The sequence below is a fragment of the Micromys minutus genome (genome assembly GCF_963924665.1).
Source record: "Micromys minutus genome assembly, chromosome: 11".
Lineage (NCBI taxonomy): Eukaryota > Metazoa > Chordata > Mammalia > Rodentia > Muridae > Micromys > Micromys minutus.
In genome coordinates, this window is record NC_137980.1 from 30302359 (window position 1) to 30446537 (window position 144179).

A 144179-nucleotide genomic window follows, 5' to 3' on the forward strand; every position below is an offset into this window, starting at 1 on the left:
GCAAACGCGTCCACCTTGGCTTAGGAAGGAGGCGATTGGACCGCCCGCCCGCAGCCGCAGCCCCGGGTGACTGAGGGACCTGGGGACGGGGAGGGGGCGGGTGACGGGGGAGGAACAAGCCGGGACCTCGGGGCTCCTCCATCTATCCGAGGCTCTGCCACGGGGACCCCGGAGTAAGTCGGGGATGGGCCGCGCTGCGGCGGGAGGGGGGGGGCGGGCAGATCCCACCCCTTCCTGAAGGAAGCGCCCTCCCCACGGCGACTGCCACCGCCGCCGCCGCCGCCGCCGCTGCAGGTCACGGCCCGCGAGCCGCCGCCACCGCCGCCCGGAGCAGGTAGGCGCGGCGCCCTCCTCCGCCCCTGGCCCCTGATGCCAGGCTCGCCCGGCTCCGGACTCCGCGGGGACCCCACTCGGGCGGCGGCTGTGCCTCCCCAGCCCCGGGCGCGTGCTCCGGAGCCCGAGGCGGGCGGTGCGGCTCCGCAGCGCTCCGGTCCTGCTCCCCGTCGCCGCAGTGTCGCCTGCGGCCCTCGCCCCGCCCGGTGACAGGTGTCCGGCCGCCGCGGGTGGGGTCCGGGGAGGAGCGGCGAAGCCGAGTCCGCCGGCCCGGGGCGCTAACTTGCGGCGCCCTGCGCGCAGCCCCGTGCCCGCCCTGCTGGGCGCGCGTTTCTGGGAAGAATCCAGAATTTCTGGCTGATCTGGGCGTACTGGGGGTATGGGGGGTGGTAAGGGTCGTGGTGCACGAGGCGCTCTGGTCATCCACGGTCGTAATAATTTCCAAAATTCGACATCCTTGGGTTATGGAGAGAGCCTTCGCTGGGTGGTTTTTCTCCTTCTTAAATGAATCACAAAGGGGGAATAAGGTGTTTCCCAGTTGAAATTCCTATCTCCCCTCCCCTGCCCCATCTCTCTCGGTCCACCCCTAACCCCCACATCACTTTACTATACCCTAAGCACTTTGCTGGTCATGGCTTTCCTGACCACGTCTTTCGGGGTTGAGCCAGGGTGGTGATTGCCAGAGTGAGAACAGAGCCCAGGTGAATGGAAGCCAGCCAACCCCCCTGGGCGATCCCAGGCTGACCTCCTACACACAAGGTCCTGTTAGGGAACCGAAATGCACTGCTGTATTGAAAAGCCGGACAGAATAAAGCACTTCTGAGATCTATTACAGCAACACAGCCGAAAGGGCAATATTAGTTTCTGCTTCTTCAATTCTCTTCTTGAATCGAAGACAGATTTTAATAATGCACGACTGTAACTCCATTCTGAGCTGCAGTTAATAAAAAGCGGAGGCGAATGTGAATGGATGAAGTTCATGGTAGCAGTTAGCAAGTTGACCCACGTAAAATTTCCCATGTGGAGGGTAAACCGTTGGGCGCATGCTTATAATAGATGAAAGTGAATAATTTTACAATCTCAGCTTGTATCAGATGCCTAACTTTTTCTTATACGCAAACTTTTTCTCATCCCGTCCTGGAGAGAGCCCGGCTTCCAAAGTAACCACAGTTGTGCAGAGCTCTCCCGCCCCTTTGCCCCCTCCCTCCTCCTCCCTCTCCCTCCGCCTCCCTCTTCTCTCTGTCTCTCTCCCTCCCTCCTTACCAACCCACCCACCTGAGACAAGTTCTCCCTATCATGTAGCTCTTGCTGTCTTGGAACTTACTCTATAGACCAGGCTGACCTGGAATTCACAGAGATCCCCCTGCCTCTGCCTCTGAGTACTAGAATTAAAGGCTTGCACCACTAGGCCCAGCAACTGTCATCTCTTAATGAACTAGAAGTGTGGCTTTAATTTTCTTGGCATAAGCGTGGGAATTTTAATGGTTTGCCCTTGATGCATAAATGACTTACATGTTTTGCAAGCCTCCCGAGTTGGAAGCTCACAAACTGGATATAAATGTACATAGAGGGTAAGGAAGTTTTGCTATCATCAGTAATAATTGACAGATGGTATGACATTGGTCAAACATAAAGTGTTTGAAAAAAAAAAAAAACAAGTGCTTATTATGATCTGCAGGTTAGCTAAATAAAGTCTGTTTGATTTATCTAAATTTGCATTATAATATCTTCATATCGATTTCTTAATTTGTGTTTCTTGTGGAACACTTTGTGGGGGGGGGTAGATTGCTTTAGAGGGTCATTGGTTTTCATGAACACAGTAATGCTGTCTGTTGGTCTTTGTCACAGCCTGCTGTAACCTTGCTCACAGTCACCTTGCAGGAATTTTGTGTTCAGTTGCGCTGCTGCTTTTGACTGAGAACTTGGTTTCCCCATGGCCAGCACCTCTGTGCTCCAGGCAGTGTGGAGCCCTGAGAGAGGAAAGGGTAGCTGATCACTGTAATCTGGCCTTTTCGGACCTCTTCAGGGGCCAGTTAAGCCAAAGTGTACTGAGAAGATAATGTTTTATCTGCCAGTCTCTCTTCCTGAAGGAACCTGTAGTGTCAGACTCAGGGCTCAGCAGTAACCAGATTGGCCTTGCCAGGCCCAGGTGACTGCTGTTACTATGCCGTTGTATGTGTTGGGTGTGTATGAGTGTTGCCATGGTATGTGTTGGGTCTGAGTGTTATGTGCACATGTAAGTATGTATGTGTGGAGGCCTGAGGTCAGCACTGCACGTCTTTTCTTCACCTCTCCCCACCTTTATTTTTTGAGATATAGCCTCTCACCAAACTTGAAACTCCTTGATTCAGGCAAGCTGGCTGGCCCAATGACTCCCTGCCTCCCTTCCCTACCAAAGGCTGGGGTTCTAGACACCCGACATCATGCTCAACTTTAACATGGGTAACAAGGGGCTGAACTCAGGTCCTAACATTTACATGCCAACCACTTTGTACGCTGAGCCTCTCCCAGCCCCAGGTGGACATGCTTAACCAGGCGGGATTTCAGACAGGACAGAATGAATGATGGGAGATGAGAAGAAGTTTTGGTAGTCACTGACACACCCAGCCCCATGTTGTTCTGAGTCAAACCAACTGTAGTAGGTTAGGCAAAATAAAGTTTCCTTTCTAACACACACACACACACACACACACACACACACACACACGCTCTTGTAGCTCAGTACTACCAAGTATAACTTTCTACATTGACAGAAATAGTCTATAAATCTGCCTTATATGATAGCCGTAAACCTTAACATGAGGTTGTTGAAATGTGGCCAGTACAATTGTGGAACAGATTTTAAATTTTATTTAACTCTAATTCACTTAAATTGCCACGTAGAGATAGCGGCCACCACGTTAGGTACTGCGTCTCTGAGTCCGAAGCACTCATTTCTGACCAGGGATGCATCTGATGGCAATTATCTCTTAATTAGGAAGAAGCAGAGATTAGAGATTCGCATTCTCCTGCCAGGAATTAAGATTTAGCTCGGGAATCGGGTTTTAGAGAAAAGCACTTGCATTTACGCTAGAGTTCTTGTCTATTCTAACAACAGTTGTCTTTTTAACTCTGTCTCTGCCACTCACAAACATAGTCATCGGTCCCAGCCCTTGGGAACGGTGTTCGGGTGGGCGCTTACAATGGCGTGTCATCTGCTCTTCTGCCCACTGTAACTCATTGTGCCTTCTAAGTTGGCTTCTGTACTCGTAAGTTTTCAAGCTAAGGAGCAGACATTTGGAGAAAGGGAAGAAGGACCATGGCCTGCCTGTACCCTCCTCTCATTTGTCCCCTGAGACAAATGGCACATGAGTTGCTCACAGGACAGCTGAGGGCTGATGTCCTTGCTCTGTATCCGCTCAGCCCCCTCCATTGCTCCACACCACCTGTGGGTTTGCCAGATTCACTTAAAATACCGCCTACTATCCTTTCCAGTGAAGTAGGATTTGAGCAAGCTTCTACTGGATAGCGTCCATTTTTAAAGTAACTTGCTTTGGTTAAAACCGTTACTTTGAGGCTGGAGACAGCACATTTTTAATTAGATTTCACACGAGATTGCCTCTTATCTTTCATGAATGAGTGACTCCCACCCAGCCCGGAGACCTTAAAGTCCTCTCTTCAGGGGAGAACTGAAGGGCCTGGAGGTGCCCATTCTCTGGAAAGTCACTACCCTTCAGTCAGTTGTTTAGAAATAATTGAGTATGTTGAGACACATTGGGGTTGGGATAAAATAACGCTAAGGTATGTGTGTCTTGAGTATTAACAGTCTAGAAGGGCAGATTTCTCATGACTATCTCATAAGGTGATATGGATGCTTAAATAAATTTAATAAACGCTCCATAGAGTTCCAGTACCTTCTGAAATAAAGTAACATGTCTACTTAGCTTTGATTAAAATAAAACGTTGTTGGTGTTCTTAAGCATCATGGTGTTTTTCAATCTGCTTGTCTTGGGTCTTAATATCAAGTTACAAAAGAGGATCATCCTTTTCCCTCTGAAATGGAACCATAAAACTGTCTGTGAATCGTCCTCGATGAGAGTTTCTGTCTCCTCAATGTATAATAATGACCCGGCCACAGCGAGCAGGCAGGAGTGGTGTGAGTGCTGAAGAAACGGGACTCGGGGTTTAAATCTTTATTGTATAGCCCAGTTTATCTGTGCACCGCAGTGTACCTGTGTTTATTGCGTGTAGCCACTGTAGTGTATATGTGTGTCCTGGTTCAGACGCAAAGTTCTGTCAGTGAAAGGTCCCCTTGGGATCCCTCTGAGAAACACTGATGGGAGACGGATGAAGTCTCCAGCAGTAACTAGTGTTTTACGATTCTCCACACCAAGTGTCCCGTGTGAGTTGTCCCTGTTTTCCCTCGATGTGGGGAAGGCAATCAGTCTGGAGACACACCATATGTTCAATCACCCTGCGCCCCATATTCAATAGTCATGTACATGGATGGGCGTCTGCAGACGTGTGCCACTCGTAGACACGATGCACCAATGCACTTGTACAGATATAAGCCAACAGCGGTGATTTTTCTGCATGTGACAGAGCCTGGTGGTGAGAGGGAACCACCGCAGTTTTAGGCTGCAAAGCCCTTGCTGCTGCCAGTCAGTGCTCTCTGAGGGTAGTGCCCTTTGTGAGGCAGCCTGGTACCTAGAGAACCTGAGCATCCTGGAGGCCAACTGCAGACCACATCTCCAGAAGTGTTCCCCTTTCTGCCTACATGTCCTAACTTCTGCATTCTGGCTTGCAGCAAGTGAATGGGAAATACTCTAACATGTCCATCTCCAAGACCCAACCCCACGGCACACAACCACCTGCATTTTCTTTTCAAAACCACTTCTTACCTGTGAACGCCTCTTCACATGTCCCAACACAGCAAACGGAGGCTAGCCCCGTGGTAGAGGCAAACTTAAGTGTAGGAGAGGTCCTGCGTTTATCTCTCAGGACCATCGCTGAAAAAAAATGTTTAATAAATAAGGATGAGTGAAAGTCAGTGTCTTAGGAGGGCTCAGTGTTGAGACTGGAAAGCTTCCTACCCGCCCTGTAATCTAGAAGCAGATTCCAGTTTTCCTTCCAGATCAGGCTGCATACAAGTGATCACTTATCCAGAGACCTTGCCAGGCCGGAGAGGCCTAAGCGTGACATCATTGCTTAGGCTCCTTCTGTTAAAAGTCCAGAGGCTGCATGTAACATACTGACAAATCTGCAAAATACTCAGACTTCGCTCAAGGTTCCAGACTTGTCTGTCTCTGTGGGCAGTGGTAGGCTCTGCCTATGGAACATAAAGAGGCTTGAAGAAGTGTCTTTGGAAAAGCCCTGGAAGCCGTGAGGATGGTGCTTAAGGAGTACTCACTGCACCGTGGCAGTGGAAGAAAGGAGCCTGTTGCTGAAATGGCATCATCTCATGCCGGAGCATTCATAGTGGATGATCATACTGACGGCAGATGTAAAGGTCTCCAGAGCTTAGAAATAAGCCTTCTCATCAAACATGTGAGAGACTGAGCCGTCGCCACACCCCCTCATCAAATACTATTTTTTAAGAAGGCATTTTGTGTATTTCTCAAAAAGTCTCATGTAGCCCAGGATGGCTTTGAAATATATATGCATATATATGAGTATGTGTACATGTATGTGAATATGTGTATGTACATGTGTGTGGATATGTTTATGTACATGTGTGTGGATATGTGCATGTATGTGTGTGGATATGTGCATGTACATGTGTGTGGATATGTGCATGTACATGTGTGTAGATATGTTTATGTACATGTGTGTGGATATGTGCATGTACGTGTGTGGATATGTGCATGTACATGTGTGTGGATATGTGCATGTACATGTGTGTGGATATGTTTATGTACATGTGTGTGGATATGTGCATGTACATGTGTGTGGATATGTGTATGTACATGTGTGTGGGTATGTGCATGTACATGTGTGTGGGTATGTGTATGTACATGTGTGTGGGTATGTGTATGTACACATATATATGTATATATTATTCATCTCTCATACACTACATCCCGACTGCAGTTTCCCCTCCATCCACTCCTCCCGTTTCCCCAGATTCACTCCTCTTCTGTTTCCCTTGAGCCCTTTACATATCAATACAGGAGATAACCCAGAACTCCAGACCCTCTTTTTATACGCTAAAATTACAAGCACAAGACAAAAATTAAACATTTTAATTAGATTTGTTCTAATTTTTTAAAAAGATATTTGTGGTGAGTTAGCTGACAGAGAACTGTTTTTAGATGGCGTCACTTGGAAGCTCAAAACATGAGATAAAATTGGCCTCCTACGGCTGCCGTGGGCATCAGACTCTACAGAGCCTTGTCACTGAGACTCTTCAAATTGTCTTCCTTCTGCTGGTTCATAGGTGAGGAAAATAGCTAAGAAATGGTGATATTGGGGCTTGAGAAATGACTTCTTGTTTAGAGCACTTGTTCTTGCAGAGGACCAGGGTTCGCGTCCCAGTGCCCACATGGTGGCTCACAACCATCTGTAACTCCAATTTGGGTTCTGACACCCTCTTCTGACCTCTGGGAACAACAGGCACAAGCATGGGGCAGATGTGGACAAGACACACACGTGAAATAAAAAGTAAAATAGGGACATCATCGTAAAACAATGGAAGCAGAAGGGTTAGTTTTGTGTGAGTTTAGAAGTATTTGTCTATTAAAAGGTGACTCTGCAGCTCTCTCAGAGCTCCTAGCAGATGGAGGTGTATCTTAAAACGTCCGGGCCCAGTTTCCCTGGGTGATCTAGACAGAAGCACAAAGACTTTTATGGTTCCCAGGTGACCCCCATGTCAAAAATCTAACATTTTGCCATTCTTGTCGATGGCAGTACAGTGGCTGCAAAGATCGTATTCACATCCTTGTAGCTTTAGTGGCTAATGCAATTGGTCTTTTAAAAGGCGATTATCTTCCCTGTGACATTTTGATTGGTATTTCTCCATTTTAATTTCAGCTTATATGTAGCATAAAAATTGATTTACATGGAGAAGAGTGGGCTGCCGTTTCATACCATAATTTTGATTGTATATCTAGGCTTGTAGAACTAAAGAGAAAATTTCTCCATTAACTGAATTGCAGAGCAGACCCAGTTATGACCCAATAGAGGCAAGTTGTGATTTATTTATTTATTTTTTTTTGAAGATCAGACCATGTAAACTAAGCCACTGTCTTTGTGCAAAGCCATAAACAGAGTTCAGAAATGTGACTTGTTAGCTGTAGTGGCACTTGAAGTATGGCCCCTGGTTCTGAATAACTATTTGTGGGAGAATGTGGGTGTATGATTGTGTGTGCATGCAAGTGTGTGTGTACATGAAGCACGTGTGTGTGCATGTGTGTGCAACTATGCATGTGCAAGTGTATGCATGCAAGCATGTGTGTACATGCATGTGTTTGCAAACAAGCGTGAGTTTGCATGCAAGCGTGTGTGTGTGTGTGTGTGTGTGTGTGTGTGTGTGTGTGTGTACATGTGTGCAAGCATATACAGCCTGGAGGTCAATGTCAGATGACTTCTTGAATTGCTTTTCACTTTTGGATTTTGAGACAGGGTCACTCACCTAACCCAACACTCACCTTTAGATTAGTCCTGCTGGACAGCAGGCTGTAGGCACCCTGTCATCTTCCTCTTCAAGCCCTGAAGTTACAGATTTGCATGTCTGGCTTTCTTGTGGCCTCAGAGGGTCTGAACTCAAGTCCTCAGCCTGCGCGTCAAGCTGTTGCCCTGTTCCCTCTGGAGAATGCCTTCTCTCCATATTATTTTCTTCTTATTAATAACATGGATTTTAAATATTTTATTTTCACATGGAAAATTGAAGAGAATTGTTCTAGATGGTGAAGTTCTCCCAGCAGAGTGCCTAAAAGCTAGACAAAGCCTTTGGATGTCACATGCTTTGTTTCTTGGAGTACCGTCACCACAGAAGGAGGTGGCTTCTTTACACTTTCAGACCCTGGCTATTTTACACGAGTTCTTGACAGACTGCTGACCAGGCTGTCTTAGCACGACTCCCAGCCTAGACCTGAAGAGTCTCTTCAGCTTGTTTCCTCTTCATTCCAATGAAATCATTTTCTCTCTGGGTTTATTTTTGCATTGTGCAAGTTAGTTTTATCTCAGGGCATTTGACTATCTAATGGCAAAGGCCAGAAGTATATTATGAAGTCTTATTGGACATACCCACTCTTCTGTTCCTACATTGCCTGAACTGCTTATATGCCGTCACAGAGCTGCATAGCTGCCTTAGTGAGTACCCGGCTCCCCAGACTAAGGATATCTACTGCCAAACCTGTTGTGGGCTAGAGCTTTAATTTTGACTAATTTAAATTTTACCAGCGCTGTGTGGTACAGCATCCTTCGGTCCTATGGTTCCTAGAGACCCTAGCGCAGGCAGGAGGATGCTGATAAAGTTCTTAAGGAGTTGCTACCTTGGACAGCGCCACCCACATGAGGCTGGGCAGGCAACCCAAGGGGTTCCATCCTCTGAGGATGTTAACAACCATGTTGCACCCTCAGTTAAATTGGAATCGCCTGCGGTGGGGTTACAGACATCAAACTTCTTAAAAACTCTCATGTGATTCCATCGAGTTTGGCTGGTTAGGCGGCATCAGGTTAGCCAAGGAAGCCTGTGAGCCGTAGTGTTCCCTCAGGGTATCACAGAGTGTGCCTTGGGCCAATGGCCAAAAATGAACACAGGAAGGCCAATGGAGTCTTCTCTTATCTTAATCTGGAAGACTGACAAATCTATGGGGCTACATCTAGGCTATTTTCCTATCGGGTTGCCATAGCAACAAGGGCACACTCACCCAATAATGTCCAAGTACTAATTTGATTTACTCATGGGTGAGGCAAGGAGTTGGGGGTGGAGAATTGTGAGAGCTGAAGGTGTAGAGGACATCAGGAGAAGAAGCCCCACATAATCCACTAATCAGGGTTCATAGCAGCTCAAAGAAACTGAAGCGGCCATCTTGGAGCCTGCCTGGATCTGTACTGAGTCCTCCGCATATATGTTATAGTTGTCAGCTTGATGTTTTGCGGGACTCCACAGTGGAAATGGAAGTGTCTCTGCTTTGCCTGCTCTTGCCCCCCAACACATACACACACACACACACACACACACACACACACACACACACAGGTTGAGCTGCCCAGTCCTGATCGAAGGATTTGTACCTAGTTTTATTGCATCTTTTTAATGCTACATTTGGTTGATTTCCCTGGGAGGCCTGTTCTTTCTGAAGGAAAACAGAGGCGTGAATCTAAGGAAGAGGAGTGGTATAGGCAGGGGGAGGGGTGAGGGGAACCTTCGCTCAGGATGTATGAGAGAAAAATAAATGGAAAAACCTTGCTTCAACAATGAAAAGAAATACAGATTCATGTTTAAAGTTAAAAAAAAAATCAAGAGGGGAGAGGTGAGGAGAGGGGATAACATTTGAAATGTAAATACATAAAACACCCAATAAAAAATTAAAAATAAAACCAAGAGAGAAAGTTGGTCTAAACTAACACAGCTGGTTCCTTGTCAGCTTGACACAAGCTAGACTCTAGCTGCTAGAGTTATTTGGAAAGGGGGACTCTCAATTGAGAAATATCACTTCATAGGATTGGCCCATTGACAAGTCTGTAGGGTTTAATGTAGGTTAATGGTTGATGTGGGAGGGCCCAGTCCACTGTGGGCTGTGCCATCCCTGAGCAGGCGATTCTGAGCGAGCCATGAAGAGTAAGCCACTAGACAGCATCCACCACAGGTTCTGCTTCAGGTCCTGCCTCCACGGCCCTGTCTCGAGCTCGCGCCCTGATTCCCTCAGTGATGGGAGTGGCCCGAGAGAAATGAGAAGTAAACCCTTTCTTTCCCAATCAGCTTTGGTCATGGTTTTAACACAGAATAAAACTCTCTGACAACTTCCCCTCCAATCTACTCCAGAGCCTGAACCTCTTTGCTCCTGACATCCCAGTCTCTTGTGCTGCCTTGAACCTCCCTCTTTCTGATGAACACCTTTCCATCAGTCACACGTGTGTAGAGTTCATCCGTCCAAAGCTTTCTTTCCACTGTTAAATAAATCAGGTAGATCTCCACAATGGAATACTCTACTGTGGAAATACTGACAGTATACATACCTCACGTGAACATGGCATCACAAAAGAACTGAAAAAATCCAGTTCCTTTACTAGTTTTTGTTTATTTATTTATGCATCTTTACTAAATCTATTTATTTTGTGTTGGAGACCTGGGGGTACACACCACGGGACTTGTTTAGAAGTTAGACAACAACTTGAAGGGTCTCATCTTCCAGCTGTGGGTCCTGGGAATCAGACTTGGGTCATTAGCATGACATCAAACACCTAACCAGATGAGCCATCTCACCAGCACAGTTTACTTAATTTTTAATTGAGCATTAAAAAAAGAACACACACAATGCCTACCATCTTAATCATTTTAAAATCTATGACCCAGTTGTGTTAGGAATGTCCCCATTATTACACATCCTGTTTCCAGGACTCTTTGTTTCCCAAAGTTGAAACTCTACACTGATTGAACAACTTAATCTGCTTTTGTCGTTTTGTCATTTTGTCATTTTGTCTCTGTCTCTCTGTCTCTCTGTATCTGTGTCTCTGTCTCTCTGTCTCTGACACTCTCTGTCCTATCTCTGAATCTGTCTCTGTGTCTCTTTCTCTTTAAGTCTCTCTCTGTCTCTGTCTCTGTCTCTCTCTGTCTCTCTCTCATCTCTCGGTGCTTTCCGCTAGCACAACTCAGCAACCTTAGCCACTTCATACCAATGACCCATCCCTTTTATTGAAAGCCCCTTCTGGCTTGGAGCTCCAAGTTGTCCTGCCCCAGCCTCCCCAGCATTAAGATGGTAACGTGTGTACATCTCACTCCGCCTGTGTGTTCACAGATGGCGAGTTGTGTTTAGTGTGATTTCCTGAGGCTTACTTATTCCGCACCTGTGAGAGAGCCTCCACCTCTGTAACCACGAGGGATGCTGCAGTGTATTACTATATCACACTTTAAAGGAAATGATTTCAGCTTTGAAGAAAATGCTTGTTATTAATGTACGCAGGTATGCCACACACACACAGATTTTCACCCATCTAAGTGGGGTTTTAAATGGTAATGTAGAACAAAGGCTGCTTATGCTATTGTGATGAGAAACATGTCTAGAATCCGTACTATTAAATAATGAGACTTTGCCCAGTCAGTGTGTAGTTTCTTACTCTCAATCCATACCTGGACTACAAGATTAAGAGCCAGAGTTCTGAGTATTTCGTGGGAATTCAGTGACGGTAGACTGTGATTTGTAATTTATTGCAGGCTCTTTGCTGATTTAGTCTGATTTGTCCTGCCATTTCACTTTCCTGTGACAATTTAAGACATCTCTCAAATACTAAGATTTTATTAAATTTAAGACATAATGAAATATAATTCCACTACCAGATTACTGAGCATGTATCTTTCTCCCTCCTCCTCTGTTCTCCTATTCTCTCATAGCGGGGAACAAATCCGGGGTAGATTATCTTAGGAGCTAAGTAGACACATGGGAGAAGGAAATATGCCCTCCTCTAGAAAAGCACAGGGGCCACTGTGGGCTATGGTAATAGGAATTCACCCCAAATGAGGGTTAACTGCGCAGGCAAACTTTGTACAGAGAAATATCTAGAAGTTTACCATTCACGCTTACTAAGCTCTTCGTGTGTGCAGAGCACGGAGCTAGGTAAATTATGTGACTGCATATGCATGGAGATATTTGAGGTAGGTTCATTAATCTACTCACCAAAAGTAAATGAATTGGAATGTCCCATGATGATATAAATCACCTAAAGTCAGACTGCTAAAATTCAAGGCACCCCGTCTCCTGGAATTCTAGCTCAAGGTGTCAACAATATAATAGCTATTCGAAAATTGCTACAAGATGGCTTTTAAGTGTTCTCAGCAGAAACAGTAGTGTGTGAAGTGTTGTATATGTTCATTAGCCTCATTTAGCCTCTCCTTGGTGTATCCACATATTAAAACAGCAAGAAAAGGTAAGTATGTACAGTTTTTACTTGGCAGTTAAAGACAGCAGGTAACAAGAAAATAACCTATCTGTATGTCAACATAAAAATATGGTTTCGTGGGCTAGGAAAATGGCTCAGTGGCTAAAGGCCACCAAACCCAATGATCTGAGAGAAGCAACACACACGCACACACACACTGCATTAGATAAGCGGGTCTATAATGTGTGCAGTGCAATGTGTAAATCAGAAAGCTTTAGTGGCATTTCTTTTAAATGCACAGAGGTTCGCCTTTCCCTAGAGGAATGAGCTGAGCCGAGGAACCAATTCAGCAGTGGTAACAACTCTGCATGAACGGAGGCTTCCTCGATGCTGGTTAGAGGGTGGGCGGGTCCAGTGCAGGCTTAGCTGTGAGCCTCCTAATGGAACTGACTAGATTATCAGGTAGGTTAGAAAGATTTTTAACGTGGCTTAGTTGGAGATTTCCTGGGAAGGCTTGTCTTAAAACCAGTACGCCAGATGAATGTAGAGATAACATCAACTCCAAACTCATCTCCCCGAGGTCTTCTCTCTATTGGCTTTTCTGGGTCCCACCTTCTTCACATCCATTCTTACTTCAGGTAGACCCAGGTATTTTAGGGGACTGTTGCTTTTATACATTTATTGTATTTCCTTTGTTTTTTCTGTAGGATTCTGCGATGGTTGCATTTCTGTGCTTTGTCTAACCCTTTATATGAATGCTCATGACTTCTGAAGTGTTTTAGTTTGTTCTCTGGTCTCACTAGTTTTGCTGTTATTTCTGTATGTCTTTCTTTGTAACTCTTGCTAGAACAGTGTTAGTAAACACAGTAGTAATTGATTTACTCTAGTTTTGCTTATGGCAAAAGCTCTCTTCTCATACCAAAGAATGATACTGGCGGGTAGAGGGGGGGGGCGCTCACAGAACCCATGGGCCACTAGCCTCCCTGGATGTCTTTTTTATTAAATGTTTCATTTTATCAAATATCTTCCCACTTCCATGGAGCTCAGCTTTGACTCCTGGATGTATTGTGTCGATGATATCGACATGTTTCTCACAATAAACTGCTTTAAGTCAGGAGGCTGCTCTGAGACTAAGTCTGCTATGCTGCCAGCCCGGCGTTGAACTTCTGAGCCCTGGTAATCCTCCTGCAGTAGCCTCCTGAACATTTGGACAAGAGGCATGTATATGTTAGTGTCTTTTTGACATCCCATGTTATATCTAATTTGCAGTTTTCCCCACGTTGTTCATATGAGCAGTAAACATGTATATTACATGCAGTAAACATGTATGTTACATGCAGTCATCTTTAGGGGACACACTGTACACATTCTTTCATGTCTTGAATTTTCTGTCTGCGTACTATAAGAATCTTTAGATGGCTTAGTCTTCAAGACATAGTTTAGTGGTTGCTAGTGGTTGCGTAGCATACTATGGGTTCCTCATAACTTAATCCTTACGGTTTTTAAAATATTTATATCACACTTTTGCTTCTTTACCGTGTGGAAGAATGAGGGGGCAGCTTGTAGAAGTCACCTCTCTCCTTCCACTAGAGTGGAACTCAGTCATCAGCTTTAGCAGAAAACACCTTTACCCACTAAGCCATCTTGTCGACCTTTCATCCCTGTATGATTTTTACTGCTTCAGGTTTGTTTTTTCCTGACTGTTTAATGTCACAACACACACAGATGTGTGTTCACACATGTGTAAACTTTTCCTCCTACCACTTGCATTAGTTTCCAGAGGCTCCAGTGAATTGCTGCACATATGGTAGCTTAAAATAACCGTGGCTTATTCTTACTCTCTCACAACCCCGGAAGCCAGATATTCACATTTAGGTTGCTGACCCTTTAAAGGCTTGTGCTCACTCTCCTCAGTCCTCTGCCATCTGTTACAAACAGTCCATTTGAGAAGCAACCCAGGTTCAGATCGGGGTCTGCGTCCCTTATGGTTGAACTGAAAACCCTTACAGACATCTCCCAGCTTTTCATCCGAGGGGCACATCTCCTGACTTGGGGTTGTGAAGCCTCTGCTTATCCTGACTTGAATCCTCCCTCTGAGATTGCTCCTCTGCCCGGCAGCTTTGAACTGCTCAACGCAAACCTCAATTTGCTGGGCAGAAGTGTGACAGTATCCTGGTGATGGTGTAATGGGCTCAAAGCCTTTTACTTCTGCAGCTGAAGAGAGGAGTTTGTCTCAGGGCTAAGATTTCTGTTCTGTTGATTTGTTGATTTCTGTTGTAGGACATTACTTTTATTGCCAAAGTTTAGGATACACTTTATGTTGAACATGTAGGTGAGGGCAGTCCCCCTTGTGGGCTTTTATGACCCCTGAATGAGGAAGACTGTAGTAGCTTAACTCCTAAGCATGCTAATATCACATAGTAGGTGTGCTGCGTGTTGAGACATGTTCTTTCTTTCTTTTCTTTTTTCCCCCCTTCTCTCTCCCTCTTCAGGATTTCATGGGTTTTTTTTTTTTTTTTTTCCTTCCAGTTTTGTTTGAGCAAATTGCTTTGTGGCCCAGGGCTGGCTTGTAACTCACATTTTCCTGCCCCAGCCACCCCACTGCAGTGATTATAGGGACTTAACTGTCACACCTGCCCCAAGACACACTTTTGGAAATGTTCCTTCCCTCTGTTCTCATTACCTAAATTGGGATGAAACCCAGGAATCTGCACCGTGCGAAGCATGAGTTGTGAGTTTGAAGCAGCACTCGCTGGACCCCGATAGAAGCTCCTGTGCATCGTTTGGTCAAACCTTGTTGCGGTTAAAAAAAAAAAAAAAAAGATATCCTCTTATCCAGGCTAGTGCCGGCCCATAGGTAGAGCCACATGGCACTGTCTTTAACTTAGCGGCTCCACACCGCCTTTAAGTATTCACAGACCCCGGCTTCTTTTGACCCAGGCGCGGTCCACTCCGCCCGCCCTGGCTTCTTCTGTCCCGTGTGGTCCAGGAGTACTCAGAGGCTGCGTGGAGCCGCTAAGATGAAGATGCCCCGCAGTGCCATGTGGGCCTACGGGCCGGCACTAGCGCGGGATAAAAGGTACCACTTTTTATTTTGACCGAAACACAACCTGAGCAGCTTCTCACCGCCTCGCCCTTTGATTATCCTTATCCTTCGGCAAAGTTTGCCCTCCAGATCATACGTCTTGGGTGCGGTGAACGGATTCGTTCTTTCCTAACATCTTGTAATCGTTCTTGTTGATATATGGGAAAACCATTGATTTTCAAATGTCTGCTTTGTGTCCAACCAATTTACCCAGCTCTCTAGTCAAACTGGGCTGCTTTTTAGTGAAGCCCGTGGGTGCAAGATGAAGGTGCAACTGACGGAATTCCTTCACCTGGAACCAGTCATTTTAACTTCTTCCCGGTGTTATACCTGCCGCTTCGGTTTTAGACGTTTGTCTATTTCTAGTCTGCTCTTTCGGGGTGAGGATCGGACTTCACTATAAAGCCCTTAATGGCCTGGGGCTCACAGTGAGGACCAGTTTAAACCAGACCTGCCTTCAGCTGACAGAAATCTGCCTGCTTCTATCTCCTCAGTGCTGGGATTGAAGGCGTGCCCGGCCTCGCCTGCTAGTCCAAGTATTCTTAAAGCTGTTTCAGTGCAGGGGTATGGGGTCACCTTCTGGGGAGGTGACATGTCTGGGGCATGAAAGCAGACTGGGAGATGCTTATCCCAGACTCATTTGATTCCGTCTGAGTCAGCTAGGGTGGTTCCAGGAGCTTGGAGCTCAAGATGCGTACACCACAGGAAGGAAAAGCAGCTAACTGCATTTTCTGTTGTCAGTTCTGCTGAGATGCCACTGTAAGGCCCCTGGTATCAGTCCATCTATTTTGTCACGGTAAGCCCGCCCCCACCCTGTATCAGCCCATCTTCCACTTCCTCATTAACTCTCGATGCCTGTATGTCTTTATCATTTCCTGGGAAGCCAGCACTGGCCACGGAGGCCAACATTTGAAAATGAGTTATGAGCAAGCGGAAGATTCTCTTGTATCTCGGGCTTGTGAAGTAGGCGTTTAAAATCTGCCTCCTTAAAACAACCCCTAATTCCTTATCTACCAGGGTCTTTCTGACCTTGCATTTGTCTCCAAGAAAAACGAACACATTAATATTCGTATATCTGAAATAATGCTTGGGAAGGAGCTAGCTGTTTCCTGTCTACCCTCCCCCTTATCTAAAACAACAGCAACAATAAATGATCCACTTTACTTTTATAGCCCTGCCAGTGTGTGGGCTGTGTGCATGTGAGCACAGGTACCCACAGATGTCGCAGGAGCTGGGGTTATGTACAGTTGTGAGCTGATCGACATGGTTGCTGTGTACCAAACTCCAGTCCCATCAAATAGCATCTAGCACCCTTCTGGGCCACCTCTTCCTCCTTCTCCTTTAGCCATTCTTAGGGCAAAAGCTCAGGCTCCAGCTGCTTCGACCTGCTACACTTGGCCACCCATTCCAATGTATCAATTAGAGAGACCACCCATTCCAATGTAGCAATTAGAGAGACCACCCATTCCAATGTATCAATTAGAGAGACCACCCATTCCAATGTATCAATTAGAGAGACCACCCATTCCAATGTATCAATTAGAGAGACCACCCATTCCAATGTATCAATTAGAGAGACCACCCATTCCAATGTAGCAATTAGAGAGACCACCCATTCCAATGTATCAATTAGAGAGACCACCCATTCCAATGTATCAATTAGAGAGACCACCCATTCCAATGTATCAATTAGAGAGACCACCCATTCCAATGTATCAATTAGAGAGAATACCCCTGAAATGTAGAGAGGGAAGATTCAATAAATAGGCACTGGAAAGAGGGCCAGATAAATGGGTCCAGTGGACACCCCCCCCCCGTTCATTTTCAGTGTACTGTGCATTAGGAGTAACTAGAGGGAATTTTGGAGCAAGGGTCAAGATGTATGTGTAATTAAGCATCTGTTGTTGCCGGAGCTCGGTCCTGTGAGATTGTCTGATAAATTGTTTGTCTGTAATTGCTTTCATCACCTGAGGGGCCTAGTCAGATTCCTACATGGTGATCTCTCCAGGGTGCCCCCTTGTTCTCATGTGTAACCGGAGGAGTTGGGAGAGCCTATCCTTTGGGGTTCTGCTCTTCCTGGAACCCAGAATGGCAGTGGTTTGAGACAGTGACTCCTGTCTCTCCATTTAGAGGAGGATCAAGGAAGTTCGGCAAATAGAAATAGGCAAGAGTCTCATCCAAAGAAAAAAAATAAACACAAAGTAAAGGCAGAGACACCGGCTTTCACCCTGTTCGCTGGGCTTCCCTCCTGCACGCCCGATACCTTTCGAACTCTAGTAAAGCATTAATGCTTTTCAGCAAAAGCAGCTTCTGGTGCCTGTGGCCAAGAGGGAAAGTTCCAGATAGAGGCCTCCTTTTAAAAACACTGGATTTGTTGGTGGTGGGCTCTTTTGATTTACATTCTTCAACTGATCTGGTAACATCTCCACGGCCCTTATATTTTATCAAGAGACTGGCTGTTCCCTGGAGCTGGATGCCATACACTGGAGCACTGGGAATACCCACCAGACCTAAGGACAGTAATACATTTTTAAAAATCATGTGTGTATACATACATGTGTGTATGCAGATCTCTCTATTTCTCCCTCCTTCTCTCTCTCTGTATATGTGTTTCTGTGTATACTCATATGTATGCAGATCTCTGTGTGTTTGCATGCATGTGTGTATGAATGTGTATGTATATGTGCATGCATGTGTGTGTGCATATTCATGTATATATACATATGTGTACAGGTCTCTGTGTGTCTGCATACATGTGTGTGAATATGTATGTGTATGTGTGCATGCATGTGTGTGTATATACACATATGTTTGCAGATCTGTGTGAGTGCATGCATAATTTGTGTGAGTGTGTGCATGTGTACATGTATGTATGTGTGCATGCATGTGTGAGTGTGTGTGTCTGTGTGTGTGTAGGTCAGAGGAATATATCCAGTGTCCTCTTCTAACACTCTCTGCCTATTCCTTTGAGACAAGGTCTCTCAGTGAATCCGGAGCTCACGTGTTTGTGTCCCTTCCCCATGTTCTGCCGGCAGCTAGTAAGCCCTGTGACACACCCCCTGTATGCTGAAGCTGCAGATTCAAGTGCTACACTCAGCTTGTGTTGTGCTGGGGACCAGAGCACATGTCCTCACAGTCACACAGCAAGCTCTCCGGCCCTCTTCACACTTGTAAAATCACTTTTACCAAGTATAGGAAAAGATGGTTTCATTTGCTCATATTCACCCCCCACCCTTCGTCAACCCAAATTCTTTGAAGAAAGATCTCACTGTTGCAAACTGTCCTTTCAAGATCCACAGCTAGGGATGTAGCTCAGTGAGTAGTACTTACCTAACATGGGTGAGACCTAGGATTTAGTCTCCAGTATTACAAAATGATAGATAGACAGACAGACAGACAGACAGATAAAAGGTACTGACAGTGCACCTGAAAATGCAGAGTCATTGACTAATGTGGATTTTATTTTAAGGCTGATACTCTGGCTTTGGCTACCCTTCTTCACTCAAGATCACAATGGCCTGGGAATGCCTACAGCAATTCACATTTGGTTCAAGAGCGTCCTAACAGATTCAGTGGGCAGAACAATTCAAACGGAAAGGGCTTGCCTATTGCTTTAAACAAATACCCTTGGTTTTGACTCAGAGAGTACAGTTCTTAATGTAACTGCTCAGACTCTGGGATGGCTAGACATAAAAGAGCTCCGAGAGCTACAGACAGAATCCCATGATGCTCTAGGGGCCACTGAGTCAATTATTGCTGATACGAAGGCCGCCCACAGGCTCTGGACTGTGGGAGGGTGAGCACCTCCAGGCTGTTCTTGCTTGCTTGGCACACTGGTAGCACGCACACTTTCATCATGTGTTGGGGAATTAAGTATCACATTTTTGAGGTGGGCATCTAGAGAACTAACTATATTCCTTTTTTTTCTTTCTCTAATAAAGTTTGGAAAGTGGCAATGAGAACCGCCATGTAAAACTGCATCAGTCTAAAACTGTGAACATTACTTTTCTTTTTATCTGGGAATAAAATTGGTCTATAGTTTTCAGTGTTTGGAAATGTACTTACTGATTTGGGGCATCAGAAATAGCCCGTCGTCAAGAAGAATTTGGGTAGCTTACCATATTTTTCCATATTTTAGCTTTTTTTTTTCACATTAAAATGAACTCTTCCATAAGTGTTTGTAACTGTTAAAAAATACTTTTCAGAACAAGGTAATTTTGTTATTCTCACACATGGATATAAAAATGGATACCAGTTAAAGATGCTGAGCTCGCTAGCCACTGCCAGGGCTGTTGGAGCCAGGCAGGCAAGTACACTGTAGGGTAGGTGCTTTATAGTCTTCAACCTGTAAGACGAGACCCCCACAGGGCTCACATCTGATTGCCTGTTTATTAGATATTTACACTGTGATTCATAACAGCAAAATTACAATTATGAAGTAGCAACAAAATAATTTTATGGCTGGGGGTCAACCACAACATGAGAAACTCTGTTAACGGGTCACAGCACTGGGGAGTTGAGAACCACAGTTGTAAAGCAGCAATTACAGGTAAACAGTGCCCAGTGAAGGTGTAAATGGTCCTTCTGGAGGACAGTGAGAGAGGCAGGAACCAGATGAGCTTGTCCCTTACTGGACACAATCTGCATGTCTAGAGATAAGCACCATTTTTATTGCTTTCGGTTACCTATAGCTTAGTTTTGCACAGCGTATTATTTGTTGGTGTAGGTTTATGTGTGCATATATACATACACCAATGTGCTAATATGTAAGTACATGTTCCACACATGTTTTGTATGTCTTTCTCATCGACATATTTGATATGTCAATCTTCCATGGTAGAACTAGCTTTCAGATTTCCTCCGGTCATTTTGCTCCCAGTAGGGCTGGCTGGCTGGCATGGTCCCATCACTTAGAAGGCCGAATCCGATGGATCTCTTGAACCCCAGAATTCAAGGCCAGAGTAAAGAAGTGGGGAAACCCTGACCCAATATTTCTGTTCATTTTAAAATGCATTATTTGTTGCCTTTACTTTCTTGTTGGCGCTTTTTTTCCCCCGTGTGTCTTTCTAGATGCAGAATGAGAACACAACGTCATCTCCTTTCTTCCTTTATTGAAGGAAATAATAAAAATATCGTGGACATTAATTAATCCTACAAGTAGCCTGGGCTACATTGAAGAACTATGGAAACGTTTGAATGTCTGCATGCGTGTGGTCACCAGCAGGGTCATTTTTATTAGACGTTGCCAGTGGGTAAGCACGTTACTATGGTCCTGTCCTCAGCCCCTTCTGTTCCACACTGGCTGCTTCAAACTGTGTTCGGATGCTCAGCTCTGCGTTAGCTCTCTCAGGAAAATTGCCATAAGACCTCTCTGTGCCCCCAACTCTTCCTTGGACTCTTCTTCCCTGTGTTTTCAGTCAATTTCTCCTCTTCCTTTCTCAACCCAATCGTAACCTTCTTTCTGACCCCCATGGTCTTCGAAAGCCATTCATGACAGTGCCACAGATGAACCCTGTGGCCACCTGTTCTGTTCTAGCTGAACATTGAGGAACCCTTGTCTCCTTGGCTTTCATGAAGCTATTCTCTCCTCCGCTTCTCCTTCCAGCTGCCTTTCTCTATTGCTTCCTGGTGTGAGGATTCTTTCTGCCTTCATCCTTTCTTCTCATCTTCTGTAGTCTACCTGGGCTGTGGCAAGGGTACCTAGGCTTGAGTCACCCCCACCCCACCACCACGATGCTGATTCTCAAGCCTGTGTATTTAATCTGCTCTTCTGAGTTGTGTGTCTGGCTGTGTAGCTCTCTCTTAAGTGAAGCATAAAAACACAGGTCCCTCCAGGCTGGTAGACTTGTTTCCCAGTCCTCTGCAGTTTTGTCTGCTCCTTTTTGTTTTGATGCTTCTGATCTGTCTTGAATGTCTGCACTGGACTGTACCATTGTATATCACAAGGGTCCTCAACCTTTCTAATGCTGGGACCCTTTAGTACAGGTAACCCCCCCCCACCATAAATTGATTTTGCTGCTACTTTATAACTGTAATTTGCTACTGTTATGAGTCATAAAGGAAATATCTGATATGCAGGACTGATATGTAACTCCCACAGAAATATGACTCATGGTTTGAGAACTGCTGGTATATTAGCTGCTAACCACTGGAGGAGAGGAAATGTCTGCTCCAATTAAAACAGGGTGTTTGGGTTTTGGGGGGCAGGTGTGTTTGTTTGTTTGTTTTAAGGTAATGCTTCCCTGTTTAGTCCTGGCCATCCTGGAACTTACTCTGTTGACCAGGCTGGCATCAAACTCAGAGACTTGCCTGCTTCTGCCTCCTGAGTGCTGGGATTAAAGTCAAGAGCCACCACCTACCGGCTAAAGCAGGGTGGTTGGTTTCTAAGCGCTCTCCCCACCCCAGCCTCAGATGATGACTACAGACTTGTCTGGGGCCTCCATGTCTCTCTCTCTTACCCTCTCCTCTATCCCCCCAGAAGAGTTGGCCTTGCCTTACCTTAGCAGGGGAGTGAACAGTAGGCAGCTGCTGAGTTTTCACTCTCATGACATTTGATTCCTCCCTCCTGTGACTAATTAGCATGTTAAACTGTCTATAGTACCCCAGACTCCAAAATTTCAGCCTCTCATCGCCTTCCTTATGGCCACAGTATGATCACATCTTTCATGTGTTGAAGAAGAAACTGTTAACATGTATTGAGACCTTCATTCACTTGTGACTATCTTTTTGCCTTCCCTTTTTTATTAGTGATGTTTTTGTTGAGATTTGTGGGAATATTTTGATTTTTTTTAAAGATGAGTCTCATCTAGCCCAGGCTAGCCTTGCAACTTGACAAGTTTATAGCCAAGGTTAACCATGAATTGCTGAATCTCCTCCTACCTCTCAATCTATGGGACTATTCTACCACATCTAACTAATAACATTTGTTTTAAACACTTTGAACTATTTATTTATTTAGTGTGTGAGTGTGTGTGAATGCGTGTGTGACTATGTGTGTGTATAGTTGTGAATGTGTATGTAAGTGTGTGTGAGTGTACGTGTGTGTATATGTATGAGTGTGTGTATGTATGTGTGTCTATATGTGTGAGTGGTATGTGTGTGTATGTGTGTTCATGCACATGAATTCAAAGATTGAACTCAGATCATTAGACTTGAAATCAAATACCTTTACCATTGGACTGTCTTGCCAGCCCCAATAGTATTTCTGTTTTTAAGAATTATTTATTTATTACATATGAGTACACTGTAGCTGTCTTCAGACACACCAGATGAGGGCATCAGATCCCACTACTGAAGGCTGTGAGCCACCATATGATTGCTGGGATTTGAACTCAGAACCTCTAGAAGAGCAGTCAGTGCTCCCAGTCATTGAACCATCTCTCCAGCCCCCAATAATATTTCTTAATGAACCTGTATGCATTGTATATGGTGCTGGGTTTGATAGGGACATTTCTCGTGTATTTGCTGATGCTTCTCTCTGCACAGCCCTACACCGCGGCCCAACCCTCAGTCCTCGTCGCTCCCACAGACAGTTTTACTTCTTTCCTGTGAAATCGTGTACCTTGCCTTCCAGTCACACGTAGCCCTTCCTGGAGGCAGGCCACATTTACTTTCCTGTCTTGCTTCCTTTTTCCAAGCCTGGGTGCAATGGATTGGGTCTCTGAAGTCCCATGGAAACTGCTCTGGTATAGGCCAATAATGGCGCCCTAATACCTCAGCCTCTCTTCCACTGTCAACTGGCCTTGGCCCCGCCCCTCTGGCTGTCCATCTCACTTCTGTTCATCCCACTTCCATTTCCTTTGTCTTCCCGCCGCTTTGTCCATCTCCTGCCTGGGCCTCTCCTTGGATCTTCTCTGTCCCTGCTGTCCCCTTCCTTTGCCCTCTGCCCTGTGCTCCTTGTCTGTCACCTCTAAATGAGACGCTCACATCCTGCACTGTCAGCCTTTGCACTCACCTGAACTCTAAGCCCGGAGTTTAGAAACGTATCTCCTGCCTTGACTATCTCTGTGGTCACACCTCAGAGATGAGAGAAATCGTGGCCCATGAGCTAGAAGAACAGAAGAGAACTGTGGCTAGGGAACTGGGTTGTACGTGATTTACATCTAGCTGCATCTGTCCCTGCTGTTTAAAATGCCTGCCACCTCATTCCAGCCCTTCCTTAGTGTGGCTCTCTGAATGTGGGCACCTGCCAGTAATATCAACAGTAGTTGGGAACTTGAAGTACAAACTCATAGACTTGTCAAACCTACTGCACTAGAACTTCAGGACCAGAGCCAAGGAGTCTGTTTTTCTGTTTTCTGCACCCAGGACCCCTTTCATTCCCTCCATATTCTTCCTTATTTCCCTTGACTACGCCTTCGGAGTATAAATAATTGGGACAAGGTCTTACCGTGCGAAGGGAAGATTTTCATAAGGTCCAAGTTTATAACCCTCCTGTCTCTGTATCAGTCAGGGTCCAAAGAAAGAAGCAGATCACACAGGAGTCTGTGCACTTGCATATGATAGGTTATAGGCATCAGAACTTACCTAGTCACAGAGATACTTGAGCTATTTGTGTAAGTCTGTTGTCTTTCCTGCGGAGGTTGGGGCTTGACACATACTTAGAATCCTGACACCGGGGAAGGGAAGGATGGATATAAAGGAGGCACGGGAGGATGGGAAAGGAAGACTAAACTCCAGAAGCACATGCCAGAGCATGATGAACAGGATCTATAGGATTCTGGGATTGGGTTGGTCCCTCCTACCTCTAACCTTGCTATTGTGTGGCCCATCGAGAGAGAGGACAGGGTACTGTTCATCACAGAGATAAACTCATTTCTGGCCTAGCTCTTAGTGAACCTGCAGAGGATCCAGAGAGAGAGGACCGGATGCAGATTGAACACTTGTCCTGTGTCAAAGGACAGCTGCCAGCAGGCTCACAGTGACGTGTTAGCTACAGACACAGGTTGAGCATCCCAAGCACGAAAGACAAACTGTCTGCTTATTGAAATCATTCCGGGGTGAATATTTAGTATCTTTCCAGTGGTTGCTAATTAACTTTGTCCTCCAGATCTCCTGGTTGATGTTTCTTGTCCTCTACCTTGACCAGAAGCCTGCAGGAGGGAATTCTATGAAACCTAATTCAGAGAAACCTAACCAAACTGCCTTGAATCCACCACAACATCCATGGGTTTGATCCTGAAATACCAGATTACCAGAGGCTTAGGGATGAAGAAGCAAAAGATCAGAGATAGGAGTAGTTTTTTGTTTTTTGTTTTTTGTTTTTTTCCTTTTTCTAAAGCAAAACAAGACAGTCTGAGCTGGGTAATGAGAGAAACCCTTCCAAGGTTAGCTTTCAGTAAAGTCGGCTCTGGAACAATGAGTAAGATTTTCATGCAAAGGCTTCCCCTGAGCCAAAAGCTGCTTCTCAGTAGAAGACATTCAGTGGCCAATAAAAGACAAACTGTGCTCAGTAGCGACTCTCGCCAGTAGGATGGGTTTTGGAAAGATTACAGTAAGAGATGAAGGCGAAGTATCTCAGTTTAATTAATTGGAGCATCGTCTAGGCATTAGAATTAACTGAGAGGTTCTGGCAAGTGTGGCATGTAATAAAGGGTAATAATGTTTAGTAGAATGTACTGGTGAGAGTCTAGGAGCCTGGACGAACTCCACTACTTTCAAGCCACATGGCCCGGAGCAAGGTCCTAAAGCTCAGTAAGCCATTGTGGTCTCCCGTAAATTGAGAGTAAAGCTGCTCCGAGCACCACAGTTAAATTTTGATGAATGGACAACAGAATCCAAGTACAGTAATTGGCAAAACCACTGCCAAAAGTTTGTTGCCATCATTGTGTGCCTATAACTTTTATTGCTGTCTCCAGGAAATGCTCTTTAGGAAGGTTAATTTCAAAGATGATGTGGTGGTTTGAATACGTTTGGCCCCCATAGTTTCATGTGATTAAATGCTTGGCCCATGGGGAGTGGCACTATTAGGGGGTGTGGCCTTGTTGGAGGAAGTGTGTCACTGTGGGGGTGAGCTTTGAGGTCTCCTATGCTCAAGCTCCTCCCAGTGTAGCACTCAGTCTCCTTTGGCTGCTTGTAGATCAAGATGTAGAGCTCTCAGCTTCTCTGGCTCTATGTCATGCTGCCATGCTTCCCATCATGATAATGAAGGACTGAACATCTGAAACTGTAATCCAGCCCCAAAGAAATGCTTTCCATGGTCATGTGGTTGTGGGTAGGCCAGTTGGTAGATGGAATGTGTATTATCGGAAGAACTTGCCTCTACTCATTTTTATGGTTTATTTAGACTCAAGTATAATGTCCAGAGCCCAACCCCAAAAAAGCATCTCTTTGTTTTCCTGTAAAAGGTTTTTCATTTACATTTTGGTCATGGTCTGCACTTTGAGGTCCTTAGGTGAGCATGTGGATCCGTGGCTAGGGCCACTGCCACCCTGTCTGCTGGGTGGATGGGTGACTGTGTTTGGGTACATGACTGTGTTCCTTGTGTGAAGGAATAATCATGTGGCCACCTTACCACTCCATTGTTGGCCATGGAAAAACAGATTCACAATCTTTCACATTTGTAATTACCATTTTACAACCGTAATCAGAAGCTGTTAGACTTATTGCTGCCTGAGAGAAAGGACTGGCTGTCACTGTGTTTGCTACACAGTGAAGAACAAAGACTGGAATGTTGTCCTGTAATTAAGGAGCTCCCTAAGTCACTCCCTTCCTCTTCATTACCACCAGGGTTTCATAAGTCTTTATCTCCTATAAATCTTCATCCCATCCTCCCCTCTCTCTGTCTTTAATTAATCTAATTTAATTGTTGGTGGTGGTGACCATTGGCATGGTAAGAATGGCCGAGTTAGACTTTGAAAACAATGCAATCCCTTCTGGTTTCATTACTCCATTTCTGTATTGATCTGATGCCCAGCTGTACTCATTGACATGCATCTTTTGAAACAGTCTATAGATCTTATCAATGCAGTAATTTCCCCCTGTTTACCAAGCCCAAACTAACTTTAATCCAAACATGCATTCCCTCAGAATCAATAAGAGGGTTTCCAGCTTTCAGAAGGTTTGCCTTAGCCCAGCTGCACAGTCAGATTAAAATGCCTTAAGCATTCTTGGTACTTACTCCTCCTACCTCCAAACTAGCTCTGGAATTTATCCACTTCACTGTTTAAGCCTCGGCTGCTTTGGTTTAGGGCACCAGCTCTCTCCTTCCCACACTCCCATCCCCACCACTGTCCCGTAGCACAGCTTGCTAGGAAGAAAATGATTTCAGCCAGAGAAGGGGTGTGGTGGGAATGGATGGGACTAAAATTCATTATAGAGGAAACCACCAAAGAATTACAAAATAAACTCATTTCATTTAAATTAATTTACAGAGGACCGAAGGGAGGTCAGGGAGGGGCTGAGAGGGGAGGAGGGAAGGGAAACTGCTGTCAGGAAGTAAAAACAATAAAAATAAAAAATAAAATGAACATCAGTAAAAACATTGAATAATCTATTTTTTAATGGAATTAAAAAAATCCCACCCTGATGGAGCTTCCACCATGAATAGAACAAAAAAAAAAAAATTAGATACAAGACAGGATGCTGTGGAGGAGTCATAGGACGGTGGAGAAAAGTCTGCGCCATGCTAAATGGAATGTTCAGGAAAAGCTTTCCAAGGAAGGCTTGTTTCCCAAAGTCTTGGGGCAAGGCCAGGGGACTGGAGCAGGCCAGAGGACTGGGACAGGCAAGGGCACAGCCCTGTGCCACACTGGGACAAAGCAGACTTTGGAGGAACAAGGCAGGGCTCACAAGCCCGGGCAGAAGACTCAAGTCTAAAGCCGGGGAAGAGTGTCCTGAGGTCAAAGTAGGGTTTGAGCCCTTATGTCTGTCTGGCAGGAGCGAGCCTGACTTTTGTCTCAAGGTATCTTCCTGGCTCCTGTTGGGATCAGTGTTTAGTCTGCAGCCAGCTTCCGCTCAGGATTCCCTGGTACATTGAATCTGAGGTCTCTAAGATGAATGACCTTGAGGCTTTGGGCCTGAGAACCACCGTTACTGCAGATGGCACACCTGTGGCCCTATCAGATACAGGTAAAAGACACAATAGAGTTAAATATGGGATGAGGTCTCAGAGGACACATGGAGAAGTATTAACCTGCAGTTATCTGGGGGGTTGGTGTTGGGATTCTGTAAATCCCACCCCTCAGTTACCTAGCTACAGCCAAGTATGCTTTACCCCAGTTACCTAACACTATAAAAGGGGATGCTTGCCCCCTCCTCTCTCTCTCTTGTTCTCTCTTGCTCTCCCTCTTACCCCCATTTCCTCCTCCCTTCCCCCTCTCTCTCCACGTGCTCATGGCCGGCCTCTACTCCTCGATTCCTCTTCTCTCTCTGCCTCTACCACTCTCTTAACTCCCCATGACCTGAATAAACTATTCTGTACTATACCATCGTGTGGCTGGTCCCTCAGGAGGAGGGGATTCCTATCATGGGCCCCCCAAAGGAATCTCCCTTGCCCCCATGCCTCACCGCACCTCCATGGGGCCATATCCCCCCCCCCATCCCTTTCCTAACAGTTGGCACTTCTCATTTTTTTTCAATCCCGAATTCTCCACAAGCTCCGGTGATCCGAAGAGAACCAATTGAGGATGTGAGGTCTCTGCCTTCGCTACACAGAGAGCAAACAAGCATGGGGTCACCCCAGCCAGTGCGCGGGGCTCCACCCTCAGCTGGGCGGGGCCTTCCCTCTTCCCTAGAAGACCCACACACTCTGGAGACCATGAGGAGTCCGTAACCAGAACCGCAAAGCAGTCGCAAAGCTGAGAAAGCAATAGTAGTTGTTTGCTTACGAGATCCTTTCCTGGGAGTTCACTCTATGTGGAAAGCCATACACCACGCCAACAGGTGAAGGGTGAAAGTCACGTTCGAATGGTACCCTTGAGATGTTTTCATCTAGTGAGAACCGTTAGATGAATTTATTTTTTTAACTACTAAAAACCATATAGGCTGATACATGAGAACACGGAATGGTGCTTTGACACATGTATACATAGCATAATGTATGAACCAGGTTAATTCCGTCTCAGACAACTGTCTCTTATTTATGGTGCAACTCAGAACCCTTCTGTTTTGTTTTTCTTCTTCAAGTGTAGGGCATATCATCATTCCCTCTCGTCACCCCATGGCACAATTACACACGGGGCGCATTGCTCCTACCCCACTGTCACTTACTACCTGCTCCTGGCCCCCACCCCCACCCCTTGTCTCGCCTCTGGCAACTACTGTTTCACTCTAAATTAAGAGATCAACTACGAGGTCGGCAGATGGAGAGTCTGTGTGATGAGATCACATGGCGTTTGTCTTTCTGTTGTGGTTAAAGTTATTTTGATGGGGTTGTTTTACCCCTTTGTTGCCTTTAAATATCCCAAATAAATAACATAACGACCTTTAGTTTTATAATAAGCCTTCAGGCTCTAGAGCTAGGCAGATATTAAGCCTTTAACCTATCTTTGTCTGTTTTCCTATCAAAGTCCCTAAGAAATTACTTGCCATATATTTCATTTGGGTTGCTCCTGCTCCTCATGGCCATGTGCTCATGATCCATGCTGCCCCGTGGTGACCTTCCTCCTCCCACCCTCTCCTCATAGTTCTGCCTGAGACCCCAAGCCTGGAAGCCAAAGCCCTACCTGTCCCTCTTCTGCCCAGCTACGGGCTGTAGGCATCTTTATTAACCAATAAGGGATAACTTGGTGAGGGAAGGTTTACACAACAAAAGCTTAGGGTATGCATGAGGATTCCCTCATGGTGCAACCAGATCTTAGGGACCAGCTTTTAGCATTTGGATGCGTAGCAGCACTAGGACAACCTCAACCCCAGTGTCTTTCTGAGCCTGGCATTCTATCTGGTAAGGTGATCTTCACAAATTACAGGCTTGATTCTTTTTAAAAGCTGGATAGCATTCACTGTTACATCTACATTTTCTTCACCTTTGTATCGGTTGATAGACAGGTAGTTGGTTTCTACATCTTGGATGCTGTGACTGGTTCTGCCGTAAGCATGGGAATGCCAGTATCTGCTAGGAATACTTGCTTCATTTTCTTTAGAAAGGGCACTGTTGGGTCATGTGGTTCGATTTTTACAGAAATTTCCATAATAGCTACTAATTTGTATTCTCCCAGTGTAGGGATTCCCTTCCCTCCACATGCTTGTCAGTATTTACCTTTTGTCTGTGGCAGAACAGGGATTCTGAGGGGAATGGCATAAGATGGATTCCGTTGTGATATGGCCTGCATCTCTGTGGTGACTGTGTTGTCGACGGAGCACTTTTCAGACACCCGGTAGCTGTGGAAGTGTCGTTTTGAGACATGTCTCTCTGGACCTATCACCCCTCTTCATGAGGCTGGTGTCCCTTTGCTATTCTGGATACAATCTATCATTCATTCAGCTGGGAGCTATGAGGATCCTTGGGATGGTCCCCTTCCTCAGACGTGGAATTTGCAGAGGCTTTCTCCCCTTCTGTAGACCATCCATCTCCTTGCTCTATAGACTGTTTGCTTTGCACATGCACTTTCATTTGACAGAGTGCTGTCTATTTAAGCATTTGAATCTTGTCTTGGACAAGGTCCTACTGTGTCACCCCAGCTGGCCTAGAACTCATGATGATTCCCCTTCATCTCTGCCTCCCAAACACTGGGTCAAGCTATCCCTCTTCCCTGTCAGTCATTTCTTTCCAGAAAACAATATGTCCCCTCAGCAATGAAGCCACTGTCCCCCTATATGTGTGACACTACTCAGACACACTTCGAATCCAAATGGTTCCGCCCCTATCCCACCCCCAGTCAGTGAATTCACTATTAATTTACCCTAGACAAGAGATAGCTGAAGATATTAGGAGGAATCCAGTTCATTAGCAAACCCACTTAGTGTTCTATGAATTGTTTGTATCAGAAGGGAAATAGATTACCTAATAACTCAGGAAATTTTTCTCAAACCCCCCCCCCGTCTTGTGCTGGAACGCAGGTGTTGCATATGCCACACTGAGCTAGCCCCTGTTGAGAAATTTAAGTTTGTTTTAAATGCTATTTCTCATTGTGTGCGCATGCATGCTACCATACACGAGTAGGGAGGTCAGGGGGAAACTTAGAGGAGTCAGTACTCACAGAGCTATAGGGCTGGTTTTTGATGTGTAATTCCTACGAAACGTTTACTCTCTCAGCCTGCTCTTGCCTTCTGCTTTTTGTGCTCTGAGCATCCCTTAACCCTTGGTGCACCGATGTATAACATGAACCACCTTGATCTGGGATGTTGCTCAATGGTAGAGTGCTTACCGAGAATGTGTGAGGCACCGGATGTGATCCCAGAAGAGCAAAGAAACAAAAATTAACCCCTACAGCTGGCTTTAAGTCTTTAATCTGCAGCCACGCCCTGATTTATCATTCTGTAGCCTTCTGAGTGTGGCAAAATGAGATCAGTGGGAAGTGGAGGAAGGTAGAATTATTTATGAGCTCCATTCCAAACTGCTTTTGTACAAGGTACTAAATGGTGGGAGATTTTCACGAAGGCAGCGTTTCCCAGTGGAGTGGTTGCTGGCTATGGAAGATCGGGTGTTGAGCAGCTAACTACACTTTGAAAGCTGCTTCTGATGATTGCCCTTCTGTTGATGGAGTGGCTCTGCTTGGGTTCAGGGGACCTGAGTTCAGTTGTTGATTTGTTCTTGCCGAAGGAAGGATGCTGGATGATGTACAGCCTGCCTCTGAACCCTCTGCACTCCAGCAAACAACCCCTCTGGTCTGGTATAGTTCATGCCCTTTCTGTGCTTCCAGAGAAGTCATCAGAATAAAATGATGTCCAAGAGACTGCTTGAAGATTCATATATATATATATATCCCAGCTAGAAAGAGCTTAGCATGTGCATGTCACTGAAACCCAAAGAAGTAGGTACTATATAAACCCCATGTTGCAATGGGAAAACTGAGGCTTAGTAAGGTTAAGCAGGATGCCTCACTCCACAGATCTAGGTCACACCCGTGGCCCTTGCTCTATTCTATATATTGCCCTATATAATGGGATGTGGAGGAATACTCATTGTTTCTTTGCATTAAGGAACTCCACCCTGTGTTCAGGGATGGCTGGTCCCACTTATTGCTCAGTCTTGGGATTCTTCCACTAGTCACACGAGCTTCAACCTGTTTGCCTGTCGGATCTTCATCTCCTGGAGTTCCTGGCCATTTCCTGTCCCTGGGAACTTGGCTGGGGAATTTCTTGTTTTGCTCTGATTTGCTTCAGGTTTGTTTAATTTCCCTTCACTGAACTAAGTATCGATGTCGGAGTCTGCACCTCATGGGCTTAGTCTTGTTCTGGAGTTTGGACACATGTCAGAGAGGCTGTTGTAGTGTGACTTCACAACCGTGGACCAGGGCATACCTGGTGACCCATGGTCTGACTATCATAAGGCTTTTTTGTTGTTGTTTATTGCCATTGGGATAGGCAGATACATGAAATGATTGCATATCAAAAGACTTCAGAACTGTCCCCACCTACAGATCACATCCGTAACAAAACCCAGGCTTTCCCCTGCCTCGTCAGAGGCTTGAGTACTTCAGTAGGGGACAGATTCGTGCGTTTATGAAATCTCTGTGAGGATGGGGCTGCCCCAGCACCAAAGAATCCAGTGATGGTAGCTCATGTCTGTAATCTCAGGACTTGGGAGGTAGAGGCATGAGGATCGGGAGTTCAGGGTCATCCTGATGATGTAGTAAGTCTAAAGCCGTCCTGGACTACATGAGATCCTCTCTCAAGCGGAAAAAACTAAAACACTTACATACATAGGAATGATTAGACATTTTTAAGACAGGAAGCCATCCCCTGGCCTCAGTTCTCCTGTGGACTGGGGGAACCACCTAGTTGCTCTGATGTTCTGGGTATCACATAATTCCCGGGGCAAGGTTGTGTGACTGTCATCTAAGAATCATAAGATTTTTCAGGTAGCTTATGAGCAGTGACTGTCGTTTGGTGAGATGTTTGGACGTCAGTTGCTGTAGCGTTTGCACATATTAATTAGCTACAGTAAAAAGATTCTGCTGTGGCAAACGAGAATCTAACGGCAGGATGGCTTTGAAATGCAGAAGGCTTGTTTGTCTTTTAATTTATGTAGCAGAGGGTGGGTGCTCCGAATCAGTGGGTGAGGAGGGATTGATAACAGCTGGGCCATCCGTAGTTTCTGTGCAAAGTCGCTGTTGTGTTAGATCAGAGGGAATGGTGGACAATCCCGGCGGTTCATGTCTTGTTGGTAAGAAGTTAATCCTGTGGCTGTACAACAGCCCAGAGGAACTGGGGTGTCACACGGCGGGACAGAGGAACTGGGGTGTCACACGGCGGGACAGAGGAACTGGGGTGTCACACGGCGGGACAGAGGAACTGGGGTGTCACACGGCGGGACAGAGGAACTGGGGTGTCACACGGCGGGACAGAGGAACTGGGGTGTCACACGGCGGGACAGAGGAACTGGGGTGTCACACGGCGGGACAGCTGTGTGCCCAGCTCTTCTGCCCACACAGCACAAGAAGGACAAGATGACTTTCACAGACACTGGGCAATCTGCCACCACCAGCTCCTCTCTAGCTCCCGCAAAAATCTGTTTCCTACAGCGCTCCACCGCCATAACTGGAATGTATGTGTGAGTGGAGACGGTGAGTAACCTGCCTTTTTGTTTATATTTGTAAGACTCCTATGCAACCATGCCAACTTGAGTTTGATCCTCAGAACTCACACACATTGCACATACACACATTCACACAACTCACATACAGGACATATACTCACATGTGCATGCATACATGCAGGCATGCACACATATCACACATACACACTTATATATACATATACACATGTATATATACATACACAAACATATACACATGCACACACATCACATATACATACATTATATACACACATCATATACATATATTATACATTCACATTATATATACATTGTACATATACATGTAATACATACTATATACACATGCATATATTATATATACACATATTATGCACATGCAAACATATATACACATGCACATATGCACACATACATTACACACATTATACACATGCCCATACTATATATATATGCATGTGTTATACACGCACAAACATATACACACATGCACATATGCACACACATATTACACAGATACATTATAATCACAAAATAATAAGAATATGAAAGAATCGTGTCTGCCCCGGTGGAAAGGGCAGTGCGTTATCCAGATACCGTAACTTGCAGGTGGAGACTTACTGTGCTCACTAAATACAAGCACCCATTCCCTAACTCCGCCCAGAGCTAGCGCCTGCGTTCTGTCCTTCCCACTGTCTCTGTTGCTTGAGCCGCTTCGTAAGTGAAACCACGCAACGCTCTTTCTGTCCATCAAATGGCATTTGTCAGAATTTCCTTTTTGTGACTGGCCTTGCACTTGTTCTGAGTGCTGGGATTTCAGATGGGAACCACGGAGCATCCCATTGTGTGTAGAGTGCCAGACTTTTTCACCCGCTGCTGGCACTTGGGTTGTCTCTGTCTTAGGCTCGTGTGAGTACTGTTGCTGTATGTGTGCTTCCTGGCTTTCATTCTTATGGTCTGAATGAGGTTCTTTTCTGTCATTGTGATAAAATATATGACCAAGAGAGAAACTTGGAGGAGAGAGGTACTTACTTTTGGTGCACAGGTTTGTGGCAGAAGAAGGAACAAAAGCTATTAATCACATTTTTTTGTCTACACACAGGAAGTAAGAGAGAGATCAGGAAGTAGACCAAGGCTATATAAAACCTCAGAACCTACCCCCCAGTGACATAATTCCTCTAGCAGGGATCTACCTCCTAAAGGTCCCATAACCTTCCCAAACAGGCCCAGAAACTGGGGATCAAATGTTCAAGTACGTGAGCCCACAGGGACATTCTTCAATCAAACCATCACATGGTCAAAGACCCGGAGTGGAATTTCTGCACCATAAGCTAATTTTATTTTTAACTTGTTGAGAGACCTCCATATTGTTTTCTAATGACGAGCTACACCGTTTTCTTTTATCTTTATGTGGTGTATGGAAAAACACGTGAGTACATAGACCACACCGTGCTCATAGCGGTCAGAAGACCTTCGCAGACATCCATGTTCACGTTCCACCTTGTGTGAGACAAGATCACTGTGTTCTGCTGAGGTTACCTGGAGCAGGGCCTTCCAGGGAGTCTCCTACCTCTGGCTCTGATCTTATCATCAAAGTGCTGGGATTATAGCTCCACAATCTGAGCACTACTGTGTCTAACTTTCTGTGGGTTCTAGGGATTTGAACTTGGGACTCAACTGTTGTACTTCAAGTGCTTGATCCACTGAGCCATATTCTGATCCCGTGAGCCATCTCCCCAGCTGACTCTAACATTTTAAATTCCAAGCAACAGTTCTAACCTTTGGCCAGGCATGACAGCACATGCTTTTAATCCCAACACTGAAGAGGCGGTGGTAGAAGGATCTCTGTGTGAGGCCAGGCTAGCCACCACAGCAAGTGCCACATCAGCCGAAGTGATATATATAAGGAAGATTAAAAAGTTCTATATTTTCCCACACCAACAGTTGCTTTGTTTTAGTTTTGGGGTGTTGTTGTTGTTTTGGTTGCTGTTGTTTTTGACACTGGGTCTCTCTACACAGCCCTAGAACTCACTGTGCAGACCAGGCTGGCCTTCAACTCACAGATCTGCCTGCCTCTGAAGTGCTAGGATTAAAGTGTGCACCAGCACACACACTAAGGCTTGTTATTTTTATAATAGCCTAACGAATGTAGGGTGGTGGTTATTGCCTTTCTTATTATGGTGAAGTGCACATAACAAAGCTTGCCATTTCAGCATTTAAAATTATTTTATGTTTTATTGGTGTGTGAAAGCATGCATGCACCTGTATGTGTGTGTGTGTGTGTGTGTGTGTGTGTGTGTGTGTGTGTGGGTATGTGTGTGTGTGTGTGTGTGTGTGTGTGGGTATGTGTGTGTGTGTGTGTACCACAAATGCAGGTATGCATACAGGCCAAAAGGGGTGTCAGCTCTCCTAGAGCTGGAGTTGTGAGCCACCTGATGTGGGTGCCCAGAACTAAACTGAGGTCCTCCAGAACAGCAGCCAGCAAGCACTCTCAACTACTGAGCCACCTGTGCAGCCCCAACTGTCAGTGTGTATGGTTCAAAGGCAGTGGCTGTGTTTACAACGTCGTGCAGCCATGCCACTCTCGGCCTTGCAGCTGTGCAGCCACGCAACTATATAGCTGTACACCCATGCAGCCATGCACCCATGCAGTGGTATGGCTGTGCTGCTGTGCACCCATGCAGCCATGAACCCATGAAGTGGTGTGGTGGTGTGGCTGTGCTGCTGTGCAGCCATGCGACAGTTCAGCCATGCATTCATGCAGCATGCAGCCATGCAACTGTTCATTGTGCAGTCATGCAGTGGTACAGCTGTGTAGCCATGCAGAGATGCAGCTGTGCATCTGTGAAACTGTTCAGCTGTGCACCCATGCAGCCGTGCAGCTATTGCACTTTCTTTCTAGCTTTTTCATCTCTCTGTTGAAAATTTACTGGGTGATAGTTGATGTCTAAATGCCTTAGGAATGCATCTCTAGAAAGAAGGAACCTTGTTCTGTTGTTGTGAATGAATCTTTGCTCGTATTCCTTTGGAGAGAATGGCCCTCACAGAACCACCCTTGCATGAGAGGGGACTTATAGTACAGGTGAGCGGCCACTTCCCAGGTCACCGTTGGAGGTGAGTGGACACAGTTTGGCACTATGCCAGCATGGAATGCAGACTAATTGACCTTCATTTTGCTTGGAGATAGGTGGATCTGGGCCTTTGATGACACCACCAAGGACTTCTACTCACCCATGCTCACTGTGGTGGCTTTGGGTCCTCATGACGGATGCCACAGCACCAGGTCCTGGAGGGTCACTGCATCGTCCCAAGTGAGAAAAGGAATGTGGGCAGGAAAAGTTTTCTTTCCATTATCAAGGCTACAAACCCTTCCTAGGACATTTCCTTTTGCATCTTGGTGGCCAGGTCCAAGAGAGTCTGGGATGTCCACTCGTCAAAGGAAAACGAGGTGACTGTTTGGCTTACCTAGCCACGACATATATGGTGTCCTTAGGCTGAGCACATTGCTGCCCTGAGTAATGTGAGACTGCTCTGTACTAAGAGAAGTCCTAGCCTCCATATATGGGTAGTGTTTGTTATTATTCTTAAACAAGTAAGTGAATTGAGAGGCTGCTGCAGAGAAAGTCAGACCATAGTGGATCTGGGTGCCAGTGGAAGGGACTTCCTTTGGGTTAACTTTGTGTTAGCTCTTTTTTTCCATTTCCCCATGGTGATCTGTATCTCTGGTGTCTCAGTTAGGGTTTTCCTGCTGTGAAAAGACACCATGACCAATGGAAGTCTTATAAAGTCAACATTTAATTGGGTCTGGCTTACAGGTTCAGAGGTTAAGTCCATTATCAGCAAGGCAGGAACATGGCAGCATCCAGGCAGGCGTGGTGCAAGCAGAACTGGGAGTTCCACATCTTCATTTGAAGGCTCCTAGTAGAAGACTGACTTCCAGAAAGCTAGGTTGAGGGTCTTTTTGCCCACACCCACAGTAACACACCTACTCCAAATGGGCTACACCTTCTAATAGTGCTGCTTCCTGGGATGAGCATATATACACCATCACACTCTGGAGCTAGATAAACCACAGAAAAACAAAACATATAGCCCTGGTCAGTCTCACTTATAATTACAAATGGATTGCAATATAATATAATCCCTCCAGATTTGCTCACAATACACGTGACAGAGTTTCCCAGGAGGTTCTGGTTCACAGGCCTAGTGACAGTTCTAGCCATTAGTGGGTGACTCATTCATTATTTCTGCTCCACACTGCTGGCCCCAAGAGTACATGAAAAATTACTGTGGCAAGGAGCCCATCTCCTGATGAATTACAAAGCATAAAAAGATAAGCAAAGATCCAGGAGTGCTTGTGGCAGAATACAGAGTCATGTGTCACTTTAACAGCAGGAGAGTTTGATGATTTCATCCTCATGGGAACACATTTCCACAGTCTGACTACAAGTCACCAGGCAGTATAATCTCCAGTGCCCTACAGTTATGTGCAGGCTTTCTCGAGGACAGAAATATGAATTCATGGTGCATGACAGTTTTTGGCTGCTCCTAGAAAGCTAGCTAGGCAGCACGAAGCATTTCTACTACACCTCCAGTCTTTGTAAACATGTGGTGAGGCCAGTGCCATTTTTCTCCCTGCTTTACTGATGAAAAACCTGAGGTGCAGAGCTAAGATGTGGCAGAGTTGGGAGTCTAAGCCCTTGTCCCAAGCCGATTAGCTACAGCTGCCTGTCCCCACTGGCCCCAGGCAGACAAACCTACTTTACCAGCAAGTATGTGCTGGTGCAGTAAGGTGCTGCCTCGGCCTCTGCAGCTTACCAGTCCACAGTAGAAGTGGCTTAAAGAGCTTCAAACAACGAGGATCTGGTGGGCGTTCGTTTTCCATCTGTAGATGGGAGGTGGTTTTCAGCATATGGTGCAATAAAAGATCTGCCATCAAGGCCCATGTACTGACCCAGGGTGCTGTTTTCCCGCCTCACCTGTACCATAAGAACTACATGGTTCTTGATAACAAAAGGATGAATAAGAATATTACTATCATCATTGGCATTTTCTAATAAGGCCCCTTTATAAAGCCCTCGATGGCCTCCCAAGTGGAGAGATTACTGCCTTGAATCGCTACTTATAAAGTTAAAGTGGATGGGGGCATAGGAAACATGTTTTAAAGAGAGTGTAACTTTCTCTTGATTGTTTGAAGCCAGAAGACTTTCAGAGCAACAAAAATATAAATCGTGGCAGATGCCATAATCCTTTAGCTTTTGGTTTTCCCCTCGCCACCACAGGGGAAATGCAAGTTTGGGGGACCCTAAAGGAGCAGAGGTTCTCATTACTCTCACGAGAGGCGCTGAACAGCCCTGGCTGTGCAACCTGCCTCACACACAGACGGGGTAAGAGTGCCGATCAGTCAGACTCGTGCAGTGACATTTATTGGAAGAGAACACATGGTCAAATGCAGCCCTGACTCTACACGCTGTGACCATCTGGGTGAGAGCTTAGCAAGTCATTTGGATAAATAATGCCGTTTGGAGGAGAGTTCCAAACCAAGGCTGAGTGCCAGAACCCTCTCAAGGCGGTTTTCACAATTCTGGCTCTTTCCCTCCTTCTGTCAAAAATTCATTAGATCATGTTCCAGATAGGCTCAGCTCTCTGGGGCCATGGAAACATTTATTCTTGGTTTTGTTCACTGTGAAGTATTATTGGAAGATTAGTATCAGCAGAGTAAACACCACAGGGAAGAAAAAGAATCAGGATTGTTATACAGAGACAAAATTCTTTTCAAGACCTTCTTTTTTATTTTCTATTTATGAGTGCTTTGCCTACAGGTGTGTGTGTGTGTGTGTGTGTGTGTGTGTGTGTGTGTGTGTGTGTGTGTGTGTGAAAGAGAGCATTAGATTCCTTGGAGCTGGAGTTACAAATGGTTGTGAGCCACCATATTGGTGCTGGGAATTGAACCTGGAACCTCTGCAAGGACAACAGAGCTCTAAGCTGCTGAGCCATCTCTCCAGTCCCAAATCCTTAGGGATGTGGAAGAGGCTTCTTCATTTAGCTCAAGAATGGAACTTATCCTTATCTCTTAGGGTTGCTATTGTTGTTGATAAAACACCACAACCAAAAGTAAGATGGGGAAGAGAGGGTCCATTTGGCTCGAAGTTCCATATAACAGTTCATCATCAAAAAGTGTGAGAGCAGGAACTCATGCCAGGTAAGAACCCAGAGGCAGGAGCTGATGCAGAGGCCATGGAGGAATTAAGCCTACTGGTAACCAAGACCACCAACTCAGGGATGGCACCGCCCACAGTAGGCTGGGCCCTCACCCTATCAATCATTAATTAGGAAAATGCCTCACAGTTGGGCCTATGGAGGCATTTCTCAATAAAGATTGTCTCTTCTCTGAGGACTCTAGCTTGTCTCAGGTTGACATAAAACCAGCCAATATGGAGGCATTTCTCAATAAAGATTGTCTCTTCTCTGAGGACTCTAGCTTGTCTCAGGTTGACATAAAACCAGCCAATATGGGCTGGAGAGATGGCTCAGTAGTTAAGAGCACTGACTGCTCTTCCAGAGGTCCTGAGTTCAATTCCCAGCAACCACATGGTGGCTCACAACGATCTCTAATGGGATCTGATGCCCTCTTCTGGTGTGTCTGAAGACAGCTACAGTGCATTCATATACATATATAAATAGATTTTAAAAACAGCCAATATATCTCACCAGTTAATGAAAACTTTGAGTGATGTGTTCTTTTTATTTAGAAAATCTTTACTATTAGCATGTGAATATGCTTATGCATGTATCATATGTGTGGGTAGGAACATTCATACTATGGCACACGTGGAGCTCAGAGGACAATTTTGTGGAGTTGATTCGATCCTTCCACCTTTACCTGGGTTCCAAGGATTGGACTCAGACTGCCCGGTTTACCCAGTAAGTACCTTTTCCTGCTAAGCCACCTCTCTCCAGCTCTGCTGACATTTTCTAATGCAACTGGAGCAGTGGGCCAGTTTCTGTTCAGGAAATGTGGGAGCACAGAAGCAGAGAAGCACATCTCGGTCTTTCCCTCCATTCTTAAACTGGGGTACAGTCATGTGACCAAGAGAAAGTTTCACTCTGTTGAAAAGTGTATGCTATGTCCACATGACCTTGTTACCTAAGACACCATCCAAACTTTAATTAGTTCAGTAAAGTCAGAGTGGAAACTGGACATGGTGGCTTGTGTTACTACTCTCAGAACTTGGGGAGCTGAAGCAGACGTTTGAGGCCAGTGAGGACTTCATTCTTAGACGAAGTCTGCCCTTGTTTTACCAGGCTGGTTACCCCTCTTTCAAGGCACTTTCCCTTTCTGAACTTGCCCTTGATCCCAAACAGCACACAGTCAGTCCTGCTCATCCTCCAGGAACACGACAAACCTCTAACACCAAGAAAGAGCTTGTCGGTTGTGTATCTCCAGGAAATTCTTCTAAGCTGGGTGTGGACAAAGGGAAGGCCAGTGGATTTGCTATGACAGGAAAGGAGAACACTGACAGGCTGATGAAACCAGAAGTCAGTCTTGAGCTTTTCACTGAAGTCTTCTGGTCTCTAGATGGCCCTGATACTTAACAGTCTTTTGCAAAGAAAAACTTGGCAAGGGAGTGAACTAAATAAGAAGACTTTCCACTCTACACAACACACGCACACACACACACACACCTATATAGGCACTCATGCACACACTCATACACATAGGCATGCACATATAAAAACACGCATGCACAGATACATATGCATCGGCACACACACACACACACACACACACTTCCCTTTAGTCTTCAGTTCATACATGTTAGCTGACAGAAGAACATGGCACCGTGAATTGTACTGTATTTCTGATTTACATCCTTTAGTGCATGAATCTTTTCTCTTTTTTTTTATAAAACATATTTTTAAAATTTTGTTTACTATATATAAGTACAATGTAGCTGTCTTCAGACACACCAGAAGAGGGCATCAGATCCCATTACAGATGGTTGTGAGCCACCATGTGGTTGCTGGGATTTGAACTCAGAACCTCTGGAAGAGCAGCCAGTGCTCTTAACTACTGAGCCATCTACCCCAGCCCACAATCTTTTTCAATGACTTCATCTGACTTAGCTTGTTACATGCTCCTCAAGTCTTACCAAAAGAATTTATAGTTGCTTAGGATCTAAACAAATTCAGTAAGACAGTGGAGACCCACAGTTTTTAAGAATAAAAACCAGATCACTGATTTCAATAAAACCACAAACCTAATAAAAAGGACATGGGAAAAAACTTAGATCAAGGGATAGGCAAGAAGTCCCTAGATTTGACATTAAATGTGGGACCTATAAAAATAGAACTGAACAGGTTAGACTTTGTTAAAAGTAGAATTTCTTGCTTTGCAAAAGCCCTTGTAAAAAATTCTAGGCATGATGACACACACCTGTATCCCAGGTGTTGAGAGGCACAAGAGGAAGAAAAGGAGTTCAGGGTCAGCCTCCAGCATCTTGTGAATCTGAGGCCAGCTTAGGCTTTCTGGGACCCCGTCTCAAAAGAAAGTGAGGTGGAAGATGTCCCCATGCATAAGAGCATGTGCTGCCCAAGTGTGAGGGCCTGAGTTTGGCCCCAGTGCCTGTAAGAGGTAGATGTGGTCATGAGCACCTGTAACCCCACTCTAGGTATGAAGAGACAGGATTGCCAGATCTTAGTGGCCAGCTGGTCAGGGTGGGGAGGCTTCTGTGAACTCCAGGTTCTATGAACGACTGGTTCACAGGGATAAGGGGCAGAATGAAAGAGCTGGACACCTGGCCTGACACCTGCACATGCATGCACAGGTGTTGGTATCCAGACATTCATACACAGAGACACCTGACACCTGCACATCCATGCACAGGTGTGAGTATACAGACATTCATACACAGACACCTGAATATGCATGCACAAGTATGGGTATCAAGACATTCACACACACACACACACACACAGATACTTGACACCTGCACATGCATACACAGGTGTGGGTATGCAGACATTCATACACACAGACACCTGCCACCTGCACATACATGCACAGGTGTTAGTATCCAGACATTCATACACACAGACATCTGACACGTACACATGCATGCATACAGACAGATTGATACACCCCACACCCACACACACAGATTCTATGAAGTGCCATTCAGTGGTGAGAGATACTCTTTAAAATAGATGGTTGTGGACCTTTACTATAAAAAAAATAAAAAAATAAAAAAAAGGAAATCACATTATACCATATACTTTGAACTCACAACAACCCTAAACAGGAAGACCTGAGATTACGAAAAAAATGAGAAGGAAAGAGACAAAAAGCCTCACAACACTAGAGTTGACAATGAGTTTTTTTGTTTTAGGACATTAAAAATCGGGCAACAAAGGAAAAAGACAAATCAGACTTTGTCAAAATTAGAAACACATGTGCTCCAAAGGATGCTAGTAATGGTGAGATGGTGACTTACATAGGTGGAGAATGTGGATACATGGTGGGAAATTAATATCTACAATATGTGAGGGACAGTAAGACAATTGGAAATTCGAAGGACTATAGTTCCCTGGTAGAGTGCTTACCCAGAATGCACTGGGGCCTGCATGTGATACCTGGTGTTGAAAACAAAGAAGAATAAACAAATTAAGTAGACATTTCTATAGAGAAATGAACAAACGACCAGTAAGTGTGTGACCACACAAATCTAGGGAGGTGGGACATTTACATAAAACCCACAGGAAGGCAGTAAATGGGGTCGGTATAAGCTGGTGAGAGCTGATTAAAGCTGAGAGGTTGTATTAAGGTCAGTTCTTAGCTGAAGATGTTAGACATTTATCGGTATGCCAGAGACTCCTGGTGGGAGACAGTGTGAGGAATAGACAGGGTCTCACTGTATTATTTCTCACAACTGTGTGTGAATTTGAAAGCATTTTAAAAGAGAAGAAATCAAAGCCTGCATGACATGCTTTGGAAGAGGCACTGGGGTAGTTCTGCTGCAAGCTAATAATGTGAGTGTTCCTAGACAGCTCCCCTGGTATCTCTTCATGGGAAGAAAGGGCAATTTTCATTTAACCTCAGGCGGGGTATATACAGCTTGTTTCCTACAATTTAGACATAAGTTGCCCTAGGAGAGTTAGTGAAAGTAAAACAATTTAGAAACCGTTGGCCTGTTTGGTGTGTCTAAAGCAACAAGTAACATGTGGTGAACGTGTCCCTCCTGATGAGGAGAACCTGAGATCACAGCCCTTGGGAGGTTCAGGCAGGAAGACTGTGTTAGAGTCCACCTGGGCTATATAGTGAGATTGTCTCAAAAACAAAACAAAAAAAAACTTAAAATAAAAACACAAGATAAGGGAGGGGCTAAGGGGATGGACCCATGGGTAAAGTGTTTGCCATGCAACATAGAGACCTGAGTTGGATTCCCAACACCCCAGATAATACTCCAGACATAGTAACATGCACCCCTAATCCCAGCCACAGGGGTAGGGACGAGGACCCAGAGATGGGTGGGTCCCCAGAACTGTCTGGTCACTCTAGCTGAGATAATGAGTTCCCAGTTCAATGAGAAGCCTTATCTCAAAAGACAAAGGTGGAGAGAAATGGAGAAGAACATTGGTGTCAGCCTCTGGCCTCCACATGTGTGAGCACATAGGAGCCCCTTGCCCATGTGCAGAAATAACTAGGAAAATAGAGCCCACTGGTAAAGAGCATTCCATTACTAAAAACAGATAGAGTTGCAGGAGAGCAGACCTTAGATATTAAGATTTTTTTCTTTTGGAAAGACATTTAAAGGAAAAAAATGTTATTACCAAAAAAATCTATCTGTGACTTCTAGAAAAAATGCTGCCCAGAGAAGAAAGTATTGTTCTGAGTCCTACTCTGCAGATGGGAGCCCAGTGCTAATACACAGGGCCACCTGCTTAGCCTCAACAGTTACAGCACTTCCAGAACAAGGGCCACATGTGAGGCTCTTTACCCACACTATTGTCAATTCTCAGCATGATCCTACAAGGGAGAAACTGCTCTATGGCTAAACTAAGGCATAAGAGGGGATGACCCACCAGCGATCACGTAGCTAGTGACTGATGAAGTGAGTTCACATCCTGAGTCTGTGCAAGCCATTTCGTCCACTGCCTCTCTCAGGGAAACGATTGCAGACAACTAGTTTGTTGCCATGGCCCTAGAGTTGATTAACTCTTTGTATGTAACCCCCCATCTTCCAAGCTTTGATTTCCCATAGTCCCAGGAAAGGAGCCATTGTCGGTCCATTTGACTATTCTGTTTCTCACTGTGTTTGCAGGTCGATATCCAGATGTTGTCCCAGTCCAATGCAAGCATGGTTATTGTCCCTGTTGCATGTGGCTTTTGCTACCTTGCCTAAGCTCCGGAATGGGCCACACTACCAGCCTCCACCCACCTTCCCTTGAGTTCAGGGATAAAACACACACACACACACACACACACACACACACACACACACACACACACAGAGTTGTTCATTTTCAAATTGCCTTCTTGGCAAATTTGCTGGGCATTATTAAATGCCCAGAACTAGCATGTCCTTACCAATACTCTTAACTCCACACCTCTCCACATGCCCTAAACTTTAGTTGCTCAGTTACATCTAGTCCCTGCTAGACACCCACCTGTAGGAGCAGCCTGTGTGGCCACTCCCTTGGCAATCTCACACAGCTAGTCACCTTTTCTCCATCAGAGACATGGCAAACTCTGTCTTTCCTTTCATCTCTCTACTTGCCTACAGGGACCCAGAAGTCCTGCCTATTCCTTCTGCCCAGTAATTGACCCATGGCTTCTTTAATGGCAAATCAAGAACCAATTGAGGAACAGGACCTTAGCATCAGACCCACCCTTACAATCCCCTCTTGGGATGATAATCTGCATCTACAGAGGCCTAATATGCACCCTTTGGTTAACCACCAAGGTACCTGTGGCTACCACAGGTGAAGACCACCTGTGAGGTCTGGTCTTTGTTGTCTTTCTCCTTCTCTTCAGATTCAGTAAGCTCCATGTGGTGAGACAAGTAAACTACAGACTTCAGGAACTAAACTCAGGTCCAAAGAGCCAGTTTCTGGCATAACTAAGGTTAAGGCTTAATTCTTTTTCCAGGGGAACCATCCTGAGGGACCTCATCCTGCAAGTGACCTATTTAGTGATAGATCTACAGTGATCTGTTTCCTGACCCAATCACTGACTACTTGATTGTTTGCTTGCTCCCTTCCTTCCTCCCTCTAACTTCCTTCCTCCTTCTTTCCCTCCTTCCCTCCTTCCTTCACTCCCTCCCTCCTTCCTCTCTTCATTCTTCCTTCCCTCCTTCCCTCCTCCTCCTTCTCTTCTTCTTCCTTCTTTCCTTCCCTCCTTCCTTCCTTCTTTCCCTCCCTCCTTTCTTTCTTCCTTTTCTTTCCTTTTTCCTCTTTCCTCTTTTTACAGATGTAAAAACTGATAAAACTGTGTGTTTGTCTGTCTGTTTCATATAACCAACAGCTTTATTATGGACCCACATATACTAATAGACACTATTATTACACTGCAAATGTTCAACATTGTGCATTATATAAATGGAAAACCATTGGCCACCAAGCCTTCCAGTAGCTTTGAATAGTATCAGTGCATACCCAGTTTTACTTTCTGTTGTATTACTTATCTACACTCAGCCATGATCCAAGGTATCAAGTGAAACATTCCAGAAATAAATATTTCACAAGCTAAATTCTGTGCTGTTTCTGAGCACTGGGGTGAAATCTTACGAGTATTTATAAAATCTGTCCTGCAAGGCTGGAGAGAGCATAGCAGTCAGGAGAGCACACAACACACAAAGGACCTGAGGGTGCTTCCTAGCACACAGTCGTTCACCCACCTGCTCTGGTCTTTGATGACGAGCAGAGAGACCTATACACACACTCACCTTCCCATACACGGACACAGCAGACACAGATGATTGAAGGTAAAACTTAGAAACTGACTTAAACATTTTATCCTTTTACTAAATGAAACACTTCAAATATTTATTAGATTTCTCCAAATAGACTGTTTTTTCACATTGGGTAAATGACATAGTAACCATAGATTGTATGTTACCAATCCAAACCTTAAATGTCTGTTAATTTGACTCATTATACCTATGATCTCCAGTCCTCTAGAGTAATAATTAAGTAAATAATTACCATAAATTAATTGTGACTCCCTCCAGCCTAAAAGGAAAGAATTCTGTTTTCTTAAATCCTGTTCTACTTACAAGATCTGCTATATATGCCATTTTAGAAAATGACTAATCTTGATTCTGATAGGAATTTTAAGTAAGGACATTCTGGTATAACTGTTTGCCCAGATCCCTTTAGGCTATGTAAACTCTTCTAAGTTAGAGTTCTTGTCTTCTATTTCCCTTTTTTTCTTAGACAGTGTCTCACTATGTAGCTCTGACTGGCCTAGAACTTACTCTGTAGGCCAGGCTGACCTCGAACTCACAGAGATTCACCTGCATTTGTTACCTGAGTGCTGAAAAATTATCTTTGAAATGATGCTGGCCACATTCAGGGTGGGTCTTCCCATCTCAACTGACCCATCTAAGAAAAGCTTATAGGCACAGCCACAGGCTAGCATGTGTCAGAGACTCCCCATTGATACCTACTCCAGGTAACCTTCACTGTGTGAATATGAATCTAGGCATCATTGTGATACCACATTTTTAAGACAGTGCAGATCTTTATTGGGAGGAGCCTCAGAAGGAAAGACCGCTGTAAGAATCAGAGTTTCCATCCACTTACAAACAGGGATGATTATAGAGCAGAAGCAGGGTGCGAGAAGGAGGGTGAAAACCTTCCTTTGTAGTGTGTGTGTGTGTGTGTGTGTGTGTGTGTGTGTGTGTATGTGTGTGTGTATCCGTATCCATTTGTGTATGTCTCTCTGTGTATATCTGTGTTTGTGTGTGTGTCTCTGTGTGTATCTGTTTGTATATGTGTCTGTGTTTGTGTGTGTCATGTTTATGTCTATGTGTGTGTTTATGATTGTGTCTATGTGTGTGTTTGTGTGTATGTATATCTGTTTGTGTGTATCTGCATTTGTATGTGTGTGTCTGTATCTGTATTTCTGTGTTTGTGTGTGCATGTATATCTGTTTGTTTGTATCTGCATTTGTATGTGTGTGTGTTTGTATCTGTGTTTCTGTGTGTCTATGTGTCTGTGTGTATGTATCTGTGCTTGTGTGTGTCTGTGTTTATCTGTTTGTATGTGTCTTTGTGTGTGTCTGTGTTTATCTGTTTGTATGTGTCTTTGTGTGTGTCTGCATTTGTGTATGTGTGTTTGTGTGTGTCTATGTGTGTGACTGTGTTTGTGTCTGTGTATATCTGTGTATATGTCTACATTTGTATGTGTCTGTGTGTATGTGTGTCTGTGCCTGTGTCTGGGTGAAGGTGTGCTGAGACTGGCCACTGTTAGTAGTTTAAAAAAAAACAGTGAGATGTGAATAACAAAACATCAGATAACCAATAACCATTTATTTTATCTGGGCTGTGCAGGGGTGGGGTGGCCAGGTTTCTGGGGTCTGCAGGGGTGGCATGGCCAGGCTTTAGCTCTGAAATGCTAATTACTGTGGTTTCTGGAAATTGCTATTCTGAAAATTCAACCAAAGCATAAGAACTTTTCACAATGAAATTGGCCATGGCTGACATTCCTGACTCTGGCTTCTAGAGATGGGTGGAGACACCTGATGGTATCTGGACTGCTGCTCAGCCCACACTGCTGCCTCCCTCCTCTACCTGCTCCGGTCCTTTAGAAAAGGTAGACAGCAACTCACCAGCTGTGCAGAGAAGCAGCTGCCTTCTACATCATCTTGGTAAACGGTCTGTGCTGTTTAAGCTCACAACGAACTAGTACAAGAGCTAGACTCTGACCCTCTCACTTCAGACTCCAGATGACTTATATGGAAGCATCCTTCAAACTCCCCTGCCCTGGGTCATGATGTTCCTCCACTCTGTAAAAGGTTGAAAATAGAACAAAACAGCTCAGAGTGAAAGCACTGTGCCTTTGAGAACAGCTAAAAGGTTTCTGTGTTTACATAACATGTCTGTAGAGGGAAAGACTAAGGAAGTTTCTCTGCCTAAAAATCCCCAGTGGAGACTCTACCATCACAGCCTAACAGGGCTCCTTCCTTGATTTCTGCTGAATGTTGTAAACATCACTTTGAAGATGTTTGTATCTGCTTCTTGCGTCTCGGTCTGCTGCTTGGGCTCATAGAGAACCCAAAGCACCGTGACAACAGATCTTTCTTTGGACCATGAAAAACAAAGATTTTTTTGACTGTTCTGTTTTCTATGGGATTTTCCTGGGAACTTACAAAGTCTCATAGTGTGACAGTATGCATACAGGTAATATTAACGTAATTAGATGATGCTATGTGCATACTTTGGATTCAATTCTCTTTTAACATGATGATAAGTTTACTTGTTAATGTTACTGTGTCTTAAGAAAAAAATAAAAGGTAATCAATAAGTAGGAAAAAAAGAAATGTTAGAAAGCTGAAGGAACTGAATACTTTTCGTAAAGATGGATTTGCGTAGGAGATTAAGATGGCGGATATTTTTCCAGAATGGGAAAGAAAACTGGAAAGCCTAAGGAAGTCCCAAAAGCCCCAATTAAGTTATATAAGACATGTGGAAGAGGAGACTCAGGTAGCTAAGCAAATGCTATTTAGAAGTATTTGGGCTGTGCTTAAGCTTTAAATATTATACACAAACTAAAAGTACCAGACTAGTGTAGCTGACTTCTCACTCTTTAATAAGCATACTTGGAAGCTATCCTAATGTAGAAAGAGAGACATTTTTACCCCTTATCCTCTAAAGTCAACTACATCTCAGGGACTATGAAACATCTCTCAAAATGACCTATATCCCCAGTAAGTCGATTCTTTTGTTTGGAGTGGCCATGGAGACCTCACCAGGGAGAGCCTACCCAGTGTCCACTCTGCAAAGAAGGTCACCACAGAGGAACACTTTCCTCCATGTCTCCAAGTGAAGCTGTTGCCAAGCAGGGCTCCGACTAATTATCACAGTAAGGAAACCACTGGTAAAAGAAAGAAAGGCCCAAGGAGCCAGGGACTCCTCCTCAGAACTCCTGAGGGCTAGACCTTCAACTAGCCTTAACAAAAGAAGAAAATGATTGGTTTTGTCCTCCTTCATGCTCTTAAACACAGAGCAAGAAGGTATCACCAAAAGTAAGATTATTGATAATAATAAAAGGCAAAAAAAATAGACCAGCCCATGCCTGGTGGGCTACTTTCAAGTCAGGTGAGTGACCACAGCCTCCTTGATTATAATCCAGCAAAGGGCTTTCATCTTTTCTTAGCGATTAAGCACATTGCTCTTTTTATGTTCCTGATCATTTTCTTCTTGTTTCCTTTGCTCTACAACAGTAGACTAAGGTCAAGTGAGCATCCCCATCCCAATGGTAAAAGGTCTTCATAGTGAACCTGGATTAAATCTATTATGACCTTAGCACTCATGCTGGCAATCCTAAGCCTTGTGCTCTCCAATACTGCCTTAATTTTATCTACGGTTTGTTTACTCAGTTGGTCCTGGAATGATTTAGCTCTCTCTTGTCCCCTTGATCACCCTCCAGAAAGTCAATTAAAAGGGAAGAGATTGTGAGCCCTTTCTACACTCCCAGTGTCATCTAGAATCACCCAGATTGATTCTATGTCTGTCTTCTAAATGACTTTAAGGTCTTAACTCTTGAGGGGAGAATGTTAGGTAGCTAGATAATCATGGCAGCTTGGAGACCATCAAGGATGCCATCCTTCAGGACATTTTCTCCTTCCAAAGTTGATGTAAGATTGCTAGACAGCAGGCTTGGAGGCCACTGAAGAAAGACCCTCTTGCTTCAGAGTATCCTTACCTTCAGTACCAGAGACTGCTCCAAGAATCCCCTGATGAGGATATCAGCATTCTCCAGCCGGAAATAGCCACATGGGCCATGACTGCACCTTCTCCACCCATCTCTAGAATTCAGTCAGGAATGGTAGCCGTGGCCAACTTCACTGTGAAATGTTCTTGTTTTGGCTCAATAGTAGCAGTTTCTATAAACCACAGTAATTAGCATCCCAGAACAGGAGCCTGGCTTCCTGCCCCATCCCACCCGTGAAGACCCTTGATATTGACCATCCATAAGAGATGGCTTTTGTCCACCTGGACTTTTGGCGAGTTTTTTGAGATGGAATTTCTCTTTGTAGCCCTGGCTGTTCTAGAACTCACTCTGTAGTCCAGGCTGGCCTCAGACTCACAGAAATTCACCTGCCTCTGACTCCTGAGTGCTGGGATTAAAGGCATGTGTCACCACTACCGAGCATCATTCTGACTTCACCCTAGCAACAGCCAATCTTGAGTCAAAAAGGAAGCTTTCACCCTCCTTCCCCACACCTTGCTTCAGCCCTATCACCACCCCAGTTTGTAAGGAACAGAGGCTCTGGTTCTTATAGGCACCTCCCTCCACCCCAGGTTCCCTGAAATAAAGACCTGCACTATGGGGAAATTCTGCTAATTAAGGTCAAAATCTACCATGGCCAATAAATAGCCTCTGGGATCAGTGCAGTATGGGAGACTCTTCATTAGCAGGGCTTCTCCTTCTCTGCCCTTGTCTGGGGAATTCTAATCCCCCACACACGCCTGTACCTAAAGAATGTCACAGAGCCTTAGTTGATTACAAGATCAATTTCCTTTCTCCTGATAAAACCTATTCAGCTAGTACCTGAAATTTCAGCAATGCTTCCCCATGCTAATGAGGCATTATGGTGCCCTAATCCATCAGCCAGTGACCTTTGTCCACCTTGGATGTTCCTACCCTCAGTCCCCCAAAACTTTATAAGCTTGAATCACTCTAAGTAAAGTTGATATGCCCCCTGATAGCTGGTCCTGGTATGGTTATTTACCATATGTACTCACTGGACTTCCAAACACCCTCCCCCGACACACGCCCCAGCCCTGCTGTTGTCTCTGCTCCCACTGACCTCGGGGACCTTATCCGCTGACCATCCATGATCTCTAACCTAATAAGATGGGGCAGTGGTAATGAGTTGAATCGTGGTTTTATACCATACGTGGTTCTTTTCTTCCCAGTTGGACTCTCCATGTTGAAAGTGTTGGGTGGAGTCCTTGCTCATGTTATTAATACCTGTTCATTTGCTTTCAGTGGTACAGGCATGGATGGGAAGAAATGCAGCGTGTGGATGTTTCTACCTCTTGTATTTACTTTGTTTACTTCAGCTGGCTTGTGGATAGTGTGAGTACACTTTAGTTGATAATTTAAGGATTCAAGTGTAGTACAGAGAAAATCCAAGTTTTTTAGTATCATGACATATTTATATAAATGTATTTATAAGTAACATATATAGTAAGCGATAAGTTTTTAATGTAAATATAAATTTATACATATACACATACAAATTCAACCTTTCTAAAGTCTCCATTTTTACCATCTTTATTATCAATAACAAAATTTAATAATAAATTATGCAAAAATAGGTAACGAAGAAGACTGGTTTGTCTTCTTTTCTTTCTCCCTCTCTCTTTCCCTCTACTCCCCCCACCACCTGCTTCAAGACAGGGCTGGCCTTGAACTTGCAACAGTCTTCCTGCATGCTGAAATCACAGGCTGTACCACCATACACAGCCATCTGCACGTCTTGTGAAGTTTTTTGTTTACACAGAGTCTCCCTTTAAAGGCTGATAGGGAGCTATCCTGGGATGACTGGCTGGTACCACTGTGATGAATCTTGAAAACTGGTTATATGAGTTAATATTTGCAAGATTTTTCTCATTTGACACTGATGTGCCAGGGACTCCATTTGCAATTATTTATAAAAATAGTTATCACTGTGCCAGAGGATCTGGATTACCATAGAAAATGTTCCCTTAGTTGATGATTCAGTCAATATTTACCTTAAGAAAACCCATGAAGAACGGTATCACTGGCCTGGGGCTGTAGTCAATGGGGAGCCCTCCCTAGCACACACAAGGCCATGGGCTCTGTCTGAGCTTCTGTTCTATTGCTGTGGTAAAACTCCAATGCCAAGGCAACTTATAAAAAAGAAAGCATTTGGTTTAGGGCTTCCAGCTCCAGAGAGTTAGAATCCGTGATTGCAGAGCAAAGACATGGTGGCCAGAAGAACTGAAAGCTCACATCACCATCTGCAAGTAGGAAGCAGAGAGCTAACTGGGAACAATTTAAGTCTTTGAACCTTAAAGCCCACCCCACAGCAATACCACCCTCAACAAGTCCACATCCTTCCCAAACAGTTCCACCAACTGGGGACCAGGTATTCATTCTCACTCAAACCACCACAGGCTTGATTACCAGGAGTGGGAAAACCAACTCAACCCAAACAAACAAAAACCGGAAAGGAAGAATGTTGGTTATATATATCTGAGAAATTATATTAAAGCTATAAGGTTTATTCCCACCACCAAGTTTTCAGATTATAAGTATCACTGATAGTTTGGAATCTCTTCAAAATTAACTTTTATAAGGAGTTTTTAAAAGCGGGCATATATCTCTGTGCAGTATGCGCATGTGTGTGTAGATGTCTATGAAGGCTGGAGGCATCAGATGCCCCTGGAACTGGAGTCACAGGAGCTGTGAGCTACCTGACACCAGTGCTGAGAAGTGAACTCAGGTCCTCTGACACACAGTGTGTGCTCTTCACTGTTGAGCTGTCTCTCCAGGTCCTGATAATCAGTGAACCATTAACCCTGACATTTAACTTTAAAGCACTAGTGATCTATTTGGTAAGGAACTGCAAGTGACATGGTTGTGGTGGTGCACACCTGTAATCTGAGCACTTGGAAGGCTGAAGGAGGGGAATCATAAGTTTTAGGCTAGCCTGAGCTACAGAACAAATTCCAGGTCAGCCAGTGCTGTAGTGAGATCCTGTCCCAAAAGAAAAGTAAATGTAGTCAAAGATTTTTTTTTCCTGTTTCCTGGTTGGTTGGTTGGCTGGCTGGCTGGCTGGCTGGCTGGCTGGCTGGTTGGTTTTTAGAAAAAGGGTCTTATGTAGCCCAGGCTGACTCTCCCTGTGTAGCTGAAGATGATCTTCAATTCCCAATCTTACTGCCTCTGTATTCCCAAATATTAGAAGCAGTTGTATGTGTGCAAACGTGCCTTGTTAAAGAGTGTTTTCTTAGTTAGAAAATAATGGGTATGGCATGATACAGACCAATTAGATACCTAACCCAATTAAAGTGAAAAAAAAAAACCAATCCTTTGGGTTTTGTCTTAAATTGTTCTGTTTTATAATCTAGTCATTCCCTCTTGCTAGGTACTTTATCGCCGTGGAAGATGACAAAATTTTGCCATTAAATTCAGCTGCAAGGTAAAGATTTCCTCTAGAGAATTCATTGACTGTTCCCCCAGAGTTTCCAGCAACTTTGTCTTAACTGCGTCCCTGTGCTTTGTCACCTAGGAAATCGGGTGCGAAGCACGCTCCATACATCAGGTAACTGATTCTGCCTGGCCTGCTGAGTTTAAGGACAATGCATGTCAGATCCGCCATGTTACAGACTTGGACAGCCAGACCCTAAGGCTTTGCCTTTTTCCAGTTTTGCAGGTGACGACCCTCCTTCGAGCTGCGTGTTCAGTCAAGTAATGAACATGGCCGCCTTTCTAGGTGAGAGGAGCTGAAACCGAGCTTCATACACCTTGCTACATTCCTGCTTGAAATCTTCCTAAATCCATGTCAAAATGATGGGGGACCCAGCTGATAATTTAGTGTCCTGAATCGTCAGTATGCTGAAGGCAGCTTTTTAGTTTTAAGGACCCTTCTCCCCTCATAAGTCCTTTTGAGTTCCCCTCCTCCCTCCCAGCACCCTTTACGGTGTGCATCTTTTTCTTTGGAATACGAACTTTATTTCTTTTGCCGTGCGGGATAACATATTTCACGTGTTGTGAAATCGTGCTGAGAATGTAATAGGGTGGCACATGGTTGCTTTGAAGAGGATGCCTTATTTATTTCTTCCTTAGTGAAGATGGGAATGGAGGTAGGCTCTGTGATGAACATCTCCTTAACACAGACCCCAGCATGACGCCCTCCTATGTGCCTACATACATGTCGGGCTGCCATGTGAAGGCATAGGCTTCAGAAAAAGTACCATCTTCTTTAGCATCCGGCTGCAAGTATTTACATGATCCTGCCAGTTCTCTGGAACCAGTGGGAAGCAGCCACATTCTTTGTCTTGTTGAATATCACCTGCTCTTCTAAAAACACCCAACGTGGTGGCATGTGCCTTTCAAACCCTGAAGGCAGAAGCAGATGGATATCTAAATTCTAGGCCAGCCTGGTCTATATAGTGAGTTCCTGGCCAGCCTGGGGTACATAGATAGTCCCCGTCTATAAATAAACAAGTAAATAAATAAACAACCCAGTAAACCCATTCATACCATGGCCTATGTGGCTACTAACAAATGCTTGCAGTTAACAGAGCACAAAGTCCCAAGGGTGAACTTGAATTTCAGGGCTGGGGCCTTCCATAGACCCTGGGCAACCACAGGACCTACAGGCTGCCAGCTGCCGGCTGCCGCACTGAGCCTCCCCTGGGGACCCAGCACTGGCATTCGCAGTCATGATTTGTGCTCCAGACCCACGGCTGAGCATTCTCCAAACACTGCCTCATTTCCTCTCTATACACAGGAGCCTTTCCTCACGCAAAGGCCGCCACAGCTATCGTCCACCGGGCTTCACGGAAACCAACGAGCTTGCTGGAGAGCTCCACCCAGTTTCCTTTGTAGACTACACACAAACTGATATCTCCCAGTGGTCTTTGGGATGGGGTCTAAAAACTGCCAGTTTGCACACCTCACAAGTCCCGTGGCCACAAATTATAAAAGCATTCGCAGAAGCAAGCGGCACCCTCTTCCAGGTGACAGGCATCGATGTCCCATCATTCTCTGGCTCTCCCTGCCCTTACCAGCTTTTGCAGGAAGGAGTCAGCAGCCAGTGCTCTGCCTTTATGACCGTTGGTCATGCTTGACGCCATCTGGTGGATGCAGAGCTGATTGAGATCCGTGTTCAGTGAGAGCAGAGCAGAGCCATAGTCGATTATTTATCGAGTGAGAGTGGAGGAGAATCTTTTTTTTAAGATTATTGTTGAATATGGTTTGAGAATATTGTGGAATATGATAGCTGCTGTCATCTCCCCAGGCCAGTCCCCGGCAGACTCCACACTATCACATTAAGTTCTCCAGCTGCCTTTCAAAAAAATAGCCTTCATGCTCAACGATGCCCCAGTGTAGGGGAATGCCAAGGTGGGGAGGTGGTGGGAGCGGAGAGCACCCTCATAGGGGCAGGGGGAGGGGTGTGATAGGAGAATTCTAGAGGGAACACTGGAAAACGAGATAACAGTTGAAATGTAAGTAAAGATCTATCTAATAAATAAATAAATAAAATAGCCTTGACTGCTCCTAAGTCGCTGTTTTCCACAGCCGTATAGGGTGTAATTTATAGTCAGAGGGAGAGAGTCCATGTGGCGTTTATTAAAATTAGTTAGCGAAGATCTTTCATCTTTTTGACAGACTAATCAAAGATTAAATGCTCGGTTATTCTCTTCACGGAATTAGCTGCCTTCTTCATCCTAAATGTGCACTTTCCTCTCCGCTGGGGGAAAGGACCCAAGATAAATGTGTTAAAATAAAAGCATTATTCCTGCCCTGGGGAGGATGTGAGGGTAAAGTTAATAACCAAATGATTTCAGTCTCCCAACAGCAGCCGCCTCTCTCCTTCAGTGAAAAATCCTGGCTGCCTTGCTTTCCTGCAGCCATAAATAGGAGTCAGTGATGTATAAACAGTAACACTAACAGAATAGAAGTGGGCCAGCTGAACCCTGTGGTGGCCAGCTGAACCCTGTGATGGCCAGCTGAACCCTGTGATGGCCAGCTGAACCCTGTGGTGGCCAGCTGAACCCTGTGATGGCCAGCTGAACCCTGTGATGGCCAGCTGAACCCTGTGGTGGCCAGCTGAACCCTGTGATGGCCAGCTGAACCCTGTGATGGCCAGCTGAACCCTGTGATGGCCAGCTGAACCCTGTGATGGCCAGCTGAACCCTGTGGTGGCCAGCTGAACCCTGTGATGGCCAGCTGAACCCTGTGATGGCCAGCTGAACCCTGTGGTGGCCAGCTGAACCCTGTGATGGCCAGCTGAACCCTGTGATAGGAGATGCTATTCTGAGTTCCCAACTTGAAAACCTCAATCAGTCTTTAAACAGTTCGTTTTAGAAAGTCAGCTATGTTTCTATTTGTGGTCTTTTAAAATAGAGAGGAAAATTAGGGGACTCTCACACAACTACCACCACCACCACCACAACAACAACAACAATTTATGTAGACGAGAAATAGCAGAGGGCTAGGTTTAAAAGTTCTCTTTTTAAAGCTGTTAATACAAATAAAAATGTCTCTCATCACATCTTGTTTAGGGGGCAGGGGAGGTAGCTTCTGCATGTCACATGTGTGTGGAAGTCAGATGACAACTTTCAGAAGTTAGCGCTCCCCTACCGTGTAAGACCTGGGGACTGAACGCGGGTTATCAGGCTTAGTAGCAAATGTCTTCACAAGTCATCTCACTGGCCCCAAATCAATGATTTTTAACAAAACTTAAAAGTATGTTTATTAACCTATTAGGGGCTAGAGGAATAGCTCAGCTGTTAAGAGCACTGGCTGTGCCAGCATCTACACAGTGACTCAGTCCTGAAGCACCTGACACCCCCTCTTCTGAGCCCGGCAGGCCCTGCACATGTGTGGCAGGCAGAACACATAAAAATCATTATTTTCTAGGTCATAAAGATATCTACTGGTCAGAAAGTAGCTGCGGTAAGAGCAGATTAGCATGTGGGACATGAAGATGCCTTTGAAATTGCCGTGTTTCCCAGAAGCTGCTTTTAAGAAGTTACAACTTGATCACTGTGTGGTTGAAAATTGGCTCTTTCAACAGATAGCTTGACTAGAGACAGATTAGGTTCGTAATTCCAAGTCCTCCTTAGTTCTGTCTTTCTAAAATTCCAACTAGGCTCTATAACCTTGTCTCTTCTGAGCTGATTAGTATAGAGCTGGGGGATGGAAAGGGCAAAGCTTGGTGTCTGGAATGTAACTGTCACAACTGGTCAAGTTATTATATTCAAATATAGGTTTCAGTTCATCATAAAGACTTCTCCTCCATATTAAGTGGGATAGGAAGCCCCTGCTTCCAGGAGGTGAACACACCCATGTCTCTAGGCAAGACATGAATAGCACCTGAAGTGATCCATGTCCCCTGTGCTGGGCAGGGACACTGTCAGTTGGGTCAGTGTGAGGAACCATACTGGGTCTGTATTTTGAATGTATGTCAAAGTTCTAGCACCATAGGTTCAACAAGTTAAATGCCTACCAGAGTTCCTGGGAAAAGGCTTTTCACTAGTTGTCTTCAGAAGAGCCCAACTGTGCTGTGTCTGTGTTTTTTTCTGCCATGACATCATACAGTGTTAATTAGCAAGTGTTCCCATGAAGCGCTGTACTAAGCCCTTCTATCCTAATCTAAGGCTGTTTTATCAGTCCTGTCTAATTAGCCCTCTCCTACCTTCTTCCTCCTGTTCCCATTCTAACAACGAATGCAGTGTCATGCTTTTGTAACTAGTAGACTCCTTGTAATGAACAGGCTTCTGGTATACCTCCAGGAGTATAGGTTGTAGAGCTGCTGCCAACTTGGTTATTCTCTGATCAGTCATGGGCTTTAGCTGGAACGTGTGCCAGATATGAACCAAGCTTTATTCTCATCGCTGGCCAGAGGTGCTCAGAGTTACAAATGAGCTCTGGATAACACAGCTCAGCACAGTGAAACCTAGCAACTCAGGAAATGCAAACATGTAAATGGCTGGCTGGAGAGATGAGGGTCTGGATTCATGGTTAAACCCTTGGTAAATAATTTCCAGTTAAATTGCTAGATAAATAGGGTAATTTTGTCCTTCCTGATGAAATATAGTATTAGAATAGTCATAGGAAATTGTTACAATCCCTTATATGTGGAGATGATTTAAGTTTAATTGCCAATTATCTTCATTTAACAGACTAACTTTACACACACACATGTGCACACATATGCACACACATGGAACTATCTCTGCATAAGTAAAAGGTGACTTTTAGGTTAGTGACTGGAGTGCACACTGTCCTCAAGGCCTTTATTAGAAGTGGGTTGTGCTGATGCCAGGGCTGCTTAATATCCATGGGAAGAAAACTTGTGCTTTTCTGAAGAGACACAGAGGAGAAGTGAATAGATGGGAGGAAGGGAGGTCTGGGGAGGGACTGAGAGAAGGGGAAACTGCAGTTGGGCTGTAAAGATAGATAGACAGATGATAGATAGACAGACAGATGGAGAGACAGACGGATGGACAGATAGATGATAGAGACAGACAGATATATGATAGATAGATAGATAGATAGATAGATAGATAGATAGATAGATAGATAGATAGATAGACAGACAGATATATGATAGACAGACAGACAATGGAATATAGATGATAGACAGACAGATGATAGATCGACAGACAGAAGTGGGGTTTGAACTCACCCCCATTCTACCTTTATATTCTCAATTCACTTTTAAAAATGAGTGATTAATAACATTTGAAGGAATTAATTTTCAGTTCACTGTGGTTTGTCCGGATCTGATAACCTTGTCCTCTTTCCCATAGCTTCTGTCCTTCCTGTTCTAACACTGCTAAGCCACAGGTGACTGGCAGCGAATCCCGGCATGGTTTGTGCTATGCCTCTGCAGTCCTCTCCTGACTCAGTATGCGCTTCGCCCATCATGCTCCAGGAAGCTCTGAGAACAGTTAGCGATGCTGCCGTCCCTGCATCACTGCAGGGGAAACATACATATCTGCTTCAGGTCCTCTCCGGCTCCCCCAGAGTTCAGAATTATAAAGCAATTTCAGAGTCTAAGTACTGAATGAAAAAGTCCTTTGAAAAACTGTCTGTCCAGACCCAGAGGCAACCAAGGAATGCTGAAAGTGGACAAAATAGTCTTCCCCAGGGAACAGTACACCAGTTGGTTATCCAGTATCAGGTAGTCAGTCCTGAAAACATTGACAAGTAGCATTACACAACAGAGCAGGTTGTATTTATGTATTTAGGGACATACACACACACATATACATATATATACATATATACATATATATGTATATATATATATATATATATATATATATATATATATATATATATACACAAACATACACACATATACATATATGTGTGTCTACAAACAATTAATGAAAAAAGAAGCCATGGGTTTGTAAGACAGCAAGTAGGTGTATATGGGAGGGTTTGGAGGGAGGAAAGGGAAGGAGAAAATGACATTCTATAATCTCAAAAATAAAGTTTGTCGGTGGTGAGATTTAAGATGCACTGTGAGAGCCAGCCTTGGTGACCCACGTAAGTGATCCCAGCATTCAGAAAGCTGATGAAGGAGAATCGTGGGCTTGAGCCTGGACTACATTCTGAGTTCCAGGCCAGCCTGGACTACATAGCAAGACTCTGAAAAAAAATTTTTTTAAGAGTCTTACTTTTTTGCTGTGGTTTTAGACCTCTGCTTTGGTCTAGGCCTATGATTTACATACTTTAATTTTACGATGTGTTTATTCCCAGCCCTTGTCGTAGCTGTTCTGCGTTTCATCCAGCTGAAACCAAAGGTTTTAAACCCATGGCTGAATATCAGCGGCTTGGTGGCGCTGTGTCTGGCATCCTTTGGAATGACCTTACTTGGTAATTTCCAGGTACTTCCTCTGACATTTTTGCCTTTCTCTCCTGCTGGTAAGATTATTCACCTTTAGATTGTTGCAGCCTGAGGTATAGTCACCGTGTGGCCCGTATTGCTCTGCATGAACTTTAGATACAAGCAGACACTTGGGTTCTGCATCCTCTGTCCCCAGGGTCTCCGTGCCTGTTCCCATCAGACCTGTGAATGCTCACTGCAGGCGCAGATACCATGATGGCTTTGGAAGTAGCTCACAGCAGCTGGGTTTCCCTTTAGAGGGCAGCTCACACTTTCCTTCATTACAAATGGTATCCCAGAGTGCTTTGCTAGATAACTCAACGCTGACCAGTGCATAGGAATAAAAGCTCACATTTCACAGTAAGAAGTTTATATGAAAGTCAGGATGGAAAGCCAAGAACTTCTGCAGAGTCCCCGATTCACACAAAGATCCGTTAGCCCTGACTCACCCCCGGAACGCAGAAGCCTTGTGTACACACCTGGAACATTAATTTCCTCTTGTCCTGAATGGCTTCTTTCTGTAGTTGGCTAATTTCCCTCCTGCCTCCATTTGCTCCACATTCCCTGTCCTGTGAGCAAACAAGAGACAGATCCTGTCCTCCTCCCTGACCTGTTGGGTGAACTCCAAACGACACAGGCGCTCAGGATCCTCAGCATTCTACTGCACGCCGTCTCTGTTCTTTCCAAAACACGCTAGCGGACTCACCTGTAGCTCATTCCCCATCTTTCTCCAGCTGATTCAGAAATCATTTACTCCTCCAGACCTCTGCACCCAGACAATCAATATCTTTTGCGTGCTGTTGAACAATGCTATTCCATGTCAAGCTGGATAACCAGCAAGCTACTCTCCTAGAGTGTGTGGCCCAGGACAGTGGAGCCAGGAGCATCTCTGCTGAGATTGCTGCCGAGAGCTCGGGGGCCTTCCACCTTGCTGCAGAGGGAGGTGTAACGGAAAGCTAACACCCACCCCAGGGCTTTGAGCTTTGATAAGGACTGAAGTGTGTATTTCTGAAGTCCTAGAAGGATCCCAGAAATGGGTTGTCTTGGAGAATGACGAAATTTAAAGCTATGAACGATGACGCTCAATTTGAAGAACACCCTTGCTGGGTTATCTGCCGGGAGTATTTAGGGAAAAGATAATCTCCCATCACTGCCTCTTTTTGCGAATCTGAGAATGTTTGAAACATACGACTGTATTACCTATTTTTAAAATCAGGTAAAATGGGAGTAACAACTGAAATGGGTTACACTTGAGACGAGAAATTGATTTGCTAGAAGTGAATTTTAGCTTGAGAAATCATTATTTTAAATACATTTTGAAAAATACACCTTTTGAATTATGAAGGGAGGGAAAGTAGCTTCCAGTAAAGGGTGGGGAAGAGATCTATAACCAAACACAGCAGAAAAATGGTAAGAGAAAAGGATTACTAATTTGGTGCAACACTTACAGCAACACTGTCAAGCAGTAAAAGAGCTGGGGGCAGTGTAAAGTTTTAAAATAATATTTCACCATGGATTAAAAGCTGTCTTTTGAACAGATTTCATCCTCCTGTATGTGCAGTTAAAACGCAGATAATTTTATGAGGAGTCTTTCGTGATAGGCACCTTCTGTGAAGTAGCTGTGTAACGATTTGGAGAGTTTGTACATCTCTAACGGCCCAGCTGAAACAAGCCTGCGGAGTCTCAGTCTGAACTCTGCAGATGCCTCCAGTATACATCTTCCGACATGGTTGTTCAATGGCCTGTGGATCTGGCTAATGCTCAGAGCTTACAATTTTATTACTACAGGAAAACAAAACCCAGAGAATTTCTATTAACATTGAGTAGGCTGTGTTAGCCAATTGTCCCAAGGGTATAACTGTGTGCCAATCAAATCTTCCCGAGCCAGAATTGGCGATTCTCAGTAAGCACACATCCACATCCCGACCCTCATTCCTCCAGCTTGAAAAGCAGTCTGGGATGTGTGCCCACAGAAACTTGACATTTCCCTTTTTATGTAATTCCCCTGATTTTTAAATTTCCTTTCCTTTAAAGCTGTTTCTGGGAAATAAATTCAGAAAATAGATCCCTACCTCCTGCAGGGTTTTCTAAACAAATGTTTTCAAGTCTGGGGAAAACGATTTCTTTGCCTTCCTCTCTGTAGATCTTAAGCATTTGAGAAACAACACAAAGAGGCTGGGGAGACCAAGAAGCCCAACCTTTCTAATCTCCGTAGCCCCATTTCCGAGATCTTTCCCCATCTCTGCCCCCATAGTTGCTCACAGTCTGCGTGTTTCAAGCCAGCCTCCCCATGCCGTCTCTGTCTCCTAGCTCACAAACGATGAAGAAATCCACAACGTGGGGACATCCTTGACCTTTGGGTTTGGCACATTGACCTGCTGGATCCAGGCTGCCCTGACGCTCAAAGTCAATATCAAGAACGAGGGACGGAGAGTTGGGATTCCGCGAGTCACCCTGTCGGCTGTCATCACTCTCTGTGTAGTCCTGTGTATCCTTTGACAGTTGTCAGGGACAGTAGAGCGCAGAAGACCACTGCCCTTCCTGGTGTGTAGAAGAGCCATCAGGTCAAAAAGGGTCAACATGAACCTATTACTTTGTGCTCCACCTTTAAAAATGACTAGCCAGGGGCTACAGAGATGGCTGTGCGGTCAAGAACACTGGCTGCTTTTGCAGAGGCTGGGGTTTGATTTGCACACCCACAAGGTGGCTCCCAGATGCCTGTAGTTCTAGACAGAGGGCTAGCTGTGCTCCCGTCTGGGCTCCTCAGATACTGGGCACACTGTAGGTGCATGCACATACATACAAAGCAACCATACACAAAAATAAAAACAAGTCTTCAAATAAGTAAATAAAGACGAATAGGTACGGCGACGCAAAACCTTCGAGATAAAGGCTAGAGAACTGGGGGTTTTAAATCAGCCTTGCCTACATAATGCAGTCAAAGCCACACTGGACCACATCAGACCCTGTCTCAAAAATAAAAAATAAATTAAACAAAAACAAAAACCAACTACTAGACCCGATTTTTATACCAAAGAGCCAAAGAGACGGGTAACTTAAACCAAATCGGGCCCTGCTCTCTGAAGATTATTTCAGCCAATGGGAAAGGTGTCAGGCACTGCCTCCAGCCACCTCCACTTATGAAAACCACAGTACAGAAATCCAAAAGGGCTGTGATTTTTTTTCCCCCATCTTAAATAAATGTATCTGTGACTTTAAGTCTTGCTAGGATTAGGTTATTGATTATCCTTAAAATAAATTGCAGGGAACAAATGTTTATATTTCCCAGGATTCTATGTTTTTCTGGAAAACCAGCTATTATTCCTAGTGAATGGGGGTGGGGGGTCAGCTCAGACATACTTGATCTCTGTAGCCAGCAAACTGGGGAGGAATGGCTCAGGCTCCACCCGCACCATCATCAACAAGCAGAGGAAGGGAAGAACAAATTGTGCCTTACTCTTTCAAACCCGAGAGAAGTCCCAGAGAGCCAAGCTAGCGTATCACCTGGCCCAACAGAAGTCACCAATTCCAGTGTACGTTGGTCACTTTTCTGTTGCTGTGGTAAAATACCCCGACCAAGAGCAACTTAGAAGACGAATGGTTTGTTTAAGCTTACAGCTCCACAGGGTTTGAGTCCATCCTGACCGAAAAGCAGGAAGCGGTTCACCTATTTACCCTTACACAGTCAACACAAACAGAAACAGCAGCTGAGGATGGAGTTTTCAAATACACAAGTCTGTGGTTGGCAGTGATTATTCAAACCCCACCCATCCGTTACAGAGCAGATGAGGGGGGAAAAATCAGTCTTTATTCCTAGTAAATTGGGAAGAATGGCTCAGGCCTCGTCTATATCTGGTAGTAACCAGTATTTATTCAGACAGGTTCTCCTCAGAAGAGGAAGTCACAATTTCTAAGCTAACACTGACACACCTCAGTCACAGTAATCCCGTGTTTGCTGGGTGCTCACCCTGTCTAGGCATCCTTGTAAACTCGGGAAATGTATTGATTCTTTTAATGAGAGGTTGTGACTCATAGGTAGGATAATTTGTCCAGGATCACACAGATTATAGCTACCGGATGCAATATGACCAAATAAATCAAAACTGCCATTTCCCCCAGCAAGTTAACCCAGCCCTGGTGGCATTTTCTACCCTCAGACAGAAGAATGTGTGGACTTTCCATGACTTTGGGGCTGACAGCTAATGTGTCTGATTGGTTGCGTCTGAATACTTGTGCTGCTGCCTAAGTTAGGATTTCTATTGCTGCAACAAAACATCATGACCAAGAAGCAAGTTGGGGAGGACAGGGTTTATTCAGCTCACACTTTTACATTGCTGTTCATCACTGAAGGAAGTCAGGACAGGAACTCCAACAGGGCAGGATCCCGGAGGAAGAAGCTGATGCAGAGGCCATGGACAGGTGGCTACTGGCTTGCTCAGCTTGCTTTCTTGTAGAACCCAGAATCACAAGCCCAGGGTTAGCTTCACCCACCATTGGCTGGGCCCTTCCCCACTGATTACTACTTGAGGCACTGCCCTACATCTGGATCACATGGAGGCATCTCCTCAACTGAGGCGTCTTCCTCTCTGATGACTCTGACTTGTGTCAAGTTGACACAAAACCTATGAGTACAGTTGCTTGGTGTCTTGGTTTCCTGGATCCAGGCTCAGTCAAGAGAGTAGATGGCAGAAATAGTTCCGTCTGCTCTCATATTCTCTGGAAGTCCCTGAAGATATTAGGACTGTGTATTTTTTTTAAAAAAGCATAGGAATAAGTTCTCAGAGAAATCCAGGGGACATTTCTGATTTTTCTGAATGTTTTTGGTTCTTGGACTGTTTTTATTTCACTAAAACATGCTGTGAACTTTTGTTCTTTCCTCAGCCCCTCCACTTCCATTTTTGTGGTCATATGTGTGCACACACACTATATGTATTACACATATATATTTTGATATGGGTGTATACACATTAAGGGAAAGGATTGTCATCTGATATTTTATTGGTGTTTTGAGATTTTTTTTCAGTTTTTAAATTTTAAATTTACGTTATTTTTACATGTATGACTGTTTTGCCTGTATGTGTGCATGCATGTATATATACCACCTTTGTACTTCACGCCTTTGGAGGTAGGAAGAGGGAGTCATCCCTTGATACTAGAACTATGAATAGTTTTGAGCCACCATGTGGCTGCTAAGTTAAGAACAACACAGGTTGCTCTTGCAGAGGCCCCGGGTTCAGTTCCCAGAATGCATATGGTGGCTCACAACCATTCATAATTTCATTTTCTGGGGACCTAATACCCTCTTCTGATCAGACATGCATAGGATATTCATACAAAACATTCACATGTAAGTGAAATGAATAAATCTAATTTTAATTTTTTAAAATCAGGCTTCATTATGGCATTTCATACACACACACACACACACACACACACACACACACACATTGTGTAGTGGTAGCTGGCATCTGGAATGTTCAGTAGGGCCATCCTTTTGATACTCTCACATTTAACCAGGCAGGTGTGGAGTTCAGTTGTGCGTGGCCAAGGAGTTTGTGTAAATCCACCAATCCGTGCCTGTGAGTGACTTCCGGCAAGTTCCTCACTTGGCCTGCGTTTCTTGACTCCTCTCTACGTCAGTGGTAACAGTATCGCTGTGTTACAGCTTATCTGCGAACACATCTAGAAGCATGCCTAGCACTGCACGCGGCTCAGGATAATCTAACACACGCAAATTATCAGCTTTCAGCTAGTCCTTCCTACGTCACTGTTAGCTTGACCAGTGATGGGAAGACTGCTGTGGTTATGTCCGATTACCTTCCTTGACTCCTGCGCCCTCAGATTTCATCCTCATGGCCCAAGATATCCATATGTACGCAGCCAGGGTGCAGTGGGGCCTGGTCATGTGCTTCCTGGCGTACTTTGGCACCCTGGCTGTGGAGTTCCGGCACTACCGCTATGAGATCGTGTGTTCCGAGTACCAAGAGAACTTCCTGAGCTTCTCAGAAAGCCTGTCAGAAGCTTCTGAATATCAGACCGACCAGGTGTAGCCCATCCTTGTCCTGGAGCGCGCGGTGGGTGTGGCACCAGGGGAGGGGCCAGGAGGATACACTCACAGGACTTGACACATCACTTGACACTTTGCACACACGCGGACACATACTCACGACCATATCTGACAAAAAGCTTATCGGGGCAGTTTGTTATCTCTTGAACAAAGCACAAGCCCTCATGTGTGGAAATACACAGTCACAACGGAAAACATGCACGACAGAGCCAGAAGCTTGTGCATGACATCACCCCACCCCACCCCCGCCCTCCCAGCAGGCCTTGCGCTCCTCATCCTCTTCAGGCTTCCAACCTGGCACCTTCCTCCCGCAGAGTAAGACTGGCCCAACGTCAAGAGAGAATCAAGCCAGCTCCCTAAGTCGCCTTCAGGTCCAAGGGGCTTGAGAGGATTCTTCGGGGGCCTGGCACCGACATTGTGTGAAAATTGAGTAGCATGTGACTGGACGCACACTGCGATAATGCTGTGACTGGCCTCAGTGGCTTGGGCAAGCTTTCTCACCACGCTGTCCCTGTCCTTGTTCAGCAGCCGGCTTCGTGGACACACTACAGAGAGTGAACAGGAGAGAAGCCAGCCACCAGCATTTGGACTTGAGTCGCTGTGCATGAGGAAGATCTCCAAACGTGAATGTTCTGTTCGCAGGAGCGGCCGGCCCCCGTGCTCGGAATACAGCCAAGAGGGCATGGCTTGGGTTTTTTGGCTTCCGCACAGTTCCAGTTTCACAGCTCATGGTTTGCTTTTTCGTTTTGAAGTGCAACTCTCCTGGGTCTGTGTAGGGCCTTGTGGACAAAGGTGTGGATCAAAGGCAAGAACCTTGTCTTGGTTTCAAGTATGAAGGGGAGTTATACCTGTAAGCTTAACCTATACTTTAAGAAAGAAGATTCTTGAAGCAGCAGAAAAGAAATCTGCATGGAGGTGTGAAGGTGCCTGTGGGCTCTGAGGAAAGAGGAGGTTGGCACTCTTGCTGCAAATCCAACCCAGGGGAGACTTTCACATCCATGCATTGCCCAAATGTTATAGTTTGAGAACTGGGGACTTTTTAAATCTGAAAATTATAGAAGCAAATTAAAAACACTGCCTTCCCCCAAACCTGATTGGCACAGACAGAGCTGCAATACTGCTAGAGTTCAGAAGTGAGCCTATAGGAGCAGGAGTTCAAGGCCATCCTAGATCCCTGTGCCAACAACAGTGTGCCGAGTGCACAAGCACCCCTCCCCCACCCAAGTACACTGTCTCCAAAAATCTCCTAATTTATAGGGGCCTGTGATACCCCGGAATGTAATGTCAGAAACAAAAAACAAAACAAACGCTGTTTTATAAATCCAACCCAGAATGTAGCTTCCCAAGGAGGGGTTCAAATGTTACATCTAAAACTCCGCCCCCAGCAGTGCCTAGCACACAGTAAATGCTCAGTAAGTGTCCACTGAGCAGATTTACTGGTTTATGAGGTAAGTAGTGTGAAAGAGATTCACAGTGGGTGCCATCTAGAGTTGGGGGGGTCGTCACCACTGAGCAGGGAAGGGAGCAAACCCCCCAGTGGTGAGAAAGAACTCCAGTAGAGTATTCTCTTGTTAAAAAGGTGTCTTACTGTAAATTGTCCAGGGCGACGTCTGTTAGTTCTGAAACTGCTATGAGTTTCTTTCTTTCCTTTTCATTTTTATATTTTAAAGATTTTATCATAGAACAGTTTTATTTTACTCTACACACTCCAAGTTAAAGAGATTTTGGTGATGCACTTCCATGCTTTCTTAAGAGTATATGTAACAGCCCATCTTAACAGAATCAAGCAAAGACTGACATTACTCACTGGGATCTGGCTACTAAATAAAGGTGTTTTACGCAAAATTGTGACTTCCTTGTTTCTTATACCAACAATTCTTCATGGGTGTGCACAGACATGTCCATGTTTGCTGTTTGCTTGCAGAACATGTTTTTATGTTTGTTTTATTGTTAAGGATACAGCTCAGGATCAGTCAAATGGATGAGGTGCATGGGTAAAGGAGAAGGAAAGCCAGGGGCTCCTGTGCCCTCAGAGCATCCCACTCCCCCAGTTTCCCAGCCTGGAAGCTGTCCAGCTCACTGTTCAGGAGTAGAGTTGACAACTCTCCATCCCAGCTGCCCCTCCCCCCAGAAGTGGGTGGCTTGGAGGTCTACACACTTGGCGACCAGCCTCATCTGAAGTTACCTCAGGAGCATGAACTCTGGTATGACCAGAAGATGTTCATTGTGAGTAAAACATTGCTGTTATAGGTGTTAGAGATTCTATGCCAGGAAGAGAGACAAAAGCCAAAAACATCTTTCTTATCTGAGAAAATGTTTTCTTACAATAAAGTTTTAGCATATTCCTTCTCCCAACTCCTCCCAGATCTTCCCTACCTCCATGTCCAATTTCTCAATAAAAAAAAAGCTAAAATCAAAGCAAGCTAACAAGAAAACCAGTAAGACAAAACGAAGAACTCACAAAAGGACATAAAGGATTTGTGTGTGTGTGTGTTAGCAAACTACCCCTGGGCCTGGGGACTGCCCCGCTGTGCTGCTGACATTGCCAGTGACACTCCATTTGAGGAAGCTGGCTTTGTCTCCTAGCAAGTACCAACGATGACTATCTTCTAGGTCAGGGGTAGGAAGGACTTTGTGCCTTCTTTCCCTTCTCAGTGCTGGGGTGCTGTCTGGTTTGAATCTACACGGACCCCGTGTGTGCTGTTACCGGCTCTTTCAGTTCCTATGTGCCTCAGCTCTACTGTGTCCAGAAAACAAAGTCTTTGGAATCATCACCTCTGGCTCTTACTCTTTCTGCCTCCTCTTCTGCAAAGAGGGGTTTTGAGGGACGGGGTCTCAATAAAGGCCCTTTAGTGCCAAGTGCTCCCTCTGCACACTGCCCAGCTGTGGGTCTCTACTAATCACATGTACTGCAAGAAGCAGCTTCTTTGATGAGTGCTTAGTATGTGAGCAACGGCACAAAAACATGTCATTGTCACTGTACTGCTACGCTCCTTCAGTAAAATCATAGCTCATTCTAGAATGAGCTACATTAGTAACTCCTGTCTCAAACAAGGAGAGGAGGAAGATTTAAGTATTGCCATAGATCAACCCTTCTGAGTCATCCAGCCCAGATCTCCATCCTGATTGGTCGGCATCTCCACTGTAAGTTTTAACCCTCTGGTCTCAGGCCCTTAAACCCACCCTTTGCACAGTTGTCCTGTGTAAGTTAATGTTCATCTTCCAGTCATTACAGGGATCTCTTTCCGCTTACATGCCTCATATTTGTGGGAAAATCCTAGCAGTGTCCCTCACAAGCTTCTCTGTCGGGGCCCATACATACTCTCTTCCTCATCCACTTGCCTTGCTTGATCTGAAATATTGGGACTTTGGAGTTCTCTAATTCTTCCCCTAATCAAAACTCCACAATTTCACAGCCAGAAAGCTCCCAACCTCAGTCCACTGGACAATCAGGCCGGAGCCTCAGGTCAAAACACCGAAGTGGGGCCTTAAAAGACAGAGCACCAGCAAAGAATACCTACTGCCCTCGGAGAGCACCTAAGTAAAGTTCCAGTCCATACCTTGGATAGCTCATAACTATTCGAAACTCCAGTCAGGAGATCCGTCTTCTGGGCTCCACCCACAAACACTCGATGGCATCCACGTGTAAGTACTAAACCTTAAGCTCCACCCTCCCATACCTTTGTTTTTGTTTGGTGTTGTCTTTGTTTACTTTCCTAATATCTCTAGAATGTGCATTCTGACCATAGGGACAAAGTGTTCTTCATATCAAGCTCGGGACTCACATCCTGACAATAAGTCTGAGTGGATCTCGAGGCAGCTTTTACTCATTTCTCTATTAGCAAGAACTCCAGGTTGTTTTGTTTTGAGACAGACTCCATGTAACTTTGGAACTAGCCTGGAACTCCCTAGCTAGCCAGGCTTGGTTGTGGCTGGCATCACTGTCAAGAGTTTGCCCGACCCCTCTGCTCTTACAATGGCAGGCTACTGGCTTTTAAATGAGTTCAGTCATCTCCCCTCTCCCTCCCTGTTCCCATCTGATGGGAAGTCTGTGGGGAAACAGCACCACCTGCTGGGAAGAGCCTGTGCTGTACCCACACTGACATTAAGACCAGGTTGTCAAACAACCCTGTGAACATCAGTGACAGCCACCAAAGCCAGCCTAAACAGTAAACCTCTCTGCTCTAGAATTATCGATTAGAGAATCAGCTTTTCTGAGATTTCTCTCCCTAAAACAAGAACATTGAGGGAGAACAACCAGAATATATCTGGCTGGGCGGAGGCATAAAAAGCTACCTTTTCCAGAGTCCCTTGTCCCTGTCCTCTCTAAACAGAGAGACCAGGAAAAACACATTATTCTTATACACATGAGTGTTCTGACTGCATCATGTATGTCTGTGGACCACATGAGTGCTGGTACAGGGAAAGATGTTGGATGTCCTGGGATTGAAGTTAGATGGTTGTTTTTTTCTTTGAGACTCTGTAGCCTTGAATGTCCTGGAACTCCTCAGGTGGACAGGCTGGCCTGGAACAGAGTTCCCACCTTTGCTAAACTAAAGGCGCTCTCTCTTCCAGGGCTGGGGAAGTTCTGAGATTACAGGGATGTGCTGTCACACCAGGCTGTCTCTCACTTTCTTTTCTAATTACTGTCAGTAAAGGATCATCTGTCCGGCCATCTGCCCATGAACTTGTCTACAAATAGAAATATATGCGTGAGGTGAATCCTTGTTAGGATGTGATTTCATTATTTACAAGTTCTCTCCATTTCTACAACTTAACATGAATTTATTCTATTTCCTCGTAACAAAATCTAAATACCATCTTTTTCTAGTCCCTTCTTCCTCTTATTTCTAAGAGTCTGCCTCTTACTCAATACACCCCAAAAGATTCCTACGTGATTTTCTTAATTACAAAACATAACTATTTAAGTGTTTTTTTATATAGCCTTTTAAAAAATGAGATGGCAGTGGTGGTGTATACCTTTAATCCCAGCACTCAGGAGGCTCAGGAAGGTGGATTCCTAAATTTGAGGCCAGCCTGGTCTACAGAGCAAGTTCTAGGACAGCTGGGGTTACACAGAGACCCTGTCTCAGAAAAAACAAGAGTAAACAAAAGAGATGGGTCAGCGGATAAAGATTCCTGCCATGAGCAAGACCCATGACCCGAGTTCGGCCCCTGCCCAGATGGTAGAGAAGAGGACCGACCATCACAAAGTGTCCAGCAGCCTCTCTGCCTCCCTCCCTCCACAACGATGTTCATTTATATTCTGTTAGAACAGACACACATAGCACACATTCATTGCAGAATCCAAAGGAAGTTCAATCTTCAGTTGCCTCCCTTTCCTCTCTGCTTCCGACAGAGGTACAACCCACATGTCCACATGAAACTGAGAGAAAATGCCTTTATTAATTAATCACGAGACACTGACACCGGCTCCTGTCGGCACAGCATCAGGATAAACAACGCTGTTATAAAATTCACATCTTAATCCATTTCACAGGAAATATCACACATTGGAGCTCTTTGTGGTGTTACACTGGCTTCAATAAAAACATTAAAAAAAATAGCCATTAACATATATTCTCAAACTGTGTGAGACACAGAAAGGCAACTATAAAACACGCTAACGCTGGCAGAGTTAGGGGACCCATCATGGCCTCAACTGTTCCGTCCTGACTGGGCAAACCACCTTTCCCAGACTTGTTCTCTGAGCAGAAACATGCCCTCAGTCTTGTGAGGCAGGGGCGTGAGTCTTTAGTGCACAGTTAGACGCACTCTTGGGACAAGGACACCAGGCTCCTCTCATGAGTGCCTCTGAAGCACTTCCGTCTTTAAAATAACATGGTCTCTGAACAGTAATTTCTCAAAATTAGCTTTCCATTTTGGTAAATGATTTGATAAGCATCACAAATTTGTTTTGTATTTTTGCAGTTTGTTCTGTCAAATACACTCTGGACTTGTTAAGACTCAGATTTATGGTCTACACATAAAGTGCCTTTACATAAATTTGGTCCTCATGGAACTGACAACTTTTCTTACATTATGTGCCCATGGAAATTAATTTAAGCACATATCCAACATATATATTCTTGCATATGTCTGTGTGTGTACATAAGTAAGTTACTTTTACATAGAATAAAGCTAGACACTAGGGGGAACAGTGAATTTCCCTCAGACCTTGCTCTATGTGGATGGCAGGCAGAGCTCGCTGAAGGATGAGATGAGGTTGTAGTATGTTTTCTCGTCATCGGTTAGTCCCGCATTGCCAGGCCTCACCACCACAGCCACGTGCACGTCTGCTTCCTCGGCAGCACTGGCCTCTGTGAGAGCAAAGTACAGATGAGACACCAGGGCCTGGTGGCCAGGATGACAGAAGTCATCAGGGGGAGAATACAGGAGTGAGCTGGGCACGGCAGCTTTTGTTGCAGCTAAAAGGCACAGTGAGAAAGACGTATAAATCTTTACACATATAAAGTATGTGACAGGCAGAAGACACAGCCTGTCTGACACTGCTTTAAATTAGAGCTACTGATAAATACAACACGGGCCTGCTATGGACCACACCCTTTGTCCATTCTTGCAAATTACCCCAAAAAGCTGAGCTGTTTCTCAAAGGGGAGGCTGTGGGGTCTAACGCCAATTATTAAGTAGATTAAGGCAAAGGAGTCCTATGATCTAATGGAGGTAAAGTATATGTGCTCACCTCAGGCCCCAATAAGCCATGCCCCTGCCCAGACTCCACAATTTCCTACTCTTCAAACTTCCACTGAACACGCAGCATCACCCGGCATCACGGCAGCTGGTGTGCTTTTACAGCCCGTGCTTAGCTGTCCTAACAAGACTTTATGACTGCTCGCCCTCCCCAAGGCTGTGGGTACCTTATGATCAGTGCCTCAGATGCTGCTGGGAAAGAGAGTAAAGACAAGAGCTCACAGTAGATCAGGTAAGCTGGGTCTGACAGGAGGCATCTCTAATGGACCCTGGACTATGGTCCTCTCTCCATTTGATTTTTATGTGAAAACCCATCACCTTTAAATGTGTCTACTATGTGCTAGGATCTTTTCCTTCTTGACACAGGGTCTTTCACTGGCCTGGAGCACACTGGAAGCTAAGCTGGCTGGTCTGGAAGCCCCAGGGATCTGCCTGTCTCCTTCTCCCAAGCACTAGGATTATGCACCATCAGACACAGCAAGCACTGTACAAAGGTCCTAAGTATCAAGCATTACTGACTGAGCTATATTCACAGTCCTGGGAGTTACAATCATTAAGAGAACTGAAGCCAGAGGAAGACAGACAGACCTGAAATCACAAGATAAATTCAACTTTGAGAGAAGGCTGCCCAGGCTGTAGCCACAGAGCAGACCTTTAACCCTGTCTACAGGGAAATCAACCACGAAAAGTGCTACTGAAATTAGAAGTGACCAAACAAAGTCAAGCTAAACCAGCTAAACTAACCAGGGCACAGGAAAAGGTCTGCAAATTATCATTCTTCACAGAAACTCTGCACACACCCCAAGCTTACAGAGATGGTGGGGCAGACTCCTCGTACAAATCCCTTAACAATAGAGTACAGCTCCAAATCAGGAAGAGGTGCCACAGAGAAATACAACTAGCAAATGTTCCCGTGGAGAGTGTAAGTGTCCTGGCTACTGATTTTACATGGCTACGTGCTATAAAATAAGCCTTGGGCCAGAGAAATGGATAAGTTAAGAGCACTGGATGTTTTTTCAGATGAATGGGTTCAATTCCCAGCACCCACATGTTGATTCACAACCATCTGAAACTCCAGATCCAGGATATCCAATAACTCATATAGCTTCCATAGGCACCCAGGCATATGGGTGTGCCAAATCATCCATAAATATAAAATAAAAATAGCACACCTTTAAAGAATAGTATACACCTTGGCTTGCTCTACCTGCTTCTTCTCCAGTGCAATCAGCTGTGTAAAAGAAAAACTTTCCAGGATGTGTTAGAATATAAGCAGTTTGCACAATTCCAGCCCAGCCAGACACGCAAGAGAGCCTGGTCCTCACTAAGGCTGCTGTTCCAAACCTCAGGGTAACAAGACACAATGAATGTTACTATCTACCCAGATTACAGATTTCCACCAAGCTACCAAGAACTGAAAACACATTCTTCTTTTTAGTAGCAGGTACCACTGTGACAGGTTCATGTATGCATATGATCATTTTTATGATCTTGGCCTTACTATCTTGAAACAGTCTCACTGGACTAGAACTCACCTGAGTCAGGCTGCTTGCTATGTGGGAGCTGGAGATTTGAACTCAGGTTCTCATAATGCACAGCAAGCCCTGTGACCTACTGAGCTACCTAGCCATGACCCCTTCCATGATGTTCCCTTGAAAGGCGACACAGACATCGCACTGTGCCACGTTAAGACGCCACACATAAGAGAGCTGCTGTGGGGTGAACTGTCCCCAGGACAGGCTCTGATGTCTCAGCATTGGTCTCCATCAGTGTTGCTAAGGTTGGGGAAGTTGGGAACCTTTGGGAAAGAGTCTCCCTGGCAGGTGCAGATCAATAGACAGTTCTACCCCAGACCTGTCTCCTGATCTGTGGCTAGGTGAGAGGGGAAGTCACTCCGGGCCCACACCTCTGCCCGCCATGACGGCTACATCCTCTCAACAGCACAAATCTCGCCTCCCCTAAAGCACTCAGGTGCTGCATCACGTGACAACAACAAACCAGGCCAGCAAGCTGTCACTCACCTACGGTGACATCCGTGAGAAACAGGATGTTGTTGGTTGAGCAGCCGATGCTGTCCGCAATCTTCCGGTAACTCTCACTCTCCACTTTGTGTCCAATCTTGGTATCGAAGTGACCATCGATGAGCTGAGTAGGAGAATGGAAAGGACCGGTCAGTACACATCTTGCGATGGACCCTTCCTTCACCTGCAGGCTCTTCTGAAATTCATGACGATCGGGGTGTCTTCACTTCAAAATATTTATGGAAAATATGTCTAATGGAGTGCATTACAGAAGCTGCAAAAACAAACGTTCTGTGTACTAAACACTTGGAAGAAATCTAGCTCACACACATTCCATTTGGTCTTCATTAGCACTCCAAGTATGTGTGCCCTACACTCCAGCCGGAACACTGTTTCATTAAAAACACCTCTTGGACCGCATTTTGCTCTGGATTAAAAACGTTAATTTGTTTTTAACTATTAAGAGTTGAGAGTGATGTTACATACTCTCTGACCTCTGTCTGACTCACTTGATAACTGGAGGAGACTTTTATTATGAAACCAGGAGGTAATACCGTGCCTATGTACTGACTATGCTGTGTATGGACCTTACTACTGGTCTCACCAGACAGACCGTTGCCTGCCATCTGTATCTACAAAATGGCCATTATTTATTAACGGGTCTCATTACTGGTTTACATATAAATAAAATATGGCACCACCCAAGACCAAAATCTCCCTGCATATCCTGTATAGGCCCTGAAAATACTAATTTCAGAGATGGGAGCAGAGCTAAGCCCTAGGCTCTAACTTTCCTCAAGAAAGTTAATAGCCAAACTGTATAGTCAGCCCTTCTGGGAAGGGGAGGAGTTTTGAGTCGCTGATTTTTTGTATTAGAAAAATAGTACATCTACTTTCGAATGTGTCAACATGTTCATACATACGTGTATCTTTCTACACAGAGTAAAAAATATATATATCAAATACAATATACACCTGATAATTTATACTACGTGTGTGTGTGTATGTGTGCGTGTATATATAAATACAAATCTGGTTGTAGTACTAGCCTCACCAGAATTACTTAGGATAATTAAATGTATTCTAGACCTCTATTGACAACCCAAACTTCTGAGGAAACAAACATTGGTTTTCCTATTTGATGTTTGAGACAGTGAGGCCTCCTTTTAAGCCTCAAACCTGCCGTACAGGCAGGCTGGCTTTCACTACTCCCTCAGCTTCCTGCATGCTGGGATAGCAGATGCTCCAGCACACACAGCCTGGAACCTACATTGTGTGTGTGAGCGTGTGTGGCTGTGTACGGCGTGTGTGTGTGTGCGTGTGTGTGTGTGTGTGTGTGTGTGTGTGTGTGTGTGCTCACAGTGACAGCTACGGGGATCCTCCTCCACTAGCTCATCAAGCTCAGAGGTGAGTGCCACAAACCCAAGTTGTCACTCTTCCTTTATTTTTTGAGACCTGGTCTCTCACTAATGGATCCTTGAACTCACCAATTTAGCAAGGCTGGCCAACCCAATAATCCTCCTGTTTGCCCCTCCCACACACACACACTTACACACTCATACACACCCCAGTGCTGGAAATCCATTGTGGGTCCTTGGGTTTATTTGCACAGCAAGCACTTTTATCAACAGAGCTTTTTATGATCTGAACCTCAGATTCTGCATTTTAAATGAATGCCTGATGTACCTAAGCACAAGAAAGATTTGAGACTTCTAATTCAAAACTGGTACTTCGCAAAACATGTCACCTGTTGAAATTCAGGCGAAGCCAGGCTTTCTCAGAGGTGCTCTGACTTTGCTCCAGGGCGCTCAGCAAGCTCCAGGCCGGGGCTGGGTATAGTGGCTTTTCTCACTGAAGACACTGGAGTAATCAGTCCCAAGGCTGTGCTCAGCCTGTGGCATACTGGAGATACCCTACGATCCCTTGTGCGATGTCGCTTGATTAGCTTCCTGCTGACTCTGACCCATCTTCCCTCTTCTAAGCTGATGGGAGACGCTCCTAACATGTTCTGCGTGAGCCATCAGCTTGGGTAAGACCTTAGGGTCCCAAACTCCTCATCCTTCCTCGCCATCGTCTCATCCCCGGGTCCTCTCTCTGGAACCTGACACTGCTGCCTCAGGCCTCTCAGTGCTTTGTATAAGGCAACCTCAGGTTTCCCCTTCTTTTTACATCAGTAAATACCAGTGTCTGGGTGTTAATTTAACTTATTTAGTAGATTTCTTTTACTGTTCAGTATTTCATGCTTTGATAGTATCAAAGCAAAGTAATCCAAGAGTGCTGGTTAGCTTTTGTCAACTTGACACAAAGTAGAGTCATCTCTGAAGAAGGAACTTCAGTTCAGGAAGTGTCTCCACCAGGCCAGCCTGTGGTGTATCTGTGGGGCAAGCTCTTGACTGCCCTGGGTTGCAGGAAAAAGTAAGCTGAGCAGGCCGTGCAGAGTAGACAGTAAAGCATCCCTCCTCTGTGCTCTCATCAGTTCCCACCTCCAGTCCCTGCATGAGTTCTGACCCTAGCCTTCCAAATGCTTCAGGTGGCAGTGTAGGCCAAAAAAATTCTCTCAGGCTACTGCGGGCCTTAATACTTGTCACAGCAGTGGCAAACAAAATCGGACACCAAGTAGTCTACCTCGAGAATGTCTCCCTCTGTGGAATGCCCGAAGAGCAGCTTCTGGGCCTCCACGCTCCCTGAAGAATAGATGTACACCTTCATTCCAGCCTCTCTCCACCTTCTGACTGCAGGAACCACATCCGCAAAGAACCTGGAGAGAAGCCCAGAAAGTTACACAGCAAAGGCTACTGTCCAGCCAGATGACAATCAGACAGCCCAGGGATGACACATACACCTCTGCCTTGGCTCAAATGGTAACTAAGAAGCAACTCCATGAGACAGGGAGTTCCTGTGTTTCTAACAAACAGGTCACTGGACTTCAGATTAGAAGCGACAAGTTTGATGGATAGAATAGCATTTGACAATAAAAAAGTACAAAGAAATGAAAATAAGGAAGTGACCAGTGGATGCAGAGATAGACCAGAGGACCTGGGTCTGTTCCCAGCACCCACACAGCACCTCACAACTGCCCTCTTCGGACCTCCATGGGTACCAGGCATGTATGTGGCATATTTAACATATACGCAAAGAAAATCAAATAAAGCAGTTATGTTTTAATCCACAAGGAGATAAAAATAAAAATAAACAACAAACAATACTGTATTTTTATGATTTACAAAAAGAGGCTAATTTACCTTCATTGTACTTTGAGGAAATGAAAATGCTTTCCTCCCCATTTTGAAAGGATTCATTTTAGAGTTTGCTTGAGTACATCTTGCGTATATATAAGGGCATACCCTGGAATTCCAATGCTTCTTTTAAAAGGCAGATCTTTGTAGCAACATAAAAGAATGACATCTTATCTAACAAGACAACTGAACGAAATCCTTTCAGACAACAGGAACCTCTAAGGTCAGTTAGGTGTGTACAGAGGCACACAGCTATAATTTCCAGCCCTGAGAAGGCTGACACAGGAAATTCCCAGTTTGAAGCCATGCTGGGTTACACTGCAAGTTCTAGGCCAGGCTGAGATAGATATATGTAGATAGCTGGACGGATGGACAGACAGACTGTCTATCAATAGACAAATAGATAATAAGACCCTATCTTACAATTTATTACATTTATTATTGTGTGTGTATCCACACACCTGCACACACATCAACGGTAAAGGTCAACCTGCAGGAGTGGTTTACCTCCTTCCACAATCTGGATGGTAGGGCTGAACTTAGGCTGTCAGAGTTGGCAGCATAAGCCATGTGACTGACCTAAAACTGTTATTTTTTTGTTTTTTAAGATTCATTTATTTATTATGTATACAGTGTTCTGCCTGAATCTATGTCTGTACGCCAGAAGAAGGCATCAGATCACATTACAGATGGTTATGAGCCACCCTGTGGTTGCTGGGAATTGAACTCAGGACCTCTGGAAGAGCAGTCAGTGCTCTTAACTGCTGAGTCATCTCTCCAGCCCAAACTGTTACATTTTGTTTGTAAATCTCAGCAATACAATACTCAGGGAGAGATTCAGAAACTGCATCAGCAAGTCGCAAAGATGAAGGCGCTGGGAAGAGCAGAGGAAGGAGCAGAGCTGAGTGACCCCAAAGCCACAGGTGCACCGTCTCACAGCGTCTCCCCTTTTCTGGTTTTATTCATTATGTGTAGCACGCAGTCTCAGCGTTCTTACATCTCCCTCTTTTTCTGGTTTCGTCTATGATTTTATGTGTATGAGTACCGTGTGTGTACATATGTGTGACCATGCACCATGTGTGTACGTCATGCCTGAGGTCAGAGTGGACACTGAGTCCCCTAGGACTGGGATATGGGTGCTGGCTATCAACCCTGGGCCCTCTGCAAGAGCAAGTGCCTGTTACTGCTCAGCCACCTCTCCAAGGCTCCTCTCTTCTCCTGTCTGCAGAAGGCACGGTGGTTGTGAGAGGCAGGGCAGCAGTACTGTCACTGGGAGCTCAGGCAAGCCCAGCTCACAAATGCTGACATCACATGTACACCACCATACTGGACTTAAGTTGCCACTTTTTAGGAAGAAGTTTTAAAAGAAAACTAAATGTATTTCATATCCCCCCCCCCCACAAGCAAATCCAGGGGGCTACACTGAGTGAAATGCTTCTGAAAACAAGAAAACAAAACAACCCAGTTGCAACAAAAAGGCAGTACTGATCTGATCTGATCTTTCTTCCCTCCCTCCCTCCATCCCTCCTTCCCTCCCTCCCTATCTCTCTCCAGGATCTCTTTAATGTAGCCTTCCCTTGCCTGGAACCCAGGGAACTGCCTGCCTCTGCCTTCTAAATGCTCGACTCAATGTGCATGCTACTGTGCACCTCACAGGGAGAGAGGAACGTGGAGGTTGTACTGGGCTGTGGGGAGCACATACTCTGCCTTCATGCGGCCAGCCGTGAAAGCCGCCTTCCACATGTGGCCTTGTAGCTGCTTGAGTGCCGTGGTCTTGCGGTCATGAGACATCTGCCAATACACATTGTCCACCACAGCCTGGATCACCTGCTGCAGATCACTACCGGATGCTACAGGTATCGGGACAGCCCCATCCAGATGTGCATCTTCTTCAGCCTTTAAATCGGGGACAAATCACGATTTTTCATGTGCACATTTAAAAAAAAACATTATATGCGTAACTGTACACACACATGCACACATGTGTTTTTAAAATAAGATACAACAAAAACCAGGCTGATCAATTTTCTCCAGCAATCAATTATCCTGAGTACTGCTAAAAATTATTCTTAAAGGAATGCCTTGGCAAAAGAAATCATTAGGTAGAAAAGAGAAATCAATTGTCACCAAGCTGGATGACCTTGAGTTCAATCTCTGAGACCCACATGATCAAAAGGAGAAATGACTCTCAAACTGTGCTCTGACCTCCACAAGCATTCCAGAGTCCACACTCACACCATGTACACTCACACACACACTCTCACACACACACACTCACCCCCCCCCCAATGATCCTAAAACATAAGTTTGTGTTGCCTTTCTCAGACTGCTAACCCAAAGGCATGCTGTATGAGAAGGAAACGAGAACAGTGAGTGTAGGGGTGTTGTAGGTCCTGGGGTGTAAGTCAGTTAACAGCGTAAACAAACTAGGATCTCAATTAAATCTGATCATTTTCTCTGCGCTTTAACTGCAGAATGAGCAGTTTAGTGATTGGTTTATGGCTAATGGAAACGACCCAGGAAGTAACAGTACTGGCTCTCGTCTGCTCTCAGCCATAGCTAGGTTGGGAGCACGTGCTGCTCAGAGGACCCACGTTGAAGGCAGGCACAGTGGTGCACACCTTGAGTCTCAGCACCTGGGAGGGAGGCAGTGGGTCTGAGTTTTAGACCAGCCTGGTTTACAGAGCAAGTTCCAGGGCAGCAGGGCTACACAGATAAATACGGTCTTGAATTTAAAAAACAAGCAAACAAACAAACAAACCCCAAGCTTGGTCTCCAGCAACCTCCATGACAGATAGCTAACAAGTGACTGTAAACCCAGGTCCAGGGGCATCTGATGCCTGCCTCTTGCTTCTGCAGCAGCTGCGTGAGTGTACATACATACACACGTACTCGCACACGCACGCACGATTTAACAATAATTCATTTACAAGGACTCTGAAGCAATGCAATGCATTATTTGAACAAAAGAGAAAATACGTACATACAGAACATTTTTTGAGATCATAAAAAAATATCTCCTCCAAATATGCAGGAAAGTCGGCAAACGCAAGTACCACATGGTTCAAAGGGTATTACAGTGTTTCTAGTCCTAACCTAACACAACAAATAAGACCCATGGACACAGCTTTTCTGCAAATCCCAGGTGCGGGTAGGAAAGCTGCACAGCATGGAAGGTGTCCGCACACCACGTGCAAGAGAATGAGGCTACCTGGGGAGCAGCAGAGGGCAGGCTGAACACTGGGCCAACGGTAACTGGCCAGGATGTGAGGACACTGGGGGCGTCCTGCCATGAGGTAGGAGAGGAGAAATCAACAAGGTCCTGATACTTGCTGACATTAATGACATGGGCTGGCACTGCAGAGCCTTTCGTCTCCCACCAGAAAGGCTTCATTTCACGGACACACGAGGCTTTTGCTGAAAGAGGCAATACTGACACAGGGCGCTCTGACTGGGCTGTCTTATTACATGCTGTGAATTCCTAGGCAGGCAACTGCAGCTTCTACCTGGATACAGGCACGATTCACAGTGTGCTCAGAGCGCGAAGTCTCCAGGCACTGTCTGTTCTCAGAGGCTGCGAAATGTGGAGAGAGAAGTCCTAACCTGTTTCCTCAGCAGGCTGACATCCTGCTGACATTCCTCCTCCTCCCAGTGTGTCTGCAGATACTCCTTGACATTTTCTTTGATGTACGGAAATAAAATGTCCTGGGGAAAAAAAAAGAAGAAAACAAGAGTTAAAAACTCGGGCTGGGGCTGGTTATCTTTCTGAACGGCATCACATGGTCTGTCTTTTATAATCTCACCTCAACTAACAAACTGCCCAATGGAAGTCCTGGTGGAAACTGCCAAGGGCCTGTTTCCAGTGAGACTAAGAAACAGGCACTCGGGGCCAGGAACCGGCCAGCTGGTCCTGCCTGTAGTTAGGATGCTTTGTTGGAATGCAGCCATAACCATTTACTTAAAATTTCTGGCTATTTGAAGCCACAGTGGCCGAGCTAAGACCATTTAGCTCACAAAGCCTAAAACACTCTCCGCAGCCATTTCCTCAAATCTGCTAACTCTAACCATAGATTCTTCCTGGTTTTTCTTCTTCTTATAAATAGATTCTGTTTGCTTGCTTTATCTTTGGAATTATCGACTTTATTTTATGTACATGAGTGTTTACCTTTGTGGGTGTGTGCCCACAGACGATGTCTGTCTCAGAACTGGAGTTAAGACAGTTATAAGGCACCATGTGGATGCGTGGGTGCTGGGAACTGAATGTGGACTGGCAAGAGCAGAAATGAATTTAACACTGCACCTCTCCATCCAGAGGCCACAGATTCCCCAGGGCCTGGATGGACAGTGCCCTGCTCAAAGCACAGCAGTGTGTGACTCAGATCCAGCTGCATGGATCCAGATGGCAATGCTAAAGGGAGAATACGAGAGACAAAGGGGCTATGCAGGAACATGCCTTACGTACAGGAGGAATGACTCAAGACTAACCGAACCTATAGTGAGATCCGGGCCAGTTCTGGCTACAAAGTGAGACCCTGTCCCAAGAAAAACAAACTTATATGCAAAGCAATTCATTATAAACAACATGTCAGTAATTCATGTGCTGAGATTATGACCTCTCATTGATCATGAATTGATTTATTGGGGGGCTGGAGAGATGGCTCAACAGCTAAGAGAGCTGTCTGCTCTTCCAGAGGACCCCAGCAACCACATGGCTGCTAACAATCATCTGTAACTCTGGATCCAAGGACTGCCGGCCACACCCTCTTCTGTTCTCCTAGGGTACCTAAAGCACATGGTGCACAGACACAAATGCAGGTACAACACTTATACAAATAACTTGTTTTTTAAAGCATTGTTTGGTGCTAAGGCCTGAACCCAGGACCCGCTGCCTTCTTTTTTAAGATTTATCTTTATTATGTGTAAGGAGGGCGTGTGCACAAGAGCAAAGGGACTCACAGAGGCGTGTGCGTGTCACATCCACTGGTGCTGGGAAGAGAACGCAGGTCCTAAGAATGTGCTCATAACCACTCAACCACCCCTCCAGTCTGGCCTTCACCTTCTAAAGAAACACCTTACTGATACCCTTAAATTCATGGCTCCTTCTTTAGTTAAAATGCCTAAATGTACATACATCGCCTCAAATTATATTATGATACACACACACACAGACACACACACACACACACACAACCGTTTCTTTTAAACGTCTTCTGTGTGTGGAGATAGGAAGCTGGCACTTGAGTAAGGAGTGAAGAAGTGACTAGAGACGTCCCAGTCACTGCTGCTGACAACTTAAGGGGCTGGGTGGGCACAAGCCAAGTACAGGGGGCTATGTAGGTTCAGGATGTAGCGGGTTAGCCAGTCCAGACTTACGTCTGAGTACAGAGCCCACACACATACTGCAAAGGTCTTAGATTTTAAGTTATAGTGAGTTAAATTCAAGAAGCTTGCTTAAGTTCACTCGCTTTATTTATTAAAAAACAAATCTAACTGTTTCCTCCTTTTGGCTCTCACACAATCCTTGTGCCTCAGTCTACAGATTATCGGTATGTCACCATGCCTGGCTAAAAAATACTTTAAAACCAGAAATGTATAGGGTTATTTTTTTCTTTTTTGCTATGTAGTCCAGGCTGGCCTCAAACTGCTATCCTCCTGCCTCGACCTCCTGAGTTACAGCACTATAGGTAGAAGCTAACACATCCAAAGAGCCCTGAAGGATAGCTCAGGGGATGGTAACAGAACCAATCAAAGGTTCTAGGACTGTAACTCACAACCCCTAAGTGTTCTAGGACCTTCTTGGGAACCTGTATAGTCAAATTACTTCAGAGCACACTGCACTGCTGCTGTTGTCGATGAAGACTTCTTTACAGGTTCGTTAGCAGAGTGACCAACTTAGCAATTGCTGTCATGCACCTTCAAACTAATATCAATGGTTTCTCATAAATTCCAAGATGTTACTGACTTTTCCCCTCCCTCCCTCTACAGTGGAATGTGCAATGGGGTTTTCCACAGGCCATGCAAACGTGAAGACCAAATACAGACGTAAGTATCCGACATGAGGGCTGAAGAGGTTGAGAGCACTGGCTGCTCTTGGAGGGACTCAGGTTCCATTTAGTGATTCACAGCCATCTCTAACTCCAATTCCAGGGATACAACGCCCTCTTCTGAACTCAGATGGGCACTGCATGCACAACTGTACACATATATACACGCAGGCCTAAACACCCACACATAGAAAACAAGTGGTAATTAAATAATCCAGATATCTTCAATAGTAGGTGTTCAAGGGATGTACAGAAATGCATTCCTTTTATTGGCTTCAAGTGGCACATCTAAATCAACCCTCCCTTCCCCAGGCCACAGGGAACATGTCATGGAAGAGGAGGAGGAGGAGTACTGGGGAGCACTGTCTGCTGCACATGAGGCTGCTGTTCTCACAGTAGTTGGCTGTGCACGATCAAGCCAGTTAAAAGTACAGCGTGGATGGAGATGGGTAGGCCAGAATCCACACCTAAAAAAACAACCTACTGGCTGCTGCTGGCTTCAGGGAGAGGCTTGGGGTCATTTACCTTGGGGATATGGCCATTGGTAGGTTGTCCATTGTCCTAATCTCTGTGGATGTGATAAAACATTCTGGCCAAAACCAACTTAAGGGAGGAAAAGATTTATTTGGCTTATTTTTCAAAGTTTCAGTCTACTGGTTAGTTTTACATCAACTTGATACAGGCTAGAATCATCAAAAGAGGGAACCTCAATTAAGAAAATGCCCCCTTAAGTCAGAGCTTTCTTTTAACTAGTGATTTATAGGGAAGGGTCCAGCTCACCATGGTTGGGGCCATGCCTGGACTGGTGGTCTTTTGCTCTATAAAAAGGCAGGCTGAGCAAAGCCGAAGCAGCATCAGCTCCTGCGTGCGGTTCCTGCTCTGCTTGAGGCCATGGTGTTTCATTACAGCAATAGTAATCCGAACTAAGACAGCCATGAAAAACCGGGAGGGCAGGGACTCAACACTGCATAAGGCAGATCCCTGAAGAAGGCTGCTTGCTGGCTAACAGGCTTACTCGCTTTCTTATACAGCCCAGGATCACTACCAAGGATGATGCTGTCCACAGGTTCTACCCCTTGCATCAATTAATCATCAAGATAGGTCCCCTCAAATACACCCTTAGGCCAATCTGATCTAATCAGTTAATCGAGGCTTTGACTCTCGGTGAGTTGACAAAGGTATCTAGGACAACCAGTGGCTAGCCCCACCCCCACTTACCTGCACACTTGAGAAGCACTAAGAAGACCCGATGGTATGTTATGAGAGGAAGGAGAGGATGAAGTTGGGAAGGTCAAATGCTGGTGGAGTAGGAGGTCAGACCAGCCCAAGAGGTCCCTGTGTACAATGTCTGATGTGGCTCTCTGCTGACCTTGGCTACTTTCCCCTTGCCAACAGTATATGTGATGCTGTACTGCTTAATAAAAGAGTGTATATAATAATAAAACAGTATTTATGAAGCTGTACTGCTTAACTGCAACCTCCAGACCTTCTATCTTTCTCATCCCCAACCCTCCTCTCTGGACCTCACCGCTGAGAAATGGTCTGCTGTTCAGGTTAGGGTGGACGTGACTAAGATTGTATATGCATATTAATTAACAGATAAACTATCATTTAAAGATGAACTCTTTAACATGCTCCCCAAACAAGCACTGCTCATGCTGATATCCACGTTAACAAAGCCCTGGGGTTTACTGCTCCAATTTAAAATGAAAAGTCCTTAGGCGCGTGTGGTGGAACAGGGACCTCTGCGAGTTCTAGGTTAGCCAGAGCTACACAGTGAGACCTTATCTCGAAATAAAATGAAGTGACAAACGATGAAAACTTCCCTACTGCTCAGTCTTGATTCCAAATATGATAACTGCATAAGTAGGACTAGAGGTAAACAAGTTCACTGCGCAGTTTCCACGGACAGCGTGGTTAGAAAAGGCGCTCAGGCAGGGTCACCTGAGCCAGGTCTAAGTTTACTGGGTATAGAAATTGGTGTTTCCATACACTACAGTGGCCAGAACTACTCCTGGCAAAGTGGGCTCACTATGCGTTGTGTAATCAGACTAATTACGCCAAGTTATTCGGTGCTCAGGGCTCTCCTCACTCGGCCTCCTCCAAAGCTCCTGAATCACTGCATGGACGGATGGACAGACGGACGGACAGATCCCAAATACACATAAGTGGGAAGATAGATGGTGGGGATGGAGGGTCTGTCACCAGTAAGCCATGGAATAAGGCTAGGATAGCTAATAGACCAATATGAACAAACGTCACCTCAGTGGTCTGAGAATATAATTACAAACCCAGGCAGGTGTATCTGCTGAGAAGTGAACCAGGGCCTTACATGCTAGGAAAACACCCCACTAGAGAAAATGCCCAAGTCTGAGAATTCTTTTTATGTATCTAAACACCAAAATCTAAGTACAACTCCCAAACGAAAATCACCAAGTTCTAACTTTTTCTGTTTACATCCTCAAAATCTCTTATCCGCACTTCACCTGCTCAACAATGACAAGGTGGTCGCTTGGATGGTCTCACAAGCAACCAGTAAGGAAACAGCCACATCCCCCAGCACACTTGGTGAGTCAGAAACTCCTCTTGACTTGAATAAGGAAAGAAAGGCTGAGCACTAGATCTCCCGGGGGCTCCTTTTATACTGACAGTCTTCCTAGTTCAGGTTCCCTTACACCTCGCACCCCCCCCCAGCTCACTACACCCCCTCCCACCCATCCCTGCATAAGTTCCATGGTAGGACAGCAGATTGGCTCTCCTCTGGAGAGCACTGCCTGACAAGATACAGCCACTCCTCTAGTAGCAATGATCAACGATGCTAAAGCAGTGTTCACTGCAGCACCGGTAATAACAGCAGAGGGCCTGGCAGAGTCTAGACCTTTAGCAACATCAGCAGACTATGATGGTGGTGGGTACTGTAACTTTAGCTCTCCAGAGCTGGGAAGAGGACCAGGAATTCAAGGGGCGTCAGCAACTACGTGCGCATGGAGTTTTACTGCAGCCTGTTACTTAAGGCCCCAAATCAAAATCAAAATGCAAACAGGAAACACTGCACTTAGAAGTCATTGAGAAAGTTACCTTTATCAGCACAAATACAAAACAGAATATTCTTAGGGGGCTCAGTTAAATGTGTGATATTTCTTTAAACTGAAAGCAAACTGGTGTGTTTGGCCCCTACCTGGACTGTTCAGGGAGCTGTGGCCTTGTTGGGGGAAGGAGGATACACTGGGGGTGAACTCTGAGGTTTCAAAAGACTTACCTACACCATCAGGATACAAGCTTTTTTAAAAAAAATGTTGAGTGTTTTACCTGCATGTATGTATGTGCATATATGTTGTTGTAGACAAGAGAGGGCATCAGATCCTTTGAAGTTATAGTCAGTTGTGAGCCACCATATAGGTGCTAGGTCCTCTGGAAGAGCAGATAGTGTTCTTAACCACTGGGCTATCTCACCAGCCCCAAAGGATGTAAGCTTAGTTACTGCTCTGGTGCTATGCCTGACTGTCAAGCTCCCTGCTGTGATGGTCATGGGCCAACTATAAGCAAGCCCTCAATTAAACAAACACCTCCTTCTTTAACTGCCTTGGCCATGGTGTCTCTTCACAAATAGAACAGTGACTAAGACACAGCACTAGCTGGGGAGCAACCTTTACCACAGGAGCTTGTGAGGGAACTTGAACCGAATGGCAACAGCCTCATCTATGAAGCACTTACTCAAAGCCAGCAACGGGGTTACTGGAGCCGTCTACCACAGTTCTCATCTCAGAGAACCCCTAGAAATGAGGTGCAAAGAGATAGTCTGTTCTAAACTTTTGTAAAAGTTTGAAAGCTATAGTCTGCTTACAACTGCTCATCATCCACTGTATCCCCACCTCACCTACGAAGCCCCTCCACATCCATATACACACACTCACACGTACTCACTCCCACACGCACTCACTCCCACAAGCACATTCACACCCTTCTGTTTTCTCTCAGACACATACTATTAAAAGTACATGAAAGAAAGAAAGAAAGGAAGAAGGGAGGGAGGGAGTGAGGGAGGGAGGGAGGGAGAGAGAAGGGAGGAGGAGAGGGAAGGAGCTGGTTGGATGGCTTCATTGGGTAGCACTTGTGATCAAGTCAAATTCCCTGAGACCTACAAGGTAGAAGGAGGGAACTGACTCCACAAGTTATCCTCTTGCACAAACATATGTGTGCACATACAAGCGTATACGGAAAATAAGAATCGGGGGATGGTTATCCAGATATCTATGACTTGATGGCCAGCCTGGCCTACATAGAGAGAGACTTTATCTCAAAAGAAAAATCAAAGGCTTAAAATTTTTAGGCTTAAAAATCCAGAAATGATTGTAACTTTTACTTTCAATTATAACCTATTTACTGGTAATTTTACAATGTCCCATCATAAAACCCTACCGTTAACCCTAGCAGCTACAAATAAACCTATGGGTGTTTTTAGTGCACCAGACTGTGCAGGGCCATGGCAGGGTGGCAGAATGCTGGCCTAGCGTGGCCCAGGGTTAAGCTCTGGAGTAGGAAGGCTAGAGAGGAAATGAGTCTCACTACACTCCACTAAGTGCAAGCAGCAACTTATCCCACGTGGCTCAAGGACAGACATCTCAGGGAGTGAACACCATTAATACAATGTTTCTGACGAGGGAACTGTAGAAGCTGCCTCTTAAACATTTAGAAGTCAAAATACGGATGTGCTTTTTATGGCTGTGGTTGTTTTAATGAGAAAGTCACAGAATCAGTAAAAATCAAATAGTGGCTGCAATATTTACCTAAGTTCCCTTTGAAGAAAATGGGGTTTCGTGAGAGATCCTTCCTAGGAACAGAGCTCAACTACTTAAAGAACTTTAAGGGGAATCTTTCAGGGGAATCCAGAGTACAAGTGACAATACTGGAACCTTAAAATCTGCTGACCCAGGAAAGACAACACAGAGGTAATACCGAGAGGCTACCGTGTTACTAACCCCAAGGGAACGGAAATGAAACGGCTTGACATGATTCTGAAAAATAAGTCAAACTTCCAAGCAAAAAGTCAAACACTAGTTTACAATGTATGCCCCTGTTGTGAGAGATATAAAATACAGAAGGAAACAGGGAACGCAGCTCTAAGATCCTCACTGGATCTTAAACTCTTCAGTCACTGACAAAGATGGACAGGACAGTGAAGGGGGGATAAAGTGCATAGGCAGGTGTGGAGAAAGGATGACAGGAGTAAACATCATCAAAACACGCTACAAACATGTGTGAAGCCCGTGATTTATCAGCAACATCTTCTACCTAAAGCCTTTAGATCATACCTTCCGTCTGCCTTTTAGCTCAGGTTGCCATGGAGCTCACACTGCCTCCGCCCTCGGCCCTCTTCTAGTTTGGTCTGTAGTGCTAGCAGTCCAAGGTGAACCACCATGCCACACTCTACTTTCGTCCATGGAAACACATAATCTTTTTAAAGTCTGCACGCATAAATATATGGGGTGTGAGCACCACAGCATGAATGTGGAGCTCAAGGTTGGGTCTTTCCCCCTACTGGGCCCTGAGGCTTGGTGCTTTTACCCAGCAGGCCATCTCACCAGCCCCAAAACATCTAATAACAGAGCACAAAGTTGCTGAAGGTTGAGTGTAAAAACAGCACACCTACAGTGCCAGCAGCACCCAGGTGAAGGCAAACGAATCCAGAGGTTAAGGTCGTCCTTGGCTACGTGGGAAGCCTGAGGCCAACCTGTGCCAACCCCAAACACAGATTTCACAGTATTTTCTGGTTGGGTGTGACAGACTCTTTCCACGTGGCCCAAGTTAACCTGAAACATGAGTATTGGCATTATAGGCACATGCTACCACGCTGGTTATTGGAATGTTTTAAATAAGCTACTCACCAACTAGAAGCCATTTATCCTGACTGAAGTTAGGAAAAAAATAAATGCAGCAGACAGGAGTGGCTATCATATGTAACTGTGGCTAAAGAGATCAGTGAAACCCGAGTTCAAATCAAAATGGTCAGCCTGTAGCCTCAAGAGAGCAGAGCCAAGTAACCCAGGCAGTGACCACACAGTTTCTCCACTCGGCTAGCACCTCCTGTGCTTAAGACTAGGAGCCTTCACATGAAGGTGGTAGCATCAGGCGCCATGGCAGCAGAGTGGAGCTCAATATAAGCCATTTTAAATCTACAGATTGTTTCAGGAGGTGCAGGATGATAAATTCCCCACTCTTCCGTTTCCTGAAGTCCTGGTTTCCCCAGGACCAGAGAGCAGCTGTACCGACCAACGGGTGACATCACCTGCGGAGTGAGACTGTCCTAGGACAGACACTTTCTGGGCAGGAGGGAATGATGCCTTCCTTCTTTGGGTTGTAGCCCATCGTGACTCTTCCTGGTGCTGAGCAGCAGAAGGTAAAGGAGATGAACAAGTCGACAAGCCTCGGCCTGTAAGTAATCCTGTCAGAACAGTGAGGCTAGCCCTTCTTGATTAAAGTTTCAGAATAAAGTTTTAGAAAAACGTTCACTTAGCCCAAAGCAAGAAAAATGTGTTTAAGTCAGATAGTGCTCTGTGCTGGCTGTCGAGAAACCTCTTTCTGAAGGTTGCCTTTAACCAGCACAGCAAGGATGAAACACAGCGGGGGGGGGGGGGGGGGTGGTGAAACAATTCCCCTGCCAAAGCCATATATGTAAACCACAGCGTTGCCTCCCTCCCCCTTCAGGAACAGGGCTGAGGGTGCCACTCACAGTAAGGTAGAATGTGTCTGTTTCTCGGGCTCACGGTTTCATCCCCAGCAGATAAAGGGGGAAAGGAGAAATTCAATCCAACCCAGGACTCTCAGCCTGTTCATTCATTCATAATATTCTGCCCAGAGCGGCTGGAAGGTTACATCAGACAATTTACATCTTTGTATTATTCTCCAGCTCCCTGAGACACACCCACCTGGTCACATGACTCTGTATGTAATACAGACACTGAAAACCACAGTCTGCGGAAGTAACCGAGGCCTGCTCTAATCGTCCCTCACCTGATCTGCGGACACTTCCCTTGACGCAATGCAGCCTGACTCACTGCCAAAGGAGTCTCTACTTTTACCATGATCTTGTCTTTATTACTGGAGCTTTTTAAAGGCAGGGACTAATGTGTAGTCTACACTGCCCTCAAACCCATCATCTCCGGTCTCAGCCTCCAGGGTGACAGGGATGCGCCACCATACCAGGCTCAATTAGCTCTGAAATGGCTTCCCTGGCTTTGTCTGGACACTTTTAAGAACGGAAATCAGTTCAAACACAGTGCGGTCCATCTGCCAGAACCTTTCGTGGTTACAGTACTGAAGACTAAGCCTCTTTCCCTAGGACAGACCAGAAACTGACAAGTGCTTCTGTGTTCTGGGGACCGGAAGGCTCTCAGACCGTCCCCCTATGTCTCTTTCTCCATGGAGGCCGAACCCAAACAATGGGGTCCCCTTTGAAAACTCTTATCTGCACTCCAAATAAATCAAGAGATGCACTCATCTTGTAAATCCCCTATAGTTAGAGGTTAGCTGTAACTATAGAAAGATAAATTCTAATCTAATGAAGCGATGAATCACAGGAACAAGGGAGGACTATCCTTACAACTGGTCTGGGCGTGGAATAAGGTTTTACAGGAAATGCAGAAGATCCTCGGTGAGTCCTCGGCCAGGATCTCAGCCAAAAAAGAATTCACATTTATTACAAGGAAGCAAACTCGTTTTTACTAAATGCATAATCAGATCTCAATTACAAGGTTCTCAAACCCAATACCAAGGTGAGGTCATCCAAACCTCAGGGCAGGGTGTCTTCAAGGGGCAGAGCTCTAGCACCAAAGCCCTGGATTCTGATATCATATTCCACCTAAGAATTAACAACAAAGCAAATCATTCTCCGAGAGACTGGGAGAAGAGGATGCAGGTGCACCTGGAGACAGGGAGTCAGTGCCAACCACTTATCCACAGTACAGTAGAGAGAGCATCTGTTGCTAAATCTGGAGGAGCTGGCTGGGCCAGCAAACCTGAGGTCCCCTGCTCTCCGCAGCCTCAGTGCTGGGACCGCAGGAAAGCTCTGGATGTGTTCTGTTGTTATTGTTTCGTTTTTTACTTCTTACATGTGCTCTGGTGTTCAGAACTCAGGTCCTGTGCGCATGCCAAGGACAACTTTGCTGACTGAGCCAGCTCCCCAGCCCAGATTCCAGACTGAAAACCCGAGGGATTCCTGGCCAGTTTGGCAGTTGTCACCATAACTCATTAATAGTAATTTCCCCTCAGGAGTAAGAGCATTTTCCTTGTTCAAAACCAACAAGTATCTAATTCCCGAAGTTAAGGCCCCTCCCTGCCCTACGCACTACCTTCTTAATGACCTCACCATCACAATCCTTCCTAAATACCTGGGCCAGCAAGATGGCTCAGCAGGTAAAGATGCTTGCCTCCAAGCCTGCCACATGGTGGAAGGAGAACCGACTCCCGCCAATGTAGGCACGCACCATGCCACATACATACACAAAATAAATGTAAAAAAAAAAAAAGTGTCAAATCTTTTTTTAAAAGATTATAGATTCATTCAGTATCATAAAAGATCGTGTGAGCCACCATAACAGTAGTATAGCCAAGGACTACCCAAGCACTCTCTTGAAAGTATGACAGACTTAAATTCCACAGACACTTAAATCTTCTTTCTGAATAGTCTCTGTGTAGCCTGGCTGGCCTAGAACTCACAATCATCTGGCCTCAGTCTCTCCCCTGTAAGGACATCACAGGCTTGTCACCACGTCTAGCAAAAAAACAAAAACAAACAAACAAAAAACAAAAGACAAAAGACCATTTAAAGTCTTCCAGGGATGAGATGCCCACACCCCATGAACAAAGAATGCCTGTGTGAGCTGCCACACAATGAACAATTAGCCTTTCATCTTTTCTGTTGGTGGCTCTGCTTTAGAAATGGCCCGCAGCGGGTACCAAAGTGCCGTGTCACGTGTTTCCTCAGACGAGCAGCTATGGGGTACCCTGTGGAGAAGACGCAAATGACTCCACACTGCAGTACTAGTGACTAGTATAGCCGACTAGTATATGTACATTAAATAAAGAAAATGGAAACACGTAAGACAAGCTTGTGCATTGATCATTGACAAAAACAGGTCCTTCCTCTAGGGGAATGATCTGGTTCTCACTGATGCTGCTCGGAGAGGCTGTGCAGAAGGAAACTGTTATCACACTCAACAACAGAACAAGACGAAATGGCAAGCATTTTATCAAATGAGAGAATTTTCCCCAAGCTTCAGCAGTGACCGTCAGTTTCCCACACAAGACCATGGGGACTGCCAGCTGCTGCCTGTCTGTTTGCAGGCTAGAAGCCTCATTCCATAACCATGGGGGAGGGAAGCCCAAGTGGTTGTTCCCTAGCGTGTGTGCACCCCAAAAGTCACAAACCATGCCAATCACCAATTATCAGTTAATTCAATTACATTAAATGGCTTTTAAAAACTTAGTAGTACAGAAACGTGCAGATAAGATTTTGTACTGGCAATGCCTGCTCCAATCTGTTAATGTACCTGAAAAATACTCACAGATCACAGTGCAAAAGTCCCGACTAGAAGCTGCAAACAATCTCCAGAGGCACCAAGGGGCAGACCTGGAGGCATTCAAACAAAGAAGCAGCGGGAACATTGGAGGGAAACTAGGGTCTACGGCTGCTGGATGCCCAACCGGTTGGGATGATCCTTACCCCTGTCTCCCAGAAACTATGAGGCTGCTGAGATATTCTCGTCCTGCAAGGAGCCCATCCTACTCCAGAACTATTTCTAACTCAGAAAATCGGACAAAAGAGCTGGTCTGTAAAACCACGTGAGGATGTGGCCTGTAATCTCAGGGCTGAAGCAACAGAGATACAGCAAGAGAGAACACCACTTCCCAAGCCAGGTTTGTAGAATCACACACATCCAGGACTGATGACATTGGGTATACACAGAAACACGTGAGTAATATAAATGAGGAGAAAAAAAACAACAGTATCAGCCGTCTGTCTGCGATGCCACCCAGTGAGGGTGTTCAGTTCCCCAGCATCATCACGGTTTACGTGGCTCAGCGTGAGGTCAAAATAACATGGTACCACTCAAACCTCCACACGGGGTCAAGGAAGAAAGCAGGGGGATGTTTCAACCATAAATAACTGCCTGCATGTGACTTCTTAACAACAGAAAATGAAGCAGGGTATGACTGCTCACACCTCTATCTCAACACTAGGGAGGTAGAGGCAGGCCAATCTCTTGAAGCCAGCCTGGCCTTACAGACAGAGCTCAAGGAGAGACCCTGCCTCAAAACCAAACAAAAACAAACATTACTGACATGCAAGAGGTCTTTTCAAGGGCAACTGACAACACTTGACTTTCTTAGTCCTCACTAACAACAAAACCAACCTGCAAATAAAGACTATCCTTTCTGGTCCAAGGGTTCACATCATCAAACAGCAATATAAACTGGTTGCTTGTTTTTTTTTACCATATATTTTTATGGCATTTCATAGTGATTAAAGGTGTTGTCATAGCAACTGTTCTCATGTGGCACATATAGTGAGCAAGCAAAACACACTGGATAGAGGTCAAGAATACTTGCTGCTTTGGCAGTGGGCCCAGGTTCAGTTCCCTTCAACCATTAACTCCAGTTCTATATCTGGTGCCCTCTTCCGGCATCCATAGCACTGCATGTCTTTGTGTGCACATACATGCTCAATACACAAAAACTAATGCATTCTAATTCAAAATTCTTTAGAGATGGAATCAAATATCCTTTTCAGATTTATTTGTTATGCATACGGTATACTGCCTGCATGCCAGAAGAGGGCACCGGATCCCATTACAGATGATTGTGAGCCACTGTGTGGTGGCTAGGAATTGAACTCAGGACCTCTGAAAGAGCAGCCAGTGAGTGCTCTTGACCTCTGAGCCACCTCTGCAGCCCTGATAAAATACTTTTACAAATGTGAGGTTCAATAGCAGAAATAATAAGGGATGGTTCCTGTGCATGTGTGCGTGTATGCCTGTGTGTGTGTGTGTGTGTGTGTGTGTGTGTGTGTATGTTTTAAGAAGGGGCCTCATGTAGCCCGAGCTGGCCTCAAATTCTCTCTATGGCCTTGAAGACCTTGAACAGGACACTTGGTGTTTGTTGTTTACACCATGCTGGAGATGGATCCAAGAACCTCATGTTTGCTAGGTGAGCCACATCCCCAGTCAAGAGTAAGAGGTTTTCATTGTGACAAATTGGGTTTAAATTTCATACAACATTTGGAAGCCTTATTAAACCCATAGTGCATACATCTTCACAATTTTGAAGACAGGTTCAAGATCACATATGTAAACAGTACTCAGTGCTTCTGTCTGTCATCCCTAGGAAACAAGACAAGTTCGCATGCCTACTTGACTAGTAATAATGCTCAACTCTGAGTTCTCCTCAGAGTTCAAGGGTCCTTCAGACCGTCAGCAAACGTGCAAGTGCTGCCTTCCTGAGGACTCCTAAAGCACATTCTCACAGGAGTGCAGTAGCTGAGGAGTCAGGCTGGAGGCTCAACTTGTTCGGACAGCAGCTCCCAAGTTTGTCTCATGGAATCTCTGTTCAATTACCATACACACCCACAGAACTCAAATTCTTCTGAAAGTAACTCATTCTTCTGAACATACTTTTAGAAACACTGATTTTGATAAATTCATGTGCAATAGCAAAATAACAACAAACACTATCAGACAAGACCAAGAAACATATTTATATGTATTTATTTTTAAACCTTATATTGTGAGTTTTGAGACAGCTCCTCTGTAGCCCCAGCTGTCCTGGAACTCACTCTGTAGAACAGGCTGGTCTCATATTTACAGAGATCCACCTGCCTCTCCCTCTTAGTGCTAGGATTAAAGGTGTGTGTGTGTCACGCCATGCTCAGCCCTTAACTTTTTAAGAAGTTTTTTTAGTTTTTACTTTATAAGTGCTTTGTCTGCACAAATATGTCTATGTGCCACCACTTGCGTGCCTGATGCTTACCAAAATCAAAAAAAGGCATCTGATCCCCTCGAACCTGAGTTACAGGCAGTTGTAAGCCACCATGTGGGTGCTGGGAATTGAACCCGGGACTCTGGAAAAGCACTCAGTGCTCCTAACTGCTGAGCCACACCTCCAGACCCTGTACGTACTTATTGTTGAGATGTGGTCATACTGTGTTGCCAGAGGTGACTTCAAACCAGCAATCCTGCCCCAGCTTCCTGGGCAGTGCCACCCTTGATTACTAAAGGCTACCCTTTAAGAGAGATTCCCAAATCATTATTTTGTAGCTAGCCTTGAATGTGCATTCTGAAATCAATCTGTTTCTAGGTCACTAGAACATTTTTATTACAAGGTTTCAGAGCAAGATTGGTCAAGGATTAAGAAGAGGCTCGTCTGCATCTACCTAAGGAAAGGCAAGGGGGGGAAAGATGGGCAGAGGCTTTACTGTTCCCACACTGACTTGTTTATCTTATTCAACAAATCAACTTTGCAAAAAAGGCCACATCATGACCTCGGCTGTCACTTAGTCCCAATGCCCTATGAACAGCAGACACAGAATAGAGCTGGTCCCCCCAACCCCACACACAAAGCAGTTAATTATGTAACAAGAACAACAGAGTGGACACAATTATCAGCATTTAGGCAGTCCTAAATCTTTCCACTGGTCTCTACTGTAATTAAAAATCTTGGCAAAGTGGTCAGTCAATTGGATTTGTCCAGAACCTCTACTATGTATCCAGAGCACCATAATTCTTCTGAGAAAAGAAAGAAAACAGTTGCCAGGATTGGTGGCACATGAGAGTTCAAGGCCAACCCGGGTTATATTGGAGGTATTGTTATCCTGTCTTGAAAGTAGCTGAGGCATTTGGAGACCTAAAATTGTGCACAAACATGACCTACACCTAAAAACCAGGCAATTGTAAAAAAGTAAACAATCAAAATAGAACTTAAAACAGGCTACACAGTTTTCTGGATGCATAAATTGAATTCGTGGGAGAAAGCAAAGTCCTAAGCCTGTGAAATGGTGTTAACCGGACAGATAACTAAGAAGTTTCAAGATCCCGTGGCTTTCTACGGAAAATGAATGGAACTTAGGTGTGTTCTTAGAGTCTCAAAAACAGCTACAGTTAGATGGTGCGAAAACCAATTGCTATTGCCCAAGATACCGAGGTACTAGAAAATTCCATTTTCACTTTAGTCTTTGCATTGGGAAGGCCTAAACCTCAAGGACCACTAAAATCAAGGCCACTACCTCACCAGGACGAAACCTTAAGCACATGGTGGACGTTCATCCACCAGGCGACACACCTACCTGCCAGGCCGTGGGCGCTCCAATTACCCCAACTCCTCCCAGCTGTCCTGCCCCTCCCCAAGCCCTTGCTGAGACCACCTCCACTTCTTCCTATCCTCCATCTAACCGAAAACGAGGACGGGGGAGAAGGTGGTGGCGCGAGGAAAAGCACCCCCGCAAACCGCCGCGGCCTCTCTTCCCCATTCCAGAGTCGGAAAACCACACCGCCTCTCCTGAGCCTCTCGGAAAAAATCTCCAACACTTAAAATTTCTCTTTTAGATGTTTTTAGGCACAAGTAACTCCCCCGCTCCCTGCCGCCCCTCACCTTCACGAAAGCAATCGGGGTTGTGGTACCTTCGATATCTAACAGGATTACGGTGACTTCGGCGGGTACGGAAACTACGACCATTTCCCTGCCGGATGCTACCACGGGCTCCGCCTTGCTGGTAAAGAGGTCAGTACCGCCCGCGCCCCAAGACGTCTTGGGCTCCGGAGGGCCCAGCAACAATCGGGGAGCTGGCGACCGCGAGCGACCCGAAGCACGGAGACAGGCCGGCTGCGCGGACTCGCAACTGCAGAGGAAGCCGCCCAGGGTACTGCACCCGAAGAGCAGGAGAGAGGCGCAGGCCCTGACCATGTGGGCAGCCGAAGGGGCGGGGCTCAGGGATGCGAGGGGGCGGGGGAAGCAAGACGCGTGCGCCTATTGGCCACCGGCGAGCCGCGAAGGCCATCCGTCAAAACAGGCCTCGCGTGGGCGGGAACAAAGAAGCGAACACCCAAGCCCGGAGCCCGGAGCCCGGAGCGCGGGCGCCAGCCCTCGGCATCCTGGTGGAGCCCGCGCGGGAGGCCCGGGGCACGTGCAGACTGGAGTCCCTAGAGTGGCGCGCCCGGGACGTGAGTGCCCCTTACCTTCCCCGGCACCTAAATCCCCCTACCCCGCCCACCGCGTGCGCTTTGGCACATCTTCAGTCATCCGAGCAGGCCCCGCCCTCCGCCGGGACAGCGGCCAGCTCGGGAAAACGCAGGGATCCGAGCTGCGGAGATCCTGCAGCCGAGGCCCCCGAGGCGACGGCGGAAAAGCCGCCCCCGCCAGAACGGAGGCGGCCACCGCGCACCCGCTTTCTGCTCCGCTGATTCCAGCAGGCGCGAGGACAAAACACGCGTGCGCCGGACGGGGCGGGCGGGAGCGCTGCAGCTTGAGCAAGCGGCGCGGGGTGCACGCCGCCCTTTTGCCGGAGCAGCCGCCGCAGCAGCTCTGCACTGGGGGACTGAGGGCGCAGCAAGGGACTGAGCCGAACTGGACGCGCGACGCAAACGGCTCTTCAGGCAAGAGGGACCGTGGCCCTGCGACTGCGCCGCTCGGGATTCCCTGCCCTTCGCTCCTGCTCCACTGACTCTCCTGTTATCTCAGCCCGGTTCCCCGGCGTGACCTCCCTCCTCACCCGGAGCACCGCGATGGAGGTCCCGCCGCGGCTCTCCCAAGTGCCGCCGCCATTGTTCCCCTCCGCTCCCGCTACTTTAGCCTCCCGCAGCCTCTCCCATTGGCGGCCGCGGGCTCCCCGGCAGCTCGCCCCGCTCCTCCCTTCGCTCGCTTCCAGCTCCTCCCGGCAGGGGGCGCGCCGGACCCAGCGCCACGTCACCGCCCAGCAGCCCTCCCGATTGGCGGGCGGGGCAGCTATAAAGGGAGGGCGCAGGCGGCGGCCGGATCTCTTCCGCCGCCATTTTAAATCTAGCTCCATACAACGCTCCACCGCCGCTGCTGCCGGGACCCGGACTGCGCGCCAGCACCCCCTTGCCGACGGCTCCGCCACCATGGAGGACATGAATGAGTACAGCAACATAGAGGAGTTCGCAGAAGGATCCAAGATCAACGCGAGCAAGAACCAGCAGGATGACGGGTACCGCACGCTCCGCTCTTCCCCTCCCCCAGAGCCCCGCGCGCGCCCTTCGTCCCTCTGGAGCCGCGCGCGCTGCCCCCAGTCTTTCCCCGAGTCGATTCTCCGCGTGCCCGCTGGACCCCAGTAGCCTTCCCCACTAGTGGAAAGTAAGATGGGGTGACTCAAGAGGCCCGCCGTGGGTGGGGGAAGGGAGGAGGGGTTGGTGAAGGAGGGCGGCGCCGTCGGTGTCCCGAGTGCGCAGGCGCCGCGTGGGGCCGTGGGGGGGAGGGGCCGGGCTCTGTGCGCCACTTGGCTGCAGCTGCCGCCTCTTCATTATGTGAGTTGCAGCTCAAACGACTTTTCCTGGGGAGGTTTGGGAAACTTGGTTTGGGCACCAGTAGACAACTGACACTAAAAGTTACTCAGGTAGCAAGTTGGCTTTAAGGCTGTAGACGAAAGTGTACGTGAGTTGTAGGGGATCCGGTGTGTAAAAGTTGTACTTTGCAACCCAGAGTAATCGAACAGGACATCTACCAGATTCTAATGGCTAATTTTAAGTTTTGTGTTTGCATAGTAGAAAGTGACATGTCAGCTGATGTAAGCAAGAGATTTTTGTGGTCAGATGTTAGTGTTTGTAAACAAAACATTGCTTGCACCTGTCGAGTAAGTTGCCCTGTATTTGTTTTGTTTAATCACTAAGTTACTGTTAAGCCTATTTTTCTTAAATAACTTTATTTCAGTAAAATGTTTATTGGAGGCTTGAGCTGGGATACGAGCAAGAAAGATCTGACTGAATATTTGTCTCGATTTGGGGAAGTTGTAGACTGCACAATTAAAACAGATCCAGTCACTGGGAGATCAAGAGGATTTGGATTTGTGCTTTTCAAAGACGCTGCTAGTGTGGATAAGGTAGGGTGTGTTTTGCATTGTGTGTTTTGCCTTGCTTGCGAATTGGTCTAGGCTTTTAAGTTCCTGTCACACTAACTTGTCTTCTAGGTTTTGGAACTGAAAGAACACAAACTGGATGGCAAATTGATAGACCCCAAAAGGGCCAAAGCGTTAAAGGGGAAAGAACCCCCTAAAAAGGTTTTTGTGGGTGGACTGAGTCCAGATACTTCAGAAGAACAAATTAAAGAATATTTTGGAGCCTTTGGAGAGGTGGGCTGTGTTTGTATGCATGTGTCTGGTCGTACTCATGTTTGGTCAAGTCTGTGGGGTTCATTAATATTTCACAAGATGGGACTGAATTACTGCTGGCTGTCTTCCACTCACTGCATTGTGACTGCTGCTTTCTGTGCTTTGGTGGAGACCAGAATATCATCTTATTTAGCTAAAGTCCCAAGTGGGTAATGTTTTACCAGTTGGTGCCCTCTGGGTACAAGCTGTTATTAAAGGACATGACACATCTCTTTAGAAAGTGGTGGTCAGTGACATGTCTGGTGTTTGGAAAGAGCCTGTGCCATTGAATAGTGTTTGTTAACTGCTGGGTTTGTTTTGACTGTTCACCTGATTTCAGATAGAAAATATTGAGCTTCCCATGGATACAAAAACAAATGAAAGAAGAGGATTCTGTTTTATCACATACACAGATGAAGAGCCAGTAAAGAAATTGTTAGAAAGCAGATACCATCAAATAGGTTCTGGGAAGGTAAATCGCTTAATGACATTGAGAATTGTGTGTGGAATCTATTTGAAGAGATAACTTATCCTATGTTCAGAACATAGAACATCAGCAAAATTTCTGTTTGTTTTTAGTGCGAAATCAAAGTTGCACAACCCAAAGAGGTGTACAGGCAACAGCAGCAGCAACAGAAAGGTGGCAGAGGGGCTGCAGCTGGTGGAAGAGGTGGTGCTAGGGGACGCGGAAGAGGTGAGAGACTTCACTCTGGGGATAGTGAGTTTTAAGCTGAAGCAGTAAGCTGCTAGATAAATGACTCAGGAGGTTACACGGCTAGATGGAAATGTAAAGTTGCATGGTAACCGCCAGCTTGTGGGGAGGTTTTAAGCTGGAGTGTAGGGCAGGAATGGATCAGCCTGGGAGGATTGGGACAGTCCCACGTTGTTTCCTAACCATCCTTGTGCATTGTTTCAGGTCAGGGCCAAAACTGGAACCAAGGATTTAATAACTATTATGATCAAGGATATGGAAATTATAATAGTGCCTATGGTGGCGATCAGAACTATAGTGGCTATGGCGGCTATGACTATACTGGGTATAACTATGGGAACTATGGATATGGACAGGGATATGCAGACTACAGCGGTAAGAACACTTGACTCAACTGGGACCTACTTGCCCATTCTGAACTGTGTGTGAGCTTCCTGTTGATGTTTGCATAAGTCGTGTTGTGTGGTCATGGGAAAGTAACAGTGAGTGATGGTTACTTTAAATTGACAACTGTTGACTGTTACTGTTAAGATGGCTTGGTGTTTAATGTTCAGCATGCATAGTTTTCTTACAGGGCAGGGTTTTTGTGTGTGTTTAGGAAATAATGTTTTAGGAACTTCATTAGTAAAAACCTCATATCCTTTCCACTTAGGTCAGCAGAGCACTTATGGCAAGGCATCCCGCGGGGGTGGCAATCACCAGAACAATTACCAGCCCTACTAAAGGAGGTCGCTGGGAGAGCAGGTGTGTGTGAGACTAAAGGAGAACATTGGCAATGGCTAATTTAATTAAAGATCAATAGACAAATGAAGAAGATGAGTAAACAATGTCGTGTAGTCCTTGCTAAGTTGTTAACGTTTAATTGCTTTATGAGCCTGTTTTGCCTAAAGTGTCTATAGATCTTTAACTTTAAAGTTTTACCTCACCTTTTTTAGAATTACAGAAAAACTTAAAAGTTTTTCTGTTTGCTTTGTGTACCAGGAGGTGTAGAGGAATAATTAAACTTTTTTAGAACTATTAACAGGTAAAGTACTGAATGGGTACAACTTAAGGAAAACAAGATGTTGTCTTCTAACTCTGACATTATACCTTGTTTGTACCCGCCAGCGGGAACTTCATTGCAGGCCGTGTGTCACCCTGACCACGTCTATCTCTGGGGGTCGCACGTTGCGGGCAGAGCGCAAGGCATACACCAGAAAACGCTGTCCTGTGGTATGGTCTCTTCCAACTTCATGTACCAGCGTAAAGATTAAAGTGGAAAACTTCAGACTTTGGCTTCTTTTTTAATCTTTTTGGAGATTAAGTGTCTTAACTTAAATGGTTTTTTACAGGAGTTAAAGTACATAAATGCCTTTTTACAGCTTAATCATTTTGGTCTTCTGTTTAGTGTTGTATTTCAATTGTGGAGCCTCATTTTAAGTGTTCATTCTTTAAGATTTAATGCTTGCTTTTTCTTTTTATAGCTAATAGTGAAATCTACAAACCAAAACAACTTTTAAATCTGGGATATAAGTTAAAGATCATATGCACAGAGCAATTGGTTATCGTGTTAATATTATAAACCTACCTGGAATTTGTTGGTGGTAGCATTCCAGTTGGCTTACTAGGGATGCTTCTAAGTTGGCCCTCCCTGCTAGACTCATAACAGGGAAGGTTGCATTCCCATGTTCTAAATTAAATCCATTCAGTGTCATTTGGAACTCCAATGAGTTTCCATACCCAAACTATACTTTGCTGATGAATATGCATGTGATCTTTAATTGAAGTGAGGACTTAAAGCAGTTCATGAAAGTGGACCTTTGCAAGCTTGTGGGGACTGCACACATCTAATGGGTGTTTTGTTTTTGTTTTAGGTGTAAAGAAACCATCTTTACAGGACGACATTGAAGATTGCTTGGTCTTCTGTTGACCTAAGATGATTATTTTGTAAAAGACTTTGTAGTGTACATGACACAATTGTGTCCAACTGTATATAGCTGCCAACTAGTTCCTTTGTTTTTACCTTGTCCTTTGCTACCTGTGTTATGACTCAATGTGGATTTATGTTTATACAAATTATTATTTGTGTGGTTTTATGTTAAACCTCAAATAAATGCTTCCTTATGTGATTGTTTTTCTGCGTCAGGTACTGCATAGTTCTGTGGAAATGTAATTTTATAAAGAAGCAATAATTAAGGCGCAGCTTATTTTGTAGCGGGGGTATTGGTCCACAGGAAGAAACTGGTCGTGTTATCCCCTTGTTTCTGGTTTCTGTATTATTCTGTACTTAGAGTCTAATGCTTCATTTCTCTGTTGATTCCTTCCAAACCTTTTGAATAATGTTTTCCCCCTGGGTATGTGGAAACTGACACTAGGCTGTGATTGGTGGACTTGCTCTCACTGTGGTGTGCTTTCAGATTATGGTTCTAAGAGAAGCACCTTGCTGGGCTAGGGCTGTACCTCACTGGCAAATGTTCTTTGCCTGAGCACAAATGATGCCCTTGTTTCTATCCCATCACCTTAGAAAGGAACCTGTTCGCTACCACAAAGCTTGTTAACTGGCTACCTTTGCTTTGTGCCTATCTGACAAACCAAGTGTCATTCACAGATGACTATTAAAGAGTGAGTTTGGTGGTTTGTTAGAGGAGTGCAGGAGACAGATGCTGTCAAACTGTTTGTTAGCCAGGGGTTCCTCAGATCTATCTGGGATTGTCCACTAAGATTGGGTGCAGTAGGGCGAGGTTTAGGAAAGTTAACAGTGAGTCTGTCCCCGCCATGGTGCACAAGCTAAATGGATTTAAACTGTTTGCTGTTCAGGAAGGGAGTTGTGGAAAGTCATGGTGTATCTTGTGGTGCATTGAAAACGTGAAGAATTTAAGAATAATACAAGTTTTAAGTTTTTCGGGAAATGTTGGGCTTAGAGGTCTCCATGGTTCCACAAAAGCTTCTGGGTTTGGGGTACATGTTTAAAGTACTTGGTCTTAGACCAGTATGAGCTTTTTATACTGATAACCTTTTTTAAATGCCTACGACTTCATTCTGTGATACTTGTGCTTGCTAGACTGTCAAGTTAGCATGCCTTGGCCTGGTTTTCTTCTGACCAGGTACCAATGTTGGCTATTAAAAAGAACTGTTTGTTTCAGCTTACAGCCAGGAAATAGAAGGGAGGTCATTTCACATTCTGTTAGTAGGTGCAGTATCCAGAGAAAGAAGTACTTGTGAGTTCAAGCTTACAATTAGGTAACAAGTTGACATTGAGATTGTCATTTCCCCTCTGATGAAAAATGAATAAAATCTTTTTAAAATAAAATCTCAGTTAAATCTTTATGTATGACCTTTTTTTTTTTTTAAGATTTTTATTGTCTATGAGTACACTGTAGCTGTCTTCAGACATACCAGAAGAGGGCATCAGATCTCATTAAAGATGGTTGTGAGCCACCATATGGTTGCTAGGAATTGAGCTTGGGACCTAGAAGAGCAGTCAGTGTTCTTAACCACTGAGCCATCTCTCCAGCCCTATACATGAGTTTAAGAATTGAAGGGTGAGAATGTTCTTGGTGATTGAGGTGCCTTGAATTTTGGGAATTTCTTTAAATAACAGGAACAGACTGGTTTATTTTCACAATTATCTTGGCTACTTCTTTGAGGCTCGTGTCGTTGGGCTACTAACATGAGTAACTTACTGATCACTGTTTTTTTTTTTTTAAGCTGACAGGGAGTCTTTAATAAGAATACAGATACAGCAAATTTCAAGCCATAACCAGGACTTGTTTTCATCATGAACCAAATGGACATTAATTCAATTTAAAAGGATACCTTTAAAAGGACTGGGTTGCTATTTCACATTCAAGACAATCTGGGGTTGGCAGTAACCCTTGGTTGGAGATTGATAGGCTTCCAAGTTCAATTGAGTTCTGGTCTCAATAAGCAAAGGCTGGCAAGTTGGCTCGCCTGAACCTCTGAGGCCCTTCGGAAAATGTGAAGAGTTAACTCCACATCTGCTATGCAGCATGCATTCAAAAGAGCAATCAAGGAAGTAATCTTGACAACAACTTCCACTCCAAAACACAAGTCCACCGTGACCACTCAGAAGGTGGTAACACAAGATACCTGCGCATGTACGTGGATTCAGCAGTGTCAAGCAGTATTAACAAGGGTTATTATGAAAAATCCCTCTTGAACCTTAGCCTGCTGGCTGTTGTCACCTATGACCTTGGGACTGATGCAGCCTCTTGCCTTTGCAACCAGATGCATTCCTATAAAACTTGGGATCACCAGATTGGCTGGATTCTTTTTTTTCTTCAAAATGGTCAGATCAAAAATAGAATCTTAGTGTTTGGTTTTATAAAAAGAATACATTCATGTCTTCTGTCTGAAAACTAGAATGTGGTCTGGGATTTAGAGGGATGCTGAGCAGTCAAGACTTGTGCTACAGAAATGAGAATTTTAGTTTGGCTTTCCATTAGAACTCACTTGGAGTGCTCTTGGAAGAGAGTTGTGACTGCTGTGCAAAGCATGTTCAGTGTGGTGCTTCAGGTAAAATACACGAGTTTGGTTTCTCAAAGACCAACACATGTCCAGAAATTAGGGGCCTGAGAAATGGCTCAGTAGATAAGAGCAAGTGCTCTTGCAAAGGACCTAAATTGAGCTCACAACTCAAGAAGTTCCAAAGGCTCTGGCCTTCTTGGGCAACACATGAGTGCACACACAGGGGAGTGGGGGTTTGTGCTAGTGAATACTGACTTAGTGAGAATAGTGGTAGCCCTACCAACTGTCCTTATCAAACTTCATCCCATGGTTTTCAAGTCAGGGCAGTTGCTGGTTTATAAGCATTGCCTAATTACAAATTTTACTTTTTTTTGGGGGGGGGGGTGGTCTTACAAATATCCCAGGCCTAGATTTCCAGATGAGGTAGGCATCTGTTGCTTAAGAACTTGTGTATTGAGACTGGTCAATGTTGGAGGAATTATCCAGGATAACTTAAGCAGCTATTGTTGCTATGAAAGATCTGTCCTTAGATACTGACTGATTCTGATTGTTCTTGGACTATGAGATATGTGGGTTGTATGTGTAATACCAAGAAAAATTTAAATGTTTGTGTGTTCTGCCTGGATGTATATCTGACCACCTGTGTTTGGTGCTCATGGAGGCAAGAAGAGGGTGCCAGACCCCCTGGAATTAAAGTTAGAAGTGAGTGTAACTGCCTTGTGGGACCAGGGAACTGAACCCAGGTCCTCTGCAGTAACAAGTGCTCTTAGCTGCTCAGCCATCTCTCCATAACCCCAAATTTTTGAGACCTCAAAGTCTAACCCAGACTAACCTTGAACATCTTGACTAAATTACAGGTTATGGTTTGGTGGTGGTGTTTTTTGTTTTGGTTGGTTAGTAAACTTGAATGGTTTCCAAATTTTTCATCAACAGTTTTCCCATTGAAATTTGTTGAGTCCAATTTCCCCATGTCGTTTGTAATGAATTTGAGTTTCTCCTGCCTCAGTCTCCTTAATGCTGGTTTACAGGTATGCAAGACATTCATGACTGACTCATTAAAAAAGTGTGTGTATGTGTGTGTGTGCACATGTAACATTTTAATGGGGCTGACATTTCTAGTACAGGGGCGAGCTGTCATAACTGAGGCGGTGGGCATTATGCCAATTAAAATTGTTTTCTTTATGCTATACAGATATTTCTATAATTTCTGCTACACTTCCTAGAAAACTGAAAATGAGCCCAAGCAATTTCATTCTTAGTAATGACAGGATGCTCAGGAGAACATCACTGCTGTACTCTGAAAAAGGAAGAATTTTAAAGCACTAGGTGTATTTGTGAATTTTCAAAAGTTAGTCTTTAGATGACTTTGGAAATAAAGGACCCCCCCCAATTTTGTCAAATGTATGTTTCTTTTTCTCAGTAGTTAATGTATATACACTAAGGTCTTTGAGTCCAAGTGTGACCATTCTGATACAGTTTTTAATTGTTTAATTTTAAAATTTTTGTTAATTAAAATTATTTAATTGCTATTTGCTTGGTGTTTCAGGGCACCAAGATACAGGGCTTTTTGTTTTTCTTCTTATTCAAGGTTAATAAGTTCAAATGTTTCAGAGCTGGGGAGATGGCTCAGTGGTTAAGAGCACTGGCTGCTCTTCCAGAGGTCCTGAGTTCAAATCCCAGTGCCCATACAGTAACTCACAATCACCCGTGACTAGTTCCAGAGGATCCAGTGTTCTATTCTGATCTCTGCAGACATTGTACATGCAGCCGAGGCACCCACAGACACAAAGTAAAAATAAATGACACTTTTTTGAGAGCATGTAGTGTACCTGGAGAGAAGCCAAGTGTAATTCCCAGGAGCACACATGAAGCAGCTCACAGCTGTGGGAACCCCCAGCTCCCAGGAACCTGAGACCCCAACCTGTGCTTTCCCAGGTATGGCAATCACAAGCCTTCCACTCACACGTATTACTTAAAACAGCTCAGTTTGGTGACACTTTAATCCCAGCACCCAGGAGGCAAAGGACAGTAGATCTCTGAATGCAAAGCCCACCTGAGCTAAGAATAGACTGCCAGGCCATGCCGAGCTACATAGTGAGACCCTGTCTCAAAAACTACAGATAAATAAAACAAAATTCAAATGATTGAATCCATCTCCTGCTGGAGATGGGATGATGGGGGTATTTTTGGTTGGTTGGTTGCTTCGCTTTGCTTTGCTTTGAGACTTGGTTTCTCTGTGTCTGGCTGTCCTGGAACTCTGTAGACCAGGTCGGCTGGGATTAAAGGCCAGTGCCACTGCCACCCAGCCAGGATTGTTTTAATATACTGGGCCTTCAAAAAGGATTTTGTAGCAGATTTTTCCAGTGATGTTACTACTCATTCTTTTGGCTGAAATCAAATTAGATTTTTCAAGTGACACAGCCAACATGGGATTAGGAAGCTAGAATTTTTAAATGTTTGTATTATTTTTGAGGATGTGTTATGTATATGTATGTGAAAGCCAGGAGTTAGTTACAACTTTTACACTGGTGCTAATGACCCAAACTTGGGTCCTCATACTTTTCGTGCAAAAACTTCACTGGTTGATGGAAGTCTGCAGGCTCCAGGTTACTACTTTTAAAATTACCTAATTTTTTTTCTTGGACATAAATACTCGATAAAATCATTCTCTGCTTTAAGGATATCAAAGAGGAAACTTCTAGCTTTGTTTACAACCAGATAGAGACTCAACCAGAAAATAATAATCACTACTGACCATTTCTGGAAAGCATTCAAGCTGATAGTATAACTTGATAAGAACAAGGGTCTGGGCTTAGACATTGGTTGGTAAGGTGATTGCCTGGCATAGAGAAAGCCCTGGGTTCATTCCTAATGTCCCATAAATAGTGTGGTAATAAATGGTTATCATTCTGCGCTCCAGAAAGTTGAAGCAGGAGATCAGAAGTTCGAGGTCAACCTGAGCTACATAGATCTTGAGGCCCGTGTGGGATCCACAGGAATCTGTGTGTAATGAGAGTTGAGTACGCTGACAGCTTAACTTGTTGCCGCAAGTTGACCTTTCCTCAAGTCCTCAGAAGTAACCCAGAATCTAATCTTAACAATCTAAACTCTTGTTTAGAACTACGTATTCACATTCACATACATTAGAATTGGCCAATATATACTTTAAAAAAGTATATACGTAGATGTACACACATAGTATGTCTTCTTATCATTAGATATTTTTTATTTTTTTTAAGAGGATGAATATACATGATTCTGCTTGTAGAAGCTGTAGTATGGGTAGTTCAACCCTTTTTGCAATCAGAGTGATATTAAAAACAAAAATATTAAAAAATCTGAAAGCACCAGAGATCTAATAGATATTGGGACTCACTTACAGGCCTGAGGACAGACACAGGGACAGACTCCTGGTATCAGAAAAAAGGAAAAAGCTTATTGAACCAAAGTCTTGGCATTTCCTCTGCCAAAGAAGTTAGTTCGCAGGATGTACAGAAGGCACCAGGCTCAGTCACGGTGCAACATGGCCTCTCACTATGGACACAGACTCCTTGTTCCGCTCGGGAACCAGCTTTTCTCTTAGCATCCATGTCTCCCCAACTCCCAGTGGAATAGCCCATTAAGTTCCTCTGACAACATTCTAGAGCTTTCCTTGCCCAAAGTTTTAAATGCTTTTGACATAACTTCTATAAAGGACGGAGTTCCAAAGGCTCACCGACCACGTGGTCAGTTTTGCTCCAGGTTTATTCCATTCTTGACACCAGTTTTTTGTGTTTGCTGTTCTCGTGCTGTGCCAAAATACCTGGCTAAAGCAGCTTGAAGAAGAAACAAATGGTCAGTTGTTAGCACCTGCCAGCGTTCTGGAGTATGAGTTTGGCTCCCAGCATCCACATGGTGGCGCACAAGTGTCATTCCAGTTGCAGAGGATCTAGCGCCCTCTTCTGGCATCTGAGCACTGCACACAAACATGCTGATATGTACTCAAAACATATATATATATTTTTTTTTTAAATTTGAGATAGAGTCTCTATGTAGCTCTGGATGTCCTGAAACTGTGTAGACCAGGCTGGTCTCGAATTCACAGTGCTGAGATAAAGGTGTGCACCACAAAAAAATAATAATAAAATAAAATGGGGGTGGGGGAGGAAGGGAGGAGAGGAGGAGGGAGGGAGAGGGAGGAAGAGGGGTACTTAGCAGGGAAGTCACAGCAAAGGGATATAGTTTCTCAGTTTCCTTTCTCCTTTTTACTTTAGCCCAGGACCCCAGGCTGTGAGAGGTGCCACCTACACTTGAGGTGGGTCTTCAGTCTGGAAGTTAGGCCTTTCTACAAGCACCCCCATAGACACACTTACAAATGTGTTTGTTTCCATGGTATTTTAAATCCAGTACAGTTGGCAGTCAAGGTTACTCACCACTAAACACCTAGTAGCAAGGGTTGCTGCAATTTGAATACCATCTGAACGTGCTCTCTGGAAGAATTCCTTACTGGAAACATGGGCATCAGAGTTCAGTGTTGAGGACAGGGGACCTGTAGGGGCTGAAGCTTCTTCTGCAGTTCTTTTTTTACCCACAACCTCTCCAGCCCTGCATTGTGATAGTGTGTGTATGTCATGTATGTGTTATGAGAAAGTGTTTTCATTTTGAAGTCTTACTGTGAAACAGTGCGTCAGACTACATAGAGAGAGAGCACTGACCTTCCCAGACTTCTTCACACCACAGGCAGATGCTGGTTCCAGCTCTATCAGAAATCTAGTTAATGAGATTGCAACGTTTCTGTAAGGCTAAGGACACTGTCAAGAAAACATAACGGCAGCCAACAGATTGGGAAAAGATCTTTACCAACCCCACATCAGACAGAGGTCTAATATCCAATATGTACAAAGAACTCAAGAAGTTACATACCAGAGAATCAAACAATCCTATTAAAAAATGGGGTGCAGAGTTAAACAAAGAATTCTCAATTGAGGAATATCGAATGGCTGAGAAGCACCTAAGGAAATGCTTGACATCCTTAGCCATCAGGGAAATGCAAATCAAAACAACCCTGAGGTTCCACTTTACACCAGTCAGAATGGCTAAGATAAAAAACTCAGATGACAGCAGATGCTGGCAACGATGCAGAGAAAGAGTTGTAAGTTGGAGTTGTAAGCTGGTCCAACCACTATGGAAATCAGTCTGGCGGTTCCTCAGAAAATTGGACATAGTACTACATGAAGACCCAGTTATTCTACTTCTGGGCATATACCCCAAAGATGCTCCAACATAAAATAAGGACACATGCTCCACCATGTTTATAGCAGCTGGAAAGAACCCAGATGTCCTTCAGTAGATGAATGGATACAGAAATTGTGGTACATTTACACAATGGAGTACTACTCAGCTATCAGAAACAATGACTTTATGAAATTCATAGGAAAATGGATGTATCTAAAGAATATCATCCTGAGTGAAGTAACCCAGTCACAAAAGAACAGACATAATATGCAGTCACTGATAATTGGATACTAGCCCCAGAAAGCTCTGAATACCCAAGAAACGACTCACAGACCATATGAAGAAAGGCCAAAAAGTGGAAGCCTCAGTCCTTCTAAGGAAAAAAAAAAAGTGTAAAGCACTCTCTCAGAGTGGGGTACACCTAGACCTTAAATCATTAATAACTCAAGAGCTAAGAAGATAGCCTTGTGGCAATTTTTGGTAGTTAAAAATCATTATGTTTAATCTTTACACACCAAGAAAACTTTGACTATTTCCGTGTTGTTTTATTTTACATACACTTTATGAACATTGTAAGTAGTAAGATTTCAATGCATACTATCAAACCTTTTATAAAAATCAAGTACTGACAAAAATATATTCATATATTTTTATGCTAAAATACTTTTAATAATCTGAACATGTATCTCTGTTTTCTTTTGTTTTTTAATAAAGTTGTAAGAAAAAAAAATCTCTCAGACCAGACCTTGAGCAAGCGGCCGTGAGGGAAAGAAAGGAGTGCTCTGGAACCAACGCTCAGTCAGGTGGCGGTCATAGACGCTGCCACTGTTCAGAGAGCTCAGGGGCAGGAGCGTGGCAGCATCCAGGCAGGCATGGTGCAGAAGCTGACAGTTCTACATCTTCACCTGAAGGCTGCTAGGATGAGCCTTATAGCCCACACCCGCAGTGACACACCTACTCCAACAAGGCCACAGCTACTCCAAGGCCACACCCACTCCAACAGGGCCACACATTCTCATATTGCCACTCCCTGAGCCAATCATATATAAACCATTCACCAACTGGCATTTATGTGGAGCCGTATAGTTTCTGCTTAAGAGTGGCCAGATAAGATTTCTCAACCCTTTCTGAAAGTCTGAGATACCAAAATAGTCCATGGTTTCCTCCCCTCTCTTCCTTCCTCTTCCTCCCCCTCCCTCTCCCATTTTCTCTCTCTCCCTCCTCCCCTGTTCCTCTTCCGGTCCCTCTCCTCTTGAAATAAGCTTGCTCTTTAATGGAAATAGAATCCTGTCCAGGATGGAATGGTTTGAGGGTGTCAGGAGCAAGGCCCTTTGTGTGCTAGGTTGGCTCCTGGCCCTGGCCCTGGTCCTCTCAGGTGGCACTCCTGCAACTATGACAGGTCCCCATCCATAGCCTGCAGTGCCTAGGGCACAGCAGCTAGGTCGTCAGTCCCCACAGGCCTCCGGCAAGCTCTAAACTCAGAGGGCCAGGGATCATGGTTGCCTGTGAAGTCTAAAAGCACCGGCCGCTCAACGATTTGTCTGAGGCGCCTCAAATCTCGGTAGGCAAGGGTGACCCTGAACTCCTGATCTTTTTGCCTCCACTTTCTAAGTGTTAGGGTTACGGATGTGTGCCGCCCCACCCAGTTTGTGCAGTGCTGGGGACTGAATGCTCCTAGCCAAGCATTCCTCTAATGCAGCCGGAGTCCTGGACCTGTCGTGATCACTATTGGCAGCGTTTCTCGCTGCTTTCAGACCCGGCTACATTCATGGCCACCTTATGAAATTCATTCTTAATGCCAATAAATAAATAACAGGGGGATAAAGATGAAAATTAATAAACATATAAGTTAGAAGCATTTCCAGGGTCTGGAGCGACGGCTCTGTGGTTAAGGGTATGTATAGCCGAGGACCCACGTGCGGTTCCCAGCACCCACATGTTAGGTAGTCCGCATCCAAACTCCAGCTCCAGGGGGTCCTTGACTCTGTGGGCACCCAGTCATACAGCAATTTTAAAAACTCAAAATAAATATTTAAAAACAAGAAAAAAAAAGCATTTTTATGAGAGTAGGAGTATGGATCCAAAAGTTGACTCCACACCAGCGGCGAGGACCAAAACAGAAAGCCCCCAAACCGAGAGTTTTCAGAAGCCTGGAAAGTACCGCCTTACAGTGTAAAAAACGTTTGCTTTTTTCAAAAGTTGATTTTATTTCTGCGGAAAACACGAGCCTTATGACACTTTTAACTTAGACTGTTCTGGTCTCCCTTCCCAAACTCCACAGAAGCCTGGAGTCTCTCACCAGCATCTCAGTGCAGTGGCGTGCAAAGCAGGCGGGCACCTAGGAACCAGAGTAAGTCTCCTCAGCAGCCTTCCCGTTGTCTTCATTTTGCCCAATTCAGTTCGCTCTCTTCTCCTCTCTCTCTCTCTCTCTCTCTCTCTCTCTCTCTCTCTCCTCTCTCTCCTCTCTCCTCTCCTCTTCTCTTCTCTTCTCTCTCATCTCTCCTCTCTCTCTCTCACACACACTCTCTCTCTCCTCTCCTCTCCTCTCCTCTTCTCTTCTCTTCTCTTCTCTCTCTCTTTTCTCTCTCTCTCTCCTCTCTCCTCTCCTCTTCTCTCCTCTCCTCTTCTCTTCTTTCTCTCTCCTCTCTCTTCTCTTCTCTCTCTCTTTCTCTCTATCTCTCTCCTCTCCTGTTCTCTCCTGTTCTCTCTCTCTCTCCTCTCTCCTCTCCTCTTCTCTGCTCTTCTCTCTCTCTCTCTTCTCTCTTCTCCTCTCTCTCTTCTCTCCTCTCTCTCCTCTCTCTCTCCCCTCTCTCTCTCTCACACTCTCTCTCCTCTCCTCTTCTGTTCTCTTCTCTCCCTCTCTCTTCTCTCTCTCTTCTCTCTCTCCTCTCTCTCTCTCTCTCTCTCTCTCTCTCTCTCTCTCTCTCTCTCCCCTCCCTCTCCTGTCTCTCTCCCCCCTCCTTCTCTCCCTCCCTCTTGCTCTGTCTCTCACTCTCTCTGTCTCTGTCTCTCTCTGTGTCTCTCTGTTTCTCTTACTCTCTCAGTCTTTCTCACACACACAGATGCAGTAACAAAGTAAAAATATAGGACTAATTATAGGCTGTCAAAAATGAAGAATAAATAAACTAGTGAGGGCTTTGAAACACTTTAATAGAGGCAGAACCCTAGAAGGTCACACGGGTGAATGGAGCCTTACACCTGTCCAGAAAATACCAGAGGGCACAAATGGCTCCCTGGAGCTTTCTTTGAACTAGAAAGATTCTGTATCCATTTCTTTCTGGCTAAAACATTCCCTTCCGGGATAACAAACTTGCCTCTGGGAAATCAGAAACTTGTAAGATTCATGAGGTCCTTTTCCGAGGCTGTACACTAAGCTGCTGCTGACGTTTGGAGATTTGGGCCAAGTGAGCTAGAGCTTCTCCAACTGGCTGAGCTGCCTGCAGAGAGGCAGGTCTTGCCCAGAGCCCCGCTGTTCCAGCTGGTAGTGGTTACTCACTGTAGGATAGGCTTTCCAGTGAGTCAGCTGCCCCTGGTTCATCCCTGCTCCCATAAGGAACCCCTCACCCACACTCTTGTAAATAATCCCAAGGCCTTCCTAGTTCACCAGGATTTCAGTAAAATGTTACTTTGACCTGTTACTGGTTACCTTATAGAGTGCCCAGGCATAGCAGAGCATGCCTTTAATCTCAGCACTGGGTGACAGAGGCGGGCGGATCTCTGTGAGCTAGGGACCAGCATGGACTACACTGAGAGTTCCAACTAGTCAGGTTCACATAGAGAGATCTTGTCTCAAAAGGGGAGAAGGAAGGCAAAATCCTGTCGAGAATGAATAGACCAGTGTCTCTCACCCTTCCTAACGCTGCAACCCTTTGAATACAGCTCCTCGTGTATGAGCCCCCCCCACCATAAAATTATTTTTGTTGCTATGCCATAGCTGTAATTGTGCTTCTGTTGTGAATCGTAATTTAAATATCTGATATCCAGGATATCTTCTGTGTGGTCCCCAAAGGGATCACGACCCACAGGTTAAGATCTCTGGAACAGACATTTGTGTCCCATCTCTCCAGGAAAAGCCACACAGCTGCACAAGTAGAAAGAGCCCAGGCAGAGTACCAAAGGCACTGTGAGACTTTCAGTATCACCTGTCCCCCACAGACTCATCTATGAGTGTGGTCCTCAGTTGGTGGCATTATCCCAGAGGTGACAGAAACTTCAGGAGGCCTAGATGGAAGAAGTAAGTACCTTACAGAAGACTTGGGTTGAAGGGCTGTGTGTGAGTGTGTGCACGCATATGCACGCATGTACACATGTTGGTACATGTACAAGAACATGTGTGTACATGTGTGTGTGGGCCAAAGGACAGCCTTCACTGTGACTGTTATCTATCTTGTTCTTTAAAGCAGGGTCTGTCGCTGGCCAGGAGCCTGAGGGACCCACCCCCCTCCCCTTCCCCAGCACTGGGACATTATGGCCCACTTAATTATGTCCAGCTTCTTACACAGATCCTGAGGGTCAAACTTGACTTTTTATGTGCACATGGTATGCATGCTGCCCTCAGAACATTTCCTGAAACCCACTACTGTATTCTCAATTTAATATTTGTAGAGGAACTTTAATACAGCACACAGCTGCTCTGGCAAGAGATTAGATATGATCCCGCTGGAACACAGACACACCACACACCTTTAATTCCTCTGGCTGGACTGGATACAGACATGCCCTTAGTACACCGTTCATCCCAAACAATGACATTTGAGGGGCAGACAAAGTGACAAATCAGAGAAAGATTTGACAGAATGAGTCAGAGATGGGATACGCCCAACTCTCATGAAGACAGACAGGAAAGAGAGGCTCCTCAGAAAGCAGTGAGGGAGAGAATTTAGAAGAGAATTCAGTGCAGTTTCATGGAGCGTAGAGGTGGTCTCTCCAAGCAGTGCCATTCAGTCAGAAGCTGAGGGAAGCTGGTCTGAATGAGCTTGAGGAGGAGCTGGAACCGGAAGAGCTTGGTTGAACCAGCCAGAGCTCAGAAAGATCTGAATTCCTCAGTAATTCCTGATGGCTGAAACATTCGAGGCCAGGCTGTCAAGTAGAGACACCCTGGGCTCAGCCCAAGCCCTGTGTTTGAACAGCGCGGTACAGCCCTCATCTCATCTGAGGAAATAAAAGTGATGTTTACACATATTACTTGTATATGTGGGCATGTGAATTGCTTAGAAGGTATTAGTGTACTTATTAACTTTTTCCTTTTGTTATTATTTTTTAGATTTATTTTTATGTTGTGTGTATATGTGTTTCACATACATGTGCGTGGTGCCAGAAGATGTCTGTGGAGTGTGCTGCATTCCTGGGACTAGAGAAAGGAGGCTGGGAGCCACCCACTGTGGATGCTGGAGACTGGACCCCAGTCCCCTGCACATAACAAGTGCTCATGAAGGACAGCCATCTCTCCCACCCCTGCCTTCATTACTGATGTTAACATTGTGACATAAGGTAAAAGTTTGTCTCTACAATTTTATTTGAATATTACCCAAATCAGATATGTATAAGAATATAACATGGTGCTTCAGAAATATGAAAAAATGTGTTTATCTGGATCGATTTTTAAAACATTCTAAGTATTTTTACTTCCAAGGGGCTGGAGAGACGGCTCAGTGGTTAAAAGCACTTGATGTTAAATTCCTAGCACCCACATGCTGACTTAACTGCCTATAACTCCAGTTCCAGGAGATCTGATGTCCTCTTCTGGGCCTCTGAGGATACCAGGCATACACATGGCGCGCAGACACACAAGTACACACACACACACACACACACACACACACACACACAATCATATACATAAAGCAAGATAAAATAATTCAAACTTTCAGAGGAAAAAACGCCTTCCTCAGACTTCTCATGCAGTGGAATACAACACTGGAGTTCATCATGTAATGTAAGGATCTTAATTTCCCTAAACTAATATTTCACTGTGGTTGTAGAGCATACACAATGCGTTCTTATCCTAGTGGTATATATTTAAGTGTGACCAATTTTCTATCAGTAACATAATACTGTGGGGTACAATATAGGTTTTAGATTATATTACATATTTATTTTGTGTGAGTGTGTGTGTGACTGTAAAGGTGCCTATGCCTACATGCATGTGCCATGGTGCACATATGGAAGTCAAAGGACAACTCCACACAAGTTTCACATCATGTATGTGCATGAGCATACACACACAACACATACACACAAATTGAAAAATAAATGTAAAAAAACCTCACATTAAAAAAAGTAAATTAAAAGAACCTTTGATACTAGAAACTAGTACACTGTAGAGAAAAGGGAATAGAAGCATGCACACAAAACTGTCTGCACAAATACATATGCATCTCTCTTTTTATGTCGTGAGGACCTGAGTTCAAATCCCTCGCACTCTTGTGAAAAGCTGGATGTTACAGCACACACTTATAACTGACCCACGCTCTGGGAAGCAGACCGGAAATGAAGAGAGCCTTCTGGCCAGGTAGGCCAGCCACAGTGAGATACAAAGGAAGAATACAGTGGTGTCTTCTGGCTTCTACAAGCACATACAGGCACACCCAGCTGCATACCCGAAAACATACATACATATGCAGGCATCTCACACACACACACACACACACACACACACACTTTACTCTTAAAGGCAGAAGAAAATGACAATGGCATTGTAAACCTACTAAAATGACTAACTGGGCTGGGATGTGGCTCAGTGGTAGAGCATTTACCTAGCATGTATTAGGTTTGGGCTTGATTCCCACCGCCACTAAATTAATTAATTGGTTAATTAACAACTGCTTTTATTCAGATTTTTTTCTCAGCGTGTTTGTGTGTGTGTATGTTTGCATGTGTGTTTGTGTCTGCCTATGTGTGTATTTGTGTTTGTATGTGTGTTTTTGTATGATGTGTATGTGATATGTGTTTTTGTGTGTGTTTATGTATGATGTGTATGTGATAAGTGGTTATGTGTGTGTTTATGTGTGTGTATTTGTGTGTGTTTATGTTTATATGCATGTATGTGTTTGTGTGTGTGTGTTGCTTGGGATCAAGCCCAGAGTCTTACAGGTTATAGACAAGTGCTCAGTCTCTGAGCTGAATCTCCAATCGTAATAGCTTCTTTATGGGTCAATTTAAGTTGTTTGCCTCTAGAGACTAATAGTGGAGCAGCCACTGTGAAATTCTGATCATACACCATACCAAGTATTTATGGAGCAGATGGACATGTTTTAAGACGTCATCAGTGAGAGGCGCATTTGAAACTCTGACTGTTTTGCTCAGAAAGGGATTTTGTAATAAAACAAAAAGAGAATAAAGGATAAAATCCTGGTGGAAAAAAAGTAGAATTTCACAAAAGATCAAGGGAGACAGACCGAAAGGCCTTAAAAACGTAACTCAAGAATGTTGCTGGAGCCATGGACAGTCCTTCTCCTGAGGCTGCCATCAGGGAAGCTGGAGCAGAGACCCCAGAGACTTCTGTTTGGACTTTCTGGGTCTTTTAATTTGAGGCAGAGTCTGTCTGAAATTACACTCCTTAGCAACTGTCCTCTCCTTCCTTTAGACTCCACACAAAGGAGCCCCAGGCATTAGTTTGGTATACTGTGAGAACGTTGGTCATAGTTTGGTATACTGTGAGAACGTCGGTCATAGTTTGGTATACTGTGAGAACGTCAGTCATGGAATCTGCTGTTGCTCCTAATGACAGATTCCTCCTTAATCTGCACTACTGGTTTTCTCTGAGTAAAGCATCCCTGAGTGCTTCTATTTTATTCTTGAAAACTGTATAAAGAACCTGCACACACTGAGGCCCACCTTCACCATCACTCAGAGCAGGTGTGCTAAGGTACTGACTGTAACCGTGGAAACCAACAAAGGACAGCCAGACAATTGCAGAGCCACCAAGAAGAGGACAGTGACCACCTATAATCACATCTTCTACTGGTGCCTTTTGCTGACAGCTTCATCTATGTATAGATTTCATCTTCGTCTAGGTTTTTCTATTCTAACAAGTAACTGAGAAGTGTTTTTGCCAGTTTGGCATATTTCTGAAGGGGGGAAAAACCTGCTTTTACCCAATCCTTAAGGTCAACTTCAAATTTCTTATTCTATATTCTGGGTCTCCTTGACAAGGGTTGGATGATCTTCCTTACCAACCAGTAAAGTTCAGGGTGACTGTCAATCAGATGAGACAACAGACTCTTTGTCACTTTCCAGACCCAGGAAGAGGATGGTCTGAGACTTACCTCCGTTCTTCTGCAGGAGAAGCTGTTTACAGGAAGCTCCTTGTCTTCATGCAGATCTGTTCAAACTCTACCTTGCAGAGCACCATTCTTTCCTGCTCAGAATCTTTCTAATATCAAGAGGACATGCAAATGAATTCAACTGCCTTTTAAACTTTTCCATCTACATCATCAAGTTTTGGGATTGATTTTCAGAAATTTCCACTCCATGGCCACATTAAACAGGGATTTATTCTCAGACAGGTAAGAACGCCCCTCATTCTCTGCCAGGCCTGAAAGTGGGGTTTCACACTTTGAGTTTGGGCTGGAGAGATGGTTCAGCGGTTAAGAGCACTGACTGCTCTTCCAGAGGTTCTGAGTTCAATTCTCAGCAACCACATGGTGGCTCACAATCATCTGTAATGGGATCTGATGCCCTTTTCTGGTGTGTCTAAAGGTAGCGACAGTGCACTCACATACATGAAATAAATAAGTCATTAAAAATAAATAAAAATTATATAATTGGCTTTTTAAAAAACACTTTGAGCTTGTAATTATTTCAGCTTGTTAGTTTATTTTTTTAAATGTTTCTTTCTTTCTAGATTTAATCATATCATTACTTTTCATGTATGAGTATTTTGCCTGTGTGTATGTTTGTCCTCCACATGTGTGCCTGGTGCCTAAGGAGATCGGAAGAGGACATCAGATCCCCTGGGGCTAGATTTAGATGGTTGTAATCCTCCACGTGAGTGCTGGGAATTGATCCTGGGCCCAACAGCAACAAGAGCTATTAAACACAGAGCCAACTCTTCAGCCCCTAAATTTTAAAAAACATATATTTTATTTATGATACAAGTCACAGCACAGTACTTGGGAGGCAGAGGCAGTTAGATCTCTGAGTTTAAGGCCAGCCTGGTCTACATAGTGAGTTCCAGAACTCTCAGCCCAGGTATAAAGGTGATCATTAATGTAGCTGGCATGGGTAAGCACTGTCAAATAACTCAGCCACTCTAACAGAGATGGAGCACAGAGAGCTCTTCCTGAATCTTCCCCAGACTTTCAGTACATGATGATGTTAGGTCTTAAATCCAGGACGAATAGCTGAGATGCCAATTTAACAGGTAATTTCCCTGAACTCTAACTCCTGCAGAGTTGAGTGTCAACTATAAAATTAAAAGTACATCATAGCCAGCTGTGACGGCACACACCATTAAATGGAGACAGAGGCAGACAGAGTTGAAACCCAATCTACAGAGGGAATTCTGAGCCAGCCAGAGCTACATAGTGAGACTATATAAATAAATACATAAATAAATAGTCAACATTATTAAGTAAAATTGTGTTTGGAGTTATTATCTTTACTTTCTGAGAAAAGAAAGCTATTTCGAATATCCAAGGATCTGGACTTCAATTCTGTCAAACAATTATACTTACTATAAGGCCTGAGTAGAATTATTATTATAATAATTATAATAATATATACAATATAGTTACTATTATTACAGCTTCAGTGGATGACCAGAATCTCATTTCAGAACTTTAGGAAGACAGAATGGAAAATGTGCATTGGTGTCCACCTGTAATTCCAAAACTCTGTTAGTGGAGGTAGGAGGATCAAGTGCAGAGACATCACAAGGCTGGCCTATGTGTAGTAATTTGTCGAAGGCCAGGTTCAGCACCACTGAGTAAACTGAGGAAGGTCTAGTATGGAGCCAGGTGATTGACTGTTGAGCAGACTTTTCTCTTCAGGAATAAAGTTTGATTCCCTGGGGCCAGCATGCTCTGGGGCCAGCAAGAATCTCTCTGAACTCTTTAGGTTCTTTGGGGACTGGCAAGAAGAAGAAAAGAAAAAAGGAGAAAAATCATACACACACACACACACACACATACACACACACACACAGAGACGCACTCTGTATAGTTAAAACAAGACAAGTTCCAGTAACTTCACAAGTATACACACACACACACACACAGACGCACTCTGTATAGTTAAAACAAGACAAGTTCCAGTAACTTCACAAGTATACACACACACACACAGGCACACACACACATTTACCCACTGGATGGATAGAGCAAAGCTCCAACCGTCTTTACATACATACACATACATGCATGTTGCGCATGGGTGGAGCAAAACTCCACCAACTTTGTTTTTTCCTCTTAGCTTTTGGATGCTATCCAAGACAAAGTTCTCTGTGTAAGGTAAAGATGACCTCATAGCCACAAGCTTCACATTCTCTAAAGACATGTTCTTCAAAAACAGTTTCTAATCATTACACAAAAGGAAAACCACAACAGGATTATTGCTTATGTATTCTTCCTCTCAAACTCAGACCTAACTGCACAGTTCCCATCTGTCTTTCTCTCCACAGTTCATCGTAACCCCAAAGCAATGATTCTTTTGTCACTGATTAACAAAGTTTGCGCAGTCCAGTCTAGAGCAGCAAGTTTTTTCCAATGCTTAGCTGATGACAATTTGTATTTACGAAGAAACAGATTGTCATCTCTCTCATGTCTCATTTTTGAAGTCTTGTTCAGCTAAACTAGCTATTCTCTTCTTATTCACAATAGAATTATTTAGTCTTTGTTCATAATTCTGGCTTCTCATGATGCATACTGAAACCCGTGGCTATATCCCTGGATTCAAAATCCAGGAACTCAGACCCAACACAGAAATGATGTTTGTTGGTTGTTTTTTTTTGGTTTTTTTTTTCAATTATTGACTTGTCCCAGGCCCATTTTTCTTCCTAGAACAATTATGTGTACTATACATGAAAGCCCATCTACTCCTCTTCTGACCTATGCAGCCCTCACTACCCTACAGAAAAGGGATATTCTACTCTTAATTCTAACTTTATTACGTCTTTCTCGAATAACACACACACACACACACACACACACCTTAAATGTGCTCAACCTTCATCCCATGAATAGGCTGTGGCTCCTCACTATTCCAATAAACAATCTCAGCCTGTTTGATGACTGTTCTGTCCCATTTTTCTTATTTCAAATGACCAAATATGGGAACCTTTTTAGGGAGTCCTTAATGCAGGAACTTCTCCTTTTTTCCTACTAGGAACCTTTTCTTTCAGGGGCACAGACACCCTCTGAGCTCACTACACAGGCCAAACTGCCACCAGTTGCCATTTGAGACTGCTGGTCTTTGTGGCTGCTGCCTCCATGAACAAAACCCAACTACCATATGCAAACCCTACTGGAGTTCTGTGTTAACCCAGCTTCACCCCAATCCCCTGCTGTCTTCTGGCCCTTCACCTCCATCTTCCTCCCAGACTCTCTAGGAGTCTGAGAAGTCACTGCCAGCCACACACCCGAATTCTTAAGGACAAGATAAATTCCAGGTTTGACTCAGAGGACCCCTGACCAGCCCCCAGGAGCTTCAGGAGGTTCTCCCCGTTTCCTTCACCAACTCACAAAGGTCCCCCCGAGTCTTACAGTTGTGGGGACAACCCTCCTAATTCTCAGATCCATCTTTTTCTGCCATCTAACCCTGAAGAATACCTCAGGCACTGGGATTAGACTCTCTACCAGCCCTGCCAGTCCTTTCAAATTTGAACCTAATTTTACAAACTGAGCTCTAAGTTATCTAGTCCCTAAGATGCTCCTTTAACTTGGTGATCTTTAAAAGCTCTACCTTAGCAAGCTTCAGCCAATCAAACCCATTCTATTAAGTACTCAAGTTCCCCAGTTCAGAGCTTTGACTCTTGACCTCTTAAGGACTTAGGCATGTTTCTCCCTGTGACCCTTCCTTTCAGAAACAGGTCCCATCCTGCCCTACCCTATCTCCATCCTTCATGGCTGTTTCTCCTTCAACTCCTTCCCCTGCCCCTCACTTCTCAATTCCTGTCCATGGTCAACCACTCCAACCTCTGACCATCAGCCCCTGTAGACACTTCACCCAAACCCTCCACCTTCCCTCCCCTTCTCTACACTCATCCAGGGCAACCTTATTCTCTCTAACCGAAGTGGCTGGAAGAGATGCACCCATCCAAGTCCAAATGCCCTCCATACTGTCAGAAATGGACACAACTTGAATAGAACAGATTCTTTTGTTCTCTGAAACCCACTCCATTTAGAAAGCAATTCACCCAGGTAACTTAAATTTATGACCTCATGTGGCATGATTTTATATTCGAGTTCTGGGATTAAAGGCGTGTGACACCACACCCGGTTATAATATGTATATTCTGACCTCTATCCTTACCCAAGAGGAAAAAGACTGTATATGGAAGGCAGCCAAGGACCATGCTGATAAACTCTGTTAACAGAACACCCTCCTCTAAGAGGAGGAAGTAACCCCTTTAAGTTACCAGCACACTGGCACCAGGACGGAACACCTGGTGTTAATGGTAACTTATTTAGCTGAGGGCCGACGACAAAATGCCCATTCCAGAGTTAACTTTGATAAATGGAGGTCACTCAGAGCCAGTGAAAAACCTGCTCTTTCTCATCCTGACTCAGAGAGGAAATCAAGTACGACAATGTGGACGATAACTCCACCCAAACATTAATAGAATCAAGCTCCAAGGACTACAAGAGTGACCTAGCATCTCAGAATGAACTTCTGGACGTGGCCTCTAAGAATTCCACCAACAGAGGGAAGATGGCCAAAAGGAAAAGGAAAGAGATAGCTAAATGGTAGGAGAGAATGTTATGCCAGCTTCCAGTTCAGGGAATGGAATGGAATGCATCCTGGTGCAGCAAAGCCAACTCAACCTGTCACCTACTGTCCCAGGGAGGAGTCTGACCTCCACTCTCCATCCATCCCTTCATTGCAATCAAACTGGCCAGTGTACTAAGGGTGTTCTGGTCCCTGATCATTCTCCAAGGATTGTCCCAGATGAGGACAATTGGGGACACTGGAGGACTGACAGACAAGTTGTACCTGTGCTCCACCTTCTGACCTCTACTGACATTCTTCAAAAAATGCCTAGACCCAGTGATGGGGCCATAAATTCTGGGCCCCCTGACAGAGCCCCAACTCACTCATCAGAACTCAACATTTATGATATAGTGGCCTGAAGAAAGATTTCTTTCATATTAGCTGCCAGGGCCTCTTTCTCCTTGCTTGGCATGAGCCAGCCGAAACCACTAACTTGTGGAGTCCTGAATGAGATTGGCCTTCATAAGCTCATCCATCCTCACTAGGCCCAGTCTCTTTCTCTTTCTGCCTACCGATCAGGCCGTACCCCTCAGTACTGCCCCAGTGCCTACAAGTGTGTGTGTGTGTGTGTGTGTGTGTGTGTGTGTGTGTGTGTGCAATCGTGCTCCTTGCCGTGGTGATAACAGACTAAACCTTTTCAAATGATAATCAAGCCCCCAATTAAATGCTGTCTCTTATAATAGTTGCCTTGGTTGTGGTGTCTCTTCACATCAGTTAGAACAGTCACTAAGCATAGTTCAATAACAGGAGTCTCAGTCATTCCCCATAATCCACCCTGTACTCCTGACTTAGTCTGCCTATTTGATGTCATGACCCTCCCACACACTTTATTCTAATGTCTCAGTGTCCACTCCCACTATTAGAACCACATCTCCTGTCTAAACTCAAAGCTTCCTTACTCTTCCCTTCCTTGAGACTGTCCACCATTTTTCTCCTTAGCTTGGACTCAGGTGGCATCTTATCCTGAAACCAACCTTCCACCCACATGGCCTTTTATTTCCCTTCTCTATTTTTAACTAAGAATAGAATTTTTTTCATACACATCTTAGAGTTTCTGTTCCTGTGAAAAGACACCATGACCACAGCAACTCTTATACAGGTTCAGCCCATTGTCATCCTAGTAAGAAGCATGGAGGCATGTAGGTAGATATGGTGTAGGAGGAGCCGAGAGTTCTACATCTGAATCTGAAGCAGCAGGAAGAGAATGAGACACTGGGCCTGGCTTGATCCTACTCCCATTGACACACTTCCTCCAACAAGGCCACACCTACTCCAACAAGGAAACACCTACTAATGGTACCTCTCATGGGCCTATGGGGGCCATTTTTATTCAAACCACAATACAATATATTCTGATTATGGTTTACTCTTCCCCAATTCCTCCCAGATCCTCCCTGCTGATCTGAATCCATATTCTTTAATCTCTGAAAAAAAAAAAACAGGCATCTAAAAAATAATATAAGATAAAACAAACAAACAAACTAGAATAGGACAAATAAACAGAAGAAAAAATGAAAAACACATACAGACACAGTGATACACATGTGTTCATACACACAGGAACCCTATAAAAATGAAAAATCAGAATCCACAATCTATACCCAAAGGACATGTAAAGTATAAAAAAAAAAAACAAGTAAAGAAAGTGCATCCTGACAAGGAGATAACACCTGAAATGTAAATACAGAGAATATCTAATTTAAAAAAAAGAGAGAGAGAAAAATAAAAGCAAAAATCTTATAAGACAAAGAATCTTCAAAGATGCCACTGAGTTATTTTTGTGTTGGCATCTACTGGTGGACATAGGGGTTGTCCTTAGGAGTGGTTTGTTTCCCTAATGAGACTCCATTAAAGAAATAATGTTTTTCATTTGCCAGGGATTGTTGTTGTAGTTTGGATAGGAATGACCCCCATAGGCTGACAGATTTGAATGCTTGGTCACCAGGGAGTGGCATTACTAGAAGGTGTGGCCTTAGGGGAGGAAGTGTGTCACTGGGGGTGGGCTTTGAGGCTTCAGATACTCAAGCCAGCTCCCCCATCTTGCTGCCTGCTGAAACAGGAAGATGTGGAACTCTTAGCTCCTCCTGCATCATGCCTGCCTGGATGCTGCCATGTTTCTGCCTTGACGGCAGACTGAACTTCTGAACCTGTGAGCCAGCCCATTTTTTAAGACTTGTCTTGGTCATGGTGTCTGTCCACAGCAGTAAAACCCGAACTAAGACAGTGGGAAGCACTAGATCCCCAAGAGACCAGAGAGTTAAGGGGGGTTGTAGATTACCAGAGACTGGTCTGTGTGAGAGAATTTATTGCACATTGGAGAAGGAGACAAGGGTACAGATTTAGATTGGTGAGGCCCTTTTTGTAGTCTGACTAATGTGATGAAGGCTGTCTCTAGAATCCCTGGGTGTTGTCAGATATCTGATCACACTGTGAACCCAATACTGGAAAAACCTCCCTCTAGTTATATTGTGGCTCAGCCCTAGCAAGTACCTTAAATTCAAGAGCCTTCTATAAACATGATGAAATAAAGTCAACCATAGGTCAAGAGACAGAGTGAGCAACCAGTTGACAGGAAGTGAACACATGAAAATCCAGGAAAGAGAATGAAGGGTCTTTGAGTTGATGGGTCTTTAAGACTTCATGAAAAAGAGAAAGCGCTTTGTCCTTCTGGGACAGTGATGGAGTAGACAGGCCAGCTGGGTGCTTTCTCTGCCTCTGTGAGCTAGCAGGTTTTCACTCCAGCATCTGGCTCCTGAGTCTTCATTAGTAAATTGAATGTTTGAAATTTTGTTTTGAAAAATAAATAAATAAATAACAGCACCCAGGATAAATCATCCAGATAAGTTGCTGGGCTGGAAGTGTGTCTGGGGTCTCTCAGGAGAAGGTTAAACAAGGTTAGAATGGCAGGTATTGAGAGATAAAGAGACATCTGTAAGAGTAGAGAAGGGGATGGAGGAGAGGGTGTGTGTGTATAGCAACAGTGACCTGGATGAATTATAAATGTCCTGGACCTTTATAAGTACCTTTGGGCTTTCTGATGCCTAAGAGTGGGAATGTATACACACACACACACACACACACACACACGTATATGTATACATACATACATACATACATACATACATACATACATGCAACAAAATGACTCCTAACAAACTTCTGATATTCTCATAGATCAGCATCTTGCTCAGCCATCATCAAAGAAACTTCCGTTGGTAATAGATTGGAACGATGGACATTGGAACACTCAGTCCTAAATGGGATGTCTTCATCAAATCTCTCCCCTCAGACCTTGGGGAACCCTACAAAAGAGGAGGTCAAAAGAGTTTAAAAGCCAGTGTGCATGGAAGATACCAAGGAAACCAAGCCTTCAAAACACAGCACAGCTGACTGAACATGTGAACTCAGATACTGTGATGGCTGTCACAGGACCTGCACAAGTCTGCACTAGATGGGGTCTATGGGCTTAGAGGACCAATAAAAGACAACATGATCACAGAAATTCTTGTCAAGGAGAACATTTAACTTAGGGCCGGCTTACAGTTCAGAGGTTCGGTCTGTTATCATGGCAGGAAGCCTGGCAGCATTCAGGCAGACATGTGCTGGAGGAGGGGCTAGAATTCTACATCTTCATCTGAAGGCTGCTAGTGGAAGACTGACTTCCAGGTAGCTAGGATTAGGTCTTAAAGCTCACTTCCACAGTGACACACCTCCTATTAGTGCCACTCCCTGGGCCAGGCATATACAAATCATAACATTCCACTCCCTGGCTCCTGTGGACTTGTTCAAATATATGAGTCTATGGGGGCCATACCTAGTCATAGTGTAATAAAATGTTCATTTAGTCCAACTTCCAAAGTCCCCAAAGTCTATAGCAGTCTCAACAATGTTAAAAGTTCAAAGTCATTTCTGAGATCCATCTAATAACCTAACTGTAATCCCCAAAGCAAACAAGAAACTAGCTGGGCAAGTTCCAAACTCTGCATCTCCATGTCTGATGTAAAAGTAGTTTTCAGATCTCCAACTCCTTTTTCATCTTTGTTGACTGCAACTTCTTTCTCCTGGGCTGGTTCCGCTCCCTGTGTGAAGTTTGTATATGCTAGGAACATGGAGTGGCACTGTTGGAAGGTGTGGCCTTGTTGGAGTAGGCGTGTCACTGTGGGTGTGTGCTTAAGATCCTCATCCTAGCTGCCTGGAAGCCAGTATTCTGCTGGCAGCCTTCAGATAACTCTCAGCTCCTCCTGCACCATGCCTGCCTGGATGCTGTCATATTCCTGCTTTGATGATACTGGACTGAACCTCTAAACCTGTAAGTCACCCCCCATTAAAGTTGTCTTTTATAAGACTTGCCTTGGTCATGATGTCTGTTCACAGCAATAAAACCCTAAGACACCCTGTTAGCAGCTTTCCTCAGAAGATAGCCTATGACTCTGTCATCTCAAATATCTTGTGGTCTCCAAGGCAGCTTAAATGTTAGAGCTTCTTGTTTCAATGTCTGGGATCCACACATGATCTTCTGGGCTCCTCCAAAGGGCTGGTGTCACTTCTTGAGCTCTTCCCTGTGTAGCTCAGGTTGATCCACTCCACTGCTGCTGCTGATCTTGGTGGTACTGGCATCTCCAATAATTGGGTCTTCAGCTGCAACTAGACTTCACCAATACCCTCTCATAGGCTCTCTTCACAGTGTCAAGCCTCAAATGTTTGCCTGACCCCTTCAGTCCTGGGCTGTCAACTACAATTGAGGCAGCACCTTCACCAATGGCCTTCCATGGCCTCTCACAGTGCCAAGATTCAGCTGTTCTTCATGAGCCCTTCATGCCTTCAAAACCAGTACCACCTTAGTGACTTTTACACATTACCAAGTACAGCTGCAGCATGAGGTACAACCTTGGTGATCTCTGGAACACAGCTTCTTTGTGCTCTCAGAAAACACTTTCCAGATTTCACCCCAGTGATGCTGGTCTCTTCTTAATCAACACTAGTTTCTTAGCTCCAGCTGACCAGCGTCAGTTGTCCCAGTGGTCCCTTCTACTTTTCACTCTAAAGCCAGAGCCACATGGCCAAAGGTTTTGAGTTCTGCTGCTTGCTGGGGTGGACCCCCCCCCATTCTATTACCAGCTTTTTTTTTTTTTTTTTTTTTTTTTCATCTAAAACCTGCTTTGTCCCAGGCTGGCCTTGAACTCAGAGATCTGTTTGGCTTTGTTTCCTAGGATTAAAGGTATGTACTACCATGCCTGGTATGGATGGGATCTTGCCCCCAAATTCCGTAATGTGTTATCTACTACAAAATAGGGTTCAGTTCCATTTCACTGCCTGGAGACTCTTTAATACTCAAATCATATATTTTATATTTTTCCTTTCTAAGTTTGCTACACTTGTTCAAAATGCTTTTCATGAGACTTAACCAGAGAACAAAGTCTGTGATGGGTGTTTCTGAGACTTCCTTTGTCAATACAATTAATCTGAGTCTCTTTACCTTAGCCTCAGAAAGACTCTTCAGAAAGGGACAAAAAGCAGCCACATTCTTCACCAAAATACTACAAAAACTGTCTCTAGGCCACACCCTGAGCCAGTTCTTCTCCTCTGAGCCAGTTATGCACAATTCAAATAACTCTCAGTAACAAAGTCTTCCATATTCCTACTAAGAAAGCCCATTAAACCCTACTTAAAGCATTTCACTGCTTTCTAAAGTTCCCAAATTCACATTCCTTCAAACAAAAGCATGGTCAGGCCTATCACAGCAATGCTCCAGTCTCTGGTACCAACTTCTGTCTTAGTTAGGGTATTACTGTTGTGAACAGACACCATGGCCAAGGCAACTCTTAGAAGGACAACATTTAATGGGCTGGCTCACAGGTTCAGAGGTTCAGTCTGTCATCGTCAAGGTGGGAACACATCCAGGCAGGCACGGTGCAGGAAGAGCTGAGAATTCTACATCTTCATTTGATGGAGGCTAATGGAAGACTGACTTTCAGGCAGCTAGGATGAGGGTCTTAAAGCCCAAGTTCACAGTGACACACCTACTACAATAAACTCACACCTCCTAATAGTGCCACTGCTTGGACCAAGCATAGACAAACCATCACACCAACCATCAGTTGTTACCTATCTAGGTGTCCCAATGTCACAGGAAGTGAGAACTGTATTCTGAACCAAGATAAAGGAACTCCTCACTTACCCATCCTACAAACTCAACAAGACCTGCTTCCATTATTAGACCCATTTAATTTCTATATGAATTCCCAACTTCTCCCTCACTGATCAGCCTCTATGGAGCCACTCAGGAGTCTCTGAAAGAGCCATTCTTATCCTACCATTGAGCCTACTTAAGTCCCCTCTCTACCGCGCCTCTACCCTAGCACTCGCAGACCTACACAAACCCTCTTCTTACAGGCTGGCCAAGCACAAACCCTCACAATACTCTGCCAAACAGAGGAGGGCAATAAATACCACTTCATAGTCTATTTCTCCAAACAGCTAAACGAGGCCACCAGAGGCTGGCCCCTGCCTCCAGACCCTGGCCACAGTGCCATTGCTTGCCCCCAAAGCAAACAAAATCTTGACCCACACATCCTCACTACATGCTTACCCAAGAATCTCCCCAGCCACCATGATTTCCTAACTCCCCTAGCCGGAGTCCAGCTTCTCCATGCTTATTTATGAGACTCCGACCTTGTATTTGAGCCTTTTCCACCCTCAACCTTCAACACTCCTTTCCAGCAACCCTTCCTCATCCCCGCATCTCCTTCACTTGCTCTGAGACAGTCTGCCCCACTTCTAATTTGCCCATATCTTTGGTTCCCCCTGAAAAAGACCCAGATTTACAGCAGGACATGCTATACTAGAAGAGGTCTGACTGCCTCCACAAGTGAAGTCTCCACCCCTTCCCCCAGCAGGCTCCCAAGCTCGATGCCAGCCATAATTACAGTCCAAACAAGCCTACACCATAATGCACTCCAACGTCTTTTTTTAGCTGCACCCCAATCCCACTCATATCCCTGTCCCCTCATATCCCCCTTCACTCTTGCAACAACCCCCCAAAATAAAAACTCACAAGCAAACAAAAAAGACAAAGCACAGAAAATATCTCCTCATGAAAACTGTAGTGTGTCCCAGTATGTCCCACACTAGATCCCTCTGTCCACACATCTTCACTGGCAAAGGCTCATTGCAATGAGTCGTTGCTCTGTTTCAAGGTCTCTGGCTTTAGTGACACCGTCAATCCCGGATTCTCAGCAGACCTCTTGGTTATCCCATTGTTGCCCCATGTCATGGGGATTCTGCAGCTTTGGACCAGCAGGATAAGTCCTTTCACAAGCTCCAACAGTTGACGTGGGTTTAGGGGTGGGCCAACTCAAAGTCCTACTTGGGTGGCAGCTGAGCTGGTCAGTCTGCCATCTCTCTCATATGCCCACTACCAGGGTGAGCTCTCCAGCCCTGCTCTGGCAAGGCCACCCACTGCATACATCAGCAGGAGGCAGGGTCAGCTCTCGAACTCTCATGCCGCAGACACCCACACTTCCAAAGTTTGCCCAGTCAAGGTGTAGGACCCACACTCTAAATGTTGCAGTCAGTGAAGGGCTAGGAAAGGCATACGCTGTCGTAAGTAGCCAGCCCAGCCATCAGAGGCCATTCCATCTCTCTACTGTTCTCATGCCCTCAGGGCTGGCTCACCTGTGCTTCCAGCTCCACTGTGTTGCCCCCATGAGATACACGGCCTGCTCTCCTGAGTGCTGCAGCCAGAAATGGGAAGAACCAGCTCATGACCAGGGGACAGCTCTACTGACTGCTGCAGCTGGCAAGAGGGGGTGGTGAAGGAAGAGCATCATTTCTGTGCCACCTCGTGGTGGATGAGTGGCAGGGCCAGCACCCCTTCCCTCATCTGTGCCCCCACCACCAGGGCCAGCTCTACTGTGCAGTCCAGTGAGGTGCAGGGCCCACTCTCCTGAGTGCTGCTGTAGGGGAGAGGCAGGTCCAGCTTGCCAGTGGCTCAGCCAGAGACAGGTGGGGCCAGTTCTGCACAGCCCTTGGACATCTATGTGATCCCAGGTAGCTGCTCACACCATGGACACCCCTGAGGGTGTCTGTTGCTAATATGAGCCACTGACACCAACACCAACCCCTGCTGCTACATGGCCACAAACCCAGATGTGGCCCTCAGCTGCAGCATTGGCTGGGACTTCGCCATGGCCTCTGATGGCTGGGCTGGCTACTCAGGACAGGGTATGCCTTTTTACTCTTGAGTCTCCAGTTCCGTCTCTCTCCACAATGCTCAGACGGTCCCACTTCTCTCTCCTATGTCCACCACACAACCGCATACTGGAGTGGTTCCTGCTGTGGGTGGGCCATGAAGCTGGCAGGTCTCTGAGTGACACCCCCTGCCTACAAGTGGGTTTCTAGGCGTCTACAGCCAGCCAGTGTGGCATGCAGTGGGTGGGTTTCTGTATGTCTACACCTGTGCCATGTGGTGGCAGGGCTTTTATCCTGGTGTTTTTCCTTGCTGGTGCTGTGTGGCACTGTAGCAAGTAGGTCTCTGTGTGTCTATGACCTGCCCAGGCACAGTGCAGCAGAGGACAGGCCTCTTGGCATGGCAGTGGACAGTCTCTCTACACTGCAACATCTTAACTTAGAGGGAAAGGTCTTCATAACTCAAAGGAAACACCAATTATTAACTTCCTTTTGGTATAGGAACTCCTTTGAGCAGCTCTTCTTCCCACCTAAGCAGCCTTTGCTGTTCTACACATCAGGGAACATGAAAGGGGTAAACAATAGATCTCTCGCCATCAGTAACCAGGCTAATCAAACAGTCTGATAAACTGCACTGTCATATTCTGACCACACTTTAACAATAGAACTACCATCCCCAGAGCCAGTCTTGTGTACACACACACACACACTCCTTTCTGCCTGCAACCATCAGCCTCTCTGGCTGTTGACTTCTGACTTACCCCCATCTCTACTTCAGCCTTTGATCAACCTCTGTTCTCCTTCTGCTGCAGGTGCTCCCTCCTCATCTCCACTGATAGGCTATTTCAAAAAGACCAGCCCAGCCCTGTGAGAGTCACCAAAAGGCAAATTCTAACTTCAACCTCCATCCTCTTCTAATTCCATCTCACCAAATGAGAGGTCAGTTACCTGCCCTAGACCACCAAGTAGACTATATCCATATGACCCCAGGTACTGACTAGTACTCATAGATACATTTTTAAAATGGGTTAGGGTCCTCTCAACTGTAGATATGAGAGCCCACACTGCTTTATACTCTAAGATTGTCCCTTACTTTGGCTTGCCCTCCTCTACACCTTTAATGACCCTAAGTGTATCTATTTGACTACCTAACAAATATTCACCTTCCCCCAATTCCCTGGACATTCCACATCCCTTATCTACCCAGTCCACAGAGTAAACAGAGAGAATAAAGGGGACCATAAAAGAAATCCTCACTAAACTACAGAATTCAAACAAGATAAAACTCCTACCTTCAACCCTAATCAAACTCTAAGGCTTGCCAATAAATCCCTAATCAGTCCCTTTGAACTCATATACAATAGACCCACTTGTGTCATATACAGACACACCCAAACTTCTGTACCTAGCTTACAACTTTTTGATCTTTGTCCATACATAATAAGAAACATACTCTGCCTACCCTCCTTTCTATAGCAAATGTGGTATACGTCTAAGATCCATTTCAATCTTTCCCAACACTTAAACAGCAGCACATAACAAGGTCATTTACTCATCTCTACCACCACAAAATCAAATAACATTAACTGCGTCCAATCTTTACAGATTCGAGAAGCATTCTCCAACACACACAATTTCCAACATTGTCTTTAGGTCCCACCAATCACAGCTACAAGAGGCCTACTTGCTCTGAATATCCATCCACCTCTGCCTTTTTCTCCTAGAGACCCTCTCTCTCTCTGCATGGGATTTCTGACACCCCGCCCCCATTTTCTTCTCAGCCATTGTCTGTCAGATCTTTATTAAAGCCAATCAGAGAATGCCTTAGGTAGCTGAGGAAGAAACAAATATTTACATATCCGGCTAACATGGTGCTAGTTCAGCAATTAAGAATTTCAAATACAGGGGTACACTTTCATGGCTAGTTGATGCAAAAGGAAGGTTAACCCAAAATAAAACAAACCAAACACCCCCATTCTAGACAGACCAACTGCATAGAACATTGTAATGGTTTGAATAAAAATGTTCCTGCCTTAGATTTAATGCCTCTCATCAGGGAATGGCACTACTTGAGAGAGATTTGGAGTGTGGCTTTGTTGAAGTAGGTCTGACCTTATCAGAAAAAGTGTATCACTGGGGATGAAATTTGATATTTCATTTGATATTTCAAATGCCCAAGCAAGGTTCAGTGGCTGTCTCTTCCAGTTGCCTTAAGATCCAAATGTAGGACTCTCAGCTACTCTTCCAGTATCATGTCTGCCTGCCTCCTTGCCATAATGACAATGGAGTAAATTGTAATTAAGCCCCAATTAAAAGAGTTGCAGTGGTCATGGTGTCTCCTTACAGTAATAGACCACTGTAAAATAACAGTTGGTACAGCGAGCTGGTATTGCTTTGACAGGCCTGACCATGTGGACTTTGGGTTATGAAAGCAGTTAGACAATTTATGTGGGGCTTAATGGGCCATGCTAGTAAGAGCATGGAAGACTGTGGTCCTCAACAATGTAGATAATGATGGCCTGGCTGAAGGGTTTTCAGAGGATAAGATTATTAATAAGTAGCCTAGAGATCTTCTTATGATATTTTGGCAAAGAATGTGGCTGCTTCTTGCTCTTGTACAAAAAGATTTACCTGAGGCTAAATTGAGTTTGGGATTAGTGGTGTTGGCAGAGGAGATTTCAAGTCAGCCTATTATAGACTGTGCCATGTGATGATTAGTGGTCCCTCATGCAGATTTTTAAAGGAGTAAGCTGATTGAAGAAAGGTAGACATTGTACAGCATGAGGAGAAAAGGAGCAACAGGAAGTGTAATGGAGTGCCAGAAGATTAAAAGTTTAACAAAAATCCTGACGCTAATTGGAATAAAAGAACCTAAGGGCAAGAGCCCAGCCAGCTCAGCTTCCAATCTGTGGAAAGGAATTGTAGAAAAGGTTAAGCAATGAAGAAAACCATCAACAAGAAAGCTGATGCAGATGCAATTGAACAAGAGGGCCACCATCTTCCAGACACTGCAAGCAGAACAACTTGGCAACTTCAGCCACGTGGTTCTGGCTTTAGAATCCAAGTTGTTAGAGTCAAGACAGGGGCTGTGGAATTTCCCTCCACAGCTAAGGAAAGTGCTGAGGCCAGGCATGTCCCTGCATGAAGGCCCAGAAAGGCCACCATGTGAAGCTGTGAAGTGAAGCCTGGATTGCCTTGGAGTCTCCAAGATATTGGAGATGCCAGAGTCATGATATACCCACCAAGGAAAGTTGCAGACCAGGTATGTAACCAGCCTGTACTGGCTGGTTTCATGTGTCGACTTGACACAAGCTGGAGTTATCACAAAGATATCCCTTAAGGAAGTGATTCCATGATATCCAGCTGCAACGCAATTTCTCAGTTAGTGATCAAGGTGGGGAGGGCACTTTATGGGTAATACTATTCCTTGGCTAGTAGTCTTGGGTTCTATAAGAAAGCAAGGGGAAGCAAGCCAGGGGAAGCAAGCCAGTAAGTAACATCCCTCCATGGCCTCTGTATCAGCTCCTGCTTCCTGACCTGCTTCAATTCCAATCCTGACTTCCTTTGGTGATGAAAAGCAATGTGGAATTGTAAGCTGAATAAAACTTTCCTCCCCAACTTGCTTCTTGGTCATAATGTTTTTATGCAGGAATAGAAACCCCGGACTAAGACATGGTCCAAGGAAGAGAATTATATGGTCTGCTTTGTATTTTGATTAGGATTTTAGAGAGGGTTACAGTTGAGAGATGGTCTAGAGTCTCAAAAGAGACTTTGAACTTTGGAGTTTTAAAAGGTTATAGATATTGTGATAGATTGTGCAGACTTTTGAAGTTGGAATAAATGCACTTTTGCATTATAATATAGCTATAAGCCTATAGGGGCGGGGAAAAATCACAGCCATAGAACACTAACCAAGACAGACAGGAGACTAATTGTCCTCACTTGGCTCCTTGGCTAAGCACCAAATTGCACTTACTTTGCATGTCAGATTGGCACTTAACATTTGTTACCCTGGAAAGGTACCACAGTCTTCCTCTCTCCAGACTTAGTCTCCTGGGTCAGCTAGTCTGTCAATATCTTGTCAATCACAGTAGGAGAGAGTAGCCTCTTGCTACTCCCTGTACTTGTGAGAAACCCTAACAGTTGACAAACACCACTGCTGCAACAAAGCTAGGGACTCAACAGGTATAATACAGCCAACTGACCAACCTGATTGTACCTGACTATACAATACCGAGTGTAGTCACCCTACAAAATCAGATAGACACCCTGGTTGCAGTGTTCTTCTAAACTGCAGAGAACTAGAGTTAATCATTGTCAAAGGGGGATGCATCTATGCCTTCCCAGAGGAAGAACGGTGTTTATATAAAAACGATGATCCCTTTCCTTTTTCCTTTTAAACTTCCAGGATATGTTGTGTGTTGTGTAACAAATAGCCTCAGGCCAGGAGGAGTTGAGTCAGGCTGTGCTGGGTGGTAGCCATGGCCCATGAAGAATTGCTTAACCCCCAGCCTGAACTTCCTGCTTCACTTGCAAAAAAAAAAAAAAAAAAAAAAAAAAAAAAAAAAAAAAAAAAATCAGAAGTAGCTCCAACTTCCTGGTATCTCTGTATGCGTGTCCCTCAGTCCTCTGAAAATGCTCAACCTTCATCCTGAGGAAAGGATATGGCCCCTCACTGTTCTTCATCCCGAGGAAAGGATATGGCCCCTCACTGTTCCAGCGGACAGTCTCAGCCTGCCGATGGATCTCTCAGCTCTCTGCATCACTTTTGCTCCACAAGGCTCTTATCCCTTTGGAACTGAAAGCTCAGATTCACCCTTCCTTTTATAAGATGCCCTACTCGCAATGTGTGTGCGTTGTGTGTGCAATGTCTGCATGTGGACACACAACCTGGAGTCAGCTTCCGGCATTACTTCTTCCACTTTTTTTTTTTTTTTTTTTTTTTTTTTTTTTAGATTTTTTTTTTTTTTTTTTTTTTGCTTCATTTATATGAGTACACTGTAGCTGTTTTTCAGATACACCAGAAGAGGGCATCGGATCTCATTACATATGGTTGTGAGCCACCATGTGGTTGCTGGGAATTGAACTCAGGATTTCTGGAAGAGCAGTTGGTGCTCTTAACTGCTGAGCCATCTCTCCAGCCCACTTCTTCCACTTTTACATAGGTGCCAGGCACTTTATCTGCTGAGCCTTCTTATTGTCCCCTTTGGTATGGGTTTACATATATGTATATTTAATATCTATGTGATATATACATATTTAGCACACACAGCACTATCTTGCCAACATTTCTCCCATTGTCCTCTTCTCTACTTTTCCCTCCCACTGAAACTCTTCTTCCTCCCAACAAAACCTCCTTCCTTCTTTTCTGTGTTTTTTGATGTGTGTGTGTGTGTGTGTGTGTGTGTGTGTTCTACTGCATTAAATTAGAATCACTTGAATGAGCATGGATGGAGTGTCATTTATCCAAACAAGAGCACTTACCAGTGACTATACCATGAGGAATATTGTTCTTTTCCCAGCAACCATAAACTGCCTAAAGGTCTTCAAAGAGGGATAGGAGTTGATGAAGCTCTACCTCCATCCATAAGAAAATGTTAAAGGGGCAATCTTATGCAGGTCTTACAGCTACAATATATCTAGTTTTATTAATTTTTTTCAAGATAAGATGCTGTTATACAGTCTGATGATTAGTTTCAAATTCATGAATTCAAGTGATCTTCTTGCCTCAGCACCCAGAGCTGCTAGGATTGCAAGCTATCTTCTTCATACTGAGTGCAAGTATTTATTATTTATTATTCATTTATTTGAGATAAGTCTCAAATAGCGGCACACTCTGGCCTCAAACTCACTATAACTTCTGATTATCCTGCCTCCATCTCTCAAATACTAGGATTGTGGGTTGTGTGCCAGCATTTTCAGTTTATGTAGTGCAAGGAATGAGCCCAGGCTCCAAGTGTGCTTGCATTCTAGACACTTTACCAACTTAGCCACATCCCCAGCCATTGTCCTCTTCCCCTTCATCTTCCCCTTCATCTTCCACTTTGTCTTCCTTTCTGTCTTTGTCTTCCTCTTCTTCTCCTTCCAAACAGGATGTCATTATGTATCTGTGGCTGGTCTGGAACTTATTATGTAGATCAAGGTGGTCTTGAATTCACAGACATCTGCTTGCTTCTCTGTCACACAAGTACTGGAATTAAAGGTACATATGCCACCAGACCTAGCTTAAGTCTCATTTTTAATAATATTAAAATGTGCTTTCCTGTGTAGATGGTACCACTGAGAAAAATTAATATTCACAAGTAAACAGCATTGGTTTTTATAGATTTTTCTATTGGCAGGAGAAATCATAGCTTTTTAATTAACCATGGTACTGACACTTTTCCCATAGTACACTGTCTCTATAAAGCATCCAAAATGACCTATTTCAGTTTAAGGAAGTTGATGACTTTAATCTGTTCAAACCCCTTCACTTTTCTCATAACTTTAAAAATGAAAACAAAACTTACAAGGCTCTGAGCAATGTCATTCCTGAATCCCTCTCAGATTCATCACACTCTCTTTCCCCTCCTCTCTTAGCCATGGTGGCTTCCATTGTTCATGTGAGCACGAAGAACACTCCTACCTCAGGTGTCCCCTCTCCTAATCTTAGTGTATGGTGTTTTCTCCACTTAGGGTCATGGTTCTCAACCTGTGCATCATAATCTGAGACCATTAGAGACACAATATATTTACAATTCATAACGGAAGCAAAATAAAAATAATTTTATGGTTTTGGATCACACAACACAAGGAACTATTAGAGGGTCACAGCATCAGGAAGGCCACATCTCCTCATAGTGCTACTCCCTGATCCAAGCATATACAAACCATCACATTCCACTCTCTGGCCCCTATAGGCTTATCCAAACAAATGAGAATATGGGGGCCATATCTAGCCATGTCATAATAAAAAGTATATTTGGCACAACTTCCAAAAGTCCCCATAGTCTATATATAGCAGTCTCAACAATGTTCAAAGTAACTTCTGGGATTCATTCAATCACTTAACTGTAATTCCCAAAGCAAGACAAGAAACCAGCTGAGCAAACTCCAAACTCTGCATCTCTATGTCTGATGTCAAAGTGGTCTTCACATCTCCAACTCCTTTTTTATCTTTGTTTACTGCAACTGTTAGACACAAGTGGCCCAAGAACCTGGGCATCCACTCCCACAGAGTTCACAGAGACCAAGATCGATGCAATAATCAAGAGGTTTTATTTTTCAATGCACTGGGTCATCCTGCACCCAAGAGGAGACAATCCCGGAGTTTCAAAGTACACACAGGCATATTTCAGTTACAGCATGCAGTGGTGGCATCACATTGGTGGGTAACAGAAACCTTTGAATTCACTGGCTTAGTATATTGAATTTTAAATCTATTGGCTTGTGAGCATGGGCTAATTATGACATACTTCAAGCCATATCTGGAAGTTTCCATGAGGCCTGGTCTGCCAGTACATTCTGTGTTTTTTTTTTTCATGGTATCTCCTCCATGCTTTGTTTCTTGGAACTGAGTATTTTGGAAAGTCCCAGGAAGGAGGCATCTTGTCCCTAAGTGGCCTGGCTAGGAGTCTCACATTCCCCCCTCTTCTTTGCAGATTTTATTTCAATCTTGAAATTATAGATCACTTTGGTCTAATCTTTGATTTTGCTGTGCTAGGGGACTTGCATCTGGAGAAGCAGGGATGCGTATAATTGGCAGTTACCTTAACATAGTCTCATGAGGAGGATGGCTTCCAGTGTCTGTCTCTTGTGGTCTCACACTCCCAGGTTTTACAATAGAAATAATCCTTTCCAAAAAAAAAAAAAAAAAAAAAAAAGAAAGAAAGAAAGAAAGAAAGAAAGAAAGAAAGAAAAGAAAAAGAAATAATCCTTTCCCCCACAAGTTGAGTTGAAGGCCAGATTACAATAAAGCCTGGGGAATATGTAAAATGTTAGAGTGCTTAGCATGGCCCGATTTTCAGCTGTTCTGCAACCTCCCCATGGATCAAGTCCCTACCACCTGGGGGTAAGACCTGCAATGGCGGGTTAATTGAATCAAAGTATCCCTCAAGGTTCCAGGGTTCCAGGACCCCCAGTGTCAGTTTGTAAAAGTCGGGATAAAAGGCAGGCCACCACATGCCCCCGGTGGTCACTCTGGAGGTGCTCCAAATGATTTCTCCCTTCCCCATTAATGATCTGCTTCGTGAAGTTTGAGGGTTGATGAGGGCTGAGTTGGCCAAAGCTCCTACAATGGAGGGATAGGCATGTCACCAGGAAAAGGAGGGTCTTCATAGTGGTTAATTTTGGTGATTTTTAATTTTAGGGGGTTATTGATGGTCTAGGCTTTTCAGAGGGGGTTGTCTTCCTTTGCTTGGGGGTCCTTTAGTGAGGGAGCCAGTTTCATGTGTGAGGTGTGTATCCAGGCAGCTATGCTATCCACCTTGATGGCCACTGGAGTGGTCAGCAGGACAAGGTAGGGTCTCTTCCAGTGGGGCTCTACTGTTGTTGGCTTATGCAGGGCACAGTGTCACCGTACATAGACTGAGTCTCCAACCTGGAACTGATGGGATTTCTTAGGAGTCCTCAGCTCATAGGCAGCTGCCAGCTGTGACCATACTTCTCTCTGCAACATCTGCAGACCTTTCAGCCTAGCATAAAAATCATTATTACTATGACAGGTAGGTTCTAGGACATGTCCTAGGATGGTCAGGGGTGCTGGGGTCCCATATAGAATTTTTAAAAGGAGTCAGGCTGAAGTGGGATAGGGTGTTCCTAGCTCTAAAACAGGCAAAGGGGAGGAGCACCACCCAGTCAGCACCAGTCTCCATGGTTAACTTAGTCAAGATCTCTTTTAGAGTTCTATCATCCTCTCTACCTGTCCTGAACTTTGAGGTCTGTAAATGCAAAGAAGATTCCAATAGACCTCTAAATACTTGGCCACTCCCGGACTTACTTTGGCAATGAAATCTGATTGCCTTGGGCACTCCAAATTGGGGGAAAATCTCTTCCAGTATCTTCTTGACAACTACTGTAGTGGTTTCTTTTTCAGTTGGGAAGGCCTCGACCCACCCTGAGAAGGTGTCTATAAAGACTAATAGGTATCTGTAGCCATACCAACCTGGCCTTGCTTCGGTGAAGTCTACTTCCCAGTACTCTCCTGGTCTGTTTCCCTTGTATTTTTTACCAGGGTCAGTCTTATTTTGGCAGGCGTTCACCTTTTGGCAAGGCACACAGCTGTGGACCACCTGTTCTACCAGATGTTTCAATCCTGGAATGTGATACTTAGCTCTTAAGGCAGTTTGGGTTAGCTTGCTTACCCCCAAGTGGGTCCATTGATGCATCTGCTTTATCCTGGCTTTTTCCTGTTCTTGTGGCAAGATCTTTTTTTCCTGATGGTGAGTACCAGAGTCCTTTCTCATGGTTGAAGCGGTTGCTAGGATCTCTTGCAATAACTGCTAGGTCCTCGGCAGAGTATCGGAATTTTGGCTCTGGGGGCTTGGGATCTTGGGTCACCATAGCTGGGACGATCCCTGAGGCCACTGCTCGAGCCTCTTGGTCAGCCATATTGTTTTCTCTGGCCACCAAGGAGTCTCCTTTTTGGTGACTTGGGCAATGTATGATACTTTTGTTAGCTTATGCAGGGCTCTTAGCAGAGCCAAAATTCCAGACTTATGTTTGATTACTTTTCCTCTAGAGTTCAAAAGTCCTCGCTGTTGGTATATGGTGCCATGAACATGTGCCGTGGCGAAGTCATACCTGTTGTCCATATATATGTTAAGCTTTTTGCCTTTTCTCAGCTCTAAGGCTTTGGTAAGAGCAATGAGTTCTGTGTTTTGGGAAGAAGTTCCTTCTGGCCTGTGCCCACATGACCCACCGTCCATCAGCTACGGCCATATATGCTCTCCACTTTCCCCCTTAGACCTGTAGGGGGAATAAAAATTATGTCATCAGAATTGAGTAGCAGGGTCTGATAATGGGTTATGTGGGCATTAGTGAGCCACCGGTCATGGGGTTGGAGAACTACGTTCTCTAAATCATGTGGAGCAGATACTACCTGTCCCATAGTTTGTCTGCATCTTTGACCACCATGACAACTGCCGCAATGATTTGTAAACAGGCAGGCCACCCCACCACCACGGGGTCTAGCTTCTTGGATAGGTATACCACAGGCCTTTTACAAGGTCCCAGTTTCTGGGTCAGAACCTCTTTTGCTATGCCTTTACTCTCAGCCACAAACAGGTGGAAAGGTTTTGTCATATCTGGAAGACCTAAGGCCAGGGCTGACAGCACTGTCTTGATTTCATCAAAGGCCTGCTGTTCTTTCTCTCCCCAGATAAAAAGCTGTTTGTTCTTGGTGAGCAGGTAGTGTGGGGCTGTCATCTCAGCAAACCCAGGTATCCACAAACGGCAGAAGCCTGCCGTGCTTTAGAATTCTCTGACTTGACTTTGGTTATGAGTGGTGGAATATGGAACACAGTCTATTTTCTAGCCTCTGATAATCACCTTTTTCCTTCTCTTAGTAAATACCCCAGGTAACTGACTTGTTAGCTGCAGATTTGGGCTTTCTTTGCTGAGGTACGATAGCCTAGTTCTCCCAGTTCAGTGAGGAGGCGTCTTGTTCCTTCTAGGCACAGTTTCTTGCTGGGTGCCACCAAGAGGGGGTCATCTATATATTGTAAAAGTGTTACCTGGAGGTTAGTTGCCTGGAACAGGGCCAGATCTTGGTGTAGGGCCTCGCTGAAGATGGTGGGGGAGTTCTTGAAGCCCTGTGGCAAGTGAGTTCAAGTGAGTTGTCCCATCATACTTGACTCTGGATCTTTCCATTCAAAGGCAAAATACTCCTGACTCTTGGTAGCCAGGGATAGGCAGAAGAAGTCATCCTTAAGATCTTAAACTGTATGTCAGGTTCTGGAGGAGGGCAAAGAACTCAACAGGTTATACAGATTGAGGACCATTGGATGGAGGTCTGTCACCCACTTGTTTACCTCCCTGAGGTCCTGGACTGGTCAATAGTCATTAGTCCCATGTTTTTGCACTGGGAGGAGTGGTGTGTTCCAGGTTGATTGACATTTTCGCAGGATCCACAGCTGGAGGAGTCATAAGATGTGGGGTTGGATCCCATCTCTGGCCTCCTTAGACAGGATACTGGTGGGTGGTTATAGGTCTAGACTGGGCTTTTAGCTCCACATGGACAGGGGCAGATTTTTGGCTTTCCCCATTCCCGCTGCCTCTGCCCGTGCCTGTGGATGATTCTGCAACCACCAGTTCATATCTTGAACCTTTTGATTATTATTTTTAAATAATTGATATTCATCTTCTAATTTGGTGGTCAATGCCTAGATGGTCTCTCCCTGTCGATCTTTAATTTGTGGCCCTTCAGGGAGAAAACAGAATTGGGCACACATTTTGGTGAGGAGGTCTCTCCCCAATAGGGGATGGGGCATTCAAGAATGACAATGAACGAGTGGGATACCCAGCCCACACTGAGATCCACTGTTCTTCAGGTAGTCTATAAATATTGTTTATTGCCTGTGGCCCATTGGACCCAGGATTTCTTATTGGAAACTGGTCCATTAGACTGTAAGAGCATCAAATGTTGGGCTCCAGTATCCACAAGAAACTGGGTGGGTTTCCCCTCCACTTTAAGGGTTACCCTGGATTTGGGGAGGGGGTCCAAACCCAGTCCCCCCAAATCACTGTCTTTCTGCATAGCCAATATCTTTGAACCCAGAGATTCTCTTTCAGGATTATAGGCCCCACTTTTCTTTTTTAGTGGGCAATCTCCTGCCCAGTGGCCTTTTCCCTTGCAATAGGAACACTGATCCTTGGCCAATGGCTCCCTCCTGTTGCTTGGTGCAGTCTTACCTGGCTCCCTAGTTTCCCTGACTACAGTGGCCGAGATCCTATGTACATTCTTTTCTTGTCTCTTGTCTCTCTTAAGCTCTCTAGCTTCCTGTTCCCTTTGCTTTCTTTTCTTTTACTTCTTCAGTCTTCCTGTTATGGTATACTTTCTCAGACACCTGCACTAACTCTCTTAAAGACTTTTCCTGTGATCCTTCTTATCTGTAATCCTTCTGCAACTTCTTTCTAATGTCTCTGCTAGATTGGTTGATAAAATCAACAGCAACAGTGGCTTTGTGTTCTTCACTGCTGGAATCATAGGGGTTGAACTTGCGGAAGGCCTCCATGAGTCACTCCAGAAAGACTGAGGGAGATTTATTCAGGCCTTGCACCACCTCTCTCACCTTGGTCAATTGGTGGGATGCTTTGCTGCCCTT

General features: G+C 44.9%; 3 protein-coding genes across 8 annotated transcripts; 2 read left to right on the forward strand and 1 right to left on the reverse strand.

The window, feature by feature from the left end:
- Positions 1-282: 282 nt before the first annotated feature.
- Positions 283-67778, forward strand: TMEM150C (transmembrane protein 150C). The gene is made up of 8 exons (XM_080924730.1): positions 283-334; positions 51312-51401; positions 53437-53490; positions 53581-53613; positions 53717-53784; positions 59793-59920; positions 62230-62407; positions 65761-67778. Exons 2-8 carry the CDS (start codon positions 51322-51324, stop codon positions 65967-65969), a joined length of 750 nt encoding a protein of 249 aa, XP_080780856.1. The 5' UTR covers positions 283-334; positions 51312-51321; the 3' UTR covers positions 65970-67778.
- A 3611-nt stretch (positions 67779-71389) lies between these two features.
- Positions 71390-97878, reverse strand: ENOPH1 (enolase-phosphatase 1). The gene is made up of 6 exons (XM_080925755.1): positions 97640-97878; positions 81558-81659; positions 79657-79850; positions 77344-77476; positions 74719-74842; positions 71390-72306 (listed from the first exon to the last, which is right to left on the reverse strand). Exons 1-6 carry the CDS (start codon positions 97721-97723, stop codon positions 72170-72172), a joined length of 774 nt encoding a protein of 257 aa, XP_080781881.1. The 5' UTR covers positions 97724-97878; the 3' UTR covers positions 71390-72169.
- An 891-nt stretch (positions 97879-98769) lies between these two features.
- HNRNPDL (heterogeneous nuclear ribonucleoprotein D like) lies at positions 98770-103192 on the forward strand (the record flags this gene model as incomplete). 6 transcript variants are annotated; one of them, XR_013975241.1, is made up of 9 exons in its annotated part: positions 98770-99212; positions 99932-100100; positions 100188-100349; positions 100708-100839; positions 100947-101061; positions 101284-101454; positions 101732-101823; positions 102187-102291; positions 102933-103192. XR_013975241.1 is itself a non-coding variant. In XM_080925240.1 (8 exons), 7 exons carry the CDS (start codon positions 98770-98772, stop codon positions 101800-101802), a joined length of 1263 nt encoding a protein of 420 aa, XP_080781366.1. In that variant the 3' UTR covers positions 101803-101823; positions 102187-103192. The 6 variants fall into 6 exon arrangements, 4 of the variants coding, with proteins under 4 accessions (XP_080781366.1, XP_080781367.1, XP_080781365.1 ...); XR_013975240.1 differs by having other exon boundaries at positions 101732-102291; XM_080925240.1 differs by having other exon boundaries at positions 102187-103192.
- Positions 103193-144179: the final 40987 nt, after the last annotated feature.

Excerpts from the sequence above, each read along its gene's own strand:
- TMEM150C (XM_080924730.1), top strand. The coding sequence starts at position 51,322 with ATGGATGGGAAGAAATGCAGCGTGTGGATGTTTCTACCTCTTGTATTT. Across the intron at positions 53,614-53,716 it reads AAGCACGCTCCATACATCAG|TTTTGCAGGTGACGACCCTC; the intron begins GTAACTGATTCT and ends GCCTTTTTCCAG. Across the intron at positions 53,785-59,792 it reads GAACATGGCCGCCTTTCTAG|CCCTTGTCGTAGCTGTTCTG; the intron begins GTGAGAGGAGCT and ends GTTTATTCCCAG.
- ENOPH1 (XM_080925755.1), bottom strand. The coding sequence starts at position 97,723 with ATGGTCGTAGTTTCCGTACCCGCCGAAGTCACCGTAATCCTGTTAGAT. Across the intron at positions 77,477-79,656 it reads GCTGGCCGCATGAAGGCAGA|GTTCTTTGCGGATGTGGTTC; the intron begins GTATGTGCTCCC and ends GCTTCTCTCCAG. Across the intron at positions 74,843-77,343 it reads CAGAGGGAGACATTCTCGAG|CTCATCGATGGTCACTTCGA; the intron begins GTAGACTACTTG and ends TCTCCTACTCAG.